The 140,762-nt window shown below is 47.8% G+C and overlaps 3 protein-coding genes, 4 long non-coding RNA genes, 2 other non-coding genes and 1 pseudogene across 20 annotated transcripts; 2 read left to right on the top strand and 8 right to left on the bottom strand.

The window, feature by feature from the left end:
- Positions 1-5,954: 5,954 nt before the first annotated feature.
- Positions 5,955-6,493, bottom strand: LOC144581079 (ATP synthase F(0) complex subunit C1, mitochondrial pseudogene; annotated as a pseudogene).
- A 5,685-nt stretch (positions 6,494-12,178) lies between these two features.
- On the bottom strand, positions 12,179-22,372 carry LOC103790228 (uncharacterized). Of its 2 annotated transcripts, XR_013531609.1 has the most exons (3): positions 22,325-22,372; positions 21,545-21,626; positions 12,179-12,547 (listed from the first exon to the last, which is right to left on the bottom strand). It is a non-coding gene; the product is annotated as an uncharacterized LOC103790228 (long non-coding RNA). The 2 variants fall into 2 exon arrangements; XR_616417.5 differs by lacking the exon at positions 22,325-22,372 and having other exon boundaries at positions 21,376-21,626.
- A 268-nt stretch (positions 22,373-22,640) lies between these two features.
- Positions 22,641-44,517, bottom strand: LOC144581080 (uncharacterized). The gene is made up of 3 exons (XR_013531610.1): positions 44,419-44,517; positions 29,235-29,315; positions 22,641-22,720 (listed from the first exon to the last, which is right to left on the bottom strand). It is a non-coding gene; the product is annotated as an uncharacterized LOC144581080 (long non-coding RNA).
- Positions 31,881-40,209, top strand: LOC108589745 (uncharacterized). Its single transcript, XR_001909042.4, has 4 exons — positions 31,881-31,973; positions 32,323-32,443; positions 34,381-34,488; positions 39,236-40,209. It is a non-coding gene; the product is annotated as an uncharacterized LOC108589745 (long non-coding RNA).
- Positions 44,518-46,119: 1,602 nt separating the features above from the next.
- LOC128930659 (uncharacterized) lies at positions 46,120-47,614 on the bottom strand. The gene is made up of 3 exons (XR_008478922.2): positions 47,512-47,614; positions 47,124-47,231; positions 46,120-46,250 (listed from the first exon to the last, which is right to left on the bottom strand). It is a non-coding gene; the product is annotated as an uncharacterized LOC128930659 (long non-coding RNA).
- A 15,402-nt stretch (positions 47,615-63,016) lies between these two features.
- On the top strand, positions 63,017-63,157 carry LOC118150701 (U4 spliceosomal RNA). The gene has a single exon (XR_004738858.1). It is a non-coding gene; the product is annotated as a U4 spliceosomal RNA (small nuclear RNA).
- A 16,379-nt stretch (positions 63,158-79,536) lies between these two features.
- USP11 (ubiquitin specific peptidase 11) lies at positions 79,537-94,183 on the bottom strand. Its single transcript, XM_002807876.6, has 21 exons — positions 93,970-94,183; positions 88,100-88,209; positions 87,796-87,926; positions 87,368-87,485; positions 86,827-86,972; positions 86,623-86,684; positions 86,400-86,502; positions 85,822-85,995; positions 85,573-85,731; positions 84,969-85,193; positions 84,755-84,838; positions 84,552-84,646; positions 83,728-83,934; positions 82,487-82,539; positions 82,043-82,285; positions 81,882-81,952; positions 81,490-81,602; positions 80,636-80,785; positions 80,439-80,554; positions 80,161-80,249; positions 79,537-80,069 (listed from the first exon to the last, which is right to left on the bottom strand). The coding sequence occupies exons 1-21, from the start codon at positions 94,161-94,163 to the stop codon at positions 79,932-79,934; spliced, it is 2,781 nt and encodes a 926-aa protein (XP_002807922.3). The 5' UTR covers positions 94,164-94,183; the 3' UTR covers positions 79,537-79,931.
- Positions 94,184-97,121: 2,938 nt separating this feature from the next.
- On the bottom strand, positions 97,122-108,855 carry CDK16 (cyclin dependent kinase 16). Of its 8 annotated transcripts, none has more exons than XM_078363142.1 (17): positions 108,321-108,855; positions 104,574-104,720; positions 103,242-103,452; positions 102,495-102,628; positions 102,268-102,393; positions 102,121-102,177; positions 101,909-102,023; positions 101,161-101,255; positions 101,000-101,062; positions 100,625-100,748; positions 100,321-100,441; positions 100,115-100,212; positions 99,925-100,030; positions 99,801-99,843; positions 99,561-99,651; positions 98,445-98,522; positions 97,122-98,359 (listed from the first exon to the last, which is right to left on the bottom strand). In XM_078363142.1, exons 3-17 carry the CDS (start codon positions 103,444-103,446, stop codon positions 98,322-98,324), a joined length of 1,494 nt encoding a protein of 497 aa, XP_078219268.1. In that variant the 5' UTR covers positions 103,447-103,452; positions 104,574-104,720; positions 108,321-108,855; the 3' UTR covers positions 97,122-98,321. The 8 variants fall into 8 exon arrangements, with proteins under 8 accessions (XP_078219268.1, XP_078219264.1, XP_078219265.1 ...); XM_078363138.1 differs by lacking the exon at positions 108,321-108,855 and adding an exon at positions 107,880-108,275 and having other exon boundaries at positions 103,694-104,720; XM_078363139.1 differs by lacking the exon at positions 108,321-108,855 and adding an exon at positions 107,880-108,275.
- A 2,897-nt stretch (positions 108,856-111,752) lies between these two features.
- Positions 111,753-136,065, bottom strand: UBA1 (ubiquitin like modifier activating enzyme 1). 4 transcript variants are annotated; one of them, XM_035289302.3, is made up of 26 exons: positions 135,962-136,065; positions 127,636-127,752; positions 127,459-127,514; positions 127,190-127,358; positions 126,962-127,096; positions 125,896-126,002; positions 125,529-125,619; positions 125,285-125,417; positions 124,640-124,737; positions 124,386-124,532; positions 124,073-124,249; positions 123,840-123,944; positions 123,671-123,751; positions 123,202-123,357; positions 120,875-121,040; positions 120,544-120,740; positions 117,234-117,298; positions 116,801-116,996; positions 116,009-116,083; positions 115,701-115,890; positions 114,440-114,528; positions 114,085-114,177; positions 113,767-113,958; positions 112,447-112,548; positions 112,240-112,340; positions 111,753-112,083 (listed from the first exon to the last, which is right to left on the bottom strand). In XM_035289302.3, the coding sequence occupies exons 2-26, from the start codon at positions 127,750-127,752 to the stop codon at positions 111,948-111,950; spliced, it is 3,174 nt and encodes a 1,057-aa protein (XP_035145193.1). In that variant the 5' UTR covers positions 135,962-136,065; the 3' UTR covers positions 111,753-111,947. The 4 variants fall into 4 exon arrangements, with proteins under 4 accessions (XP_035145193.1, XP_035145195.1, XP_035145192.1 ...); XM_035289304.3 differs by lacking the exon at positions 135,962-136,065 and adding an exon at positions 135,170-135,461; XM_035289301.3 differs by lacking the exon at positions 135,962-136,065 and adding an exon at positions 132,510-132,701.
- Positions 136,066-137,793: 1,728 nt separating this feature from the next.
- LOC118150697 (U4 spliceosomal RNA) lies at positions 137,794-137,934 on the bottom strand. The gene has a single exon (XR_004738854.1). It is a non-coding gene; the product is annotated as a U4 spliceosomal RNA (small nuclear RNA).
- Between the last annotated feature and the right edge of the window lie 2,828 nt (positions 137,935-140,762).

Below are 140,762 nucleotides of genomic sequence, written 5' to 3'. Positions count from 1 at the left end.
CTTCAGCCTGGGCAACAAAGCCAGATCGTGTCTCTTAAAAAAACATTATATTCAAGCCACAACATCTGTAAGCCACCAGCATTTGAGAAGTTGCTTCTCTCCATGGCCTGGCACTGGTTTTCATCCTACTATTAGAAATGCATTAATGCTCCTTGGGGAAACAGCCAGCTTCACCCACACCTGCCCCATGAGCTGTGAAAATGCACACTATAAGAAGGAGCTTCAGCCAGGTGCAGTGACTGACAGCTGTAATCCCAGCACTTCGGGAGGCTGAGGTGGGCGGATCTCGAGGTCGAGAACCAAGACCAGACCGGCCAACATGGTGAAACCCCATGTCTACTAAAAATACAAAAATTAGCTGGGCGTGGTGGCACACACCTGTAGTCCCAGCTAGCTGGGAGGCTGAGGCAGGAGAATTGCTTGAACCTGGGAGGTGGAGGTTGCAGTGGGCCGACATTACACCACTGCATTCCAGCCTGGGTGACAGAGCGAGCCTCCATCTCAAAAAAAAAAAAGAAAAGAAAGAAAAAAATATTGATTACTTGAAATCCTACCACTGTACAGTTAGCACTACACACACACACACACACACACACACACAATTTAATCAAGCTGGATCATAATATTTATGCTATTATAATGATTTTTCACAGCTATCTATTTTACTGTTATTTTGTTTTCTTTCCTCCTTCCACTCGGTAACCAGTTTCTGCATCCTGGTTTACGTTGGGAAAGGAAAATATCTCGGGCCTCTTCAAGCTGGGAACCACTCAGAGCAAATCTGCCTCATTCTGTTCAAAGTCATCCCTCTCCTCACTGAGATGGATGTGTATTGTGATTGTCTCTCCTTTAGAAAGACTTATCAGAAACCAAAAGAACGCAACCATTTCTCTCTCACCTGCCTGTGACCTGGAAGCCCCCTCCTGGCTTCAAGAGTTATTCCTGCCTTTCTGCATGAAACCAGTGTACTTCTTACATATATTGATTGATGTCTCATGTTTCCCTAAAATGTGTAAAACCAAGCTGTGTCCTGACCACTTGGGCACATGTCATTAGGACTTTATGAAGCTGTGTCATAAGCGCACTTCCTTAAGGAGGCACTTCCCTTAGGCACTTCCTTTAGAAAGTTTATTTCCTTTGGCAAACAGGCTGGAGGCTGGCACTCTCTAGCCTGTTGCCCAGGCTGGAGAGCAGTGGGGTGATCTCGGCTCACTGCAACCTCTGCCTTCCCCGCCTCCTAAGTTCAAGCAATCCTCCTACCTCAGCCTCCTGAGTAGCTGAGACTACAGGCACCCACCACCACACCCAGCTAGCTTTTCTTTGTGGGTTTTTTTTTTTTTTTGAGATGGAGTCTTGCTCTGTTGGCCATCTGGAGTGCAATGGTGCAATCTCAGCTCACTGCAACCTCTGCCTGGGTTCAAGTGATTCTCCTGCCTCAGCCTCATGAGTTGCTGGGATTACAGACATGTACCACCACACCTGGCTAATTTTTGTATTTTTAGTAGAGACAGTGTTTCGCCATGTTGGTCAGGCTAGTCTTGAACTCCTGACCTCGTGGTCCACCCGCGTCGGCCTCCCAAAGTGCTGGGATTACAGGCATGAGCCACTGTGCCCGGCTGCCTGGCTAGTTTTTGTAGAGAAGGGATTCCACCATGTTGCCCAGGCTGATCTCGATCTCCTGGCCTTAACTGATCCGCCCTCCTCAGCTTCCAAAAGTGCTGGGATTACAGGCAAAAGCCACTGCATTCTGAATGGGTCATTACTCTAGAGGTAACCTCGTGCTGCTGATGACAATCACAAATCCTCCCGCACTGTGCCTCCAGTGGGTATTAACAGTCTCATGGATGACAAACATCAGTGGGCAGGCCTCAAAAACTCTAAGATCATGATCATCACCTCCCAAGACGCCAGTTCCTGCCTCAAGATGTCTCTGAAGGACCTGGGTGGCAGTGGTGGTGAATGCTGGCCATTCAGGCAGAGGCTCACCCATACTTTCCTGGATGGGCATGAGAGGTGTGTGCTCCTGTATAAGAGCTAAAGCTGGCATTTCCCGGGGCCAGCCTGGGAACTGCAGCCAGAACAGGTTGGCACTTGTGCATGCGCCTGCAGGGCCAATGACATCAGGGACCTGCTCAGGGCCAATGACATCAGGGACCTGCTTGTCCCCAGGCGCAGGGAGGGATGCCTGGGAGGCAGTGTGGGAGGGAGGAGGAGGGAAGGACAGTGTCCTAAGGAGGAGGGAGTGCAGGGATGTTTGTGTCCTGACTCTCATTGTGCCTTGTATTGTTCTCCCTTTCTCCTTAGGGGGGCCCCCAGCTGCTCTTCCTGCAGATACCCTGTCTCTCCTCTCACAGAAGCCGACTCTTGCTCTGGGGGACAAAGGAGGCTTGGAGCCCCAGAAAGCCTCAAGACAAAGCTACTGAGTGGTGTGCGAGAGGCGAACGCAAGAGGCCCAGAATAAACTCTTGTGCGTCTCACCACCTGCTCTCCACCTCTGAATGGGACCGGGTGGCCACACGGAGACTCAGGGTCACTAGGGCCACGCTGGTGGGAGTGGGGTGATGATGGTGGTGCTAAGAGTGGACTCAGGCGAGGCATTCCCCTTGGGGTGCGAGCATCTAAGCGGTTGCGGGGCGCAAGCTTGGGCTTGGTGATCAGTCTGGGGGCTGACATGAACACTACGCTTAGGCCTGGGATTTCGAGTCTTGTCCTGCAATCAAGCAGCTCAAGTTCCTAAACTGGAACTTAGCTACAGGGAAACTCCTAGCAACCAGTCAGCCCCTTAGTTACAGTGGGGGCACTAGCAATGCGGGCCTGGGACCTCCCCTGGGAACGTTTGGCAGGTCATGCTGAGGCCTGGAGGTCAGGATCAGAGACAGAATGCTCGGCGGAGTACACCTGTCCTAAAGACTGGATCGTACCCCGGCCTGGCCAGGTGCTGTGAGAAGGATGGGATTCACGCCCGGTGCATCTGGGGTAGGGGGAATCACGCTGAATTAGAGGTGGGCGTAGCTAACAAAGAGCTGCGGGGGGGGGGGGGGGGGGGGGGGGGGCGCTAAACGTAATCCAACATGGCGGCGCCCGAGGAAGCCTGCAGTGTGGGCGCCGCCATTTTGTTTGAGGTTTGGGTGAACAATGCTGGAGGATGGCTAGCATCGCTGTGGGGAGGGCTATGCTGGTTGAAGCCGCTCCCCACTCCCCGGTCTACAACCGCAAATCCACAGTGAGCTTGCCCGAAGGAGATTGTCAGCTCCCTACATGGAGCCTACGGGGATTGTGCCAGGTTTAAGAACATGGTTAATTTAATAAAGTCTCAACATCAGACCATACTTTTAAAGAGAAGAGCTTTAGGCCGGGCGCTGTGGCTCATGCCTGTAATCCCAACCCTTTGGGAGGACGAGGCAGGTGGATCACCTGAGGTCAAGAGTTCGAGACCAGCCTGGCCAACATGAGAGAGAGAAGAGCTTTCATATCAACATGGGAAACCACAGAGGTATAAATTTAGAGACATACACATATAATTATATAAAAAGTAATCATTTTACTTTTTTCTTTTTTTTTGAGACGGAGTCTCGCTCTGTCGCCCAGGCTGGAGTACAGTGGCACGTTCTCAGCTCACACAACCTCTGCCTCCCAGGTTCAAGCAATTCTCCTGCCTCAGCCTCCCAACTAGCTTGGATTATAGCTGTGCACCACCATGCCTGGCTTATTTTTGTATTTTTAAGTAGAGACCGGGTTTCACCATGTTGGTCAGGCTGGTCTCGAACCCTTGACCTCCTGATCCACCCGCCTCAGCCTCTCAAAGTGCTGAGATTACAGGAGTGAACATTACATGAAGAATCCCCTCAGGCAAGGTGCAGTGGCTCACGCCTGTAATCCCAGCACTTTGGGAGGCCGAGGCAAGTGGATCAGGAGGTCAGGAGTTCAAGACCAGCCTGGCCAAGATGGTGAAACCCCCGTCTCTACTAAAAATTACAAAAAAATTAGCTGGGCGCGGTGGCAGGTGCCTGTAATCCCAGATACTTGGAAGGCTGAGGCAAGAGAATCGCTTGAACCTGGGAGGTTGTGGTTGCAGTGAGCCAAGATCGTGCCACTGCACTCTAGCCTGGGTGACAGAGCGACCCAAGGTGAGCAGATCACTTGAGTTCAGGAGTTCAAAACCAGCCTGGGCAACATGCAAAACCCCCTCTCTACTAAAAATACACAAATTAGTCGGATGTGGTGGCCTGGCCTGTAATCCCACCTACTCAGGAGGCTGAAGTGGGAGGATAGCTTGAACCCAGGAGGTGGAGGCTGCAGTGAGCTGAAATCGCACCACTGCACTCCAGATGGGTCAGGCCAAAAGAAAGTTAAAGAGGGCACTATATCTATGAATAGATCAATCAGTAGGTCCATCGGTATAGATATACCAGTGAAAAGCTATTATTTTCAAATTCTGGATGATGGCTTTCTGACTTGGGGAAAGAAGGTCAAGTCAGGCCTCTGGGCAAAGGTGATACTGGAGCAAAGACAGGAGGGAGGAGCAAGTCACCGAGGCACCCGGGGAAGAGCAAACACAAAGGCTTGAAGTGAGAAGTTACTGGGTATCATCGGGGCATGGAGCTTGAGGGAAGTTGGAGGGGGGTGACCAGAAAGAGAGCCGAAAGAGAGGATGTCAGCGAAATGACAGGCAATCAGACCTCAGGGCTAAGGGGCATGCAGGCTCGCAGCACACTTCTCTGCAGCATTGTAAGCAGAGTCGAGTGTGCAGCTTGGGCCTCCTTGTGGAGCGTGCAGCTGGGTGGGGCTAAAGCGGTTGATTCTCTCTAGCAGTATTCTGGGTGAACCTGGCTTGAGATGTGTAACTTTTGATTAAATGTTAGATTCAGAGTTAGAATAAGGGCCGTATACAAAACAATGAGTCTTAAAATATAAAGCTGTCATGCCTTTATTATTTATTTATGTATGTATTTTTTTGAGGTCTGTCACCAGACTGGAGTGCAGTGTCTTGATCTCAGCTCACTGCAACCTCCGCTTCCTGGATTCAAGCGATTCTCCTGCCTCAGCCTGCCAAGTAGCTGGGACTACAGGTGTCCGCCAACACACCTGGCTAATTTTTGTATTTTTAGTAGAGACAAGGTTTCACCATGTTGGCCACGATGGTCTCGATCTCTTGACCTCATGATCTGCCTGCCTCGAACTCCCAAAGTTCTAGGATTACAGGTGTGAGACACCTCATCCAGCCGTTTTTCTTTTTGAAACAGGGTCTCACTTATGGCCCAGGCTGGAGTGCAGTGGCTCAATCACAGCTTACTGCAGCCTCCACCTCCCTAGGCTCAGGTGATCCTCCCACCTCAGCCTCCTGAATAACTGGGACTACAGTCACACACCACCACACCCAGCCAATTTTTGTATTTTTTGTAGAGACAGGGTCTTGCTATGTTGCCCAGGCTGGTCTCGAAGTCCCGGGCTCAAGCAATCCTCTCACCTCGGCCTCCTAAAGTGCTAAGATTACAGACATGAGCCACTGTGCCCGGCCACAGCTTTATGTTTTTTTGTTTTGATTTGGTTTGGTTTTTTTGTTGTTGTTTTTGTTTTCGAGACAGAGTCTTGCTCTTGTCACCCAGGCTGGAGAGCAGTGGCAGGATCTCGACTCACTGCAGCCTCCTCCTCCCAGGTTCAAGCTATTCTCCTGCCTCAGCCTCCCAAGTTGCTGGGATTACAGGTGCCTGTCACCACACCTGGCTAATTTATTATTTTTAGTAGAGATGGGGTTTCACCATGTTGGCCAGGCTGGTCTCGAACTCCTGACCTCATGATCTGTCCATTTTGGCCTCCCAAAGTGCTGGAATTACAGGCATGAATCACCGCGCCTGGCCCTATTTTTTTAATGTATAAAACATAGGGTTTTTTTGGTGTGTGTTATTGTTTGCTGGTTTTTAATTTATTTTTATTAATTTATTTATTTATTTTTTAGAGAAACATTGTGTTTAATGGTAAAGCTTAGCATACCCCAGCACCAGGAATGGCATGGAGTTGTGGCAGCAGGGACAGGCAGGTGACCCCAAAGAGCCTAACATAGTGAAGAGAATGAGGAAGGCGACCATCAAACAGAAGAGCCCCGTGGCCTCAGACAGAGCAAAGCCCAGAATGGCGTAGGAGAAGAGCTGCTGCTTGAGAGATGGGTTCCTGGAATAGCAATGATCAAGCTGCCAAACACTGTTCCAATGCCAGCCCCTGAACCAGCCACACCAACTGTGGCTGCTCCAGCACCAATAAACTTGGCTGCTGTGTCGATGTCCCGGGAGGCAACACTGGTCTGGAACTCCCGTCAGGCCACCTGGAGTGGGGAGCTGCTGGAGGAAGGCTGTTTAGATGAACTCTCTGGGTTATTCAAGGAGGCAGACACAGGCCTGATTAGACCCCTGGTACAACAGCGGATCAGAGCCGGAGAAATGAGTAACGCCCCGGTAGGCTGCATTTTTTCAGTCTCCCAGCTTTAGCCCTTGGTCTCAGTGCTCAGCTTCCCCTACCCCTATTTTTAATTTTTTTGAGACAGAGTTTCACTCTTGTGGCCCAAGCTGGAGTGTAATGGCGCCATCTCAGCTCACTGCAACCTCCGTTTCCCAGGTTCAAGCGATTCTCCTGCCTCAGCTTCCCGAGTTGCTGGGATTACAGGCTTGTACCACCAAACCTGGATAATTTTTGTATTTTTTGTAGAAGTGGGGTTTTGCCATGTTGGCCAGGCTGGTGTCCAACTCCTAAACTCAAGTGATCCACCCGCCTCAGCCTCCCTGTGTTGGGATTACAGGTGTGAGCCACCGTGCCTGGCCCAATGGGAAGTTTTGACCAGTGGGAAATAACATAATCACAGTGTAGTTCCAGCAGTCGGGTGGCAGTGCAGACTGTACATTTAAGGAGCGGAAGAGAAGGGGGGATCAGAGAGATATTTAGGATACTACTGAAGTAGTCCAGGTGCAAAATGTAATCAAGGCCTAGAATAAAAATTGGGAGCACTCTTAGCCAGTTTCCCTGTACCACGAGGCCTACTGCATGCGCACCTCCTGGCCCACACACCCCGACCCCAGGAAAATATTTTTTTGACAACTGGAACCAAGATCTTGGTGATCTTTTGCGAAGTCAGAGCTTCTTAAATTGGAATACAGGCAGGGCATGGTGGCTCATGCCTATAATCTCAGCACTGTGGCAGGTCAAGGTGGGTGGATCACTTGAGCCTGGGAGTTTGAGACCAGCCTGGGCAGTGTGGTGAAACTCCGTCTCTACTAAAAACACAAAAATTAGCCGGGCATGGTGGTGCTCGGCTATAATCCCAGCACTTTGGGAGCCCGAGTCCCCCGGATCATGAGGTCAGGAGCTCAAGACCAGCGCAGCCAACATGGTGAAACCCTGTCTCTACTAAAAATACAAACATTAGCCAGGCATGGTGGCAGGCACCTATAATCCTAGCTACTCGGGAGGCTGAGGCAGGAGAATTGCTTAAACCTGGGAGGCGGAGGTTGCAGTGAACCGAGATGGCATCATCTTGCACTCCAGTCTGGGCAACGCTCTTGTCTCAAAGAGAAAAAGGAAGGAAGGAAAGAAAGAGAAAGAAAAGCATAAAAAAGAAAGAAGGAAAGAAAAGAAAGAGAGAGAGAAGGAAGGAAGGAAATCCTAGGGTTGAAGGACAGATTAGAGTAGGAACTGAGATTTTAGGGACAGTATCAGATCTGTTTTGAACAAGATGAGTTGGATGTATCTTTGTGACATCCAGATAGAGCTATCCATCAAACAGTTATATAAAAGGGCTAAGGAAAGGGTTTTCCAAAAAGGTTGCCACGAAAGGCAACATGCAGCTGTTAAAGGGAAAGCTGTGGAGGGCTTTCCAGGGTCAAAGAAGTTAGGGAAACTTTTGGTTAAACAGGCGCTGAGCCTTTAAGATGCTAATAACTGCTAGGAAATTCCAAGAACAAGGGCATTCATTATTTATTTATTTGTTTGTTTTTAGAAATTGTGGTGAGGGAGGATATCTCGCTTTGCTGCCCAGGCTGCTTTCGAACTGCTAGCCTCAAGTGATCCTCCCGCCTCGACTTCCAAAGTGTTGGGATTACAGGCATGAGCCAGCACATCTGGCCCCTGAAAATTATTTTGACCATGAATCAGTTTTTCTTTCCATAGAGTATCTAGGGGGAACTCACCACGTTCCAAAGAACCGTTTCTGCAATGCTTGTTTTGAGCCTCGGAGAGAAAAGTGCAGAACTACGCGGTGTGGGGGGGGGCGTTACCATGGCAACGGAAGGTCTGGCGGGGAGGCGATCAATAAAGAGCCCCTGGAGTGAGAGGAGGGGAGGGCTGCAGACAAAGGCGGAAGGCTGCCTAGATGGCTGGCCACTGTGCTTGGACAGGAGCCAGGAGACAAGAGTGTCTGGAAAGCTTATGTGTATGAAATCATATTTTTCCAGGCCATTTTCCTCTTCGTAGTTTATTCTTTCGGTTGATTTGTAAAAGCTCTCACTGAAGCTCTTATCAGAAAAATGTACAAAGCATCAGGACGGTAGCCATGGAAGCCAAAATCCACCAAGGAGTGGAGTGTCCACAACTCACCTGCCAGGAAAATATATATACACAACCCATGGGTCGAACTGACCGAATTATTCCAAAGTGAACACACACTCCCCACAGTGACAATGCCTGGGTCAAGAAACAGAACATTATCAGCACCCCCGGAAACTTGCCTTTGTGTCCTTCCCAAGCATTAGCCTCCTACCTCCTTAAAGTAACCACTTTCCTCACTTGTTACACTGTAGATACATTTTGTTTGTTTTTTTGGGGGTGGGGTGGGGGGATAAACAGAGTCTTGCTCTGTCAGCCAGGCTGGAGCGAAATGTCGCCGTCTAGGCTCACTGCAACCTCCGCCTCTCAGGTTCAAGCAATTCTCCTGCCTCAACTTTCCGAGTAGCTGGGATTATGGGCACCCTTCACCATGCCTGGCTAATTTTTGTATTTTTAGTAGAGACGGGGTTTCACCACGTTGGCCAGGCTGGTCTCGAACTCCTGACCTCAAGTGATCCACTCGCCTCGGCCTCCCAAAGTGCTAAGATTACAGGTGTGAACCACGGCGCCCGGCCTTGTCTGTTCTTTTTTTTTTTTTTTTTTTTGAGACGGGGTCTCACTCTTTCACCCAGGCTGGAGTGTAGTGGTATGATCTCAGCTCACCGAAATCTCTGCCTCCTGGGCTCAAGTGATTCTCCTGTCTTAAACTCCCGAGTAGCTGCGATTACAACAGGTGCATGCCACCATGCCGGGCTAATTTTGTGTGCGTGTGTGTATTTTTTAGTAGAGACAGGGTTTCGCCATGTTGGCCAGGCTACTCTCAAACACCTGGCCTCAAGTGATCTGCCCAACTTGGCCTCTCAGAGTGCTGGGATTATAGGCGTGAGCATGCAGCACTCCCTGTGCTTTTTAATATATCCTTGTAAGAAAATTTCATTTTATAACAGTATAACCAGCAATACAAAGTATATTTTTAATCCAGACTCCTGAGGACAAGTGTCTGAATTTATCATCCATATAAGTATAGAGAAGAAATAAACAAGCAACCATGTGTTAAAAGAAAGTTAAACGTTTGGATAGTAATGTTGATTTAAATATAATTCTCTGGCAATGGAAAGTTGTCTTATTTACAGCCCTTGAGAGTTTGCAAAAAGTCACTATGAATACACAGCAACTGTACAAAGGATAAATGTCAGAATGCAAAGGACCTTTAGTTTATTTTCTTTACATTTTTTTTTTTTTTTTGAGACACGGTCTCTCTCTGTCCCTCAGGCTGGAGTGCAGTGGCGCGATCATAGCTCACTGCAGCCTTGAACTTCTGGACTCAAACGATCCTCCTGCCTCGGCCTCCCAGAGTGCTTGAAACTGCAGGCATGACTGCTGCACCTGGTATCACTTTTTTTTTCTTTTAATCAGCTGAATTTAAGATTTGTCCATCGGCCGGGTGTGGTGGCTCACGCCTGTAATCCAAGCACTTTGGAGGCCAAGGTGGGCGGATCACCTTAGGTCAGGAGTTCAAGACCAGCCTGACCAACATGGTGAAACCCTGTCTTTTTAAAAAAATAAAATAAAAAAATAAAAATTAAAAATTAAAAAGATTTGTCCATCTAATTGTTACTTTACCTATTTGCCCCTACATTTTTATTAGGGGAATTCCACAGTTATAATAATGGCACGTGAATAATAAAACATTTATTTTTCTCTTCTAATATATTTTCTTAAGATGGGGTTTCACCATATTGGTCAGGCTGGTCTTGTCAAAGTGCTAGGATTACAGGCATGAGCCACCGTGCCCAGCCTCTTCTAGTATCTTTAACAAGAGATTTTTTATTTGAACCACATTAAGCAGATATCAATAAGACAATCTTACAGCTAATTGTACTCCTTAAAAGTCTCTATTCACTAATCCTTGATGCCTAGACTAACATTCCCTAGAAAATACTGATAAAGGCCAGGAGCAGTGGCTCACACCTGTAATCCCAGCACTTCGGGAGGCCAAGGCAGGTGGATCACCTGAGCTTAGGAGTTCAAGACAAGCCTGGCCAACATGGTGAAACCCTATCTCTACTAAAACTACAAAAACTTAGCTGGGTCTGGTGGTGCGTGCCTGTAATTCCAACTACTCAGGAGGCTGAAGCAGGAGAACTGCTTGAACCTGGAGGCAGAGATTGCAGTGAGCTGAGGTCACACCATTGCACTCCAGCCTGGGCAACAGAGCAAGACGCCCTCTCAAAAAAAAAAAAATTGTACGTGGAGGGCTGTAGCCAGGTGCCCTGGCAACCTAGCATTTCTCCACGTAGGCTAAAGAGTCAAAGCTTGAGAGCAGTCATCTGAATCCTGGTGTCCTGCCCTGGCATTCTCTCCTGGAACACAGCAGTCTTGTGAAGAGCTATCATAAAGCTGTTTCTTTTTTTTTTTTTTAATTTTTTATTGCATTTTAGGTTTTGGGGTACATGTGCAGAACATGCAAGACAGTTGCATAGGTACACACATGGCAGTGTGTTTTGCTTCCTTTCTCCCCTTCACCCACATTTGGCATTTCTCCCAGGCTATCCCTCCCCAGCTCCCCCCACCACTGGCCCTCCCCCTTTCCCCCCAATAGACCCCAGTGTTTAGTACTCCCCTCCCTGTGTCCATGTGTTCTCATTTTTCATCACCCGCCTATGAGTGAGAATATGCGGTGTTTCATTTTCTGTTCTTGTGTCAGTTTGCTGAGGATGATGTTCTCCAGATTCATCCATGTCCCTACAAATGACACTAACTCCTCATTTCTGATTGCTGCATAATATTCCATGGTGTATATGCGCCACATTTTCCCAATCCAGTCTATCATCGATGGGCATTTGGGTTGGTTCCAGGTCTTTGCTATTGTAAACAGTGCTGCAATGAACATTCGTGTGCATGTGTCCTTATAGTAGAACGATAAAACTGTTTCTTTTCTGCCTCCCAGATGAGAATAATTCTCTCTCTCTTTTTTTTTTTTAAAAAAAGACAGAGTGCAGCAGCACAATCTCGGCTCACTGTAACCTCCACCTCCCAGGTTCAAGCAATTCTCGTGTCTCTGCCTCCCAAGCAGCTAGGACTACAGGCTCGAACCACCATGCTCAACTAATTTTTTGCATTTTTAGTAGAGATGGGGTTTCACCATGTTGGTCAGGCTGGTCTCGAACTCCTGGCCTCAAGTAATCCACCCACCTCGGCCTCCCAAAGTGCTGGGACTATAGGCGTGAGCCACCGCAGCCAGCTGACTTCATTGAAATTTTATAAAACGGCTTGGCTGTAGTTTAGAGGACTGTCATCCATGACAAAGCGAGCCGCCATGCAGGTTTTGTGTCTTTTGGTTCAGTGTCATCCTCTGGGATGACACAATACTGACCTTGCTTTCACTGTATGTACATAGTAAATCCTTCTGTGGCTGGGCGTGGTGGCTCACACTTGTAATCCTTAACACTTTGGGAGGCTGAGGCAGGAGGAATGCTTAAGTCCAGTACCCAGACCAGCTCAGTCATGGAGACCCCAACCCAGGCAGCGCTGAAGGAGTTAAGAAGCAGACACAAAAATCGAGCGCAAAAGTGGAAATCAGAGAGGGGCGTCAGGGGGCTGACAGCATTTCCCAGTTGAAAGCCCAGAGCAGACTCTGATGCATGTATTTATTCTTTGTGAACAAGTGATTATTTTTAATAAGCAGGTGTTCAGTGTTTTTTCATATAATAAAGATAGACTAAACAGGCAGATAGTGACTGTTCACTACTAAAATAGAAATAAGCTAGAAAGCACTCTTCCTGAGTCAGCAGTGGTGACAAGGTCATGTATCCTGTGCTTTGGGAACCAGTTTCACTAGTGCATGACTGGTATATATTGCTAACTATTCCAGCAGTTTTCTGCCTGGGGATGGCTTGGTGTTCCTTGCCATCGTTTCTCAGTAAACAACATACAATCTATCACACATACGTCAAGATTTTCTCCCAGCAATCCAGGAATTCAAGACCAGCTGAAGCAGCATAGCAAGACCCCATCTCTGCAAAAAATAAAAATAGAATTGTCAGACATGGTGGCACATACCTGTAGTCCCAGCTACTCAGGAGGCTGAGGTGGGAGGATCACTTGAGCCTGGGAGGTCGAGTGAGCTGTGAGCCTGCAGTGAGTGATTGTGCTACTGAACTCATGCTTGGGTGACAGAACCAGACAGTGTCTGAAAAAAATAATAAATAAAAATGAGTTTGTTGTCTCTTTACCAGCCTAATCTATAGAAATGTGACAAGCCAACTTAACTGTGCGGTTCTTAACAACTGCTCAGCCGCTTGACAAATTGGCCAACATGAACCAAGTAAGGTTACACTGTCTTTTTAGAGAGAAGACAGAGGAGCTCCCCAAGCCAAGTTAAGGGCAGTGAGGAGACAGCCCCCCACGGCCCACCCAGGTCTAATCACACATGCTTTCTTTTCAGGGCACTGCCACGTGTAAAAAGCACTCATAGGGAAAACTCTACTACCATTTGTCACCAGTGGGTGAGTTCTCAGTGCAAGTGCCTCTACCCTCTGATGTCTGGAGCTCTCACTACATAGCTGATATTCTGTTGGGTGGCGATTCAAAAGCGTTAGTCTTGACCGGGCAAAGTGGCTCATGCCTGTAATCCCAGCACTTTGGGAGGCCGAGACGGATGGACCACTTGAGGTCAGGAGTTTGAGACCAGCCTGGCCAACATGGCAAAACCCCGTTTCTACTAAAAATACAAAAATAATTAGCTGGGCTTCATGGTGGGTACCTCTGATCCCAGCTACTCGGGAGGCTGAGGCAGGAGAATCTCTGGAACCCAGGAGGCAGAGGTTGCAGTAAGCAGAGATCGCTCCCCTGTACTCCAGCCTGGGCGACACAGCAAGACTCCATCTCAAAAAAAAAAAAGTCTTAGTCTCAATAGCCCCAGCTAAGGTGTGATCTCGCCTCCACCAGCAGGAGTAGCTGGCCAGCCTCAACAAAATTGAGTCCTGTTTGCCAAGTAAAGTTTCTTATACTGAATCTGCAGGGGTGGATTCAAAATACTCAGCTCTCTGGAAGCCAAGAGGGGGAAAAAACCGCTGTTTGTTACACAGTAGAGAACTCTGTTTCTGATTAGAAAACTACTGTTGCAGGCCAGACCATCAGTCCATTAGTCTTGTGGTTCCAGAGTCCCCATTACACTGGGCATTGGCCCCCACCTGCTCCTAATAGATTGACCACATCGAACCTGTGACATCCTCTCAGGTTCTCAGTGGTGCCTCACCACGGTTGATACTGTTACAGTAGGTGGTCCGGCAGACACAAGCAGGGCAGGAGAGCCCCCATCCCCCACCCCCAGGAATGTCAGTCAGGTGACCATCAAGTGACGGTCAGGCGGTTGTTAAACTGTTTTTCTAAAATGATCATTGGTTGCAGTTGGCACCAGAGAAAGGTGGGCTCCCAATAAATAGAAAACACCTGAAGCTGATAATCAACAGCTTACCAATAAAGAGTTGGGAGAATGGGCTCAAGCATGCGCACTAAGAGGAGGAGTGTAGCTGGTATCTGACCATCTGGATGATAAGGGAAGAACGCCTCAACTCCAGTAAACACAGTGTGCATGTGACCCCTCCCAGGTGCTGGCAGGCCACTGTGCATAGGGACAGCCCACCCCAAGGGAATAATCAAGGGAAAAGGGACACAAGACCCCAGAAGCATGCCAAAGTATAAAATCCCAAGTCAAAGGTCAAACCATGCACTTGACTCTATTTATTTATTTATTTATTTTGAGACAAGAGTCTCACTCTGTTGCCCAGGCTGGAGTGCAGAGTGGCACGACCTCAGCTCACTGCAGCCTCCAACCCCCGGGTTCAAGCGATTCTCCTGTCTCAACCTCCTGAGTAGCTGGGACTACAGGCACCTGCCATCACGCCCAGTTAATTTTTGTATTTGTTGTACAAACATAGTCTTGCTATGTTGCCCAGGCTGGTGTCAAACTCTTGGATTCAAGCAATTCTCCCACCCCAGCTTCTCAAGTGTTGGGATTATAGGTGTGAGCCATCATGCTCGGCCTTCTCTTGATTACATTCAATGTTCTCAGTGGAGAAATGCCACAAATAAAACAGCAGCTGTGGGATAGGACACAAGCAGGAGTCCACCTGGCTTCCTCCGCCCAGCCATGTGGTATCAGTAAAATAACACAAGATAGGGGAGGGGTGGGGAGACCATCATTGTATTAAACAAAAAACCTAATAGAGATGGCAGTGCTCTGAATAAAACAATCCAACAGACCAGTCAGGTCTGATGCGCCTTTTGAATGCCAGAGACTGACAATTATGCAAACTGGAGCCTGTGGCAAAAAGAAGTTGCCACTATGCCATGCTGGCCCCTGGGATTTTGCACATGGCACTTGCCTTGATACATGGAGATTCCTGAGGCTAACAGGATCTGATTCACAGACAGATCAGCTAAGTGAAAGTCTGATGAGATGCCCTGGGCCATTTGCAGTAGTGCAACCACACACACACACAAACTCTGTTTAAAACTTTGCACCCTGGGCAAAATAGTCAGCACCCATCTCTACAAAAAATAAAAATTTAGCCAGGCATAGTGGTGTGTGCCTGTAGTCCCAGCTGCTTGGAGGCTGAGGTGAGAGGATCGCTTGAGCCCAAGAGGTTGAGGCTGCAGTGAGCTGAGATTGTGCCCTGCACTCAGGTTGGGTAATAGAGTGAGATCCTGTCTCAAAACAAAACAAAACAAAACTTTGCATCATGCAAACCCAGAAGGGGAGAAGATCTTCCACTCCTAAGGGCAGCACCAAGACAAATAGAGCAGAAGGCCTACCAACACCTGAAGCTGAAAAAGGTCCTCCCACCTCCCAACTCCACATCTCTCATCCCCTACCCAGCAGCATCAGTTGGAACTGGGGAAGCAACATCTACCCCTGGCAGCAATAGAGACTGAGATAATGCCCTAATGGAAGCAGGCAAATGAAACAGACAAGAAGGACACTGCAAGGTCTCTGAAAACTACATTGCCATTGGGGGCTGGATGTGGTGGTTCACAGCTGTACTCCCAGCACTTTGGGAGCGTGAGGTGGAAGGACCACTTGAGCCCAGGAGTTTCAGACCAGCGCAGGCAACACAGCAAGACCTCATCTCTAATAAAAATTAAAATATTAACCAGGCATGGTGGGACGTGCCTGTAGTCCCAGCTACTTAGGAGGCTGAAGCAGGAGGGTCCCTTGAACACAGGAAGTCAATGCTGCAGAGGGCTATGATCATACCTCTGCACTCCAGCCTGGGCAACAGAGCAAGATTTTGTCTCTAAGAAAAAAAATTTTTTTTAAGACAGTCTCGCTCTGTCGTCCAGACTGGAGTACAGTGGCGTGATCTCAACTCACTGCACCGTCCGCCTCCTGGGTTCAAGTGATTCTCCTGCCTCAGCCTCCCGAGTAGATAGGATTACAGGTGCCCACCACTATGCCTGGCTCATTTTTGTATTTTTAGTAGAGATGGGGTTTCACCATGTTGGTCAGGCTGGTCTCTAACTCCTGACCTCGTGATCCGCCCGCCCTGGTCTCCCAAAGTGCTGGGATTACAGACGTGAGTCACCATATCCAGCAAGAAACTTTTTAAAATTGTCATTGGAACCATAGCCCCAAAAGGTCAAGACCTGCATGCTAAACCTAAACAGAAGGACTGCCTACTAAAATAGAAGATTTAAATAGGATCCTGAATGTCCTAGCATATAGACAGAATGTCCAAGATACAATAAAAAATCAGATGTCGTATCAAAATCCAGAAAAGTCACATTGTAAATAAAAGAAAACCATCAGCAAAAGTCAATAGTGGCTCATATCTATAATCCCAGCACTTTGGGAGGCCGAGGTGGGCAGATCACTTCAGCCCAGGAGTTCAAGACCAGCCTGAACAACATGGTGAAACCTCATCTCTACGAAAAAAAAAAAAAAAAAGAAAAATTAGCAAGGCATGGTGGCACGTGCCTGTAGTCCCAGCTACTTGGGAAGCTGAGCTGGGAGGATCACCTGAGCCCAGGTAAGTTGAGGCTGCAATGAGCCATGATTGTGCCACTGCACTCCAGCCTGGGTGACAGGGTAAGACTCTGTCTCCATAAAAAACAAAAAACAGGCTGGGTGCGGTGGCTCACGCCTGTAATCCCAGCACTTTGGGAGGCTAAGGGCAGTAAATCACTTGACATCAGGAGTTCGAGACCAGCCTGGCCAACATGGTGAAATCCAGTCTCTACTAAAAATACAAAAATGAGCGGGACGCGGTGGCGGGCACCTGTAATCCCATCTACTTGGGAGGCTGACGCAGGAGAATTGCTTGAACCCAGGAGGTGGAGGTTGCAGTGAGCCAAGACTGTGCCACTGCACTCTAGCCTGGGTGATAGAACGAAACTCACTCTCAAAAAAAAAAAAAAAAACTAACTAAAATAAATAAATAAATAAACAGAAGCCAACAGCAATATGAATCAGATGCTGGAAGTATCTGACAAGGATTTTAGAGCAGTCGCCATAAAAATGATTCACTGGCCAGGCGCGGTGGCTCACGCCTGTAATCCCAGCACTTTGGGAGGCCTAGGTGGGTGGATCACCAGGTCAAGAGATCGAGACCATCCTGGTCAACATGGTGAAACCCCGTCTCTACTAAAAATACAAAAAATTAGCTGGGCACGGTGGCGCATGCCTGTAATCCCAGCTACTCAGGAGGCTGAGGCAGGAGAATTGCCTGAACCCAGGAGGCAGAGGTTGTGGTGAGCCGAGATTGCGCCATTACACTCCAGCCTGGGTAACAAGAGCGAAACTCCGTCTTAAAAAAAAAAGATTCACTAAGGAATTACAAATAAACTGGAAACAAAAGAAGAAACAGAAATTCTTGTGCCAGGTGTGGTGGCTCACACCTGTAATCCCAGTATTTTGGAAGGCCAAGGCAGTTGGATCATTGGAGTCCAGGAGTTCGAGACCAGCCTGGGCAACATGGTGAAGACCCACATCTACAAAAAGTAGCAGAGTATGGTGGTGTGCCCCTGTGGTCCCAGATACTGGGGAGGCTGAGCTAGGAGGATCGATTGAGCCCAGGAAGTTGAAGCTGCAGTGAGCTGTGATTGCACCACTGTACTCCAGCCTGGGCGATAGAATGAGACCCTGTTTCAAAAAAAAATTCTTACCATATAGATGATATAGAAAAAGAACCAAATAGAAATGACAGAACTAAAAATTATAAATGAAAGTTAAAACTGGTGCAAAAGTTTCAATATGCAGGGTGACTATGACAGAGAAGTGATCTTGCAGACAGAACAGTAGAAATTGTCCAATCTGAACAACAGAGAGAAAATACACTGAAAAAAAGATGGACAGAGTCTGAGAGACCTACGGAGCAGTAACAAAGATCTAAGATTTATATCACTGGACTGGACTTACACAAGTAGACAAGAAATAGAGATGAAAAAAATATTTGAAAAAATAATCGCTGAAAGCTATGTGTATATATATGTGTACATTTTTTTATTTTTTCTGAGACAGAGTCTCTCTCTGTTGCGTAGGCTAGAATGTAGTGGTGCGATCTCAGCTCACTGCAACCTCTGCCTCCGGGGCTAAAGCGATTCTTCTGCCTCAGCCTCCTGAGTAGCTGAGACCACAGGCGTGTTCTACCATGCCCAGCTAATTTTTTTTTTTTTTTTTTTTTTTTTTTTTTGTAGAGACGTGGTTTTACCATGTTGACCAGGCTGGTCTCAAACTCTGGACCTCAGGTGATCTGCTTGTCTTGGCCTCCCCAAGTGCTGGGATTACAGGTATGAGACAGTGCGCCCGACCCAAGTTTCCCAAATTTGGCAAAGGGCATGAAGCTACAGATTTTAAAAGCTGAGCAAACCCCAGTATAATAAATTAAAAAAAAAAAACATGCCCATAGGTCATCATTAAACCTCTAAACACTAAAAACAAAGGAAAACCCTTGAAAGCAGCTAGAGAGAAACAACACATGAGGCATAGGGGACACTGATTAGAATGACAGTGGTGGTGTCATCTGAAACTAACAAAACTAAAAGTAAGTGGCACGACATTTTTCAAGTACTGCAATAACTGTCAACTGAGAGTCCTACATTGGGCAAAAGTATTTTTCAGGAACGAAAGGCCATGGAAAACTAAAACAATTCTGTGTTAATCAGTTCAGGCTGCCATGATGAAATATCATAGACTGGGTGGCTTGAACAACAAGAATTCATTTCTCACAGTTCTGGAGGCTGGGAAGTCCAAGAGCTAGGCACTAGCAGGTCTGGCATCTGGTAAGGGCTGCTCTCTGCTTCTAAGATGGTGTCTTGAATGCTGCATCCTCTGGAGAAGGGTGACACTTGTGTCCTCACATGGCAAAAAAGGGGTAAGGTCCAAAAAGGAGGCATTCCCTCCATCAAGCCCCTTTCTTTTTTCTTTTCTTTCTTTCTTTATTTTTTTCTGTTTTTTGAGATGGAGTTTCACTCTTGTTGCCTAGGCTGGAATGCAGTGGCATGATCTCGGCTTGCTGCAACCTTCGCCTCCCAGGTTCAAGTGATTCTCCTGCCTCAGCTTCTCTAGTAGCTGGGATCACAGGCACGTGCCCCCATGCCCGGCTAATTTTGTATTTTTAGTAGAGATGGAGTTTCTCCATGTTGGCCAGGCTGGTCTCGAACTCCCGACCTCATGTGATCCACTTGCCTCAGCCTCCCAAAATGCTGGGATTAGAGGCATGAGCCACCACGCCTGGCCCATGAAGCCCTTTTCTAACAGCATTAATCTGTCAGAAGGGCAGAGTCCACATGACCTAAACACCTCCCAAAAGACCCCACTGGCCAACACTGCTGCACTGGGGATCAAGTTTAGATAAGAATTTTTGGAAGGGACAAAAACATTCAAATCATAGCAGTGACATGCTCAAAAATTATGTAAATAACTCAAAATGGAATTCTAAAAACAAGGGTCATGTACCCCAAGGAAGGCAAAGGGAGAAAAACAAAGGAATGAGAATCAGAGGGAACAAAAAGAAAAAATAATAAAATACACAAATTTAAATCACAATGAGCTATCACCTCACACCTGTCAGAACGGTTATTATCAAAAAGATGAAGTTGGACTCAGCAGTGGATGCCTTTTGTATCAGCTAGTAGGGAGGCTGAGTTGGGAGGATCATTTGAGCCCAAGAGTTTTAGGCTAGCCTGGGCAACATAGTCAGACCCCCATCTCTAAAATAAAAATAAAATATAATTTTTAAAAAGATGAAAGATAAATGCTGGTAAGAATATGGAGAACATGGAACCCTTACACACAGTTGGGGAGAATGTAAACCAGTACAACCATTATGGAAAACTGTATGGAGGTTCATTAAAAATTTGAAACAGAACTGCCATATGATCCAGCAATCCCACTTCTGAGTATACATCCAAAGGATTTGAAATCAATATGTTAAAATGATATCGGCGGTTTTATGTTAATGGTATCATTATTCACAATAGCCAAAATAGGGAATCAACCTGTGTCCATCAGCGCATGAATGGATAAAAAAAATGTGGTAAATACACAAAATGGAACGCTATTCAGCCTTTAAAAGCCAGGAAATTCTGTCATTTTCACTAACATGAATGAACCTGCACGATATTATGCTAAGTAAAGTAAGACAGACACAGAAAGACAAATATCACATGTTCCCACTTACGTATGAAATCTAAAACAATCAAATTCATAGAAGCAGAAAATAGAATCATAGGGCTGAGGGTGGTGGCTCACGCCTGTAATCCTAGCACTTTGGGAGGCCAAGGCGGGTGGATCCCCTGAGGTCAGGAGTTTGAGAACAGCCTGGCCAACAGGGCAAAACCCTGTCTCTACTAAAAATATATTTAAAAATTAGCTGAGTGCTGAGTGTGCTGTCACATGCCTATAGTCCCAGCTACTTGGGAGGCTGAGGCAGAAGAATCGCTTGAACCCACGAGGCAGAGATTGCAGTGAGCCAAGATCATGCCACTGCACTCCTGCATGGGTGACACAGCGAGACTCCCTCTCAAAAAAAAAGGAAAATAGAATTGTAGTTACCAGCAGCTGAGACTCCCTCTCAGAAAAAAAATAAAATAGAATCATAGTTACCAGCGGCTGAGGGTGAGGGGAATGGGGAGATGTCAGTCACAGGGTACAAGGTTTCAGTTAGACAAGGGAAAGTTTTTTGACAGCTATTGCATAGTATGATGACTATAATTAATGAGAGCATATAGTATATTTTAAAATTGCTAACCGAGTAAATTTCAAATTCCTCATCACAAAAAAAGACAAGTATTTGAAGTGATGAATATGTTAATTAGATTGATTTAGTCATTCCACGTTGTATACCTATATCGTAACATCACTTTGTATCCCATAGACATATACAATCGTAATTTGCCAATTTGCAATAAAAATAAATCGCAGACACAAGTCTAAACATATTATTAATTACTTAAAAATGTCCTTTTTTTTTCTTTTTGAGACAGAGTCTTGCTCTTTCACCCAGGCTTGAGTGAAGTGGCGCAATCCCAGCTCACTGCATTTGCCTCCCAGGTTCACGGGATTCTCCTGCCTCAGCCTTCAGAGTTGCTGGGATTACATTTGTACACTACCTCACCTGGCTAATTTTGTATTTTTAGTACAGAGGGGATTTCGCCATGTTGGCCAGGCTGTTCTCGAGCTCCTGACCTCAGGTAATCTGCCCTCCTTGGCCTCCAAAAGTGCTGAGATTACAGGCATGAGCCACCGTGCCCAGCCAAACTTGGCAAAGTAAACTTCAAAATTGATAGAGACCTGTCTGGGATACTTTTTGGTTTACACCTCCTTACGAGGCTACACCTTACCTGGTCCTTTGGCTAAGGGGGTGAAGCTTCCCTGGGTCTCTGGGTCTTTTGTTTGTTTGTTTGTTTAGAGGTGGCGGTCTTACTATGTCGCCCAGGTAGGATTTGAACTCCCGGGCTCAAGCGATCCTCCCGACCCAGCCTCCTGGATAGCTGGACTGCAAGCACGCACCGCTGTATCCGCCAGGCTTTCCTGGGTCTTTTTTGTCTGCACCACTCGGTGTTCTGGGTAGCTGGTTTCTTCAGCACCTGGTCTTGGATACATAAGAAAACCCACAGGGCTCAGCACCATGTCATTTCACAAGTCTTACTCCCTAGCCATCTCCTGTCACAAGAATCACTTGAACCCAAGAGGTGGAGGTTGCAGTGAGCCGAGATCATGGCACTGCACTCTGGCCTGGGCAACAGAGGGAAGCTCAGTCTCGAAAAAAAAAAGATTAAAAAAAGTTTACTTGCCAAGGTTAAGGATAATGCCTGGGAGATACATCTGTGCCTTTCTCCAAAGATGATTTTGAGGGCTTCGATATTTAAAGGGGAAAGTGGGCTGGAGGGGGAAGAGGGAGGGTATGGTCATCCACATGTTGCAGGAGAAAAGGAGCAGGTGGGGAAATAGTCTATTAGGTATTCAGTGTACACTCAGTAAATCACTTCACATAAGATAAGAGAGTGAGAGCACAGAGGTAGCAACCCCTATATATATAAAATATATATATATATAAATATATATAATATATAAATATATATAATATATAAATATATATAATATATAAATATAATATATATATATTTTTGAGACGGAGTTTCGCTCTTGTTACCCAGGCTGGAGTGCAATGGCACGATCCTGGCTCACTGCAACCTCCGCCGCCTGGGTTCCCACAGTGCTCCCAAAGTGCTGTTGATTACAAGAGTCAGTTACCCTGCCCGGCCCATATGTATCAATTTTGACATTTACCTTTCTTTCTGAAAGGAAAGGAAAAAGGCAGGACCCCAGTTCACTCTGCCAAAAGAAAACAAGTGGAAAGCTGAGTCTTGCAATTAGCTGTCTTTTGTTCCTAAGCCAGTAGCTACAGACAAAAGGTTAAATATCTCTAGGGGGGCCGTACGCGATGGCTCACACCTGTAATCCCAGCGCTTTGGGAGGTGGAGGCGGGTGGGTCACGAGATCAAGAGATCGAGACCATCCTGGTCAACATGGTGAAACCGTGTCTCTACTAAAAATACAAAAATTAGGTGGGTATGGTGGCACGTACCTGTAATCCCAGCTACTTGGGAGACTGAGGCAGGAGATTTTCTTGAACCCGGAAGGCAGAGGTTGCAATGAGCAGAGATCACATCACTGCACTCCAACCTGGGTGACAGAGACTCTGTTTTAAAAACAAAAGACTTCACTACCAATTATCTCTGAGGGAGGGTTCATCTGCATAGCAAGGCCACCTTTGCCAGCTAAACCTCTTCTCCCCCTCCCATAATCTGGGTGACCAGAATCTGAACCCCCATTCTTTCTGTAACCTCATAGTGATATTTAAGGAGGCTCCCATGTACATAGGTTAAATACATCTGGATGCCCTGTCTCCTGTTAATCCACGTACCTCGTGTCAGTGATTTTCAAAGAACCTTTAGGGGGCCAACAGCCTATGGTCCCCACATTTGAATTTCTGGCCATGAGTGATCTTCCAGCTAGCTAAAGGTTTCATCCAGGGGAAAAAGAATCAAAGAGATTATTTTCATTTGATGAGGAGATATATAAAAGGGATTCAGGCTGGGCAAGGTGGCTCACACCTGTAATCCCAGCACTTTGGGAGGCTGAGGCGGGCGGATCACCTGAGGTCAGGAGTTTGAGACCAACCTGACCAACATGGAAAAACCCCGTGTCTACCAAAAACACAAAATTAGCCAGGCATGGTAGCACATGCCTGTAATCCCAGCTACTCAGGAGGCTGAGGCAGGAGAATCACTTGAACCCAGGAGGCAGAGTCTGCAATGAGCGAAGACCATACCATTGCACTCCAGCCTGGGCAACTCAGTCTCAGAAAAAAAAAAAAAAAAACGGGGGGGATTCAGAATTGATATGGTTTAGTCGTGGAGATATGTGCTAGCCTATGTGACTCTGGCCTAAAATTAACCATACTGTTTCTTTCCTTTCTTCTTTTTTCTTCCTTTTTTCTTTTTTGAGACGGAATCTCGCTCACTCAGGCTGGAGTGCAGTGGCTTGATCCTGGCTCACTGCAACCTCTGCCTCCCTGGTTCAAGCGATTCTCCTGCCTCAGCCTCCCAAGTAGCTGGGATTACAGGCATGTGTCATGACGCCTGACTAATTTCTGTATTTTTGGTAGAAACAGGGTTTTGCCATGTTGGCCAGGCTGGTCTCAAACTCCAGACCTCAGGTCATCTACCCGCCTCTGCCTCCCAAAGTGCTGGGATTACAGGCGTGGGTCACCACGCCCAGCCAAGTTTTTCTATGTTCTCTTAGAGTAGGGCCCAGCAAACCATGGCCTATGACCAGATATGGGCCACTGTTTTTGTTTTTGTTTTGAGACGAAGTTTCGCTCTTGTCACCCAGGCTGGAGTGCAATGATAGGATCTTGGTTCATTGCAACCTCTGCCTACTGGGTTCAAGTGATTCTCCTGCCTCAGCCTCCAGAGTAGCTGGGATTACTGGTGCCCGCCACCATGCCCAACTAATTTTTGTATTTTTGGTAGAGACCGGGTTTCACCATGTTGGCCAGGCTGGTCTTGAACTCCTGAGCTCAGTGAACCACTGTTTTTGTAAATAAAGTTTTATTGGAACACAAAAAAGTCATTAGCATTTCTATATACTATGACCAAAATTTGAAACACAATACCATACACAATTTTTTTTTAAGAAGAAAGAGAAAGAAAAAGAGGAAAAAAGAGGGAAAAAGAGAAAAAAAAGGGAAAAAGAAATATTACTTCATTCCTAAAATGGGTATCAATAATGGCCGATCAATATTTTGTGTGTTTAAAGTGGATAATATATATTTTGTGTGTTTAAAATGGAGAGCTCTATTGAGTTTATTTGTTCTGGATCTGAGTTCAAGTCCTGGATATCGTTATCAGTTTTCTGTCTCGTTAAATCTAAATCTCATTATGGATCTTACGTATCTGGGTGTTAAGATCTCTTATTATTACATTAATCCTTTTACCCTTGTATCCTTCTAGCTTTGAAATCTATTTTATTAATTGTGAGAATTGCAACTCCTGCTTTTTATTTATTTTTGCTCTCCATTTAATTGGTAAGTTTTTTTCCAACCCTTTATTTTGAGTCTTTGTATATCTTTAGATATACCGTTAGATTTTGTCTGTATCTTTTGATTGGGGGATTTAGTCGATTGAAATTTAGGGTTACTGCCATTTGATATTAACTGGCTATTTTATCCTTTCGTTGATGTAAATTCTTCTTTATGTTAATCCTCTTTACTTTTTGGTGTATTTTTAGAAAGGCTCATACTGGTTGTTCCTTTCTATGTATAATGCTTCTTTTAGAAGTTCTTGTAAAGCAGGCCTGGTAGTAATAAAATCTCTGAGTACTTGCTTGTTCCTAAAAGATTTTATTTTTCCTTCAAATGTAAAGCTTAAATTGGCAGGATATGAAATTCCGGGCTGAAAGTTCTGTTCTTTAAGTATATTGAATATTGGCCCCCACTCTCTTCTAGCTTGTAGGGTTTCCGCTGAGAGATCTGCTGTAAGCCTAATAGGCTTCCCTTTATGGGTAACCTGATCTTTCCCTCTGGCTACCCTTAATATTTTCTTCTTTGTTTCTATCCTGGTGAATCTAACGATTATGTGCCTTGGGGTTGGTCTTCTTGAGGAATATCTTTGTGGTGTTCTCTGTATTGCCTGGGGTTGAATAGTGTCCTGCTTTGCTAAATTAGGAAAATTTTCCTGGATAATATCCTGAAGAATATTTTCCAGCTTGAATTCATTCTCTCCATCACATTCAGGTACACCAATCAAGCATATATTAGGTCTTTTCACATAGTCCCATATTTCTTGAAGACTTTGCTCATTCCTTTTTATCCTTTTTTCTCTATTCTTGTCGTTTTATTTCATCAAATTGGTCTTCGACCTCTGATATCCTTTCTTCTGCTTGATCCATTCGGCTATTTAAGCTTGTACATATTTCACTAAGTTCTCGTGTTGTATTTTTCAACTCCATAAGTTCATTTGTATTCCTCTCTATATTGTCTATTCTTGTCATCATTTCATCGAACCTTTTTTCAAAGTTCTTAGTTTCTTTACATTGGGTTAGAACAAGTTCCTTTAACTCCCAGAAGTTTCTTATCATCCACCTTTTAAAGCCTACTTCGGATAATGGAACACAGTCTTTTTCCATCAGGACTTGTTCTGCTGCTGATGAGTCCTTTTCCATCAGGGCTTGTTCCGTTGCTGATGAGTCCTTTTCCATCAGGGCTTGTTCCGTTGCTGATGGGTTCTGATTTTGAGTATACTCGGCCTTCTTAGGCTGTTTTTTCCCTTCATTGTAGATGAACCGCCTTTCTAATTAGGTTTCTGAGTCGACGTCCGATTTATTGATTCCCAGTGCTGGGATCCGAGCAAGCCACTGTGGCGGCCTAAATAGCAGCGATAAAACTGATGGTGCTCTTCTGCCCGGGAATCTCTGGTCTGGCTTCCCTCTTGAGTCTGCAACAAGCGGCTCTGATTTCCCAGAGCTCCAAACTCCGGTCAGTAGGGGAAGCAGTCCCGTTTGCTCTGCATGAGGAGCTGCTGCGCCTAGACGCCGGCAAAACCGCTGCGGCGGCCACAAGAGTCGCGCTGGCGACCCGTGGGGCTCCTCCACTGGGAATCAGCTGATCCGTAAGTGACGAAACTTCGTCTAAAAGTGTGGCGCCATCTCGTTCTCTGAGCTTTCACTGGGAGCTACAATCCCGAGCTGTTAGTGATCGGCCATCTTGGATCCTGAATTCTACCATACACAATTGCTCCAAAGGAATTAAAATACTTAAGGATACAGCTAACAAAACATGTACAGGGTCAGTATGTTAAAAATTACAAAATATAGGCCAGGCATAGTGGCTCACGCCTGTAATTCCAGCACTTTGGTAGGCCAAGGCGGGCGAATCATCTGAGGTCAGGAGTTCGAGACCAGCCTGGCTAACATGGTGAAACCCCATCTCTACTAAGAAATACAAAAATCCGCTGGGCATGGTGACGAACGCCTATAACCCCAGCTACTTGGGAGGCTGAGGCAGGAGAATCACTTGGGCCCGGGAGGTGGAGGTTGCAGTGAGCTGAGATTGCACCACTGCACTCCAGCCTGGGCGACAGAGTGAAACGCCATCTCAAAAAAAAAAAATTATAAAACATAAATGAAAGAAATCAGAGGAGATCCAAATAAATAGAGAGACATCTCATGTTCATGGACTGGAAGCTGGAAGACAACACGGTAAAAAGGGTGGGGTGCAGTGGCCCATGCCCGTAATCCCAGGACTTTGGGAGGCCAAGGTGGGAGGATGGCTTAAGGCCAGGAGTTCAAGCTCAGCTTCAGCAACCTGGTGAATCCCTCTCTCTACAAAAAATACAAAAATTAGTCAGCTTTGATGGGATGCACCTATAGTCCCAGCTACTAAGGAGGCTGAGGTAAGAGGATTGCTTGAGCCCGGGAGAAGATCGTGGCTTCAGTGAGCTGTGATTGAGCCACTGCAGTCCGGCCCGGGTGATAAAGCGAGACCCTGTCTCAAAAAAAATAAAGGCCAGAAAAAGTCAAACCTGCTAGGTTACATTCCCTGAGGGTTGGGCACTCTTGATCACAAGATATTCATGGTTGAAGGAACAAGGATATAATGTTAACTAACTGAATAAAGACCCAGAACTTATGGAAATGTCCTAGTACTTTAAGAACAAAAAGCATTCTTGGTTTAAAAATAGGTTTTGCTTTAGAGATAAGAGTAGCATAGGAAAATATCACAAGCTGATCAGAAATCTTGGCAATAGAGTACACTATTATTTTTATTATTTTATTTTATTTATTTTTGAAACGGGGTCTCACTCTGTCACCCAGGCTGGAGTGCAGTGGCACAGTCTTGGCTCACTGCAACCTCAACCTCCCTGGCTCAGGCAATCCTCCCACCTCAGCCTCCTCAGTAGCAGGGACTATAGGTATGCATGCACTACCACACCTGGCTCATTTTTTTTTTGTACTTTTTATAGAAACAAGGTCTCTCTCACCATGTTGCCCAGACTAGTCTAAAACTCCTGAGCACAAGCCATCCTTTTGCTCCCAATGTGTTGAGATTCCAGGCTTGAGTCACCACCCCCAGCCTAAAATTCCTCATGACCTCAGACTGGACAAAGTGACATACGTGACACAAAATCACAATCCATAAAAGGAAAATGTGATTAATTGGGCTTCATCAAAACCAAAAATGTTTGCCTGAGAGAGACTCTTTGAAGAGAATGAAAAGACAAGCTACAGACTGGAAAAAATATTTTGACAGTTTCTCATAAAACCACACATGCAACTACCATACTACCCGATATTACATTCCTGGGCATCTTTCCCAGCAAAATGAACACTTACGTTCACACAGAAACCTGTACAAGGAATGGCTTTAGCAACTTGATCCATAACAGCCAAAAACTAATTAGCCCAGATGTCGTTCAGTGAGTGAATGGTTAAATAAATGGTGGTACCTCCATATGATAAATGCAACAGCTTAGCTGGATCTCAAAGGAATTATGCTGAGTGGAAAAAAAAGCCAATCTCAAAGGTTTTATGCTGTGCGATTCCATTTATGTACCATTCTTGAAATAACACAATTACAGAAATGGAGAAGGGATTACTGGTTGCCAAGGAGACAAGGTTGGGGAGAGGGAGCTGTAACAGGCTAGAAGGCAGCTCTTTGTGCTGAGGGAATGATTCTGAATCTCCATGGTAGTGGTCGTTACACAAATCTACACATGCAATTCGTGTAATGAATTATTTGTGTGTGTGTGCAATGCAATTGCATAGCAGTACACACACACACACACGCACACATACACACACACAGAAATCAGTGCTTTTAAAACTGAAGGAATTTTAATTAAATTGGTGGATTGTACCAGTGTCAATTTTCTCCTTTTGATATTGTACTATAGTTATGCAAAAACTGCATAAATTATTCACAGAACCTTGGTACTTTATTTTTGCAACTTCAACAGAATGTATCATTATTTCTAAATTTTTTTTTTTGAGATGGAGTCTCGCTCTTTTACCCAGGCTGGAGTGCAATGGCATCATCTTTATTCACTGCAACCTCTGCCTTCTGGGTTCAAGCAATTCTCCTGCCTTAGCCTCCCAAATAGCTGGGATTACAACGCCCACCACCATGCCCAGCTAATTTTTGTATCTTTAGTAGAGACAGCATTTCACCATGTTGGTCAGGCTAGTCTCAAACTCCCAACATCAGGTGATCTGCCCACCTCGTACTCCCAAAGTGTTGAGATTACAGGCATGAGCCACCGCACCCGGCCATTATTTCTAAATTAAAAGTTTAGGCCAGGTGCGGTGGCTCATGACGCCTGTAATCCCAGTACTTTGGGAAGCCGAGGTGGGCGGATCACCTGACGTTGGGAGTTCGAGATCAGCCTGACCAACATGGAGAAACCCCGACTCCACTAAAAATACAAAAAATTAGCCAAGGGTGGTGGTGCATACCTATAATCCCAGCAACTCAGGAACTCAGGAAGCTAAGGCAGGAGAATTGCTTGAACCCGGGAGGTGGAGGTTGTGGTGAGCTGAGATTGTGCTATTGCACTCTAGCCTGGGCAACAAGAGTGAAACTCCATCTCAAAAACAAACAACAGAAAATATTAAAAAGGCAGTGGGTGGTGGCTCTCACCTGTAATCCCAGCATTTTGGGAGGCTGAGGCAGGAGGATCGCTTGAGCTCAGGAGTTTGAGACCATCCTGGGCAACATAGGCTGTACAAAAAAAAAAAAAAAAAGAAAGAAAGAAAGAAAAGAAAAATTAATTAACTGGACATGGTGGCACACACCTGTGGCCCCAGCTATTCAGGAGGCTGAGGTGGGAGAATCATTTGAGTTCTAGAGGTTGAAGCTGCAGTGAGCCATGATTGTGCCACTGCACTCCAACCTGAGCAACAGAGCAAGACCCTGTCTCAAAAAAAAAAAAAAAAGATAATTGGATCACTGGATCACCAGCTCTTGTAGAGTATCTATAACAGGCAATATAAGCTGTAAACGTGGCAATTGCCCAAAAAGCATCTCCTATTTGGATGAAATGTTTAATTATGCAGTCAGGGGGAAGAGGAATAGGCCCAGACTGCCTGTAAGAGACCCAAACCACACAAGGAATCCTTTCTACGCTACCTTTATCCCTTCCATGCCCACCTCATGGAAACTGGGTCCCAGGTTTTGCAAGTGGCCTAGGAGAGGTGTGGGGATGGAGCCATTTTAGTCTCTCTTGGGCTCTTGCCTATGGTTCTCTCCTGGCTTCACCTGTCATCTCAGAATGCTTTGGTAACCGTGTCCTAGAACCCAAGTCAAAAAAAAAAAAATGCTGCTGAGGTGGCTAGAAACCTATTAGCAAAATCCAGTGCACTCTGAGGAGACCATAACGGTAAGGCCCTGCTGACTGTAAGTGCTGTCTCAGTCTGTTTGGGCTACTGTAACCAACGGCCACAAAGTGGATAGCTTGTAAACAACAGAAATGGATTTCTCACAGTTCTGGGGGCTGGGAAGTCCAAGACCAAGGCATCAGCAGATTCTGGGTCTGGTGAGGACCTGCTTTCTGGTTCACAGATGATGCCTTCTCACTGTGTCCACACGTGGTAAAAGGGGCCAGCAAGCTTCTTTGGACCTGTTTCATAATGGCACTAGTCCCTAATCACTCAATTATCTTCTTTTTTTTTTTTTTTTGAGATGGAGTCTCACTCTGTTGCCCAGGCTGGAGTGCAGTGGCTCCATCTTGGCTCACTGCAACCTCCATCTTCCAGGTTCAATCTGTTCTCCTACCTCAGCCCCTGGAGTAGCTGGGACTACAGGCACATGCCACCATGCTCAGCTAATTTTTGTATTTTTTAGAAGAGACAGGGTTTCACCATAGTGGAGAGACTGGTCTTGAACTCCTAATCTTGTGATCTGCCCACTTCAGCCTTCCAAAATGCTAGGATTACAGGGGTGAGCCACTGCTCCTGGCCTCAATCATCTTCTAAAAGGCCACACTTCTTAATTCCCATTACCTTGTAGTTAGGATTTCAACAGATGAATTTTTGGGGGTCAGGAGGATGCAAATATTCCGGTCATAATGATAGCCTCATTGTCCTCTTCAGAAGCATTCCAGCCTGCTTTGCAGCTGTTTATTTTTTTTATTGCTTACTTTCATTTTCACTTTTTTTGAGACAGAGTCTTGTTCTGTCGCTCAGGCTGGAGTGCAGTGGCATGCCTTGTCACACTGCAACCTCCACTTCCTGGGCTCAGGTGATTCTCCTGCCTCAGCCTCCGGAGTAGCTGGGATTACAGGCGTGCGCCACCACGCCCAGCTAATTTTTGTGTTTTTAGTGGACACGGAGTTTTACCATGTTGGCTGAGCTAGTCTTGAACTCCTGACCTCAAGTGATCTGCCTGCCTCAGCCTCCCAAAGTGCTGGGATTACAGGCGTGAGCCACCACACCTGGCCTGCAGCTGTTTAATTCTGCTCAAAGAGTTTGTCTCCCATAAGGGACACAAAATTGGTTTATTCCTGTTTTAATACATAATTCTGGCCAGGTGTGGTGGCTTATGACTGTAATCCTAGTACTTCAGGAGGCCAAGGCAGGAGGATGACTTGTGCCCAGGAGTTCAAGACCAGCCTGGGCAACATAGGGAGATTCCATCTCTAAAAAAATAAAATAAATAAACAGGAACAGTAAACCCAATACTACATGTTCTCGCTTATAAGTGGGTGCTAAATAATGAGAACTCACAGACACAAAGAAGGGAACAATAGACACTAAGGCCTACTTAAGTGTGGAAGGTGGGAGGAGAGCGATGATCAGAAAAAATAACTGTTAGGTACTAGGCCAAGTATCTGAGTGATGAACTAATCAGTACACCAAGCTCCCAAGACATGAACTTATGTAACAAACCTGCACATGTACCTGTGAACATAAAATGAAAGTTAATAACAATAATAACAAAACTAGCTGGGCATGCCCGTGGTCTCAGCTACTTGGGAGGCTGCAGTGGGAAGATTGCTTAAGCCCAGGAGGTCGAGCCTGACAGAGCAGGAGCGCTGTCATCTCAGACAAACACTGCCACTTTAAATTCCAGCTGCCCTTCCAGCTTCGTTCATTTTAAGGAAATCACTTCTCTTCTCACTACAAGCAGCCAGAAAAGAGCAGACAGCAAAACACAGATAAGACAGCTCAGACACAGAGGAAGGCAGGGAGAAAGTCTCTTGGGTAACTGCCAAACTTCACCCTCGTACAATGTGTCCCTAGTAAAACCGTGGGCCTTCTTAATAGGCACATTCCTTTCCCTTAAGGTGCACTAAGATAAGGAAGCTAAAGGCAGACTCCGGGGATATGCCTGCAGCTGCAGAAAGATACCTGTGAACAGACACACAGCTCTCCCTACCAGGTAAGCACAACAAAAGAGACACAGAAGCAGTCCAAGCCTCTGATAAACTCTCTCACCCTGAATCCTTAAAAACTCTTAGTCTGTAAGAGAGTGTGACTTCTGACCTCACTTGATCAGAAGTTCCTCCCATGTTTAAAATAAACCTGTTGACTGTCAAGCCACCCTTCGTGTTTCTCTCTTCTTTCTTTAATCTTACATTTGATGCTGACACCTGGGACAGGTGTGGGGGCCAGAGACTCTCTTGCAACCCAGGAAGCAATGGGCAATGGCAGTGCATCCTGAGTTAACTCCTGGATCCTGAGGATCTCTGACCACCCACCTTGTCTTTTCTTTCACTTCAATTTTCAAGCAATTTGCATGAGGAGGACAGCTGACCTGAAGGGGACTGCGAGGCTCAGGCTGGGGCTACTCCACGGTGGGCTTTCGAAACTCTCAGGTCTCAGGAATCCACCTCCAACTGCCCATAACAGGTATTTCACTCCCTAACCCTTGCTCGCTCTTCCTCCCTCTCCTTTCTCTCTCTCAATCTCTCTCTCTCTCTCTCTTTTTCTCTCTCCCCGCTCCCCACTCTCTCTCTCTCTCTCTCTTCTTTGAGTGGCTCCAGTCTGGGAAGCCTTTTGCTGATTCTAACCGGAACATCTAGCATCGGACACTAATTCAGCCGACTGGTAAGATCTGCCTTCTCCTGGCTTTGTCCCAGTACCACAGAAAGTCCAGGCTGCCGTCCAGGTCCTTGGAGGACCAATAGAACTAAGCTAGAGGAAATCTTGGGGACACCCAGTTTCTTAGCCTAACTGTCCTCTTTCAGAAAGAGGATTCTGGGTCTCTGTCTTTTGTCTGGGGACCTCTAGAACAAAACAGACACCCTCATCTTCCTCTTACCAGACCACAGGGGTGCCAAACAATCCCACATTGCTACATCCTCCCCACTGGGCTGCCCCCTTCACAACCTGGACAAGCTCAGCTTACAGGGGACCCAAAGCCAAAGCATTTAATTTTCTACTGCAACACAGCTTGGCCCCAATACAGATTAGATTACGACAGCCGATGGCCCAACAGTGGCACCTTTAACTTTCAAATTCTCAGGGACCTTGAAAACTTTATAACCAGGAACAGCAAATGATAAGAGATTCTCTATATTCAGGCTTCTTTCTACCTTAGATCCCGACCCTCCCTATGTCAAGCTTGCACCCCTCATGAAATCCTTCTTCTTAATGAAAACCCTCTCCTTTTTCTGGAACCCCTTCCTCCAAAACTCCTTTGGACCCTGCAAACTAACCCTTTCTGTATTCTCAACCCCTGCACCCACTCCTCGCCCACCCATCTCAACCCTCTGCCCCAGCAGCCCCCAACCCTGCCCCTCCTCCTTCTCCACCTGTAACCCGTTCAAAAACTACTCTAGCCAGTTAAACCACGTCAGCCATTCTCCCTCTCCAGGAAGGGGCTGGAGTTAAAGGTAATACTCGCATTCACGTCCCTTTCTCCATGTCTAATATGTCGTAGATCGAACAGCATCTGGGATCTTTCCTGAAAATCTCTCTCATTATCACAGGAAATTCCTGTACATAACCCAATCCTTTAATTTAACTTGGCACAATATTTATATAATTCTAACCTCCACCATCACTCCTGATGAAAAAGAGCTCATCTGGCATTCAGCTGAAACACACGCAGATGAACTCCATAATCAAGCCCCTATACAAAATCCAGTGGCTAATGATGCAGTCCCCCATAGAGACCCAGACTGGACTTACCAACGGGGAGATAATGGCATCAGATGAAGAGACCACATGATTATCTGTCTCCTTGTGAATATGGACAAAAATGCCCATAAAGCAGTTAATTATGAAAAACTTAGAGAAATTACACAAGAGCCTCAAGAAAATCCTGCCCTTTTCTTACCATGCCTCACTGAAGCTATGCTAAAATATACCAATTTGGACCCAGAATCTAGAGAAGGGCAAACTTTCTCTACCTCTAATTTATTTCCCAATCCTCCCCAGATATCCAGAAAAAAATTACAAAAGTTACAAGAGGGTTCCCAGACATCCCGGCAGGACCTCCTAAATGTAGCCTTCCATGTCTTTAACAGCAGAGATGAGGAACAAAAAAATTCAAAAAGACAAACAGCTCTGGTTAAAATACCAGATGCTTGCTTCTGCTACCCAAAAGCCAGTTACACAAAAGCCTCCCAATGACCCAAAAGAAAACTCTCCCACCCTTCTGGGAGTCTGTTTCGGATGTGGCAAGTCTGGACACCAGGCAAAGGCTTGTTCTAACCCCCTGACCCCCGAGCAGATCGTGTCCAACTTGTGGTCTTTGGGGACACTGGAAAGTGGACTGCCCCCAATGGGGACATCTGCCCTCTTCGGGTGCAGCTCATAATAAAGCCCCCTGACCATCACAGGAGGAAATCTCTTCACTGCTCGTGCTGACAACGGAAGACTGAGCGTGCCCAGAATCCTTCGCCTCCACGCCTCCTGAGTCCACGGAACCCAGGGTCTTACGGTGTCAGGTAAGATTATTTCCTTTCTTTTGGGTACCGGGATGAGTCTATTGGTGTTATCTGAATATCAAGGCCTATTAGAGAGTTCATCCGTTTCTGTTGTTGGCGTGAAGGGCATACAAGAAACCCCATACAAAATGCCACCTCTATACTGCTCATTCAGGAAGTCACCCTCACTCACTCTTTCTTGATCATTCCTCATTGCCCCACTCCTTTCCTAGGAAGGGATATCCTACACAAATTAGGGGGAATCATTCATTTATGGGTCCGGCACCAAAGCCACACTTACTTATTATTATGTCAAAAACAAAACCCCTTCCTCAAACACTCCACATCAAATAAACTTAAAACTCAAATTCCTCAGTCAGGTAAATCCCATAGTATAGAACACTGACTCCCTCATAATGGTATCCCACCATTCTCCCAATTCAGATTTCACTGAAGGATCCTAAGTGCTACAGAGTAGTCCCACAATAGGCCCTCAACCCTAATGGATTATGGAGACTCGAGCCCATCATCTCCTGACTTTTGGCTGCCAGTATTTTAATCCCCACCTATTCTCCCCACAATATTCCTATTCTCCCCATCAAAAAACCAGGTGGCTCCTATAGACTGTTTCAGGATTTGCGATAAATCAACTCCACTATTGTTCCTGTTTGTCCTGTTGTCCCAAACCCCCACACCCTCCTATCTCGAATTCCTCCCAACACTAGGCATTTCTTGGTATTAAACCTCAAAGATGCCTTTTTATTACTATTCCTCTACATCCCTCTTCTCAAAACCTTTTTGCTTTCACTTGGACTGACCCTGACACAGGCTACTCACAACAACTCACATGGACTGTCCTCCCCCAGGGGTTTAGAGACAGCCCTCACTATTTCAGTCAGGCACTTCAACTGGATTTTTCCCAACTATCTCTATAACATAGAGTTTTGCTTCAATATATGGACAGATTACTTCTTTGCAGCACCTCTCTAGAACATTGTATTCAACACACCACCAGGCTTTTAAATTTTTTTTTTTTTTTTTTGAGATGGAGTCTCACACTGTTGCCTGGGCTGGACTGCAGTGGCACGATCTAGGCTTGCTACAAGCTCCGCCTCCTGGGTTCACCTGATTCTCCTGCCTCAGCCTCCCGAGTAGCTTGCATTACAGGTGCACACCATTATAGCCGGCTAATTTTTTTTTGTATTTTTAGTAGAGACGGGATTTCACTATGTTGGCCAGGCTTGTCTCAAACTCCTGACCTTGTGATCTGCCCACCTTGGCCTCCCAATGTGCTAGGATTACAGGCATAAGCCACTGTGCCTGGCTAAATTTTCTGGCTGAATGCAGGTACCAGGTATCAAAAGGGAAGGCTCAATTAATCTCCCCAAAACTTTCATACTTAAGACTAATCATTAACTAGAATAACCAGTAAGGAAAAAAAAAATTTTTTTAAATAGACTAGTCATAGCTCTAAATACCCAAAAATTTTACTGGCTCAAAAGCAAAGCACACAACAAATCTCACTTTCCAAAACAAAAAGGGACTTACTTTCTTTCCTTGGATCAGTGGGATATTTCCAATTATGGATAGCAAATTTTGACATTATTGCTAAACCCCTTTATGAACACATAAAAGGAAATCTTGACCAACTACTCATTTTCACCCCAGACCTTTACCACGCTGTTTCTCACCTAAAGCGTGCCTTATTACAAGCCCCTGCTTTAGGCCTTCCAAACCCCTTGAAACCCTTTCACCTGTATTTACACAGTTCTCATAATCAGGCCCTTGCAGTATTAACTCAACCTATGAGAGATTCCCTCTAACCAGTGGCATATTTTTCAAAACAATTAGACCCCATTTATAAAAGTTGTCCCCTTTGCTTAAAAATTTTGGCCACAGCTTCTCTGATCATCCTTGAGGCAAAAAAAACTCACATTCTACGAACCCCTTCAGGCATTTTCTTCTCACAGTCTACGAGATATGCTCAGCCATAAGGTGCTCACCTCCATCTCATCCTCTTGCATGCAAGCCTTACACTCAACTCTCCTTCAACCCTCTATCTCTCTTCATCGATGCTCCCCACTAATCATGCCACTCTTTTACCTTCAACACTTACTTTGGACTCCAACCAACACTCATGCTCTAATCTAATAGAAAGTTTGCTCACCATGGTTCACCACCTTACTTCCACTCACATAAAGGGAGCCCCGGATCGGTTTGTAGACAGCAGCACATCAAAAAACCCTCCCCTCCAAGCAGGATATGCCATCACTGAGGGATATCATGATGATGCCCACTCTCTCCCACCTAGAAGGGTCGTAAAGTCTGCCCCCTTGCCTTTGGGCACATCCTCCCAGCAAGCAGAACTAATTGCCCTAATAAAAGCATTAACCCTAGCAAAGAGCATGCAAGTTAATATATACACCGATTCTTTTTTTTTCTTTTTTTTTTGAGATGGAGCCTTGCTCTGTGGCCCAGACTGGAGTGCAATGGCATGATCTCCACTCACTGCAACTTCTACCTCCCGGGTTCAGGTGATTCTCCTGCCTCAGCTTCCCGAGTAGCTGGGATTACAGGCACACACCACTACACCCGGCTAATTTTTTTGTATTTTTAGTAGAGACTGAGTTTCACTATGTTGGCCAGACTGGTCTTGAACTCCTGACCTCATAATCCGCCCACCTCGGCCTCCCAAAGTTCTGGGATTACACGTGTGAGCCACTGTGCCCAGACATTATATACACCGATTCTAAATATGCCTATAACATCATCCATTCCAATGCCAAATTTGGAGCGAGTGGGGCTATCTCACAGTTAAGGAAACTCCTATAATTAATGAAAAACTAATCCATCATTTGCTAAAGGCAGCTTTACTCTCAGAAAAGGTTGCAGGTAGCCATTGCAAAGGACATCAGTCAAATAACAGCCACATTTCTTTAGGAAACTGTAAAGCTGACTATTGGACAAAACAAGCCTCAACCAATCATCCAGTTCTCCAATACCTATTTCCCCTCATAAAACATATCCCCTTCCTTTTATCCAAAACACCAAACACAACTAATCATGGTGGGGCACAATTCAAACACCCACCCTGGTTCATAGAAAACAAATTAGTCCTACCTGACCCTGAAAAAACAACTCTTGCCAGGCGTGGTGGCTCACACTTGTAATCCCAGCACTTTGGGAGGCCAAGCCAGGTAGATGACAAGGGTCAAGAGATCGAGACCAGCCTAGCCAACATGGTGAAACTTCATCTCTACTAAAAATACAAAAATTAGCTGAGCGTGGTGGTTGCACACCTGTAGTCACAGCTCCTCGGGAGACCGAGGCAGGAGAACCGCTTGAACTGGGGAGGTAGAGGTTGCAGTGAGCCGAGATTGCACCACTGCACTCCAGCCTGGGTGACAGAGCGAGACTCCCTGTCAAAAAACAAACAAACAAACAAACAACTATTTTACAGGACATTCACAACTTCTTCCACCCTAGCCATTCCCCTCTACATTTCTTAAGTTCCCATACACACATAACCCCAGATATACAGAAACAGCTAATTGGCCCTTCGATGCTCTATTTACCAGAAAGCTTCACCCCACTCCAACACTAAACCCCCTTCTTTGTCAACCCATCAGACCAGGGGACACCTTCCAGGACAGGCTGGCAAATTAATTTTACACGTATGCCCCCAGTAAAAAAGGTTCAATTTTTTTTAATTCTGGTCAATAACTTTTCGGGATGGCTCGAGGCTTTTCCCACAACCAACAAACGAGCTTCTACTGCCACCTCTAAATTAATAACAGAAATCATCCCCAGATTTGGGGTGCCTCTTTCTTTTCAATCTAATAATGGTCCTGAATTCATTTCTCAAATTACTCAAACACTTGCACGTGCTCTACAAATCACCTGAAAGCTACACATCCCCTATTGACCTCAATCTTCAGGAAAGATTGAAAAAATGAATGGCATTCTAAAAGCACCCTCACCAGGTACTCACCCCAAACACATAAAGACTGCATTACACTTTTACCTTTGGCCCTTCTAAAAATTCAGGCGCTCCCATGTAGACTTTTCATGCTCGGCCCCTTTGAACTCATGGATGGGAAACCACTCCTCAGGGTCAGGCCCCACCTCTACATACTATCCGCCATTTCATTTGGGAATATGCTGACAAATACCTGCCATAACCCGTTGCTAAGTCCTCTGATCCCTTCCTACAGCCAGAAGACTGGATTCTCATAAAAAATCCCAATCCTGGCCGGGGACGGTGGCTCACGCCTATAATCCCAGCACTTTGGGATGCCAAGGCAGGTGGATCACAAAGTCAGGAGATCGAGACCATTCTGGCTAACATGGTGAAACCCTGTCTCTACTAAAAATACAAAAATATTAGCCAGGCGTGGTGGCATGCGCCTGTAATCCCAGCTACTGGGGAGGCTGAGGCAGCAGAATCGCTTGAACCCGGGAGGTGGAGGTTGCCGTGAGCCAAGATCACGCCACTGCACTCCAGCCTGGGTGACAGAGTGAGACTCCGTCTCAAAAACATAAAATCGCAGTCCTACCCTCAATTCCCCGCTTATGCCTAAATGGAAGGGACCTTACCAGATCATCCTTACCACACCCATGGCAGCAAAACTCCAGGGACTCCCTAACTGGATTCATTATACTTCTCTCAAACAAAAAAAAAAAAAAGAAAAGAAAAAGACTTCCCTTTACCACATACATGCTCAAACAACTGAATCCAAAACTCCTTCAGCTTTCTCTTGTTCCACAGGACCCACTTCCCTTTGCCTCACCCGAATCCCGGAGGAAAAAGAGGAAAAATCCACAAAGCCGCTTATGTCTCTCTCACTTCCTGACTTTCATCGCTTCCTAACCCACCTTGCTGCAGACCTTCAGTGGTACCCTCACGAAGCACCCATTGAACATCCTGATCAGCTCCTTGCTCTTCTACGGGAGCTATGGCTTCAAGGAACTTTCCAGGACTTCACTTCTACCCAAATCACCTTTTTCTCTTTTTGCTTGTTTCTTTTACTGTAAATTCCCTGAATACATCAACCTCACCAATACAACCGCTCCTCACTGCTCTCAAGCTCAGATGCTCTACACACCCTACACAGTCCCTCTTACTGCAGGCTGACTCCTCCCTTGCCTCGGAATGCTGGATGTGCTTATCGCTGACTTCCTTCTTAGCCCTTCCTGCACCCCTTCATGACCTTTTGACTGGAAAGATAACCCCAATTTATAAACTCCAAAATGGAGCTTCCCCGTTTAAAAAAGTTGACTCTCTATTCGGCGATGATCCAATTTCCAGGGCCAATCAGGCTAACAAATTATTCCAAACCTATTAGAACTTTCTTCAATACCTTAAGCCCCAAGGCCCCCCCATTGAAGGTCCTATCACTAAACACAACTTTCATTTTCAACAAGCCTCACTCTGCTTTTCAGACTCTAAGGGCAATCTCCCTGTTGGGTCCTTATCCCCTCACCAATGTAACTGCACTATCATTGTTAAACACCCCTTTGACCACCAAACTAATCGAAGTAACTACCAAGTGTCACCTGAAGCAAAGGGGAGCATTTCTGCAACCTGCTCACTCATTTTCCAGCCTCTCCCTTAGCCAATGTCCCCCGCCTAACCTGTGCTGTCCCTAATGCACACCTTTTCCCATGGCTCAATATTAATGGCTCAGCATCCGACTGCATTACGTGTGTAAAAAGTAACTCTTCCTTTGTTAAATCAAGCAGAAAAAAAAAGAACAAATATAAAATAAAAATAATTTTAAAAAAAAATTTGTTTAAAGTAACTCTTCTTATATCTCTGCTATAGTAGATGCCTCCCTGGCCTCCTCTTTGTCAGTCTGGAATAATAAACCACAGGAAAGAAAAAAAGCACCCCATCTTTAATCCACTTGTTCTTTTTCCATATTTCTTCTTGTGTTTACAACAAAGCCTTGTTCTTTTTGTGTGACACCAACACATGTCTTTGTCTCCCCACTAACTGGACCAGAAGCTCTACACTAGTTTATCTATCTCCCTCCATTGGACTAGTTCTTCCGGACCAGCATTTACCCATCCCATCCGTCCACTATGTTAGAAAAAGAAGGGCCATCCACATCATTCCCTTAATGGGCGCCTTAGGTATAACTTTTGGACTTGGGTTGGGAGCAAGCGGATTGGCCACCTCCCTAACATACATTAAGGCTCTTTCAACAAAACTACAGGGCTCCTTAGAAGATATAGCCCGAAACCTTCTACGCATCCAAGACCAACTAGGCTCCTTGGCTGGAGTAGTGCCCCAAAACAAATGGGGACTAAATCTTCTAACAGCTGGAAAAGGGAGCCACTGCCTTTCATTGGGGAAGTAGTGTTGTTTGCATCTCAAGCAATCGTGCCTAGTAAGAAATGCTGCTAAAAAAATGAAAAAGAAGGGCTAAAAAGCTAAGGGAATAGCAAAACAACCAAATCAATTCTTGGTTTTAAAACCAAAATCAGGCCGGGTGCGGTGGCTGATGCCTGTAATCCCAGCACTTCGGGAGGCCGAGGTGGGTGGATTACAAGGTCAGGAGATCGAGACCATCCTGGCCAACATGGTGAAACCCCGTCTCTACTAAAAAATATACAAAACTTAGCCGAGCGTGGTGGTGCATGCCTGTAGTCCCAGCTACTGGGGAGGCTGAGGCAGAAGAATTGCTTGAACATGGGAATTGGAGGTTGCAGGGAGCTGAGATCGTGTCACTGCACGTCAGCCTAGCGACAGAGCAAGACTTCGTCTCAATAAATAAATAAATAAATAATAAAAATCAAAACAAAATCATAGCATGGGTCATCCCATTCCTGGGCCCTCTCCTAGTAATATGCCTAGAACTAATGTTTTTACCCTGCCTAATGAACTTTTTTCAAAAAATTTAACTGACAGAATCACGGCCATTTCACAGACAACCACCCAAAAACATTTCTAGACGGTGTTGCCCCTGCAGTCAATCCGAGACCAAGAAACTCTCCACCCCCCACACTCCTGCAGGAGGTAGCAGAAGGAACACGTCCCCCCTTGTCCTTTTATAACTATAGGGTCTGGAATGACAGAGCAGGAGCACCATCATCTTGGACAAACTGCCACTTTAAGTTCCAGCTCCCTTTTTAGCCTCATGCATGTCAAGGAAATCACTTCTCTTCTCACTACAAGCAGCCAGAAAAGAGCAGACAGCAAAACACAGATAAGACAGCTCAGAAACAGAGGAAGGCAGGGAGAAAGTCTCTTGGGTAACTGCCAAACTTCACCCTTGTACAATGTGTCCCCAGTAAAACAGTGGGCCTTAATAGGCACATTCCTTTCCCTTCAGGTGCACTAAGATAAGGAAGCTAAAGGCAGACTCCGGTGTGGGGGGTGGGGGGGGGTGAGGGGGGTAGGAGGGGGGCTGGTTCCTGCAGCTACAGGAAGATGTATGTGACAGACACAACTCTCCCTCCCAGATAAGCACAACAAAGAGACACAGAAGTAGTCCAAGCCTCTGATAAACTCTCCCACCCTTAACAAAATACCTTACACTAGATAGCTAAAAAAAAATAAAGAAGATAACTCTCCCACCCTGAATCCTTAAAAACTCTTAGTCTGTAAGAGAGTACAGCTTCTGATCTAACTTGATCAGAAGTTCCTCGCAGGTTTAAAATAAACCTGTTGACTGTCAAGCCACCCTTTGTGTTTCTCTCCTCTTTCTTTTAATTCTTGCAGAGGCTGCAGTGAGCTATCATGCCACTGCACTGCAGCCTGGGTGACAGACCAAGACCTTGTCTCAAAAAAAAAAAAAAAAAAGTCCTGGTGAGGTAACTCATGCTTATAATCCCAGCACTTTGGGAGGCCGAGGCAGGTAGATCACTTGAGATCAGGAGTTCAAGACCAGCTTGGCCAACATGGTGAAACCCCATCTCTACTAAAAATACAAAAATTAGCTGGGCGTGGTGGTGGGCACCTGTAATTGCAGCTACTCAAGAGGCTGAGGCAGGAGAATCGCTTGAACCCAGGAGACAGAGGCTGCAGTGAGATGACATCGCGCCGCTGCACTCCAGCCTGGGCTAACAGAGTGAGACTCTGTCAAAAAAAAAAAAAAAACACCAGGGCCCTAAACTCTAGATACAGTTTATGCCCCAATACGGGACCTCTTCTTACATGGATGTCAGACCTACACTTGCCTGCCCACACAGACCAGACTAAGCTCTCCAGCATGAATGGTGGGGGGCCAACACATTGGCCTGGATACCTGCTAGTGGCCAGGGCAGGCTGTTGCAGTTGCCGACACCTTTAGTTGCACCTGGATTAACAAAAGATTTAGCTGGCTTGGCTTTGACCAGGAGCCCAACTGTGGTCTATTCCCCAGGTGGATCTGATCATTTTACCTGATCATAGCCACAGTTATTCCCATCTGATGTCACTTAAGAACAATAGAAAGGATCTGTGACCCTGTACAATTAATTGGGGCATCTGATAGGGTGGCCTGCTCTTTTGTGGGGGGACAAAGTCTTGCTCTGTTGCCCAGGCTGGAGTGCAGTCATGCCATCTCAGCTCAGTGCAACCTTCGGCTCCTGGGTTCAAGTGATTCTCCTGTCTCAGCCACCCAAGTAGCTGGGACTGCAGGCATGCACCACCACACCTGGTGATTTTTGTAATTTTTTGTTTTTGGTTTTGTTTTGTTTTTGAGAGGGAGTTTTGTTCTTCTTGCCCAGGCTGGAGTGTAGTGGTGCGATCTTGGGTCACTGGAACGTCTGCCTCCTGGGTTCAAGCGATTCTCCTGCCTCAGCCTTCCAAATAGCTGGGATTACAGGCGTCTGCCACTTCACCCAACTAACTTTTTGTATTTTTATTAGAGATAGAGTTTCACCATTTTGGCTAGGCTGGTCTCGAACTGCTGAGCTCAGGTGATCTGCCCGCCTTGAACTCTCAAAGTGCTGGGATTACAAGCGTGAGCCACAGCGCTCAAACTGGCCTGTATTTTTTGAAAACAAATTCTTAGCTGGTTACACAAAAGGCCAGGCAGTGCAGTTGTAGGGACCAGCTCTGCCTTGAAGCTATGGAGACCGTCCACATCTCCACGTGGGCAAAGGTAAAGGCCTACCTGAAGTCTGACTTGAGTCTTGGCAGAATGTCCTGTGATTTTTTTCCTGGAACTGGCAAGACAAGCAGCCTGGTGAAGAGCCACCATGAGGCAGTTTCTCATCGGCCTCTGTGGCTCTGGTGTGGCCTGGGGCTTTTTTTCTTTCTTTTTTTTTTTTTTTTTTGAGACGGAGTTTTGCTCTTGTTACCCAGGTTGGAGTGCAATGGCGCGATCTGGGCTCACTGCAACCTCCGCCTCCTGGGTTCAGGCAATTCTCCCGCCTCAGCCTCCTGAGTAGCTGGGATTACAGGCGCGCGCCACCATGCCCAGCTAATTTTTGCATTTTTTTTTTAGTAGAGACGGGGTTTCACCATGTTGACCAGGTTGGTCTCGATCTCTCGACCTCATGATCCACCCGCCTGGGCCTCCCAAAGTGCTGGGATTACAGGCTTGAGCCACCGCGCCCGGCCTGGCCTGGGGCTTTCTACCTTGCCCACACTTGCATCCCTCCTGCAGGCTTCTGTGTAAGTCTATTACAAAATGGCTTGGCAGTCATTTTTGAGTTGGCCCTTCAATGTCACCTAGCCCCTCTGGTTTAGTGTCATCCCGTGGGACTAGGGATGTGGGAGCTTACACCATGATGGTCTTACTGTCTCTTTAAGCAATAAACTGTGTGAATGCAGTTGGGCTTACCATCTATTTAGCGGCTGAATCCGTGGACACATGAAAAGCCAGCCTAGCAACCGCCTCCGCACCGTTGCTTAGGAACTGCTTGACCACTTGACACAAATTGTGCAGAAATGCGAGGGAGGATATGCTTTTGCACACTTTGGCATTTTGATGAATCATTTTTCTAATGTCATCTTACCTTACAATTTTCCGAAGTGGCTTCCAGGTTCACACTGCCCTAATACATCAATACTTGTGGGCACTATGGAACTCTGCATCATGTTAGAACTGGAAACCTACTGGGAGCTTGGATGTAGGGTGTTACTTAAGATATTCTAAAAAGGAAGACAAGAAACCGTAACTACTTTTACTAGAAAAAAAACTGCAATGCAAAGAAATGAGTGCATCTGTGTAACCTAAGAGGCAGATCACAGACATTTCACAGTAAAAAGGGTATCCGGAGATTAGTTAAGCCCAAAACCAAACTAAACCAAATGGGTACATAGTCTTGTATCTGTCATACAGATCAGGAAATGGAAACACCAAACTGTAAAGTAACTTATCCAATATCTCAGTTGTGCGGTTGAAACTGGCAGTTTCCCTTTCTTCCACTAAAAATTGGGCTCCTTACCCAAGCTGTGTAAGGGCTGTGAGCAAACACGCACACCTACAACAAAGAATATGTTTCAGTCTTGAGTCTGCAATTCTTTTCCCCTTTGAAAAGTGCAAACAGCTTTTTTGCTTGCAGATCGCTTGAGGCCAGGAGTTCGAGACCAGCCTGGACAACATGGTGAAACCCTGTCTCTACAAAAAAATACAAAAAAAAAAAAAAAAACAAAAAAAAAAACTTAGCCAGGTGTGGTGGTGCGTGCCTGTGGTCTCAGCAATTCAGAAGTCTAAGCTGGGAGGATGGCTTAAGCCAGGGAGGTTGAGGCTGCAGTGAGCCAAGACCACATCACTGCACTCCAGCCTGGGCAACAGAGCAAGCCCCTGTCTCAGAAAGAAAGAAAGAAACAGAGAAAAAAGAAGGAAAGAGAAGGGAAGAGGGAAGGGGAAGGAGGAGAGAGGAAGGGGGAAGGGGAGAGGAAGGAGGCAGGAAGGAAGGAAGGACTGAAGGAAGGGAGAGAGGGAGGGAGAGGGAGGGAGGAGAAGGGAGGAAAGAAAAGTTAAAACATATTGTTGCATTTAGCAAAATCTTAAGGCAGACCAACAGAGGAAATTTTTCACTCTTATTTATTTATTTATTTATTTAGAGACAGAGTCTCGCTCTGTCACCAGGCATCAGGCTAGAGTGCAGTGGCGCGATCTCGGCTCACTGCGACCTCCACGTCTCAGATTCAAGCAATTCTCCTGCCTCAGCTTCCTGAGTAGCTGGGACTACAGGTGCGCACCACCACGCCCAGCTAATTTTTTTGTATTTATAGTAGAGACGGGGTTTCACCATGTTGGCCAGGATGGTCTCGATCTCTTGACCTCGTGATCCACCCGCCTCAGCCTCCCAAAGTGCTGTGATTACAGGCTTGAGCCACCGTGCCCGACCGAAATTTTTCACTCTTATAGAAAGTATATGCCCTACATGGTGGCACATGCCTGTAGTCCGAGCTACTTGGGAGGCTGAAACAGGAGAATAGCTTAAATCTGGGAGGTGGAGGTTGCAGTGAGCCGAGATCACGCCACTGCACTCCAGCCTGGGAGACAGAACCAGACTCTGTCTCAAAAAAAACAAAAAACACAACAAAAACAACAACAAAAAGAAAATGTATGCCCTAAAAATGTGACTATCTGGGGTGCTCTGGAAATGTGGCAAATGCTAGTCTATAGCACTGATAGTTTCAGGGGTGCAATACTAGCATGCAAGTTATAATTTTTCTCTCGGTACTCACACGTGAAGGGCATCACTTGCCTGCGCGACACCGTGCCAGGGTTTGCAATGACTTCTCCTCCATGGCTGGTCACCCTCTCACTCCTGATCTCTGTTCTGAGGCCATCACCCCACGCTTGCATGTTGCATATTCAGATGTCTGTCTGGGTCTGTAGAAGGGTATTCGTAACAGAACCGAAAATTTATTTTATTTGCAGTTTTTGATTATACACATTAATCAAAGTTATTTCACTGCAAGTTATATGGCTACTTATAGTGAGTGACATAACAGACTCTCAATATTTGAATAAGAAGCAAAATACTAGAAAGGTCTGCCTTCTCGACCTAGCTTTCCTATTTCTTTTCTGAGTTGTAATGTGGCTGTTTGAAAATGTCCCTACAATAACTGAATCACTTGGATTAAATTAAAGTGGTGGCAAAGTTAGGCTGATGTCTAACATGTTCACGTGTGCCTTTTTTTCCCATATACATCAGTTTCATTTGATGGTGGAACATACGCCTTTTTAAAGAAAATTAATTTTATTTCATAATTTATGTTCATAAAAGAGAATGTTTATGTAATCACAAAACTTTTTTTCCAAGTTATTGGTTCCTCGCTGCTTTCTATACTGGGGTCAGTACTACAAAAACAAAAGTTACTGAATTTTAGCTAAATAATACTGTTTGGTGGATGCTCTGGGCCTGAAATGTGTCAAAAGATGTACTAGGCCAGGCAAGGTGCTCACACCTGTAATCCCAGCTGCCCAGCAGGCTGAAGCAGGACGATCACTTGGGCCCATTTGAGGCTTCAGCAAGCTGTGATTGCATCACTGCACACCAGCCAGGGTGACAGCAAGACTCTCTCTCTCTTTTTAAGAGACAGGGTCCCAATCTCTGGTCCAGGCTGGAGTGCAGTGATGCAATCATAGCTCACTGCAGCCTTGAACTCCTGGGCTCAAGTGATCCTCCCACCTCAGCCTTCCAAGTAGCTGACACTGCAGGTGAGAGCCACCATACCCTGCTTGTAGAGACAGGGGACTCACCATGTTGCGCAGGCTGGTCTCAAACTCTGGGCTTCAAGTCATCCTCCTGTCCCAGCCTCCCAAAATGTTGGAATTACAGGTGTCAGCCACCTTGCTTGACTCCTGTCTCTTAAAAAAAAAAAGATATACACTGTGGAGGCTGAAAGAAACTAGGAAAGGTACCATCTGTCTCCTGCTGTGCCCATTCGTTCCATCAGAGATAAATGCAGTTTTACTCATGTTTTAAAATGTGGGCTAGGAGTGGTGGCTCACACCTATAATCCCAGCACTTTGGGAGGCCGAGGTGGGTGGATCACCTGAGGTCAGGATTTTGAGACCAGCCTGACCAACATGAAGAAACCCCGTCTCTACTAAAAATACAAAGTTAGCTAGGTGTGGTGGCACATACCTGTAATCCCAGCTATTCAGTAGGAAAATCGCTTGAACCTGGGAGGTGGAGGTTGCAGTGAGCCCAGATTGTGCCATTGCACTCCAGCCTGGGCAACAAGAGCAAAATCTCTGTCTCAAAAAAAAAAAAAAAAAGAGTAGCAAGTTATTCTGCTGTACTCCCCAAAAATGTAGCTGGGAAGAACAAGATAGCCCATAAAAAGCGAAAAATTACTTTCAAGGACTCGGGAACGGAATGTGTGGTACATGCGCCATGTTATCTGTTAAAATAGCCAACTGTGCTGAAATCCCCTTGTGGGGAAAGGTAGAGATTTTTGCAAATGCAAGACAAAATGTTACTTCTCTGGATAAGACCACAGTACCAAGGACGCAGAAAAATAGGTCGGAAGCAGAGGAAAGATGGGGGTATATGACCTGAGAAGCAAAACCTCCTACGGATCCTCACTCTGAGCGTGCCTAGGAATAAGAAGGTGGGTTTCATCAACGGCAGCAGCAAACGCAGAGTGAGAAAAGCAGAAAGAAAGTTCTAGTAGCCGCAGAAGTTAGTTGCTTTGACCGTGGGCATGAGACCAGAATTTCAGAAGTGACAGAAAAAGCAGGCAGACAGATGGCAGGTGTTTGCTGGAGCCCTCAAGCCCTAAGGAAGAGTCTTGACTATGTTACCATCACTTTTGAACGTGGCAGCGACCGTAGCTCTCAGTCTGTGAGGAAAAGCCCTGCTGGCCTTTGAGACTGGTGTGAGGGACTGTCCTGCTGTGGGAAACGCGGGAGGGCTAAATTGGAAAAGCCCCGCTGGGTGTCCAATCTTTTGACTTCCTTGTGCCACACTGGAAGAAGAAGAATTTTCTTGGGCCACACATAACCTACACTAACACTAGTGATAGCTGATGAGCTAAAAAAAATGACAAAAACATCTCATAATGTTTTAAGAAAGCATAGGATTTGTGTTGGGCCACATTCAAAGCCTTCCTGGGTCACATGTAGCCCGCGGGCTGAGGGTTACACAAGCTTAGCCTAGGGTTTCTTGGTGAGATGAAAGTTGTCATGGGGCTTTGAAGCCCAAAGCATCATTTTTTGGAGGATAATCAATTAGCATTTTCTGCGTGGTTGTTTGGACATTACAAGAAAAGGGCCTCTGAGAAAGCCCTGGCTCCTGGGACAACAGAGCAGGTCACGCCTTCAACCTCCAGCCCAATGCAGGAGGAGAAAACAATCGCGCTTTCTGTGGCCAACATGACACCTTTATCACGGTCTGTGCGTCATAGAGGGACTCGGGCCCTATCTGGCTCCTTCTTAGAATGTGCATTTGCAGCTGGGCGCAGTGGCTCACACTTGTAATCCCAGCACTTTGGGAGGCCGAGACAGGCAGATCACCTGAGGTCAGGAGTTCGAGACCAGCCTGGCCAACATGGCGAAACCCTGTCTCTACTAAAAATATAAAAAATTAGTTGGGTGTGGTGATGGGCACCTGTAATCCCAGCTACTTAGGAGGCTGAGGCAGGAGAATTGTTTGAATCCGGGAGACAGAGGTTGCAGTGAGCCAAGATCACACCATTTAACTCCAGCCTGGGCGACAGAGTGAGACTCTGTCAAAAAAAAAAAAAAAAAAAAGAATGTGCATTTTCCCAGCTCACGGGGCAGGTGCAAGTGAAGCTGGCTCCTTCCCCAAGGAGCACTGATGCATTTCTAATACCAAGATGAAAACCAGTGCCAGGCCATGGAGAGAAATGACTTCTCAAATGCTGGTGCCTGTGGATGCTGTGGCCTGAATCTATTTTTTTTTTTTAAGAGACAGGGTCTCACTCTGTGGCCTAGCCTGGAGTACAGTGGTGTAACTTGGCTCACTGAAGCCTCGACATTCTGGGCTCAGGCAATAATCCTCCCACCTCAGCCTCCCAAGTAGCTGGGACTACAGGTGCATGTCACCATGCCTGGCAGTTTTTTAAATTTTTTGTAGAGACAGGATCTCACTATGTTGCTCAGGCTGGTCTTGAACTCCCAGCCTCAAGTGATTCTCTCAGTTTGGCCTCCCAAATCATTAGGATTACAGTTGTGAGCCACGGCACCCAGCCATGGTCTGAATCCATAACTCACTGTCCTAGCTGTGACCCCAGGAAGCATCAGATTTGCCACGTTAGAGTTTCTGTGGCCATCTAGTTTAATGGGCTGATGAGGATGCTTCATAGAAGTTCTTAAATTCTCATGATGAGACGTTAGCAATTGAAGTCCTCAAAGAGTTGTCCCCAACAAGCATTAGACAACCCAGTGTCTCACCAAAAATTTCCCCCAGACTTAGTTAAATACAGAAGGTGGCTGGGTATAGTGGTTCATGCCTGTAATCCTAGCACTTTGGGAGGTCAAGGTGCGAGGATCCCCTGTTCAAGATCAGACTGGTCAACAAAGCAAGACCCCATCTCTACAATGAATTAAATAATAACAACAACAATAATAATAATTAGCCTGGGCTGCAGTGAGCCGTGAAGTGGGAGAATTACTTGAGGCTGGGATGTTGAGGCTGCAATGGGCCATGATCATGCCACTGCACTCCAGACTGGGTGACAGCATGACACCCTGCCTCAAAAAATAAATAAATAATCTGTACGTAATCTGTACATTGTGCCACTGCACTTACTCCAGCCTGAGCAACAGAGCAAGACCCTATCTCCAAAAACAAGCAAAGAAAAAGAACCACTGCAAGTTTTTTGTTAGAATCTTTATGACCTACTTTTTCTTTTTTTGAGACAGAGTTTCGCTCTTGTTACCCAGACTGGAGTGCAATGGCACAATCTCAGTTCACCGCAACCTCCGCCTCCTGGATTCAAGCAATTCTCCTGCCTCAGCCTCCTGAGTAGCTGGGACTATAAGCATGCGCCACCGTGCCCAGCTAATTTTTGTTTTTTTAGTAGAGACGGGGTTTCACCATGTTGACCAGGATGGTCTCGATCTCTTGACCTCGTGATCCACCCGCCTCGGCCTCCCACAGTGCTGGGATTATAGGCGTGAGCCACTGTGCCCGGCCTATGACCTACTTTTTCGCACACCAAGAAAGGATTCAAGTCTGGCCGGGTACAGTGGCTCACACCTGTAATCCCACCACTTTGGGAGATGAAGATGGGAAGACTGCTTGAGCCAAGGGGTTCAAGACCAGCCTGGGCAACAGAGTGAGACCCTGTCTCTACAGAAAAGTAAAAAAGCCAGGCCTGGTGGCATTTGCCTGTTAAAAGGCTGAGGCAGGAGGATCATTTGAGCCCAGGAGCTCTTTGAGGCTGCAGTGAGCCATGATTATTCTACTGCACTCCAGCCTGAGTGACAGAGCAAGACTCTGTCTCGAAGGAAAAAAAAAGAAAGAAAAAGACATATTTTGATATACACAAAACATGTACAGATTTTTTTCTTCTTTTTTTTTTTTTAGACACGGTTTCACTCTTGTTGCTCAGGCTGGAGTGCAATGGCATGGTCTCGGCTCACTGAAACTTCTGCTTCCCGGGTTCAAGTGATTCTTTTGCCTCAGCCTCCAGAGTAGCTGGGATTACAGGCACCCGCAACCATGACTGGCTAATTTTTTTTGTATTTTTAGTAGAGACAGGGTTTTACCATGTTGGCCAGGCTGGTCTTGAACTCCTGACCTCAAGTGATCTGCACATTTCAGCCTCCCAAAGTGCTGAGATTACAGGTATGAGCCACTTCACCCGGCTTTTTTTTTTTTTTTTTGAAGTGAAGTTTTGCTCTTGTTTCCCAGGCTGGAATGCAATGGCATGATCTCAGCTCACCAGAACCTCTGCCTCCCCGGTTCAAGAGATTCTCCTGCCTCAGCCTTCTGAGTAACTGGGATTACAGGCATGCACCACCATGCCTGGCTAATTTTGTTTTCTTTTAGTAGATATGGATTTCTCCATGTTGGCCAGGCTGGTCTCAAACTCCCGACCTCAGGTGATCCACCAGCCTCGGCCTCCCAAACTGCTGAGACTAGAGGTGTGAGCCACTGCACCCAGCTATGTACAGCTTTTTTTAAACAAAATATGTATGTATTTTTTTTCGAGACAGGGTCTCACTTTGTCACCCAGGCTGTTGTGAGTAGCACAGTTGCAGCTCATTGCAGCCTTGACCTCCCAACCTCAAGTAATTCTCCTTACCTCAGCCTCCTATCTGAAACTACAGGCGTGCATCACCACATTTGGCTAATTTTTATTTTTATTTTTTGGTAGAAACAGGGTTTTGACATGATGCCTAGGTTGGTCTCGAACTCCTGGGCTCAAGCGATCCTCCCATCCTTGGCCTCCGAAAGTGCTGGGATTACAGGTGTGGCTAATATATATATATATATATTGACTTTTTTATAGAGATGGGGTCTTGCTATGATGGCCAGGATGGTTTTGAACTCAAGTGATTCTCCCCCCTTGGCCTCCCAAAGTGCTGAGATTACAGGCATGAGCTACTGTGCCCAGCCTATGTACAGAATTTTTAAAAAATGTATTGTTTATTATTTTTTGTTTGTACAGAATTTGTATGATAAAAAAGACAAAATGCCAATACAAGAAATCCAAGGACAAAATCAATGTAGAGACAGACCATGCCCAGGACTTAGTGAAGTCAACACAGCAAAGATGTCTGTCCTCCCAAAGCGATCGACAGGTTTAGTGCGATTCCTGGCAAACTCTCAGCAAGGTGTTTTTGTAGGCACAGGCAAGCTTATTGTAAAATTAATATGGAAAGGCAAAAGAACTGGAATGGCTAACACAATTCGGAAAAGAAGACCAAAGTGAGTGGGCTCACTCGACCTGACGTAACGGCTTACTGCATAGCTGCAGTGATTTGGGTGGTGTGGTATTCGTGAAGGGATAAACACAGAGATCGGTGGAATGGAATAGAGAACCCACAAGTAGATCCACACAAATCTGCCTGCCAGATTTTTTTTTTTTTTTTTGAGATGGAGTCTTGCTCTGTCCCCTAGGCTGGAGTGCAGTAGTGCAATCTCAGCTCACTGCAAACTCCTCCTCCTGGGTTCAAGCAATCGTCCCACCTCAGCCTCCCAAGTAGCTGGGATTATACAAGCATGTGCCACCACACCTGGCTAGTGTTTGTAGAGTTTCACCATGTTGGCCAGGCTGGTCTTGACCTCCCGATTTCAGTGATCCACTCATCTCAGCCTTCCAAAATGCTGGGATTACAGGCATGAGCCACCATGCTCAGCCTAGCCACCAGATTTTTGACCACAGGTATAAAAGCAATTCAATGGAGGAAATACGGCCTTTTCAGCAAATGGAGCTGGAACTGTTGGACATCCACCGGGAAGGGGCAAAAAACAAAAACAAAACCTTGGACACACTCTATAGAAAAACCACCTCAAGGTGAATCAGAGTTCAGTGCAAACTGTCAACCTGCAAACTTTTGGAAAAAATGTAGCAAGACCGGGTGGGGTGACTCACGCCTGTAATCCCAGCACTTTGGGAGGCCGAGGCGGGTAGATCACAAGGTTAGGAGCTGGAGAACATCCTGGTCAACACGGTGAAACCCCGTCTCTACTAAAAATACAAAAATTAGCCGGGCGTGGTAGCGGGCACTTGTAATCCCAGCTACTTGGGAGGCTGAGGCAGGAGAATTGCTTGAACTTGAGAGGTGGAGGTTGCAGTGAGCCAAGATCGCACCACTGCACTCCACCCTGGGCAACAGAGTGAGACCCTGTCTCAAAAAAAAAGTAACAAAAATCTTTGGGGTGAAAAGCTAGGCAGAGTTCTTAGACTTGACGCAAAAAGCATGACCCATTTAAAAAAAGATTAACTGGACCTCATCAAAATGTAAAACTTTTGGCCCGGTGTGGTGTGGCTCACATCTGCAATTGTAGCAGGTTGGGAGGCCCAGGAAGGAGAACTGCTTGAGACCAGGACTTTGAGAGCAGCTGGAGCAACATAGTGAGACCCTGTCTCTACAAAACAAAGAAACAAACAAAAATCAACAAAAAAGTCTGCTCTGCTGAGGACCCCATTAAGAGGATGGAGTCCTCAAGCCCTGCAAACTACATACCCTATGAACCATGAGTATTTGAAATATATAAATAACTCTCAAAATTCAATAGCAAACAAGAAATCCAATGAGAAAATCTCCACAAGGGATGGACAGACATTTCCCAAAGAAGATACACAGATGAAAAGTATTCACATGAAAATATATTTTAAGAGCCGTGTGTGCTGGCTCGTGCTTATAATTCCAGCACTTCGTGAGGCCAAGGTGGGAGGATCACATGATCCTAGGAGTTCAAGACCAGCGTGGGCAATATGGCGAGATGCCGACTCTATTGAAAAAAAGAAAAAGAAAGAAAGAAAGAAAATTAGCCAGGCATGGTGTTGTGTGCCCGTGGTCTCAGCTACTCTGGAGGCTGAGGTGAGAGGATCACAAAAAATAAAGCCCTGTGCATGAACTTTCATAGCAGCTTTATTTGTAATAGCCACACACAGAAACAGCCCAAATGGCTTTCCAACATTAGGGATGAATGTTTGTCTCTGTGATATGTCCATACTATGGAATAGCGCTCAGCAATACAAAGCAGGAAGCCCTTGATATATGCAGTGATTTGGATGGATTTCCACGGGATTATGCTGAGTGAAGAAGCCAAACTGAAAAAGTTGGCTCCTGTATGTTTTTTTAATCCAATATTCCTGAAATAAGAAAATTGAGATTAGGTGTTTTGAGGAATTAGGGTGGCAGGGAAGGTAGGTGTCTGTTCTGTTTATAAAGGGGTAGCAAAGGGAGCTTTGTGGGGATGGAAGCCTTCTCTGTCTTGACTGTGGTGGTGGTTACACGTGAAATAAATGAATAGAATTAAATTCACACAAATAAGTGCACGTAAAACTGGTGACATCTGAATAGACTCTGGATGGCACTGAGGTCAATATCCTGGTTTTGACATGGTGCTGTAGTTATTCCGATGTTATCATTTGGGAAATCGAGTGAGGAGTGAGGGTCCTCCCTTATAATTTTTTCTACCACTGCATGTGAATCTATAATTATTATTATTTTTTCATTCCAAATCTATAATTATTTTAAAACAAAAAGTGAAAAATCAAAATAAATAATGAAAGGAATGAATTATAACCTATTGAATAAAATAGAAAACTGTGAGTCCAAACTGCCATAAATAAATTAATAAATAAAGGGAAAGTTTGATGAGAAATGGGATATTGACCTAGCCTCAAAGTACCTCCCCACTCCGTGCTGAAATAGGAAAATAATAACTTTAAAGTAGCCAAACATGGCAGATACCATCTTAATAAAGAAATCAAAGTCAATACCATTAGTATGAAAATCATGTGCCACCTCATAGGCTGAAATGAGAAGGACACGGCATGGCCTCTGCGATCTTCCTATCCAAGATGCAGAACCAGAACCTAACCACAAGGAAACGTCAGACACGCCCAAACTGAGGGTCATTCTACAAAATAACAGAGTCTAATCTTCACAAGTATCAAGGTTATGAAAGTCAAGAGTTTCTCTTTTTTTTGAGACAGAGTCTTACCCTGTTGCTCAGGCTGGAGTGCAGTGGTGCAATCTCGGCTCACTGCAGCATCCGCCTCCTGGGATCAAGTGATTCCCCTGCCTCACTCTCCCGAGTAGCTGGGATTACAGGCATGTGCCACCACAACCGGCTAATTTTTGTATTTTTAGTAGAGATGAGGTTTCACCACGTTTCCCAGGCTGGTCTACAACCCCTGACTTCAGGTGCTCCACCTGCTTTGGCCTCCCAAAGTGCTGGGATTACAGGTATTAGCCGTCGCGCCTGGACTTCTTCCTCTTCTTTTTTTTTTTTTTTTTTTGAGTGAGGTTCTCCCTCGGTTGCCCAGGCTGCAGTGTGGCACAATCACAGCTCACTGCAGCCTTGACCTCCCGGGTTCAGAGGATCCTATCACCTCAGCCTCCTGAGTAGCTGGGACTGCAGGCTCAAACCAACACGCTCAGCTAGTTTTTGTATTTTTGTAGAGTTGGAATCTCCCTATGTTGCCCAAGCTGGTCTGGAACTCCTGGGCTCAAGCAATCTGCCCACCTCAGCCTCCTAAAGTGCTAGAATGACAGATATGAGCCACTGTGCCTGACTAGAAAGGACATTTTTGAGACAAGTGGTAAAACTTCAATAGGAGTTTGAGGATTAGATGGTAGCAACATATTCCATCATTTCCTGTAGCTGGGACTACAGGCATGGGCTACCATGCCAGGCTAAGTTTTGTATTTTTACTAAAGACGGGGTTTTACCATGTTGCCCAGGCTGGTCTTGAACTGTTGACCTCAAGTGATTTGCCCACTTCAGCCCCACAAAGTGCTGGAATTACAGGTGTGAGCCACCACACTGGGCACTTTTTTTTTAATTAAAAAGGAAAGGTTGAAATTAGCCAAGCGTGGTCGAGTGCCCCTGTAATCCCAGCTACTCAGGAGGCTGAGGCAGGAGAATTGCTTGAACCCAGGCGACAGAGGTTGCAGTGAACTGAGATCATGCTACTGTACTCCAACGTGGGCAACAGACCAGGACTCTGTCTCAGAAAAATAAATGAGAAACTTTGGTATGTGTACACACACACACAGTGTTTTTTTATATGCACTGCTGCATTCTGGTGTCAATATTAAGTTTTTCTTTCTTTCTTTTTTTTGAGACAGAGTCTTGCTCTGTCACCCAGGCTGGAGTACAGTGGGGCAATCTCGGCTCACTGCAACCTCCACCTCCTGGGTTCAAGCGATTCTTGTGCCTCAGCCTCTCGAATAGCTGGGTCAACAGGTGCCCACCACCACACCTGGTTAGTTTTTGTATGTTTAGTAGAGACAGGGTTTCACCATGTTGGCCAGGCTGGTCTCGATCTCCTGGCCTCAGGTGATCCACCTGCCTTGGCCTCCCAAAGTGCTGGAATTACAAGCGTGAACCGGAGCCTGGCCTACTTAAGGTTTTGTACGGAGACTAACACAATAAGCATTCATATGTATACCATCTAGATTTAATGATTATTAAAATGTCCTCAGGCAAAATTTTCCAGACTGGGCATTGGGGTCATGTGAGGCCCAGCAAGGAAAAGTAACATGCTGAAGGGCATACAGGCAGCCAGTGTGACAGCTTTGCTTTCATCCCTGGGAGTCTGGCTCCAGAATCTTAATTACTACATGAAACTGCGTCTGTACAAATAAAAGGAAATGTTTATATGATTAAATTTTATTTCAGTCATGTGTCTATATATGAATTACAGTCTTTTCTGTACTTTTTCCTGAAAGATTTTATTTATTTATATATTTTTTGAGATGGAGTTTCGCTCTTGTCGCCCAGGCTGGATTGCAATGGGTGATCTCAGCTCACTGCAACCTCTGCCTCCCTGGTTCAAGCAATTCTCCTTCCTTAGCCCCCAAGTAGCTAGGATTACAGGTGCCCGCCATCATGCCCGGCTAATTTTGTGTATTTTTAGTAGAGACAGGGTTTCAGCATGTTGGCCAAGCTGGTCTCTGGGTCCTGACCTCAGGTGATTCACTGCCTGGGCCTCCCAAAGTGCTGAGATCACAGGCGTGAGCCACCACGCCTAGCCCCCAACTATTTGAAAGTATGTTGCAGATAGCAATCCCCTTCAATTCTAAATTCTTCTGCATGCATCTCCTAAAAGTAAGTACATTCTCTTACATAATCATGTTACCTTTATACACATAAGGCAATTAGCAATAATTCCCTAATATTGCTTAATATCCAGTCCATATTTAATTTTCCCCAGTTGTCCCATACATCTTTTTTTTTTTTTTTTTTTTTTTTGAGACGGAGTTTCACTCTTGTTACCCAGGCTGGAGTGCAATGGCGCGATCTCGGCTCACCGCAACCTCCACCTCCTGGGTTCAGGCAATTCTCCAGCCTCAGCCTCCTGAGTAGCTGGGATTACAGGCACGCACCACCATGCCCAGCTAATTTTTTGTATTTTTAGTAGAGACGGGGTTTCACCATGTTGACCAGGATGGTCTCGATCTCTTGACCTCGTGATCCACCCACCTCGGCCCCCCGAAGTGCTGGGATTACAGGATTGAGCCACCACACCCGGCCTTTTTTTTTTTAATTAAGATGAAGTTTCACCTTCATGGCCAGGCTGGTCTTGAACTCCTGACCTCAGGTGATCCACCCACCTCGGCCTCCCAAAGTGCTAGGATTACAGGCGTGAGCCACCGCGTCTGGCCTGTCCCATACATCTTTTATAACTTTATTAAAACACAAGACTTGGCCGGGCGCAGTGGCTCATGCCTGTAATCCCAGCACTTTGGGAGGCCGGGGCGGGTGGATTACAAGGTAAAGAGATCGAGACCATCCTGGTCAACATGGTGAAACCCCGTCTCTACTAAAAATACAAAAATTAGCTGGGCATGGTGGTGCGCACCTGTAGTCCCAGCTACTCGGGAGGCTGAGGCAGGAGAATTGCTTGAACCCAGGAGGCGGAGGTTGCGGTGAGCCGAGATTGCGCCATTGCACTCCAGTCTGGGTAACAACAGCGAAACTCCGTCTCAAAAAAAAAAAAAACAAAAACAAAAACACAAGACTCAGCCCAGACTCATTTATTCCATACACGTGCACCTCTTTAGTCTCTTAAACTAAAACAGTGTGTTCATTTTAAAGGACCCCGATCCCCAGCATTTTAAGATCCCTGAGGTCTGGCGTGGTGGCTCCTGCCTGTAATCTCAGCACTTTGGGAAGCCAAGGTGGGCAAATCACAAGTTCAGGAATTTGAGACCAGGCTAGCCAACATGGTGAAACTCTGTCTTAACTAAAAATGCAAATAATTAGCCTGGCATAGTGGTGGACACCTGTAATCCCAGTTACTTGGGAAGCTGAGGCAGGAGAATCACTTGAACCCAGGAGGCAGAGGTAGCAGTAAGCTGAGATTGTGCCACTTCACTCCAGCCCAGGCGACAAAATGAGATTCCATCTTAAAAAAAAAAAAGATGCCTGTAACCCCAGTACTTTGGGAGGCCAAGGCAGAAGAATCACTGGAGTTCAGCAGTTTGAGATCAGCCTGGACAGCATAGTGAGACCCGCCCCCAGTATAAAAAATAAGAAAATTAAGCAGGTGTGGTAGCAGTGTTTTGTTTTGTTTTTGAGACAGGGTCTCACTCTGTCACCCAAGATTGCAGCAATGCAATCTCAGCTCACTGTAGCCTTGGCCTCCCAGGCTCTGGTGATCCTCCCATCTTAGCCTTCTGAGTAGTTGGGACTACAGGGGTTCACCACCATGCATGGCTAATTTGTGGGTTTTTTTTTTTTTTTTTTTTTTTTGTAGAGACGGAGTCTCGCTATGCTGTTCACAATGTTATCCAACTCATCTTTTAACTTTTTTCTTGAAGAAGACAAAAATGCCACCATCAGGCACAGTGACTCACGCCTGTAACCCCAGCACTTTGGGAGGCCAAGGCTGGCGTATCACTTGAGGCCAGGAGTTCAAGACCAGCCTGGGCAGCATAGCAAGACTGCCTCTCTATTCTAACACTGTTACTTTTTAAAAATGCCACCAATTCCCGTATACAGACAACTTTATCACTATTGCTCAAAGGAATAGCCTCTCTTGGTCTAGAGGAATTGCACAGGACAGGTTTTTATTTGGTAAAGTGGGAAATTTGATAGCACACTGATCTAACCATCACTAAAATGACACCACTCACACCACGCTTGGCTTAATAACTTTTCAAATAATTTGAAAACAAAAAAAAAAAACCATTTAACACTAAAATTGAAAATAATTCCAACTTCGTTTCACATAAAGCAAGCGGGTCCCAATCCTGTTGTGTTGCCCGTATCCACGTTGCAACCTTTTGCTAATCAACAAAGCCATTCTTTTTGTCTCACAAACTGTTCCCTGACATGTCACAATCTTTGTTTTACACATTAGGGCTTTGTGGGTGATGATAAAAAGGGGGTGTTTTGTTTTCTTTTATCATTAGGACCTTTAAAAGAGTAGCAAGTTATTCTGCTGTACTCCCCAAAAATGTAGCTGGGAAGAACAAGATAGCCCATAAAAAGCGAAAAATTACTTTCAAGGACTCGGGAACGGAATGTGTGGTACATGCGCCATGTTATCTGTTAAAATAGCCAACTGTGCTGAAATCCCCTTGTGGGGAAAGGTAGAGATTTTTGCAAATGCAAGACAAAATGTTACTTCTCTGGATAAGACCACAGTACCAAGGACGCAGAAAAAATAGGTCGGAAGCAGAGGAAAGATGGGGGTATATGACCTGAGAAGCAAAACGTCCTACGGATCCTCACTCTGAGCGTGCCTAGGAATAAGAAGCTGAGTTTCATCAATGGCAGCAGCAAACGCAGAGTGAGAAAAGCAGAAAGAAAGTTCTAGTAGCCGCAGAAGTTAGTTGCTTTGACCGTGGGCATGAGACCAGAATTTCAGAAGTGACAGAAAAAGCAGGCAGACAGATGGCAGGTGTTTGCTGGAGCCCTCAAGCCCTAAGGAAGAGTCTTGACTATGTTACCATCACTTTTGAACGTGGCAGCGACCGTAGCTCTCAGTCTGTGAGGAAAAGCCCTGCTGGCCTTTGAGACTGGTGTGAAGGACTGTCCTGCTCTGGGAAACGCGGGAGGGCTTTGAAGAAGAATTTATAAGGTTTTAAGAAAGCGTGGGAACTTGTATTGGGCCACATTCAAAGCTGTCCTGGGCCAAATGTGACCTGTGGGCCAAGGGTTGCACAAGCTTGGCCTAGGGTTTCTTGGTGAGATGAAAGCTGTGATAGGGCACTGAAGCCCAAAGCATCATTTTTTCACAATTGTTTTGGTGAGTAACCAATTAGCATTTTCTGCATGGTTGTTCGGGCATCACAAGAAAAGGGCCTCTGAGAAAGTCCCGGCTCCTGGGACAACAGCACAGGTCATGCCTTCAACCTCCAGCCCCTGCAACACACAAGGACAAAACATTCGTGCTTTCTGTGGCCAACATGACACCTTTGTCACGGCCGATGTGTCACAGAGGGACTCGGGCCCTCTGGCTTCTTCTTACAGTGTGCATTTTCACAGCTCTCGGTGTAGGTGTGGGTGAAGCTGGCTCCTTCCCCAGAGAGCATTGATGCATTTCTACTAACAGGATGAAAACCAGTGCCAGGCCATGGAGAGTTGCGACTTCTCAAATGCTGGTGCTTTGCACATGTTGTGGCCTGAATCTACTTTTTTTTTTTTTTTTAAGAGATGGAGTCTGGCTCTGTCACCCAGGCTGGGGCTCAGTGGCATGACCTTGGCTCACTGCAGCCTCAACCTCTTGGGCTCAGGCAATAATCCTCCCACCTCAGCCTCCCGACTAGCTCAGACTACAGGTGCATGCCACCATGCCTGGGAAATTTTTAAATTTTTTGTAGAGACAGGGTCTCACTATGTTGTCCAGGCTGGACTTGAACTCCTGGCCTCAAGTGATTCTCCTACCTTGGCCTCCCAAATCATTAGGATTACAGTTGTGAGCCACAGCGCCATGGTCTGAATCCATAACTCATTGTCCTAGTTGTGACCCCAGGAAGCCTTAGATTTGCCACGTTAGAGTTTCCACGGCCATCTGGTTTAATGGGCTGATTAAGATGCTTCACAGAAGTTCTTAAATTCCCATGATGAGACATGGGCAATTGAGGCCCTCAAAGAGTTGTCCCCAACAAGGATAAGACAACCCAGTGTCTCACCAAAAAAGTTTCCTCCAGACTCATTTAAATACAGAAGCTGAGCTAGGCGTGGTGGCTCACACCTATAGTCCCAGCACTTTGGGAGGCCAAGGCAGATGGATCATCTGTCGTTAGGAGTTTGAGACCAGCCTGGCCAACATGGTGAAACCGTCTCTATTAAAAATACAAAAAGTGGTCGGGTGCAGTGGCTCATGCCTGTAATCCCAGCACTCTGGGAAGCCAAGGTGGGCAGATCACCTAAGGTCAGGAGTTCAAGACCAGCCTGGCCAACATGGTAAAACCCTGTCTCTACTAAAAATACAAAAATTAGCCTGGCATACTGGCAAGTTCCTGTAGTCCCAACTACTCGAGAGGCTGAGGCAGGAGAATCTCTTGAACCTCGGAGACAGAGGTTGCAGTGAGCCGAGATTGTGCCACTGTACTCCAGCCTGGGTGACAGAGCAAGATTCCATCTCAAAAAAATACCAAACAAACAACAAACAAAATTAGCCTGGCATGGTGGCAAGGTGCCAGTAGTCCCAGCTACTCGGGAAGCTGAGGCAAGAGAATTGCTTGAACCTAGAAGGTAGAGGTCGTAGTGAGCCAAGATTGCACTACTGCACTCCAGCCTGGGCAACAAAGAGATACTCTGTCTCAAAAAAGAAAAAAGAGAAAGAAAGAAAAGATAAAAAAAACAGAAGCTGGCCGGGCACGGTGGCTCACCTCTGTACCCCTAGCACTTTGGGAGATGGAGGTGGAGGATTGTTTAAGCCCAGCGGTTCAAGACTAGCCTGGGCAAAGTAGTGAGACTATGTCTCTACAAAAAATTTAAAAATTGGCCAGGCAAGGTGGTGCATGCTTGTAGTCGCAGCTACTCAAGAGGTTGAGGTGGGAGGATTCTTTAAGCCTGGGAGATGAAGGCTGCAGTGAGCTGTGATTGTGCCCCTGTCCTCCAGCCTGCATGACAGAGCGAGACCCTGTCTCTAAAACAAAAGAACAGAAGCCCCAGTCTGATGGCAGTGCTTAAAGGACAAGGTCAACACAGGCAGGCATTTCTGCCTCACCATGGAAAGCTCGTGGGAGGAAGTAGATACTGAAGTCATTTTTTTCTGAAGTAATCACTTGTTTGTTCCAGAAAAGGTTAAAATGAGTCATCTCTCTCCTGGTGTGTCCTCCCCCAACCTCCTCCATAGCTCTTCTAAGATTCCGGAGCAGAAATATTAACGGAGTTATCATGGTCACAAATAACCGATGGTCACAAAATCATGATCATCAACATAAGATCATTTATATTTTAAAATGTGATTCACCAAAATGAGTGAAACATGCATACACAGGGTCAACAGAGGTTGCCATAGAGACGGTCTGCCATATTGTGCCCAGTTTTATTGTTTGTCATGGCTTGGAAGTTCATTCACTGTAATTCTTGTCTTCCCAGAATACCGAAACCCACACGTGCACAAACAGGCTAGACACAGTCGAGTGAGTGGCATTCCTACAGAATTTAGGTTACGCTGTTATTTCATCTGTGTTCTTGGAACCATGAAAACTCAGAGCTGCAGGAGCTCTCTGTTCAGAGGATCATTCAACGTATGACTTGCACAGCTGTAGAGAATGAGATCAAGGCCAGAAATGGAGGTTAGGAGGAGGGATCTGACTCAAACCTGAGTACACTCCTTCTCTCGAGAGCAAGATGGTATGGAAGAGACACCGGGGAAGTGCGACCTTCAGATCAAGGAAGGACTCGGTGACACTTGAGAATGATGTCTATGACACACAAAGCCCTTTTCTCAGGACATTACAGAGCTCTGGGATGTTAACTTTTCCTTTATCTAATTCACTCATCTAAATGCTTTAAGAGTGTTAATATCAGCTTTGTGCAGTTGCAGTATCGTAGCCAATGAGGTTTATCTGAGGCGCGATTATTGCTAATTGAAAACTTTTCCCAATACCCCGACGTGACTACTTGAAATATAGTCAGCATTGGCAATTTTTGACAGTCTCTATGGAGACTGAATTTAAAAAAAAAAGAGTAAATATCAGTGTGGATTCGGTGGCTCGCACCTGTAATCCCAGCACTTTGGGAGGCCGAGGTGGGTGGATCACAGGGTCAAGGGATAGAGACCATCCTGGCTGACACGGTGAAACCCCATCTCTACTAAAAATACAAAAATTAGCTGAACATGGTGGCTCATGCCTCTAATCCCAGCTACTCGGGAGGCTGAGGCAGGAGAATCCCTTGAACCCAGGAGGCAGAGGTTGCAGTGAGTCGAGATCAAGCCTCTGCGCTCCCGCTTAGGCAACAGGGCAAGACTCTGTCTCGGGAAAAAAAAAAAAAAGACTGCAAATATCACTTTTTGAAGTTATACTTTCAGTGAAAGTGTTAAGTGACTGCTGTGGTTTTTAAAATCTTATTTCCAGGCTGCGCTCCGCAGCTCACGCCTGTAATCCTAGCACTTTGGGGGGCTGAGGCAGATGGATTGCCTGAGCTCAGGAGTTTGAGACCGGCCTGGGCAACACAGTGAAATCCTGTCTCTACTAAAATACAAAAAAATTATCTGGGTGTGGCAGCGTGCTCCTATAATCCCAGCTACTTGGGAGGCTGAGGCAGGAGAATCACTTGAACCTGGGAGGCAGAGGTTGCAGTGAGCTGAGACCACACTACTACACTCCAGCCTGGGCGACAAGAGCAAAACTCTGTCTTAAAAAAAAAAAAAAAAAAAAAGAAAGAAAAAAGAAATTAAAGATGCCTCTTCTTCCCTCAAAAAGCTCTCTGGAGCAAGGTGCAGTGGCTCACACCTGTAATCCCAGCACTTTGGGAGGCTGAGGCAGGAGGATTGCTTGAGCCCAGAGTTTGAGACCAGCTTGGGCAACAGAGGGAGATCCTCTCTTTACAAAAATGAAAAATTAGCCAGATTGGTGGCGCACACTTGTAGTCCTAGGTACTCAGGAGGCTGAGGTAGGACGATTGCTTGAGCCTGGCAGGTCAAGGCTGCAATTATGATCGCACCTGGGTAATAGAGTGAGCGATCCTGTCTTAAAAAAAAAAAAATCTCCCTGGAGAGCACAGCAGCTGTGGAATCAGTGCACTCTCTCCTTGCATGCTCAGATATAGTCAACGACAAGTAACACATGGACTAAATACATTTCCTTGTTATTTAATTCAGTAAATCCCATCGAAGTAGCCTCCTTGCTGGGGTCTGATGCTACTGAACAGTTCACTGGCCTATCATCTCCAAGTTTCTGTTGCACCTTTATTTATTTATTTATTTTTGGTGCGACAGTCTCACTTTGTCACCCAGGCTGGAGTGTAGTGGCATGATCTCGGCTCACTGCAACCTCCGCCTCCCAGGTTTAAGTGATTCTCCTGCCTCAGCTTCCCAAGTAGCTGGGATTACGGGCACCCACCACCATACTCAGCTAATTTTTTTATTTTTAGTAGAGACAGAGTTTCATCATGTTGGCCAGGCTGATCTAGAACTCCTAACCTCAAGTGATCCACCCACCTAGGCCTCCCAAAGTGCTGGGATTACAGGTGTGAGCCACCGTGCCCAGACTCTGCTGCAGCTTTCTGCTGTTTTAACATCAGAAGAGATGTTAAGCTTTGGAATATGATTATTACAAACTCTTTTCATTCTCCAAATACACAAATAATCTTCTTTAGCTTCTTTTCTTGTCAATAAAGTGATCCACCTGAACGCTGGCTATTTCCACAACAGCACAATCTGAGGCTTTTGGTGTTTCAATGTCCTGTGAAGATGGGGAGACAGTCCTGTGGCTATGGTGGTTGTGGGAGGTAGGAACGGAGCCACGGATAAACACACTGTACCAGTCAAAGCAGGTGACATTCCCTCTCTGCTCCAGCAACAGAATAACAACCTCTAGCTTTTTTATTCTGGATTAAGACAAACAGCTACTGCGAATAGCTGAAACTTGAAAAAAAAAAAAATCCTAGAGAAAGTCAGTTAGCGGCCGGGCACAGCGGCTCATGCCTGGAATCCCAGCACTTTGGGAGGCTGAGGCAGGTGGATCATGAGGTCAGGAGTTTGAGACCAGCCTGACCAGGATGGTGAAACCTTATCTCTAATAAAAATACAAATATTGGATCGATCCAAGATGGCCGACCACTAACAGCTCAGGATTGTAGCTCCCAGTGAAAGCCCAGAGAACGAGACGACACCACACTTTTAGACGAATTTTCGTCACTCACCGATCAGCCGATTCCCAGTGGAGGAGCCCCATGGGTCGCCAGCGCGACTCTTGTGGCCGCCGCAGTGGTTTTGCCGGCGTCTCGGCGCAGCAGCTCTTCACGCAGAGCCAACGGGACTGCTTCCCCTACTGACCGGAGTTTGGAGCTCCGGGAACTCAGAGCCGCTTGTTGCGGACTCAAGAGGGAAGCCAGACCAGAGATTCCCGGGCAGAAGAGCACCATCAGTCTTATCGCTGCTATTCAGGCCGCCACAGTGGGTTGCTCGGATCCCAGCACTGGGAATCAATAAGTCGGACGTCGACTCAGAAACCTAATTAGAAAGGCGGTTCATCTACAATGAAGGGAAAAAAACAGCCTAAGAAGACCGAGTATACTCAAAATCAGAACCCATCAGCAACGGAACAAGCCCTGATGGAAAAGGACTCATCAGTAACGGAACAAGCCCTAATGGAAAAGGACTGTGTTCCATTATCTGAAGTAGGCTTTAAAAGGTGGATGATAAGAAACTTCTGGGAGTTAAAGGAACTTGTTCTAACCCAATGTAAAGAAACTAAGAACTTGGAAAAAAGGTTCGATGAAATGTTGAAAAGAATAGACAATATAGAGAGGAATACAAATGAACTTATGGAGTTGAAAAATACAACACGAGAACTTAGTGAAATATGTACAAGCTTAAACAGCCGAATGGATCAAGCAGAAGAAAGGGTATCAGAGGTCGAAGATCAACTTAATGAAACAAAACGACAAGACAAGAATAGAGAAAAAAGGATAAAAAGGAATGAGCAAAGTCTCCAAGCAATATGGGACTATGTGAAAAGACCTAATATACGCTTGATTGGTGTACCTGAATGTGACGGAGAGAATGAATTCAAGCTGGAAAATACTCTCCAGGACCAGGAAAATTTTCCTAATTTAGCAAAGCAGGACACTATTCAACCGCAGGCAATACAGAGAACACCACAAAGATATTCCTCAAGAAGACCAACCCCAAGGCACATAATCGTTAGATTCACCAAGATCGAAACGAAGGAGAAAATATTAAGGGCAGCCAGAGAGAAAGATCAAGTTACCCATAACAGTAAGCCTATTAGGCTTACAGCAGATCTCTCAACGGAAACCCTACAAGCTAGAAGAGAGTGGGGGCCAGTATTCAATATACTTAATCAACAGAACTTTCAGTCCAGAATTTCATATCCTGCCAATTTAAGCTTTACATTTGAAGGAAAAATAAAATTTTTTAGGAACAAGCAAGTACTCAGAGATTTTATTACCACCAGGCCTGCTTTACAAGAACTTCTAAAAGAAGCATTATACACAGAAAGGAACAACCAGTATGACCCTTTCTAAAAATACACCAAAAAGTAAAGAGCATTAACATAAAGAAGAATTTTTATCAACGAAAGGACAAAATAGCCAGTTAATATCAAACGGCAGCAACCCTAAATTTAAATCGACCAAATCTCCCAATCAAAAGATACAGACAAAATCTAACGGTATATCCAAAGATATACATAGACTCAAAATAAAGGGTTGGAAAAAAAAAAAAAAAGTACCAACCAAATGGAGAGCAAAAATAAATAAATAAAAAGCAGGAGTTGCAATTTTCACATTTGACAAAATAGATTTCAAAGCTACAAGGATACAAGGGTAAAAGGATTAATGTAATAATAAGAGATCTTAACACCCAGATACATAAGACCCATAATGAGATTTAGATTCAACGAGACAGAAAATTGATAATGATATCCGGGACTGGAACTAAGATCCAGAACGAATAAACTCAATAGAGCTCTCCATTTTAAACACACAAAATCTAACGATATATCTAAAGATATACAAAGACTCAAAACAAGGGGATGGAAAAAAACTCACCAACCAAATGGAGAGCAAAAATAAATAAATAAAAAGCAGGAGTTGCAATTCTCACACTTAATAAAATAGATTTCAAAGCTACAAGGATGCAAGGGTAAAAGGATTAATGCAACAATAAGAGATCTTAACACCCAGATACATAAGACACATAATGAGATTTAGATTCAACGAGACAACAAATTGATAACGGTATCCAGGACTTGAACTCAGAGCCAGAACAAATAAACACAATAGAGGTCTCCATTTTAAACACATAAAATATGCATTAACCACTTTAAACACTCAAAATATTGATCGGCCATTATTGAAACCCATTTTAGGAATGAAGTAATATTCCTTTTTCCCTCTTTTTCTTTTTTCCCCTTCTTTTTCTCTTTTTCCCTCAAAAAAAAAAAAAATACAAAAATTAGCTGGGCATGGTGGCAGGTGCCTGTAGTCCCAGCTACTCGGGAGGCTGAGGCAAGAGAATCACTTGAATCCAGGAGGTGGAGGTTGCAGTGAGCCAAGATCGCCCCACTGCACTCTAGCCTGGGCGACAGAGCCAGACTCCATCTCAGAAAAATAGATAGATAGATAGATAGATAGATAGATAGATAGATAGATAGATAGATACCCATGTTGATAACAATTTTTGTCCAGTTGTTAAGGAAACTTTTTTTTTTTGAGATGGAGTTTCGCTCTTGTTACCCAGGCTGGAGTCAAATGGCGCGATCTCGGCTCACCGCAACCTCCGCCTCCTGGATTTAGGCAATTCTCCTGCCTCAGCCTCCTGAATAGCTGGGATTACAGGCACGCGCCACTGTGCCCAGCTAATTTTTTTTTTTTTTTTTTTTTTTTAGTAGAGACGGGGTTTCACCATGTTGACCAGGATGGTCTCGATCTCTCGACCTCATGATCCACCCACCTCGGCCTCCCAAAGTGCTGGGATTACAGGCGTGAGCCACCGCGCCCGGCCAGGAAACTTTTTAATGATGAGGGGTACGATGACACACACACAAAAAGCTGTAAGCATTTCACAAAATGGACTAGCTTTTTTGGATATAAATAATTATTAAAATCCAACAGTGTCAAAAGTAATAAATATATGTATATGGAGTTTTTACTGTGTTTTAGTATCTAGTATTAGAAACATATCAAGGCAAAAAGTCTGAATAATTACTGAGCTAAGTAAGCCTCTATCTCAAGAAATGAGAGAAGAGGAAAGTACATTTGTAAAAGTTGCGGGAAAGCACTTCTGCTTCCGGCCAAGATGGAGCAACAGGGACAAGACACCCCTGTTGAAACAATAGATTCAGACAAAATACGTAGATGACAGTTTTCTTTCTTTCCTTTTCCTTCCTTTTCTCCTTCCTTCCTCCTTCCTTCCTTCCCTCCCTCCCTCCCTCCCTCCCTCCCTCCTTCCTTCCTTCCTTCCTTCCTTCCTTCCTTCCTTCCTTCCTTCCTTCCTTCCTTCCTTCCTTCCTTCCTTCTTCCTTTCTTCCTTCTTTCTTTCTCAGAGTTTCACCCTCATTGCCCAGGCTAGAGTGCAATGGCATGCAATCTTGGCTCATCGCAACCTCCACCTCCCGGGTTCAAGCGATTCTCCTGCCTCCATCTCCCGAGTAGCTGTGATTACAGGTGTGAGCCACCACACCCAGCCACAATGACAGTTTGCAAAATAACATCAGAAAATGGAGGACAGTGGAAACACATGAGGTGAGCTTGTTAGCAGTGGCAAATCCGTCTAGGTCTGCAGCAACCTCAATTCTTGCCTCCTCAGAAGAAATACTTAGGCCAGGCATGGTGGCTTATGCCTGTAATCCCAGCACTTTGGCAGGCCAAGTCAGGTGGATCGCTTGAGGTCAGGAGTTGGAGACCATCCTGGCTAACATGGCAAAACCCCATCTCTACTAAAAATACAAAAATTAGCTGGGCGTGGTGGTGCATGTCTGTAATCCCAGCTACTTGGGAGGCTGAGGCAGGAGAATGGCTTGAACCAGGAGGCAGAGGCTGCAGGGAGCTGAGATTGTGCCACTGCACTCTAGCCTGGGCAACAGAGTGAGACTGTCTCAAAAAAAAAAAAAAATGAAGAAGAAGAAAAAGTTTGAGAGGCATAAGGCAGAGGGAGAAACTGAGGTAAGTTTTAGAGCAGGAATGAAAGGAAGTAAAGTACAATTAGAAGGGGCCAAGGAAGCAACTGAAGAGATCAAGTGCACCATTCGACCTTTGACTTGGGGTTTTCTATGTTGGCATGCTTCTGGGAGGTTGTGTCCCTTCTCCCCTGATTCTTCCCTTGGGGTGCACTGTCCACATATGTGGTGGCCTGCCAGCACGTGGGAAGGGAGCATGCGCAGTGGGTTTGTTGGAGTTGTGTACATGCTCACTTGAGGTGTTTTTCCCTTACCAGTCCAGTGTTTCTAGAGGAAGGTCATATACCAGTTAAACTCCACCATTTTGCATCTTACTGCGCGTACTTGAGCCCAACTCCTGAGATCTTATTGGGAAGCTGCTGATCACCAGTTTCAGGTGTTTCTCTGGGAGACTGCCTTTCCCCTGCGCCCACTGAGCTCAATTATTATTTTGTTTATTTTTTGAATTTTATTTATTTCTGAGACAGAGTCTTGCTCTGTTGCCCAGGCTGGAGTGCAGGGGTGAGATCTCAGCTCACTGAAACCTTCACCTCCCAGGTTCAAGTGAATCTCCCACCTCAGCCACCTGAGTAGCTGGGATTACAGGCACATGCTACCACGCTCAGCTAATTTTTTGTATTTTTAGCAGATTTGGGGTTTTGCCATGTTGACCAGGCTAGTCTTGAACACCTGGCCTCAAGGGATCCACCTGCCTCGGCTTACCAAAGTGGAGGAATTACAGGCATGAACCACTGCACCTGGCCCAACTGTTACTTTAGAGAGACAGTGTAACAACAGCCTGAACATCACCTGATGGTCCCCTGACATTCCTGGGGATATGGGGCCTCTCCTGCCTTGCTCTTGTCCGCCTGCCTACCTACTGTAACAAACCCCAGGAATTGCCAGGCTCAGTGCCTTGACCTATTTTCCAGGCCACTGCTCTGGGTAGTGAACGCAGGCAGAGCCCAACAGACTCCTCAAGTTGAGGAGACAGAGCTGAGTGTCCACGGAGACCAGTACAGCTAGAATTCACAAAACAGAGAACCAGAGAGGAGAGAGCTGCTGACAGAGAGAACCCTAGAGACCAGCAGAGGGTCTTCTGGAGTCGTCAGCAGAGTATCCATCACTGTATGTGTATGACACTACCTGAGGCTGCGGCAAGAACCATCCAAAAGGATTGTAGGGAACAGTGCTGGACATTCACACAGAGTGGGTAACAGTGGCTGATCTCATCAGCCAAACTAGAAATGCTCATAATTCACAGGTCATCAGAGAGAGAACTCAAGACGGTCTTGCCTCAGCACTGGGGAATAATTAGCCCTAGACTAAACACTTCTTAGGGAGCACCTAGCAAATCATAAAAACAAGACCTGAAAGGATCGAACTGTTTCTAGGAAAATAAAATGCTCCATACAACCCAAAAACAATCTACAGGTTCAGTGCAATCCCTATCAAAATACCAGTGATGGACAGGCATGATGGCTCACACCTGTAATTACAGCACTTTGGGAGGCCGAAGTGGGATGATGTCTTCTGCTCAGGAGTTCGAGACTGGCCAGGGCAATATAGTGAGACCTTGTTTCTACAAAAAAAAAAAAAAAAAAGTAAAAAAATAGCCAGGTGTGGTGGTGTGCATCTGTCCTCTCAGCTACTTGGGAGGCTGTGGCAGGAGGATCACTTGAGCCTGGGAAGATTAAGGCTGCAATGAGCCGTGATCATGCCGCTGCACCCCAGCCTGGGAAACAGAGTGAGACTCTGTCTCAAAAAACAAAAAATACTGGCCGGGCGTAGTAGCTCATGCCTGTAATCCTAGCACTTTGGGAGGCCAAAGAGGGTGGATCACCTGAGGTCAGGATTTTATAACCAGCTTTGCCCAACATGACAAAACCCAGTCTTTACTAAAAATACAAAAATTACCGGGGTGTGGTGGCAGGCACCTGTAATCCCAGCTACTTGGGAGGCCGAGGCACAAGAATTGCTTCAAGCTGGGAGACAGAAGTTATAGTGAGCCAAGATCATGCCACTGCACTCCAGCCTGGGTGACAGAGCAAGACTCACTCTCCTCTCTCTCTCTCTCTCTCTCTCTCTCTCTCTCTCTCTCTCTCTCAAAAAAAAAAAAGATATTCTTCACAGAAATAGAAAAAACAATCCTAAAATTTATATGGAATCACAAAAGACCCATAGTATCCAGTCTGTCCCTGGATCTAAGGAAAAAGAAAAAGAAGAGACTCATAAGAGCCAAGAAATCTTGAGCAGAAAGAATAAAGTTGGCTGAGCATAGTGGCTCATGCCTATAATCCCAGCACTTTGGGAGGCCGAGGCGGGTGGATCACCTGAGGTCGGGAGTTTGAGACTAGCCTGACCAACACAGAGAAACCCCATCTGTACTAAAAATACAAAATTAGCCGAGTGTGGTGGCGCATGCCTATAATCCCAGCTACTCAGGGGGCTGAGGCAGGAGAATCGCTTGAACCTGGGAGGCAGAGGTTGCAGTGAGCCGAGATATGGCATTGCATTCCAGCCTGGGTGACAAGAGCAAAACTCCGTCACAACAACAACAACAACAACAAACAGAATAAGTATACATTTGGTCTTTGTTACTGGTTCCTAGCACAGAGCTTTTAAAACTCTTGTAACTTCCTGAATGACGAGGTGAGAGGATCATCTTGTTATTCATAACATGCCTCTTTCAATCATCCCTGAGTTTATGCTAATGAGGCTATTCTTGGAGGGCCCCTCGATAGCTTCAGATGAGGGCTGTTTGCCAGCCCCACCCTGGGCCACTGTAGAGAGGAAAGAGTCTGGAGATTGAGGTAATCATCCATTTCCAGCCAATGGCTTCATCAATCATGCCTACATGATGAAAAGCCCATAAAAACCCCTGAATGGGCCAGGTGCGGTGGCTCAAGCCTATAATCCCAGCACTTTGGGAGGCCAAGGTGGGTGGATCACCAGGTCAAGAGATCGAGACCATCCTGGTCAACATGGTGAAACCTCGTCTCTACTAAAAATACAAAAAATTAGCCGGGCATAGTGGTGCGTGCCTGTAATCCCAGCTACTCAGGAGGCTGAGGCGGGAGAATTGCCTGAGCCCAGGAGGCGGAGGTTGCGGTGAGCCGAGATCGCGCCATTGCACTCCAGCCTGGGTAGCAAGAGCGAAACTCCGTCTCAAAAAAAGAAAAAAAAGAAAAAACCCTGAATGAACGGTTTGGCAGGTTTCTGGGTTGGTGAACACATCAGCGTGCTGGGAGGGTGCGCCTTCCACATCTAGTCCTATACATCTCTTCCATTTAGCTGTCCCTGAGTTGTATCCTTTATAACAAACCAGTCATAGGCCTGGCGCAGTGGCTTACACCCGTAATCCTAGCACTTTGGGAGGCCCAGGAGGACGGATCATGAGGTCAACGGATTGAGACCATCCTGGCCAACATGGTGAAACCCCGTCTTTATTAAAAATACAAAAATTAGTTGGACATGGTGGCACGTGCCTGTAGCTACTTGGGAGGCTGAGGCAGGGGAATCACTTGAACCTGGGAGGCGGAGGTTGTAGTGAGCTGAGATCATGCCGTTACACTCCAGCCTGGACGACAGAGCGAGACTCTGTCTCAAAAAATAATAATAAAATAAATAAATAAATAATAAATAAACCAGTAATAGTAAATGAAGTGACTTCCTGAGTTTTGTGAACCATTCTAACAAATTATCCAACCTGAGGAAGCGGGTGTGGGAACCCCGGATGTATAGCCGATCAATCACAAGTATGGGAGGCCTGGAGTTTTCAATTGGTGTCTCAAGTGGAGGCAGTTTTGCGGGACCACGCCCTTAATTTTTGTGGTCTGACACCAATTTCAGGTAGTTAGAATTGAATTGAATTGTTGGACACCCATTTGGCATCTGGAGAGTTGGCAAACTGGTTGTTGGTGTGGAAAAAACCCACACATTTGGTGTCAGAAGTGTTTTGAGGAAAAACAGTTCAGAGTATGCCATATGCTAAAAAAGTTAAATAGAGACATTGAGGATATAAAAAATATGTTGAATGGAATTAATAGCACATTAGACATTGCAGAAGGAACTATTAGTTAACTTGAAGGCATAGCAATAAAAACAATTGAAAACAAAACACACAGAGAAAAAAAAAAACTCCAAAAAATGAAAAGAGCATCAACAAGCCATAGGACTTCAAGCAGCATAATTTATGAGTACTTTGGATCCATGAAGGAAAATAGAGAACTTGAGAAAAAAAATTGGCTGGGTACAGTGGCTCATGTGTGTAATCCAAGCACTTTGGGAGGCCAAGGCAGGTAGATCACTAGGTCAGGAGTTCAAGACCAGCCTAGCCAAGGTGGTGAAACCCCGTCTCTTTTTAAAGACCAAAATTAACCAGGCGTGGTGGCGGGCACCTGTAATCCCAGCTACTTGGGGACTGAGGCAGAAAATTGCTTGAACCTGGGAGGTGGAGGTTGCAGTGAGCCGAGATCGCACCCCTGCACTCCAGCCTGGGAAACAGAGCAAGACTCTGTCTCAAAAAAAATTTTTTTGAAGATATACAGGCCAGAATTTTTGCAAATTTGATGAACACCAGAAACCTACAGACCCAGGAGGCTCAACGGATCCCAAGAACATGAAGAAAATTACACCAAGGCATACCATCATCAAATTGCTCAAAACAATGCTAAAGAAGAAATCTTAAATGCAGCCAGTGAGAAAAATGGGAAATGTTATATGCATAGGAACAAAGAAAAGGATGACATCAGACTTCTCACTTGAAACAATGCAAACAAGAAGACTGGGAAGTGGCTGGGTGCAATGGCTCATGCCTGTAATCCCAGAACTTTGGGAGGCCAAGGCAGGTAGATCACCTGAGGTCAGAAGTTCGAGACCAGCCTGGCAAACATGGTGAAACCACGTTGCTAATAAAAATACAAAAATTAGCCGGGTGTGATGGCACACGTCTGTAGTCCCAACTACTCAGGAGGTTGAGACAGGAGAATCACTTGAACCCAGGAGGTGGAGGCTACGGTGAGCTGAGACTGCACCACTGCACTCCAGCCTGGGTGAGACAAGCAAGACTCCTTAAAAAAAAAAAAAATGCTAGGTGCAGTGGCTCACGCCTGTAATCCCAGCACTTTGGGAGGCTGAGGCAGGTGGATCACCTGAAATTGAGAGTTCAAAACCAGCCTGACCAACATGGAAAAACCCTGTCTCTACTACAAATGCAAAATTATCCTGGTGTGGTGGTGCATATCTGTAATCCCAGCTACTCAGGAGGCTGAGGCAGGAGAATCACTAGAACCCGGGAGGTTGCAGTGAGCCAAAATTGTGCCATTGCCCTCGAGCTTGGGCAACAAGAGCGAAACTCTATCTCAGAAAAAAAAAAAATACCTCCAAAGTACTAAAAAAATTTTTAACAACTTGCAACCTATAATTCTATACCCCTAAACATATCTTTCAAAAAATAAAGTGAGACGGCACCATGGCTTTTTGCAGAGACCCTGTCTCTGTAGAAAATTGTATTTCATGGGTATAAAATCCCAGTGCTTTGGGAGGTGGAGGTGGAAAGAGTGCTTAAGCCCAGGAGTTCAAGGCTGCAATGAGCTATGATTTTGCCACTACACTCCGGCCCAGATGACAGAGACTCTCTCTCAAAAAATGGTGAAGACTTTTTCAGACACGCAAAAACAGAAAAAAATGAACTCACTTATGCCTAAGGTTGCAATTTTTTGAATTTTTGTGATCAGACCTTGGCAATGGCCTTGAGCAGGAGGATATAAATAACTCCCACATGTTGAGTGTTCCAATAATGAAACACTAAGTGTAAATGTGTTTTAATCACCAGTAGATCTGCACTAGAAGACATCTCCAAGGACATCCTTCAGACAGAAGGAAAATGATGCCAGATAGAATCAGGAATGAAGAGCACTGGAAATGATAACTCATGGGTAAATACATATGATTCTTTTTCTTATTATTTAAGTCTCTTTAAAAGGTAATTGACAGGCCAGGAGCAGTGGCTCATGCCTGTAATCCCAGCACTTTGGGAGGATGTAGCAGGCAGATCACCTGAGGTTGGGAGTTCGAGACCAGCCTGACCAACAAGGAGAAACCTCATCTCTACTAAAAATACAGGCCGGGCATGGTGGCTCATACCTATAATCCCAGCACTTTGGGAGGCCAAGGTGGGTGGATCACAAGGTCAGGAGTTCAAGACCAGCCTGGCCAAGATGGTGAAACCCTGTCTCTACTAAAAATACAAAAATTATCCAGGCAAGGTGGCCTGTAATCCCAGCTACTCGGGAGGTTGAGGCAGGAGAATCACTTGAACCCGGGCGCGGAGGTTGCAGTGAGCCGAGATCACACCACTGGACTCCAGCCTGGGCAAGAGAGCAAGACACCGTCTCAAAAAAAAAAAAAAAATTAGCTGGGTGTGGTGGCACATGCCTGTAATCCCAGCTACTCAGGAGGCAGAGGCAGGAGAATCACTTGAACCCGGGAGGCAGAGGCTGCAGTGAGCCAAGATCATGCCATTGCATGCCAGCCTGGGCAACAAGAGCAAAATTTTGCCTCAAAAAAAAAAAAAAAAAGATAATTGACTGTTTAGGCTGAGAGCTGTGGCTCAAGCCTATAATTCCAGCACTTTGGGAGGTTGAGGCAGTCACATCACTTGAGCCCAGGAGTTTGAGACCAGACTGGGCAACATGGCAAAACCTCATCTCCTCCCAAAATACAAAAATTAGCCAGGCATGGCCGGGCATGGTGGCTCACGCCTGTAATCCCAGCATTTTGGGAGGCCGAGGTAGGTGGATCACTTGAGGTCAGCAGTTTGAGACCAGCCTGACCAACTCCATCTCTACTAGAAATACAAAAATTAGCTGAGCATGGTGGCACATGCCTGCAATCCCAGCTTCTCGGGAGGCTGAGGCAGAATTGCACGAACCCGGGAGGTGGAGGTTGCAGTGAGCTGAAATCATTCCACTGCACTCCAGCCTGGGTGACAGAGCGAGACTCCGTCTCAAAAAAAAAAAAAAAAAATTAGCCAGGCACGGTGGCATGCATCTGTGGTCCCAGCTACTCAGGAGGCTGAGGTCAAGGGAATCACCTGAGCCGAGGGAGATTGAGGCTCAGTAAGCCATAATCACACCACTGCACTCGAGCCTAGGTGACAGAGTGAGACCCTGTCTAAAAAAAAAAAAGGTAATTGACTGTTTTAATAAAAATCACAATGTATTTTGGGGTTTATAACATATGTAAAAGTAAAATGCATGATACAACAGCATAAAGGCTGAGCAAGGAGAAATAGTACACTAAACATCTTATATGCAAAGTGGTATATATCACTTGAAGATAGACTACGATAGGTTAAAGGTGAATACTATAAACCCTAAAGCAATCAGTAAAATAAAACCAACAGTTGGCTGGGCATAGCAGCCCATGCCTGTAACCCCAGCAGTTTGGGAGGTTCAGGTGGGAGGATCACTTGAGCCCAGAAGTTTTGAGACCAGCCCTGGCAAGACCCCGTCTTTACAAAAAAAGTAAAAAGCATTAGCTGGGCATGGTGGCACATGCCTGTAGTCCTAGCTACTTGGAAGGCTGAACTGGGAAGATCACCTGAGCCCAGGAGGTCAAGGCTGCAGTGAGCCATAACTGCACCACTGGACTCTAGCCTAGGCAACAGAGCAAAACCCCATCTCTAAAAATGAAAAAAGAAACTCAAACCAAAATCCAAGAGTTATAGTTGATAAGCCAAGAAAAGATAAAGTGGATCACGAGGACAAGAGATCGAGACCATCCTGGTCAACATGGTGAACCCCCGTCTCTACTAAAAATACAAAAAATTAGCTGGGCACGGTGGTGCGTGCCTGTAATCCCAGCTACTCAGGAGGCTGAGGCAGGAGAATTGCCTGAACTCAGGAGGCGGAGGTTGTGGTGAGCCGAGATTGCGCCATTGCACTCCAGCCTGGGTAACAAGAGCGAAACTCCATCTCAAAAAAAAAAGAAAAGAAAAGATACAGTGGGCTAGGCATAGTGGAGTGGCTCATGCCTATAATTCTAGCCACTTAGGAGGCTAAGGCAGGGAAGATCCCTTGAGCCCCGGAGTTTGAAATCAGGCTGAGCAAGATAGTGAGATCCTATATCCAAATATAAAGAAAAGAAACAAAGAAAATATCCATGTTGTGCGTGAAAAAACAATAACAAGAAACAAACCCATAACACACAAGAGGAGTGATGTCAGCAAAATGAAAGACTAGTAGGCTCCAGGCTCCGGTTTCTTAACAGAAACATCAAAAACCAGGCAGAATTGTTAGAGTTAACTCTGTCAGAGCTCTGGGAAATAGTTGATATGGTTTAGACTTGTGTCCCTGCTCAACTCTCATGCAGAATTGCAATCCCCAGTGTTGGAGGAGGGGCCTGGTAGGAGGTGATTGGATCATGGGGGCAGATTTCCCACTTGCTGTTCTCATGATAGTGAGTTCTGATGACATCTGGTTGTTTAAAAGTGTGTGGCACCTCCCCGCTTCACTCTCTTCATCCTGCTCCAGGCCAGGTGAGACGTGCCTGCTTCCCCTTTACCATCCAACGTGATTGTAAGTTTCCTGAGGCCTCCCAGCCATACTTCCTATACTGCCTGCAGAACCATGAACCAATTAAGCCTCTTTTCTTTATACATTACCCAGTCTCAGGTATTTCTTTATAGCAGTGCAAGAACAGACTAATACAATGGTCAAAAGTTTACAGCAACTGTCCAACCAAGAAGAGCCATCTTCAAAATGGGAGTATTGACATTTTTACTTGCCCTTCCCCCATCTGCCTGGCACAATGGCAGTCTTGGTCAGTCTCAAAACAGCTGCCTTGTTCCCAGTTCCCTTCCTTAAACTGGAAGGAGCAGAGATCTTATTTGCAAATTGTGCACGTGCTTTGTATTTGTCCACCTCTTCTGTATTCCTTTATTCTTGTCTTCTTCTGGATTGTTATTCTTCATTCTATTCTCCCCCTTTGTTTAAAAGTTATTCTTTTTTGAGACAGAGTCTTGCACTGTCGCCCAGGCTGGAGTGCAGTGGCATGATCTCAGCTCACTGCAATCCCCATCTCCCAGGTTCAAGTGATTCTCTTTGCCTCAGCCTCCCAAGTAGCTGAGATTACAGGCACCCACCACCATACCCAGCTAATTTTTTTGGTGTGTTTTTAGTAGAGACGGGGTTTCACTATGTTGGCCAGGCTGGTCTTGAACCCCTGACCTCAGGCAATGTGCCAGCCTCAGCCTCCCAAAGTGCTGGGATTACAGGTGTGAGCCACCACACCCAGCAGTGTGTCCAGATTCCTGCGGCAGGTGTTCAGTGTCGTCTAGGGTGAGGTTGGAGGGAACCTGCCCAGTGCGGGAGCTGGGGTCATGATGGGAGAGGGGGCTGACTACAGGGACCACACACACACAATGCATTTGTCCTGGTAGGCTGGCCAGTCTGCCAAGTGCATGTACCACCTCCAAAGGAGGTCTCAGGGTGATGAAATCTCAAAAGACACTTTTGGGGGTCTGTGAGGTGGTCTGGAGAACAGCATCCTTTTTTTGAGATGGGGCCTTGCTCTGTGGCCCAGACTGGAGTGCAGTGGCACAATCATAGCTCACTGCAACCTCAACGTCCAGGGCCCAAGTGATTATCCTGCCTTGGCTTCCCAAAATGTTGACCTAACAGGTGGTACCCAGCCTGAGAGTATTTTTATGTCCCCAAACCACAAATTTGCCCACATGGATATATTCGTTCCATGTGCTCCACTTCCACATTAGCTGTAGGGCAGCTTGTGTGTGTACAATGAGTAGCAGTCCTGAGTCCAGACAAGCCAAACACCCCCTCCAGGGACCGACTCCAGGGTAGCATATGAGGATACTGACCTCCTGACAGGCCCTGAGCAACTCTGTGACCTCTGTACCTATGACAACTCTTGTATGAGACTGTTGTGAAGATTACCTATCAGTATTTGGAAAATGCTCTGGAAAAAACTGGGCACGCCATCGATGCTTGGAATCATACCTGGCACACAGAGGGTGCTTTCAAAGCACTTACAGCAGCAGCACCTGGCCCACAGCTGGAGCTCACTAAGTACTCAGAGCTGCACCCATCACACATCTGGCCTTTGATAAGCACACAGGACACAGGCACAAAACTGGTGCTTAGTTAGGTCCAGGGAGAAAAAAAAAAAAACACACTGCTGAGCGGGGAGCAGACTGGCACTTTATATGTACACACACACGGCAGAAGGTACAGGGACTCAATAAGAAAATACACTCTGTGTTCAGGTGAACCCCCATCACCACCCACACAGAACACTCTGGGCTGAGAAGGAAGGGCACAACCATAAATAAAGACTAAGAGGAAGGGTCACTGCTGGAAGGGCAAACACAGGCGGGGTGCGCACTGCCAGGAGGAAACAGGACCTGTTCTTTCCCGGGAGAGAGCGATGCAGCGGCACAGGAAAACAGTAGCCACGACTAAGCCTGCAATGCCTGGCGGGGACACCTAACACGAATAAGAGAAGAGGGACGGACACGAGAAGCGAGATTGCAGAAAGGGCTTTCTTTTCTGTGGCAGGACCCAGCCAGGGCTCTCAATTAACATCCATAAACTCAGAGCTGGGTGGGGAGCTGCAGGCAGGGGAGGCTGGGGCACCAGATGAGCCGTCTGGGGACAGCAGGCGTTGCGCCACGTCCTGGCGTTGGTAGAAGAGGACATAGGCTGCCTTGGACTGCGGGGAGAAGACAGGAGTCAGTGTGGATTATGGGGGGGGAGGTGGAGTCAGAAGGGAAGATGGGGAGGAGAGAGGATGGAAGTCACACCTCAATCTGATTCTCATTCACAGGTGAGACGCTGTTGTCATCAAAGTAGTGCCACTGGCCACTGTCCTTGTTGCAGGCAAATGTTGTGTCTGAAAGGGAGGGACAGTTATCCTCAACCACCCTTCCTGCCTCTCAGAAGTGACCAGATTCACTCTGACACGCCTCCCACCACAATAACCTCACCACTGGCTCACATCCCTAGTCACCCACTGAGAAAATCCTGACCAACCCCAGCCCAGAACCCCTAGAACGGGCCCCGCCCACAGCCTGGCACATACAGTGTCCATCACGCATGCCCCCATAATGGTTGGAAACCGCAATGAGGTCATATTTGTACAACTCCGGATTTGACTCATTCTGCGGCTTGATGACAAACTCGGAGAAGTCCAGGTCCCTGTGGATGGGGAGAGGGTTAATACTGGCATACCCACTCCTTTCCCTGCCTTCCCCCAGCCATCCTCTCCCTGGCCCTGACCGGATAGGAAACTCCACAAGGGTGTCCAGCTTCTCTCGGGAGAACTTGGTGTAGGAAAAGCGTTTCAGGTGGATGATGAGGATCTCGGGCAGCATCCACAGATCCAGCTTCTTGGTGGCCAGCTGGTGCTGCTTACAGGAGGGGCAGAACCTACAGACAGAGCCTGAGTCAGTAAACAAACTTTTTCTTGAGACAGAGACTCTCCGTTGCCCAGGCTGGAGTGCAGTGGCACAATCCCGGCTCACTGCAGCCTCTGCCTCTGGGTTCAAGCGGTTCTCCTGCCTCAGCCTCCTGAGTAGCTGGGATTAAAGGCATGCACCACCATGCCTGGCTAATTTTTGTATTTTTAGTAGAGATGGGATTTTGCCATCCACCCACCTCGGCCTCCCAAAGTGCTGGGATTACAGGTGTGGGCCACTGCACCCAGCTGAAACAGACTGAGCACCTACTGTGTGCCCTTTGTACCACCTGACTCTCATGCCATGTCTTGCTCACAGAGACATTGCTCTTACTATTAGCTCATCTAGTATTCTACTTTGCTCTGTTCCTGTTAAAATCCTTTCACTCACTTGTCAAGTGCTTACTTTTGTATATGCATTCATGCTATTTTTTGTTTTTGTTTGGTTTCTGCTCTGTGAGATGCTAGTCTTATCTCAGAACCCACCTCTACCCCTCTAGTTTCCTCTCTTCATATTTTAGTCACTCATTCATTCACCAGGTATTTATTGATTGCCTGTTTAACCCTTTGGTGCTATTTTGTATTTCTGTTCCATTTCTGCTCCTCGGACATGCTGCCACCCAATATAGTAGTGCTGCCCCATGACACCCCCACAGGCCCCGCTCTGGCCCCTCACCAGGGGTTTTCCTTCTCCAGGGTCTCCACAGTGGTGAAGAGCTCAATGCACTCTTGCAGCCGCACGGGAGCCTTCTTCATCACGTACCCGACGCAGTCATGCTTCACGTAGCCCTAAGGTTGGGTGAGCAGATGGCCAGGTGGCCGGGTGTGAAGATGGGTAGAGGGGAGTGGGGGCCCAGAGGTGGGAGACACATGCCAAGTGGGTCAGAGCACCAACTTTGAAGCTAGGAACCTCAGGCCCTGGAGCTCTCAGTGGGTGTTCAGGCCCCAAGGCCAGGCTTGAGCTGGAGCTCTTGGCTCTGTTCCTGGCTGGAGCAATTGTGGGGAGGACGTACAAATTGTTGAGGGGCAAGAGCTGAAAGTGCCCCCCATCCCTGGGATCTTGTTTACCTCAGCCTCCGCCTCGTCATAGTAACGCTTCTTCATCTCCGGCTCCCAGTCGATAGCAATATATGGCTGGGCTGGGGGGTGAGGGAAGAGGTGGTCATGGATGCTGCCAGGAAATCTCCCCTCTGGTGTCCCCAGCCCTGGCTAACAGCCAAAGGAGATACCATGGACTTCTTCAGGGGAGGTTGTGCGGTCGCTGGTCCCATTAGAGTTCACCGTCTGCAGGGTGAACAGCTGCTTGCGCCGTCGCCTTGGGGGCCACTGAGATGTGCCAAGGCAGTTGTCCAGAAGGAATGGGCACCTGTTGGTGACTCCAGAGCTAGGCCCAGGCTGCTCTGGCTCAGGCTCTCGGAGGCTGCCCCCAGTTGAGGGCCCAGGGACATCATCTTTATCTTCCTCATCATCTTCTAGGACAAGAGGATGTCAGAGATGGGAAGGTGTGAGCCTCAAGTGCTAAGCTGCCATCACACCTAGATGAACCCTGTGTGGGTCAGACCTCTCCCAGACCCCCCGCCCACTGACTGTCAGCCCCTCGCCCCAACTCAGGCCATGGCACGACTTGTACAGACCCTCATCCTTGTCGACCCTCTCTCCCACCTTTCCCTCACCTTTCTCATCCCCATCATCTTCATCATCTGAGCTGGGTTTGGTCACATAGCGTCTGCAACAGAGCAGAGGAGATTCCCAAGACAGGGGTACAAGGACAGTGGTAAATTAGGGCCCAGGATTTTACTTAGCTGAAAGTAGGAGGTGACTGGTACACCCAAACATAAACTGTTCTGAGACCGGGCGCGGTGGCTCAAGCCTGTAATCCCAGCACTTTGGGAGGCCAAGGCAGGTGGATCACGAGGTCAAGAGATTGAGACCATCCCGGTCAACATGGTGAAATCCTGTCTCTACTAAAAATACAAAAAATTAGCTGGGCATGGTGGCGCGTGCCTATAATCCCAGCTACTCAGGAGGCTGAGGCAGGAGAATTGCCTGAACCCAGGAGGTGGAGGTTGCGGTGAGCCGAGATCGTGCCATTGCACTCCAGCCTGGATACGAGCAAAACTCCATCTCAAAAAAAAAAAAAACGTTCTGAATCTGACGTGTGAGAGTGATGAGGAGGTGATACATTTATGTATGAAGAGGCCAACACTGTCAGCAGTGGTCTGACAATGAAGGAACTTGGGTGCCTGTCAAGAGGTGTGGAGTGTGATTAGCCGGGCGTGGTGGTGGGCGCCTGTAAGCATAGCTATTTGGGAGGCGGAGGTAGGAGAATTGCTTGAACCTGGGAGATGGAGGTTGCAGTGAGCCAAGATCGCACCACTGCATCTCCCAGGTTAATCACACTCCACCATCAAGACTCTGTCTCCAAAAAAAAAAAGTGTGGGGTTTGGACTTTTTAGTCTAATAAGCTGCTGCTAGACAGACACATGCTGGCCTGGCTGTAACTTCCTATCAGGGAAGGGCTCTGAGAAGTGACTTGAGTGCAAGATGAGGGAGGAGAATCCTGGTAACACAATGCTTTGTGTGCCATGGTAAAGATTCTGGATTTTAGGCACAATGAAAATTTGTCAGCAAAAAGACAAAAAACCGAGATTCTCCCAAGAGAGACAACTGAAGACAAGACGAAGCTGTCTGTTTTGTGCATCTTGTTCACCTCTGTGTCACTAGCACCCAAGAGAGGCATTAGCAAGGCCAGAGGTCTAGAGAAAGAAAAACCACCCTACAAGTTCTTCTATGGCCACATTAAATTTGGACTGTCTTTTGCTTGTTGCAGGGGAGGTGTCAAATAAGCAGCTAAACACCCAAGTTGGAGTTCAGACCCCACCACCCCTGCCGCCCCTGGGAAGAGGACACTTACGAGAGCCGGTACATCAGGACGTTATACAGGCCCTCCCAGGTAAACCGGTCCCGGGGCACCGACACCAGGAGGGGGTGCCCAAAAAGCATCAGGCCATAGTAAGAGTTGTTGTAGTCACGGGCAGGGGTGCGCTCCCGCAGGTAGACAGGAACCACGATGTCCTCTCTTGAGCCCTCGATAGCCTCAATCCGACCTGACACCTCATAGCTGTGGAGGGTGGATGGCAGGCATACATGATCAGGGCCCCCTGAGACTCCCTGACTCTGCCCTCGCTGACCCACCCACTCACAGCCTGAAGGTATTTTTATTTATTTATTTATTTATTTATTTATTTATTTATTTTGAGATGGAGTTTTGCTCTGTCACCCAGGCTGAAGTGCAGTGGCGTGATCTCGGCTCACTGCAAACCCTGCCTCTCGGGTTCAAGCAATTCTCTTGTCTCAGCCTCCCAAGTAGCTGGGATTACAGGCGCATGCCACCATGCCCGACTAATTTTTGTATTTTTAATAGAAACAGGATTTCACCATGTGAGGCCCAAACTAAAGGAAGCTCAGCTCAGCATCTGGTACAAGGAGCAGCCTGCTAAGTGCTGAATGAGAGAAATAACAGTAGCCTCCCTGCTATAACGAGGAAGAAAATACCCAAAGACACCGTGTATAAGGCTCTGTTGCTCCACCCCACTGGCAACCTCAAGCCCCCTGCCAAGGCAAGTAGCTGAAGCTCTGCACAGCGCAGGTGCCCAGTGAACAAGGCAGAGGAGGGAGGAGAGAAGGAAGGAGACCAAGTTCCTGAGGAACCGCCGTCTCCCCATCATCCACACTCACACGAAGATATCATCTCGGTCCAAGATGCTGCTCAGAGGCTCCTCCAGCTGGTAGAGCTTATAGAAGCGGTGACTGAAGACATCAGCCACCATCATCTGGGAATCGGATACAGAGAGGGGGCCGTCAGTCGGCAAGGTCTCCCCAGGCCCTTCCACCTCCTTGCCCCAGAATTCCATCCAGCCTCTGTCTGCATGCAGTCTCACCCTCTCTGGCGAGATACCCGTGTGCTTGGACAGAGCCACACAAAGGTCCGAGATCTTGCCTTTCTTGGGGACCACGAGTCGGTGCTGAGGGAGAAACAGTATCCACAAAAGACCAAATGGGCTTGTGGTAAGTTAATGCAGGAAGCCTTGAGCTATGGCAGCTAATTAAACTCTGTGTCCCTTATCATGTCCCCAGGTCCCCACTGCCCTATACCTGCTCAGGCTTACGGCGAGGATCCATGGGGATAAAGAAGACCTCCAAGACCCTCTTGTGGCTGATAGGCAGTGGAACACTGAGGTAGCAGAAGGGATCGAAGGTCACAGATACGTTGCCACAATCGGGGCACACCAGCGTGGACTTGAAGAGGCCATGGAAAGTGTCCACGATCACAGAATCATTCCGCCGTTTGTGGTTCTGCCAGGCCTCCTGTGCCACCTCCTGTTGATAGAGTTATGGTGCAGCTTACCCGCAGGGTAGGAGGAAACGATGACTTGGGGTGGATTCAAATGGGGTTAAGGGGAAGGCCACTGCTAAAGTCCAGAGGCAGAGCTCCAGCTAGGGATATATGGAGACTATGTTCACTGTCAAGACTGGGGGTCATTTAGAGCAGGAGACAGGGCTGGGGTTCACTCTGGGTTGAGTGTGGGGACTGATAGGGTATTGGAGCTAAGGTTAGGGGTGAGGCTGGAGTTAAGGTCAGGGTAGAGAAACTTAACAGAAAATGGTGGCGTGTTAGCTATCCCAGGGAGGTCAGCAAATCCCCGAGGCAGAAGTCTTAGTAGTGTTAATGGGACTGAGAATGCCGGGGGCAGCCTACCTGATCAGGCCGCCCGGCAGCATCGCACAGCTCCACATACTCCTTCTTCTTTACCCGATTAAGGTCCTCATGCAGCCCGTCCAGGAGGAAGGACAGCAGCTCCTGAGAGTCATGCTGCTGGTAGCCCAGAAACTGGGATGCAAAATGGCCGACTTTGTTCTAAAAAGATGGGTAGGGTCATCACAGTGAGAGGGGGTTAGGAGAACCAAGAGAAGTAGGGGGTTGGTGGTACCCAGGGTTAAGTCACACCTTGAACACATGTGGCACGATGGAGCGGTGGTGGCCAGACCACGCTTGCTTCACCAGGTCTGCATAAGCCTCTGCAATCTCACCCTTCATACCCAGTGGGTTGCGGAAGTTGAGCTCCTCCAGGTAGCAGTTGTTGAGGAAGTACTCTGTGAGCTGTGGCACGTTGCTGAGGCACTGCAGGGGCCAGGGGCCAAGCGAATGAGGCAGAGGGGAAACAGATGGTAGCCAAAGTGACGATACAGAAAAAGAAGTCAGGAGGGAAGAGAGAGGAAAATGGGGGAGTAAAGGGGAAGGGAGGAGAGATAGGAGCAGGAGAGTAGGGGAGAGAAGGCATTAGGATTTCACAGGAAGGAAGAACGTGGGAGCAGGGGACAGAAGAGAAAAAACGACGGCAAGCTGGGAGAAGAGGCTGATAGATCAGGAATGAATGTGGGCGTGTCACCTCTGACTTGTGGGGCCTTAACTTTCAGCCTGACCCCTTGCCCTGTAATCCCCTGGGGACCCCAGCTCTGTCCCCAGTCCTCGGCTCTAGAAGCCCAACCCCGTGGCTGTGCCAGACACAACTCTAATGGCCCAACCTGCAGCGCCGAGTTCATGAAGCACGTGTTGCCCAGATTGGTGAGGCCACAGATGCCTGGCTGGCCCCTGAAGTCCTCGTCTTCTTCCGAGATTTTCTTGTTCCTGGGGTTGGATGAGAAACTGTCAGCTGAGGGCCTGCTGTTTGAGGGTGCAATGTGCTCTTGGGCTCATTTTGCCTACTGTGGAACCCCCTGCTCTGGACCAGAAACCCCAAGGGCTCACATGACATGCAGCTGTGCGCTGGGCCAAGTGCCATCTTTCTTGCGGGTCTCCATGATGATCAACTGGGTTGGAGAAAGAGAAAGAAGGAAAGGTATTACTGGAAGGCCTTAATGGGTACCTAGTCTTCATGTTCCCCCACCTGAGTACTGCCAGGTGAGTCTATCTGCCAGTCCACCTGAAGAGAAAAGCCCTTCCCACCCTTACCTGCCCAGTCTCAAGGGCTGAATCAAAAACCGTGAGGTGTGTGTCATACAAGCGATCCAAAGAGCCTTCTGAGTTCTTGGCCCAAAGCCGAGTGTCTTCCTGGGGCTCCACCAGAAACCGCTCTCGAGCTGTGCGCAATACTAGGCCTGTGCAGGGTGATGGAGCATATTCAAGATCCTCATGAGACCCAAAATCATCGATCCATCTGGGCATACCTGACTCATTCCCATGGACCTCACATGCTTGGCCAATACTTGTGTCCTCCATCAATCTCCAAATGACTGGCCCACATTCCAGACTTGAGACCTCCAGCAAATACCCTCTGCCACACCATGTAAGCCACTGGAATGCAGCTCACATACTCAGGCCTCTATTAGACCCCCTCAGTGCCTCCACCCAACTTAGCCAATGCCTTCTGGGTCCTCCAAAGTCTGACCAGTGCCTTCTCAGTCAGCTACAGCTTAACTGTATGCATCCTCAAGTCACTGAGTTGGGACCAGTAGCTAGGAACACCAACCCATTCCATGACCCTCAGACTCACCAACAGAATCGGTATTGCTGAACTGAACAGCGTGAGATGTACGCAAATCATTGTGCCGGACAAGCAGCAGTTCTACTGGGTACACCTCGACCTTCCGGATGTTGGACAGCTCTATGACCTGTAAGGGTAGAGGGATGCAGTCACAGGTGTAACCACACAGACACGGTGCTATGACCTCTGAGATAAGAGAAGCATACACTGGCTTACACACATAGCATACAAACACACATATACAGTGGTCTGTAAAGGGAGCCACACAGGAGAACACACACAACAGACACACACAGATATACCTGTATGATGAGCTATGAGGGGGAAGAGGGCAGACATCTGTACCTACCCAGCATACATGAATCTGGACCCATGCTGGGCCTACAAGGCTTTCTTACTACCCACCTCCCACCATGCACCCACCCCATCCACTATACCTTGCGTTCAATGGGTGGTTGGCCATCCTCTAGGCCATACCAGCTGACCAGGTAATGCCAAGCAGCTGCTGGGAGCAACACATAATCCTCACCTTCCACCAGTCCCTCCTTGAGGCGCCAGTTTATCTCATCTGTGGGGCAGGGGTGGGGGTGGCAAAAGAAGAATCAGCAAAGGAAACTGACGAGTAACTGGCCATCCCACCCACCAGTGACCTAGCACACAGAATGGGCTTATGATCATCTGCAGAGATGGAAAGGACAAGAACTCCAGGGCTAGGGTGAGAGGGAGGCAGAGGCTTGGTACCTTCAAAGAGTACGGCATTGTTGATGCAGCCAGGGAAGGTGCCGGAGTCCTGGTCCCCTCCCTGCACGTATGCCTCCCACTGCTTATACCAGTGCTTCTCCACAAGGAACCTGGGGCCCAGACAGGTAACAAGGGTGTTAAATGGGTAGCTGAGGGTTAGCTATGCAATTTCCCATGCCCATTAGATTAAAAGTATCAACACATTATAATAAAGATGAAAAGTTTCAGCATCATATAAAAATAAATTAGAAGCAACATTTAATCAGCAAAACTCAGATTTGTATGTTAGATTACTTCTTAGTATTAAAAAAGAAATCTGATTAAAAATAGAAAATGTGCTCAACAATGGCAAACAAATCAACAAAAAACCCACACTTATAGTGCTAGGCAACATGAGGTTTATTATAGAATAAAAGATAATTCATTTAAATTAGTCTATGGGATAACACAGTTAAGTTAGGCTCAAGATATCTGCCATTTGCAGCTAATTTTATAAGGCTTTAGTCATTCATTACGTGTTTGTTTCTAAAAGATATATCAATGGAGTCATAATTCTTTAGCTAAGAACTGGATTTGATAAATTGTGAAAACCTCCTTAGAAGCAGCAAAGAATTTAAAATGCTGAAAAGAATTTTAAGGTTTTCCTTCAAAAACTGCATATTGGGGGAAAAAAAAAAAAGGCTGGGCACAGTGGCTCATGCCTGTAATCCTGGCACTTTGGGAGGTTGAGGCAGGTGGATCACCTGAGGTCAGGAGTTCAAGACTCTCTACTAAAAATACAAAAAATTGGCCAAACATGGTGGCACGTGCCTGTAATCCCAGCTACTCGGGAGGCTGAAGCATGAGAATCACTTGAACCCTGGAGGCAGAGGTTGCAGTGAGCCAAGACTGCACCACTGCACTCCAGCCTGTGTGACAGAGTGAGACTGTCTCAAAAAAAAAAAAAAAAAAAAAAAAAGAACTGCATATTTCTATTGCTCATCATTTTTTAATTTAGAATTTATTTTGGCGTTATAATAAATTTCTGAGCTTGTATTTCTCTTAAAATTGTGATTAAAAACATAACATAAAACTTGCCATCAACAACCATTTTTCAGCGTATGGTTCAACTAGTTCTTTTTTAAAGGTGAAACTTAAATGTACTACAAGGATAACCATTTAGAACTATATTGAAATCTGCCTTTGTGAGAAATGCTGAGGTTTGGAAAATACTTGACATATAGTAAGTGCTAAACTAAATGAATTTTAGCTGTCATTGTTCTGATCCCAGGGCTTGGACATAAAAGCTCACAGACACAAACCTCCTCCTGCACACACACAACTGTTCTGCTATGGCATTTCTAACACATAAAAGGCTATTCCAAATATTTAGCAGCCTCAAATAAATGCTTTTTAAAAGACAACCAAATTTGATGAAATACATATAACATTATTGGTTGGTTTTCCAGCAATTTAACCTATTACTATCATTTTTTGAGGCAGAGTCTCACTTTATCACCTAGGCTGGAGTGCAGTGGTGCGATCTCAGCTCACTGCGACCTCTGCCTCCAGGGTTCAAGTGATTCTCTCAATTTAACCTCTTTAATGTGATTCCTTAAAATATCGATGTTCCCTTGTTCATGTAAGGATCAGAGAGGTGGGAGGATGGAGGGACAGACAAATCTTGGAACAGTCACAAGTCACCTGGATAGACAAACATTTATGTGGGTTTTTGTTGGTTTGGTTTGTTTTTGCTGCACTGACCCCCACAGACCCTGCCATATCACTCATACCAGGGAAACAAACCCTTCTGTCCCGGTGGCTCACGCTGCAGACCCAACCCTGCACCACACACACCACAGACCCAACCCTGCACCACACATATCACCATCCACCTTTTGTGGCTTTACTTGCCTCCATAGCCAGTCTATGAAGTTAATTTGTTCAGTAAAGCTGTAGTTAACAGTACCTTCCAATGCAAAGGTAGGCACTGTTCAACTTCTTTGTAAGAGCAGATTTTGAACAAAAATTAACATTACAATCACTCTGTATAATGGTAAGCAAAACTTCCAGACCTGGCTACTGGCTGAATTTCTATAGACTTCATAGAGAACTGACGTTTTACACAATTTTTCACAGAATATTATTACCATATCGCTTCAAGTCAAAGTCACTTTAAAAAAATCGTTAACATCTCTGAAATCAGGACATCTCATCATCTCTGTCAGGCCAGGTGGCAGTCACAAAAAAGGTGCCATGGTCTGTACCAATCACACCCAAATTATTATATTTACAGCTAGGTATTCAATTTTTTGGATGCTATCATAAATGGCATCATCAAATTTAATTTTCTAGTTTCTTGTTGTCACAATATACAGATACAACTGATCTTGCTAAGTCACTTAGGTTTATTTGTGCTTCCTCAAATTTGTTGAAATGATATGAAATATGTGCTTATAGGAAAGTTACTAAACAATTCTTTATTTTCTGTCTTCTAGTTTTCTCTTGTGTCTGATTTGTGTTTGAAGATGGTTCATCCCACAAAAGGAAAAACTAGAAATTTCCAAGGAGGCTATATTATCAGAGATTTGAATTTGCCTTACAATATAAGCTTCTCCCAGAAATTAAATCAGTTGTGATGACCAAATTAATTAACTGCCCTCACCGAGATCTGCCAGCTGAGAAAAGGCAGAAGGTGGAAATATTAACACTGATACAAGATATATGATTTGGGGTTAGTCCATGATTTCAAAAGGCTTTATAAACACATATATCCTGACTACTTCAGCAAACCCCTGTAAAATGGAAAATGGACAGCAATGAAGAACCTTGAGATGCTTTACTCTTACCTAAATAGAAAAGCATTAGCAAAGTGGAGTTTAGGAAAAATGCTTCATAATACCCATGACAGCAGAGACAAACTAGCTTCAATACTGAACCAACATTGGTGTAGTAATTTTTTTTTAATGAGGTGAAATTCACATAACATTAACCATCTTAAAGCGAACAATTCAGTGGCATTTAGAACATTCACAATGTTGTAAACCACAACCTCTCCCTAGTTCCAAAACATTTCATTATCTCAGAAGAAAACCCAGTACTGCTGGGGTAATTTTAAAGGGTATTGCCAAGAATGACAGGATGTCATGCTCTATCTACCAGCTACACAATCACAAGGCTACAAAGGTAGGATGAGGCAAGAACCAAAGCCTCAAGGCCCTTCTGAACATATTCAAATGGGTTATAAAATGTTCTGGTTGTTTGTTTATTCTTAAAATGAAATGAGGCTTTTTCTTGCTGGAAAGGTATGACGTAATGGCAGAAAAACATGCCTTGGGTTTGTATTCCCAATTTGGAAAATCTCAACTAATCTCCCCAGTAACAGGGATACACATTTCACTGGTGTGGTTATTAAAAATCTCTGTAGTAAGTAAACCTCACTCGAAAAAGCCCTAAGGTTAGATTGTTTGCAAGAGTCCAATATGGCCACCCTGGATGGAGACAGGGAGGGAGTGCGTAATCAGAGGAGAGATCTGGGAATAAATCAGAATGCAAGCAGGGGACTGGCTTCATAAAGCCTTGCAATTCATTGTAAGGATTTTAGCGTCTACGCTGCAAGAGATGGGAAGCTGTTAGAATGTTTTGAGGAATGGCTGGACATGATATACGTTTTAAAGAGAATTACTGTGTATGTAAAGAGGAAAACAGTACCTTTACAGTTGAGAAACCTGGCCAACACTACCACAACCAAGTGATCAAGATTAACATCACCAATGATGTCAAGTGGATACCACGTACCACCTGATAGGAAGAGAAGGGCTCACAGTATGCATCCAGTATGATTTCATATATATATTCCATATATGTATAAAGTAAAAGCTTAGACAATAAATACTACTTAGGGATGCATACAGTTGTGGTAAAACATTAAAGAAAAGGAAGACATTGTTAACTCAAAATTCAGGATAACAGTTTCCAATGGAGCAGGGAGGGGAATTTCCATCTGGGAGGAGCACAGAAGGATTTCTTAAGACAGTGTTCTGAATCTTAACCTGGATGGTGAATTCATACGTTGTTATTATTTAATTTGTAAACTTTGAAATAGACTGAGAAAAACGGCAAAATTAATACAGGGAATCCCCATATGCCCTTCATCCAGATTCTCCATATCTAGTATCTTACCCATCTGCTCAATCGTTGTTTCATCACATGCATTCTTTGGGTATTTTTATTTATTTTCAAATGGACAAAAATTGTACATATTTATGGTGTACAGCATGATGTTTTGACTTATGTATACATTGTGGAATGACTAAGTCAAAGTAATTAACATATCCATTACGTCACATACTTATCAATTTTTCGGGGGGCAGAATGTGTAAAATCTTCTCTCAGCAATTTTCAAGTATACAATGCATTTATTAATTACAGTTGTACAACAGATCCGAACTTATTCTTCCTAACTGAAATGTATCCTTTGACCAACATCTCCCCAATTTCCCCTTTCCCCTCGCCATATATAAATTTACATATGCTAATTTTTCAGGCATTTGAGAATAAACTGCTTACACGATGCATGCTTACTCCCAAATTTTTCAGTATTTCCTATAAACAAGGATATTCTTTTTCATAACCACAATGATCACAATTAAGAAATTAGTAGTACTAATATTTAATCTACCCACTTAAATAAAATGTCACAGATTTTTCCATTGCCTTTTACAGTAAGAGACCAAAATAATCTGAGAAAAAAATTGATTTTTAAAATAATTTATTTTTTTTCTGTTCCAAGATCCAATCCAGGATCACATGTTGCATTTAGTTATGATTACTTGTTAAATCGCATTAATTCCTTCAATCTGGAACAGTTCTTCAGCCTTTGTCTTTCACCACCCTGACATTTTTGAAGAGTACAGGCTGTTTATTTTAATAGGGTGTCCGTCAATCTGGGATGCAAAAACGTTTTATATAATCTTTTTAGGTCTTACGTATCTCACAATTAAAAAACGAGACGCAACTCGGTGAGAAACAAAATGAACCCAGAAGCAGAAAATTTCAAGAAGCACTGTTTAGCAAGCAATCAATAAAACAAGCCGATTTATAAAAATTCTCGTTGATTTTTTTTACAAAGCAGCTTTTTCCTGATTCTAAAAACAAAACAGTACCAAGACAGAAAAGCAGTTAAAAATGGAAGGCCTCTCCCGTGCTAATCACCTGCACGTTCTCTCGACTCGGGAAGGCTTCTGCCAGAATCAAAAACCTCTCGCCTCACAAACTTTGCTTACTCGCAGGCGCCATTTTCTACCTCATAAATACCACCCCTCCCCCACAGTCGTCCATCGGCCTCAGACCACGCCCCTCGCCTACGTCACCAGCGCAACCTCGTTCCCAGGCTCCAGGCTCCTCCCCGACGCGGGTCCCCGCTCCCTCCCTCATACCATTGGGCTCTGCGCCGCTCTTCTGCTGACGTCACAAAGCTCGCCTCGTTCCCAGCCGCTCCGGAGCAATCCGAGACCGCTCCCCGCCCCCACAAGCTGTATTTCGCAGCGCAGGCCGTGCCCCCGCCTTATGGCGCAGAGCCCACCTTCTTCCCAGGTTCTTAGTTTCCCTACGTAGGCCCGGGCCCCTCCAGGGCCGAAACAGGGCTCATCACAACAAACCCCATTTTGTTCTCAGGCGTCAGACTGCACCACACAGGCCCCGCCCCTTTTCTAGACGTTGCGATTCATTCAAAGGCACTTCCCGCCCCTTTAGCCCGCTGTCCCGCGGGCCACTACCCCGCCCCCGCACCCCGCAGCAGCTATCCCACGGCCCTGGGCCGCCGAGTTCCCAGCGGTTGTCAATGCCCCCACCGTCCCCTCTGCCGAGGCTCCACTGTAGCCCAGCCTCACCAGCTTTCGCCGGCCCGCAGTGGACGTTCTCGTCCGCTCTCGCCGTTTTCTATCTGGCGCCACTGGTTGTCCAGGCCTGGCAGTTCCTCACGCTTTGGCTCTCTATCCTCAGCCCCTGCCGCCGCCGCAGCTGCAGCCGCAGCCGCAGCCGCCGCCGCCGTCGCAGCAGCTGGATTCGCTGCGACCGTCGCCATCGCCGTTCGTTCTCTTCTACAGCCAACGCAGCTGTGCGAGATTGGAAGACGCCCCTCAACAGCCACTTCCGGATTCTAGTCCCGGAAACGGAAGCAGAGCCCCCCAAACAGTCGCGGGACTACTGCCATATTGGAAGTGGCCCCGCGCTCAGACACGTCGAAGGGCTAGGTGGGGTAAAATCTTCAGTGGGAACCAAGAAAGACAAAAGTACCTTGTGGGGCTCTAACGCCATGTAGAGTTAGGGCACAGGTGGCATGAAAAGTGAAGGCTGAAGTTCCCGAGGTGGGCGAGGACCCTTACCCTGTGAGGAGCGTTTTTGTTAGCCTGATCAGAATGCCTTTCATTGTACTACCCGTAGCCATCAAAACCCAATGTAAAAGAGGTTTCCACTTCCAGAGAGCCACCTAGGCCTGCGGGCCGTTTTTTCCCTTTTCCGGAACTAGAATTCACTAGACACGGTGTTGAAGGCAAGTCAGCCCCAGGCCCTATGTTTGTTGGAGTCACAGCAATCATAACTAACAGTCCGCCCAGTTTAAGTGCTTCATTGGACTAAAATAGTAGCCTCAGGCAGTAGGTACTGTCCTCGTCACCCATAGACGACAACGGGACTGGACTCTGCTAGTAAATGGTGGAGCGGCAGTTCAAACTTGAGAAATCTTGTTCCACAGCTGTGACCTTAAACACCAGGCAAGCACACACATTATCCAACGGTGTGGTTCCAGGCTGTCTACCGGTCCAAAAATCCTCTTGGGGGTTCACAAAGTGAAAACTATTTTCACAATACTTTTTCACTCTCATTCTCTCAGGGGTGTACAGTGGAATTATCCGGAGGCTTCCTGAAAAAAAACTCTTTTGAATCTCTTCAACTTTTAAGCACATAAAGGAATCCCGAGACCCAAAGTTTGAGAACCCTTGCACTAGGCCAGGGTCTCTCAACCTCAGCACTACTGTCATTTCTTTGTTGTGGGCATTGCAAGATGTGTAGCAGCATCCCTGGCCTCTACCCACTAGATAGCAAGTAGTACCCCTCAGGACAACCAAATGTCTCCAGACATTACCAAATGTCCTTGGGGGAAAAAATGTCTCTGGTTGAGAATCACTGCACTAGGCTATGCTAACCTCTTCTCTGTCAGGGCTGCGAGCCCTGTTGGTGATGACTTTGATTTCAAACCTTCCTTCCCCCCCCCAAACAATCTCATAATTTACCTATTTTCAGGTAACCTCTGTGGGGCAGGGATTGTGTGTTTATTACTGTGATTCCAGCCCCCAGCCCAGACCTGGGATAGATGAGGGGTCACAACCCAGTTGTGTAAGCTCTGGGTGAGGAAAGGGGGCAGCCCTTTCACGTAAGGGTCCCCAAAGAAAGTGGCATTTGAGGGGGTCAGACACATGGCAGACAGCTGCTCTTTAAGCCTAGCTGAATCCTGTCAGATTCTCTGATTCTCTCCATTGCTCCCCTGCAGACTCCCCCTCCCCATTTATCTGGGCAGCCAGGGAAATCCAAGAGACCGCCTTCCCCAGCCCTAGACCGTTTTTTTCATCTTCCAGAGGTCAACCTCTGCCCACACCAGTGACCCTGCCACTTGCCAGAGCAGTTGGGTGAATTCTAGTCCTTTTAAATCCAGCCTGGCAATCTTGTCCGCCTTTGCAAGGCCATCATTTTCCCATCCTCCCTTGCTGCCAGAAGTGGTCATGTCCTCTAATTCTAGCCAAAAAGTGGCATGGGAAGTCTGCTGAGGAGCATGTGAAAGTTCCATCCGTTAAAAGACAGGAAAGGTGTTTTTTCCTTGCTTGTTTTTCCATCTCTGGGGACACAGCAGTCATCATGGCACCATAAAGCTGCAAGCTGAAACATCACCAAAGTGCTTACAAAGACATGTGCAGTGGCTCACCCCTGTAATACCATCACTTTGGGAAGCCAAGGTGAGTGGATCACTTGAGGTCAGGAGTTCAACACCAGCCTGGTCAATATGGCAAAACCCTGTCTTTACTAAAAATACACAAATTAGCGAGGAATGGTGGTGCACACCTGTAATCCCAGCTACTCGGGAGGCTGAGGCAGGAGAATAACTTGAACCAAGGAGGCAGAGGCTGCAGTAAGCCAAGATTGTGCCACTGCATGCCAGCCTGCGGGATAGACTCATCTCAAAAAAAAAAAAAAACAAAACACACAGTACAGTGATTAGAGGTTCATGAGTCCCCACCACTGGGCTTTAGTAAACGGCCACTTAATTAGGTTTACCATTACTTGCAGTATTTCTCTGGTCCTGCTCACCCCACCACTTCTGCTTGGAAAACAATCCTTGGCTTTGCCCAAGATGATGGGACTGGGGCTAGAACTCACAGGACAAAGGAAATAGAAGTGTCAACTCTCCTCCTGCCTGAGGACAAGTTCCAGGTTGTGTCACTGATCCCTGGCCTCTTGCAAACTCACCCATGCCCATGGTTTCCATTACTTCCTGGACACTAATAATAGAAATTTCCAGCTCCATCTACGGCCCCACTGCTTAATTTGATCCACTTATTCAAGGATTTCTCTACCTACTCACTGATCCAAAATGTACCCTCTACCGTCCTCTTCCATTCCCTCTTCATGGTTTCCTAGTATGGTGGTCATACTGGGCCTTTGCCTCATCTTCCCATCCATTGTTCTATTAGGCCTTTCAGTGTCTTTCAAACATCATCTCTCCACTCCCCTGCCTCCACCCTCTTATCAGCTTCCTCATATTCCTAGGCAAATCTAACTCCCATTTCTGCTTTTCAGCCCATCAACACCATTCAGCCTGCCCTACCTGCTTTAACTCCATGTTCCACTGTTACATGTGCAGTGTCCTAGATGCCTTTTTCATAGTCGTGATGTGTGGCCCACTCCCAGTGTTCAGGCATGAATTCTCCAAGGTCCCAGTAGTCACCCCAGCTAGACCACCCTCCATCCCTACAGGGATTTACAAGCAGGCTTTTCACTTTAGACTTTTTAATATTTCATACAGCGATTATGGTGCATTCAGGAACCCAACCCCCCAAACCCCACTAGGAGGGCTCCCACCCCTGCCCTCCCACCCCATTTCAGGGCCCCAGGGCTTAGGGTGGAGGAAGGGGAGGTAACCACCCATTCAGGGACTGACCCTGGAGACTGTCCCTGCCCGGCCTCACCCTCCCCCAGGGGATAGGGGGCAACACTTGGGCACAACCCCTCACACCTCCGCCAACCCTCCTTGTGCACACACACATGCACACTATGGCTCCTTGCCAAGCTGGTCAGTTCCTGGCAGGGCCCCTACCCAACAGCACCACGTGGGATGAGAGCAGGAGGGCTGGGCTGGGGAGACCCTGAGAAGGAAGGAGGCCCCAGCTACGGGACTGCAGGAGGGAAAGAATGCCCCCCCCCCCACACCTTGTCCATTTCCCAGAGTCTCTGGTAGTCCCTAGATCCCCCTGCAGCTAGGGATGGAAGGCGGGGGTAGGAAGGTGAGTGGCTGTGGCATGCTTTCCCATAGCTGATCCCAGGGTCTGGTGATGATCAGGGTTCCAAATAGGGGCTGTGTCCCTGTCTCTGAAAGGCTGGGAGCAGGGCTTCATTGCACAAAATACTGTGGGAGGGCCACACACAGGGGGTGGGGCCCAGCCAGTCTGTATACAGAGATATTGCATTTAAAAAAATGAAAACCTCATTTAAAATAATAAAAAAAAAATGAAATAAACAAAAAAAAGGCCCACATAATATGAGGCAGGTGGGGCAGGCAGGAAAGCAGGCAGGGACGCCTCAGACTCAAAGTATTGTCACCATCTTGTCTGAGTTGAGATCCCCAGCCTGGACTAGCTCTGAACCCCTGGCTGGCCGTGGGGTAGTGGTCCTGGGGGATGGTATGATGAGGGGTAGGCCTGGCCTCAGTGTGGGAGGCTGGCATGGCCATGCTGTCCGCCGGCAATTACCAAGACAGAGACAGACAGACCAAGTGAAGGAGTGATGAGAGCTTTGTTAGCACCCAGCAGACAGGCCAATGATCGGGTGTTTGGGCAGGCAGCAGGGAACAAGTGGGCAGGCGAACATGGCTCAGGCAGGGAGGCAGAGAGTAAGCAGGGAAGATGTTGGGGGCTGCCCTGTGAGGGGTGTGGCATCCCTCCAGCCGCTGCCTGCTGGGGCCTCGGTCTGTGGCTTAGAACTCGGTGTCCACCACGCGGAAAGCTGGCCTGCCTGCGGGGGAAAGCAGAGCAGATGGCTGTTGGTGGGCAAGCAGGTAGGTGGGTGGGGAGGGAGCAAGACAAGGGGCTGCACCCACCTGAGTCAGGCATTGATGAAGACCGAAGGCTGGCCTCCTTTTGTAGCTGAATCTCCTTTAGTGCAAATATGGAAGTAGCTACAGATGGAGGAGACAGAAGTAGGGGATGACCCATGAGGTCATCTAGGACCAGCCCCACAAAACTCCACTGGAGGAATTAGAAAAAGCTGCCCCTTCTTTAAGAGGCTTGACCTTCATCTGTCAAACAATTCCATACACAAACCAGCTACAACTAGGGAGGATGAAATATGGCCTATTACACAACACAAAGAAATCAACATTAATTTTGAAAAATGGATTATGGTATTGCAATTACCACCTGTTAAGTCTAGGTGATGGGTGGTGTTTGGGATTTGCTTTATATATTAATCCAGTAAGGAGATAAGTAGGCAAATTTTTTGTAGGTTTGATAATACTGTTTTAAAAAAATCTTTTATAGGTATATGCTGAAATGAGGGATAAATGTTATGAGTCTGGGATTAGATGTGATTCAAAATAATCAGAGAGAATATAGATAAAACCAGATTGACCACTTATTGACTCGTGGGAGTACTTAGGGACTCATCACATTCTTTTGACCAATATATAAATACATATATTTGAAAATATCCATATTAAAAAGTTCTTAAAAGCCAGATATAAAAAGAGAACATCACATGTGATTCTATTTCTATAAAGTACAAAGACAGAAAAAACTTATCCTTGCTGTTAGAGGTCAAAACAGAGGCCACCCTTTGGGAGGGGGCTGGGAATAACTGAAGGAGATGCAAGGGAGCTGGGGGCGAGGAGCTTCTAACATTCTGTTTCTTGACTTTTGTGCTGGTTATAAGAATGTGTTTCATTTATGAAAATTCATACTTAGGATTTGTGCATTTTTTAGCACATGTAAGGAAATGTCTACTTAAAAAAGGTAAAGTGCTATTACATATATTTTTATGTATGTTTGAAATTTTTCATGAAAGGTAAAAGGAACTGAAAACTAAAAAATGTTATGTGAACAAGATGTCCCCCCACTTAGAGGTGGCACAGCCAGATCCTATGCAACCCACCAGCTGGCCCCAGCAGTCCTGTTTCCCAGTCCCCACACTGGCCGGTCCATTCCCCAGCTCCACTCACTGTCAGGAAGTTTGTGGATCCGCTCCCCCAGACTGAGGAAGAATGGATGTTTCATGGCATCCTCTGCGGAGATCCGATTTCGACCCTCAAACTGAGTTGGGGGGAGGTAGGGGATAGTATTGATATCTTCAATGAGTAGGTCTCCTGCCCACCTCAGATCCTGCCCCTGGTTGCGGGGGAGTCCCTGTTTTCCCATACCTTGAATCCCTTACCCCCAATGCTGGCCCAAGGTGGTCTCACCTGCAGCAGCTTGGTAAGGAGGTCAGCCCCGTCACTATCAAGTCTGCCACAAGGACAAGGAAACCTGCTTTAAAATGAGTTTGGACACCCTGGCCCTTAACATGCATCCACCCACCAGCCTCACCGGGGTGCGTGGCTCAAAAGGGCCTCAGCTCGGTACTTGGGGTAGTTGTAGGTCTTGAACTCCTCATTGGACAGGATGCCTGGCCAAGTCTCCTCAGTTGGGGTTCCTAGTAGGGTAGAGGAGTTACCCAAAACATCTCACAAGTCTTCCCTGTGTGTCTCCACAGTGCCTTGGGCCCATGCCTCCTCACCTAAGATGCGGAAGATGAAATGCAGTTGTTCCTCCACCGTGGAGCCGGGGAAGAGGGGCCGGCCTGTGGCCATCTCATAGAAGATGCAGCCCACACCCCTAAGCAGGGAGGGCATGGTGAAGAGAGAGACAGCTGGCTGGGTGGCTGTTGTGACCAAGCCACCCCCCTTACCACATGGTCCCTGCCACACTTCCACCTGGCCTTACCACATGTCAATCTGAGTGGAGTAGTCTGTGGACCCAAGCAGGATGTCAGGGGGACGGTACCACAGTGTCACCACCTCATTGGAGTACGTCTTTGTTGGGATTGACTTGGCCCGGGCCAGACCTGGGAAGCACAGAAAGGACAGCTAGAATGAGAAGGTCATAGGCCAAGTCTGGGGGAGAGTGCAGTTGGGACCGATGATGTCCTAGGCAAAATCTGGCGAGGCTAAAAGGAAATGACACTAAGTGGTCATGGGAAAGTAGGAAGCTGGGGGGCTGATGAGAAGAAGTGGGAGGCCAGTGGTACCAAAGTCAGCCAGCTTGAGCTCTCCTCTCTCGTTGATGAGCAGGTTCTGGGGCTTGAGGTCTCGGTGTAGCACCTTCTGCCGGTGGCAGTAGGCCAGGCCACGGAGCAGCTGGAACAGGAACAGCTGGGGACCCAGGAATGGCAGGCAGAGGTCAAAGACTATCCACTAGCCCGACCCCCGGCAGGCACTGCTCCCCTCCCAAACACAGATACTGGGCCCAGAGCCTTGTCACACAAAAGAGGACAGGGTCCCAGTGCCCTCCAAGGGCTCCCAGCAAAAAAAGCCAAAGGGAAGAGTCCATTTCTGGGAGATTTGTGGGTTGGAGTGGGTGAGTGGGGGCCCCCTTGTGCCCCTGCTTCCTGCCCCACACCCACTTTCACGTTGTGCATGTTGATGATGTTCCCACAATCATCCAGGTACTGCTTCAGGTCCTTGTCCTGAGGAAAGAAGAGGTGGTACAGAAATGAGGGTTACTTCCTATGGCTCCTGGCCTTCTCCCCACCTCCCCCTGGGACCCACTGCCACTCAACCTTACCAGGTACTCAAAGACAAGGGTGAGGGACTTCTCCGTGTGGATAATGTCATGTAGCGTAACAATGTTGGCGTGTTTGAGGTCCTTGAGCAGAGACACTGCAGGAAGCATGGGAGTGGGACAGGGGAAAGAGTCAGGGTCCTACCCTCAGGACAGAGGTGAGGACAAGGACTAGAAAGGGACAAGCCCAGGTTTTCTTTCTCCAGACAGTTCAGGGTAATGCCTTGGAGCCACCAGCTCTAACCCACCTCATGCCAGAAAGAAGTGTCTCCATGTGCCAGGTGCAGAAAATAAGACTCAGAGGAGAGTATGGAGCAAGACTGGGATTGCAGCTCCAGGCTCATTTGGCACTAGATTTTCACAACCTGCTTTTGGTTTCTGGGAAGGGGCCTGGCTCCAACCCTCAGTACATAGGCCTGCAGCATTGTGTGAAATTGAATTCAAATTCATTCCATGTGATATTCTGACTAGAAATTGTTGCTGTAAATAAATTAGTGACTACTTTCAGGGGTGTTCTCAGAACCAAAGCTAGCAACCTGGTTTGCAATTCATCCACCTTTTATCCAAATGGGAACAGATTCCTGGTTATCCTGATTATTACCTGGATATGCAGGTGACAGGCATTCCCATGAAAGCCAGAGTATTTTTGGGGGGGGGAGGGTCCTAGAACCAGTCTTTGTTCTCATTATGGAGCGTGTGCACCATGGGGTGGGTCAGGGAAGCCTGGGGCAGATGGGATGGGGGTGTGTACCTTCCCGGATGGCGGTGCACGGTGCCCCCTCTTCATGTTCCAGTCTGATCTCCTTGAGCGCCACAAGGTTGTCTGTGAGCTTGCTTTTGCCTTTGTAGACGGTGGCATAGGTACCCTGGAATATAAGGAAGTGTGATAGGAGAGGTGCTATGAGATTCTAGGAGTTCCCACTGACGGTCATCCCCACCATGGGCCTCCAGACTGCCTCTCACCTCGCCCAGCTTGTCCAGCTTAATGTAAGTCTCCAGTTTCCCAAAGCCAATCTCAGACTGTGGGACAAAAGAAGCAGGTTGAAGCAGGCTGAGAAGGGTCTGGGAGAGGAGGAGAAAAAGGAGAGGACAGGAATAGAAGACACTTACCAGGCTGACACGACGGAGGCGGCGGCTGAGTGGCTTGTCAAAGATGGGACTATTGAGGGTCAGCTTCTCAAGGTAGCCCTCAGGTAGCCGGATGTCAGCTGGTAGCGATAGGCGTTTGTTGATGTCCTAGCAGGTAAGGTGAGAGAGAAACAGGATCATGAGCTCCACCTCCCCAGGTCCAACCCTCTTTTCCAGCTCCTTCACCAGCCAGACAGGGCATTACACACCTCAGTGGAGATCTTGCGTGGGGGATGGTTGCGCATGCGCACTCTCACTGGAGACTGCACCTCATCCGAGGATGTGGCTGAAGCCTGGTCACTCTCCCCATCAGACCCCATCTTCAAGTCCTCGTGCACAATCTCTGGTGGCAGGGAGAGGGATAGGGCAGGCCAGATGGCGTCAGGAACCACAGGACACCCCCTTCCCCATGAAACATATTCCATCATCACACATGTGTACACATGGCCCCCAGAGCAAACCTGGAGTCCCTCAGGGAGAGGGTGATGGGGCCCAGGTACATCTAAGGACAGGTTGAACTGGGGGAGGGGGGGTGCAAAAGTCACCTAGTGGAACCCTCTCTTCCAAGGACAAACTGAGCTCAGAGCCAGTAGCTAGGTGGTGGTGGGGATAAGCCAAGGGACCTGGGAAGGCAGGCCCAGGGCAGGTAGGTACCAGAGGCCTGAGGTGGCCACCATAGAGGGCAGAAGGGCAGAGGGAGCCTTGGGGCAGCTGTGTCAGGCAAGGCACCCTCTGCCACCCACCACGGGGCCTGGCCAGAAAGGCAAGGAAAGGATTGCAGATGGACAGATAGACAGAGGGTGTTGAGAGAAGATGGGAGGGAAGGGGAAGAAGAGAGCACACATCGGGCAGAGAAGGGACAGAAAATAGAGAGGAAAATGAGGAATGTGGTCAAGAGGCAGCACCTGGGAAGCAGCCTGGGGTCATACGGGAGAGGGAGTAGCTAGTGGACCCACCTGGTGCAGAGCTGAGTGGGCCCCGTGCAGAGCGAAGTTCCCCAGGAGCAGCACGTGTGGGGGCCTCTCCAGGGTCACTGCCACCACCACCACCACCACTCTCATCCAGGCCTATCTGCTCAGTGGCACCATTGGTCTTGTCTATGTTTCGGCTACCTCGGAGTGTCATTGACAGCTGCCGTTTGATCTTCTTCATCCGATCCATGGCGATCTAAGTAAGGGGCAAGGATGGAAATGGGTCTCGTATTAGCATTTGCTTGATCGCCATGGGTCCCCTTAAGCCCACAACCTAGCAGGGAGCACTGACATGAATTTGTCAGTGCTTACTCAACCACTATGGACCCTCTAGAGCCACTGGGGGTTTCTGGAACCCCGGCATGGTCAGGGATCCTTGTCAATACTTGCCCACCCACACTACCAGCCCCCTGGAACCCTGTTCCTAAGTAGCCCACCTGAATTCTTGTATTTAGGCGGCTGATTGAGGGCAAGGGCTCAAGTAATAGACGGTTGGCCTCTAGGGGACTAGCCTCATTGCAGGAGAAAGCTCCATAGCAGTTCTTCTCTGGTACAGATGCAGTGACGGGGCCAGCCATGGGTCGAACAGGGCGTGGGCCCAGAACTGAGGGATGGTTGACATGGCCTCGAGCACGCCTGTAGTGTAGCATGGTTCCCCTGGCACCACCCCTGAAGGCCAAGGCAGACTATTCCCTGTGCCCACAGGGACCCTCCCCTCCTGACTCCTCTAGCAATCATCGTCATGACAACCACCGCATCATCCCATTGATCTACCCGGGGGGGCGGGGGGGGGGGGATTGTCAGGGTGTTCTGCCCAGACCCAACCACTGAGTGGGGTTATTGGGGGGGTGGGATGTCTCAGTGTACACCAGCTGTTCTCAGGGCTGGCAGAAAAGTTTGATCAGGTTAGGACCCCTAGGGTCTAATCCAGACTTTTACAAGCCAGGTCACATTTCTCCTCTACTCAAGAATGTACTACATTTCTCATCACCCCAAATACATGCCCCAGTCCTCAATGTGGCCCGCAGGTCTTTACCTCATTTGCCCCTATTACCTCTGAACCCCCTTCCCCCCAACATTCCTAGTTGCTGTTCTATAACCACACCCAGCAGAGTCCCACCTCAGGGCCTTTACACTGGTTGTTCCTGGTACCTGGAACACCCTTCCCCTAAATTTCGAAATGGCTCACTCCCCTCTCCCTTCAGGCCATTGCTCAAAAGTCACCTTTTTCATGAGACCTCCATGAATAACCCTATTTAAAATCTCAACCATCCCAAGCTCCCTCACCTTGCCAGTTATCCCCCCAGCACTCATTACCTCCTCAGAAATGATACCACCTACTTATTGGTGGTTTCTTTAGTCTTTACTGTCTATCTCCTCACCGCCACAACTAGAAGATCAGCTCCGCCAGGGTAGGTTTCTGTGTTTAGATCACGGCTATATCCTGAGGACCTGGAATAGTGACTGACACAGAGTAGATGCTCAAAAAGTGCTTATGGCAGAAAAAAGTGAATCAGAGGGCTGAGGGCCTAGGACCAACCTCTGCTAAGGTGTTGAGTCCCTGCTACTCATTGAACAACCCTAAACAGGGTAGCCCAAGGATGCTGGCATCAATAGGAAGATGACCTAGATGGATTGTTGAAGGGAATGGGGCCACCAAAAGGCTTAGGCCAGCCTTCTTCTGCTTCCTCCTGGGCTCTGAGCCAGCAAGGAGGGGGAAAGACCTGGCCCAGGAACCATCTGGACTCACAGCAGGGCCTAAGATGGCCCTGGGCCCAAGGGAAGTAGAGCTAGATAGGAGGTCAAGGATGAGAAGGGCTGGATCTGAGGAGAGAAATGGGTCATGTGCTACCTTGAAATAAGGTGCTTCCCCCAGCAGTTCCCACCCCAACTCCCCTCTGGCTGAATTCACTATCCCCAGGAGGGGTAGGGGCCAGCCTAGCAGAAAGACCTCAGATAGAGATGGGGTCCAACCATGGAGAACCCAGGATAACAACAAAACATCCTGACTTGGGATGCTGAATACTGGACCTAAGGTGAGGAAGGTAAAGCATGGCCAGCTCCCAAAGACAACCTTGTGTCCCCATATGGCACAGATACCCAATTGCTTTGCATGTTGTGACAGGGAGTAGGGGAGGGGCCGGGGGAGACTGGAAGTAGGGCTGAATGGAGGATGGGGAGGGAGCCAGCAGGAGCCATGGGACCACGACCTCTAACTGGAAACCCCAAGGGCTGTACATGCTCTGGAGTTCAGTTTTTTTTGGAATTTTAGGAAGATGGGGTACAAAATCTGTATTTCACATAACAAACACTCCCAGAAAGGGGGATGGGGGGGCTCAGGCAAGCCCCTGTGAACAAAGATACTTGAACGTTTATATGCAAGGAAACTTAAATATCATTTCAGTTGTCTGAGCTTTTTAGATTTCAAAAAAGTGGAGAGAGCAAGAAACTGGACATAAAACCTCACCCCAAAAAGGGCATATGTCCAGCCTGACCCTTCTGATCCCCAAAGACATATACCCATCCTCAGCCTACTCTCATGCTCAAGGATACTCACCACACTGACCACTAAGGACTCGATCATCACACTCTATGTCCTGATCCCCATTAGTACATGCTAGACTCTCAAGGAGGCCTCACTACATCTTACCTGCTATCATCTCATATACCCATCAGCATTCAAAGCCCTAACACACAACATATTGCCCTGAACTCTGCCAGCACACACTCAGCCTCCTCTAAGTAACTCTTGCTACTACATTCTTGGGCCCCTCCCTGGCCTAGCTGCTTGCCAGCTTCTCTGGCTCTTGCCAGTAGCACTGACCCCCCTCGTTAACATATTGTTCCCCCCTACATGATTCTGACTTCTATTAACATGCACTTGGGGTACTCTATAGCTGACCCACATCAGCACTCAGTGGACCTTCTTCACACAGCCCTGAATGCCATTAACATAAAGTAAACCTTATAGATAGACCTCTAACCAGTATTACCCACACTCAGGCCCCTTCACAGCTATGACCATCGCTAACACACATTCCAGTCCTTCCACTGTCCTGTCCCCTCAGTCAGCACAAACTGAGCCTTCACTCAGCCCTGATTCCCATTAGCACACACTGGGCCTCACACAGTCCTGCCTCCACATCAGTGCACCCTGAACCCCTACTCAGCCCTATTCCCCAGGGACACACAAACACACTGTTTTGCCATGGCCTGACCCTCATTAGTGCACATAGGTCTCCATTCAGCCCTGACTCCCATTAGCACACACTTCAGCCCTCCCTAGCTGTAATCCACTTTAGCACAGCGAGATCATCACATATTCCCGTCGTCTATTTCTCTCTGCTCCGACCCCTCCAGATATAATCCCTGTTGGTCCATACTTGGATCCCTTCATGAAAGCCCTGATCTCCCTTATTACACACTAGACTCCCTCCACAGCCCTACCCCCAAGTAGCACTCCCTGGAACCTCAACACACTCTGGTCCCCGGCAGACACAAGGTCCCCTGCAGACACACACAGGCACAATCTTTGCTAGGTTCTGACGCTTATTAGCATATTCCAGACCTCACACTGATTCTCCCGATGGCACACACTGAAGTGCCTCTATGGCTCTAAACCCACATTAGCAACCACCAGAACTTCTTATATTATCCTGCTCCTTCCTAGTGTGCCCTCGAGACTCACATTCCCTGTGTTCATGGACACACATCTCACATCACCTTGACCCTTTGTGCCCTGAGCCTCTGACAGTGCTGACACTTCCCTCCCCACCACCCCTTCCCAGGCCCGCAGACACACAATTCTCATCTCCCTTAGGCCAGGCTCAGGTCTTCCACGTCCTTCCGCCATTAGATACCCTCAGGTCCCTCCTCACTCTGCCCTCATTAGCATATACTGGGCCCCAAACTACCCAGACCTTTGTGGCCACAGGCATACACCCTCTACGGCCATGACCCCCACTGGCGCACACGCCACACTCGAGTCCTTCAACTACCTGCCCTCCACAAGCACACACTGCACTCTCACACACCGCAGGCCCCACGGACAGACACGCAGTATTAACACCATCCTGGCCCTCATCGCCACGTGCCAGGCCTCAGAGCCCTGATCCCATCAGCACACTTTCTGGTACCTGTGCCACCCTGTCTCCCATAAACACACACCGGGCCTCTTTGCGGACATAACCCCTATAAGCATGTCTTGGAACTTCCTCGACATCCTACCCGCCGTTATACACCCTCGGGTCCCTCACCCGCTCCGCACCCCGCCCTCCTTCCGCAAGCACACACCGGGCCTTGAACCTTACACAGTCGTGAGGCTTAATGCCACATGCCCCGACCCCCGTTAGCAACCCCACAGTCTGTCACCCATTTCCACACCCTTTGGTCCTTTGATTCCCCCTGCTCCCCATTAGCACCCACAGCACTTCCCATCCCCAGCTCCCAGGACGGGCCCAGGGCGGAGCCAAGGTCAGGGAGGCCCCAAATGACCCCCCGCCCCGGTGCATTATGGGAAATTCGCCGGGGGTGGGGGCACCTGCCAGCCCAGACCCCCGGGCACCGCCCGGGGTGGGTTCTGAAGGAGGAGGGGCAGCCCCCACGCCTCGGGGACGCGCTCACCGGCGGGGGCGCGCGAGCAACCTCAGAGCCGCGGGGCCGGCGCGGCGGCGCCTGGGGCGGCGGCCCGGGATGAGGCCGCGCGACCTCCTTCTCCTCCTGTTCGCCGCAGGCGCCCGTCCCAGTAGTCTTCGGCCATGGTTGCTGGGCCCGGGCCGCCGCCGGCTGAGGAGGAGGAGGCGGCGGCGGCGGCGGTGGCTGAGGCGGAGGCGGCGTCCCGCTCAGCCGGCCATGAGCTTGGCCGCTGCGGGCTATGCCCCCGGGCTCGTTGGCGCCGGCTCGAATCCGAGCGCTCACGGCGACTCGCGGCTCAGAGCCGGCTGATCGCAGAGTCGCGGCAGATCCCAGGGCCGAACAGCCAACGGCCCAACCGCCGCGCGCGCCGCGCTCCGCGCATGCGCACGCAGGCGCTGGGCAGGGTGAAGTGGAGAGGAGGGGACTCACCTCGGACTGCCTGTACCAAAGGACCCGTCCGCAGCGGGAGGGGACGCGGCCATTGCGAGCCCACTGGGGGATGCGGCGCCGGGCCGGGGACGGCACCAGGGAGAAGTGTGGAGGCTGTTTTGTACTCAGTTCCGATCTTGGCAGAAGTTTGCTAGCGCCAAGGAGAGCAGCGGCCAGTAACCTGGAGTATCAGTCACCACTCGCTCCCCCTACTCGGTCTCATTTGGTATATCCCCATGTTGGCAAACGGGACTTTTGCAGAAAGGAAAAACACAAATGAAGCACTCAGTTCTAGTCCCTTGAGGTGCTTGGGAAGGAAGGAATTTTAAAGGTTCGCGAGAAGACTTTTCGAGGAGAGGCGGCCTGAACAGTTATTGGCCTTTACCACCTTAGCTAGGACAGCCTATCCCCGCCCAACTGCCCCCTCCACCGCTACCTCATTCCCATAGTGAACGTGTGCAGCCCTGCCCTTTGAGGTTGTCGTCCAGCCAATCGGATTTGCTCCCTGTGGCGAGGCTGAGCAAGAATAAAAGGCGTGGCTGACTGAAGAGGCGTGATTTCGCTCTCTACCCCACTCCGCACGCCTCCGCCCGGGTTTCATAGGTTTTCACCGTCGGCGGAGGTGGGGTCTCCTTTTTGTTCTGAGTTTCTCCTTCACTATAGGCCGAATATTCCGCGAGGTGATTGGTCATAATTGAGCTCAATCGGGCCTGGTCCCGCCTTTAGTCCACCTCCCATTTCCTGCAGCGGGCCTCCAGGAGTGGAACCGAGGCTGAAGAGGGAGGAAAGAGGCGGATCCTTAGAGATGCGGGAGCCACTATTGCGCATGCTTGGAACTTCGCGCGAGGCGGAGCTTTTTTCTGCCTCACGCTAGTATTTGCATAGGCGCTCACCGTTGGATTTCTGCCACTTCTCTTGTCCGTCACAGGCCCCCGCCCCGTGCCTCCCCTCACTCCGCGGGTTTTTTCTTTTGTTTTGTTTTGATGTCAGTCAACACAAGTAGAACACTCCGCGGTTTTATTTCCATTTTATTTATTGGGCGCCTGTTGTGTGCCAAGGCCGACCTAATCCCTCACTTCCTATGTCTGGAAAACCACACTATCCCCAAGTTCAGCTCAAACGGCTGCAATCTCCAGCAGGCCTTCTGGCACATCTTTACACTACACCCGTTCAAAAGCAGCGTCCCCGGCTCTTCTGGGCTTCCCTTTATGGCAGCCTTGGTCGCCAACAGTTAGGACTTTCAGTAAGATTTATATTAGTGAAGATTTACCGGGCCATGATGGGAGTGGAAATATTTGACAAACACAGAAAGACAAAAGTCCTCACCTTGGCCTAGAACAAATCCATCACTTCTCTGACCTCATCTCTTCCTCTTCTTCCCCTGACTCACTGCCACCATACTAGCTCTCTTTCAAGCCGTTTCTCAGAAACGGGCACAATCCAGCCTCAGGGGCTTTGCATTTGCGGTTCCCTTTGCCTGGAATGCTCCTCCCCCACATCCACGTGCCTCATTCACTTCTTCCCGGTGCTTGCTTCAAAGTCATCTCCATGAAGCCTTTCCTATTTAAAAATTCCTACCTGCACTGTCATCATTCCAGATCCCCAGATCGGGCTCTATTCCTCACCTTTTAAAGAGCACTGATCAACTTGTAAGATTCACTTTGCTTACTGTGTTAATGGTGTATTCTGGGTCTCAACCTAGCAGAACATAAACCCCAGAGCAGGGATCTGTTTTATCCACCGCTGTCTCACGTGCCTAGAAAGTGACTGGTACACAGCACACAACAAATGTTTGTTGAACACCTGAATGGCAAATAGTTCCAGGCAGTGACAAGAGAAACCTTTGTCCCACCTTGTCCTTTGTGGCCACTGGGTGCAGGGGGCTCAGTGCAATTATGCAACCCCTGCCTGTTGAGCCCTGATCTCCCATCTGGCTGGTGTGTTACAGTGGTAGACAAACCACAGAATTAAATGGAATCAGGTGGAGGGGAAATGACTAAGATGCAACCAGGATTCATGTGTGACTCAAAAGCTGGTTTTGATGGAGAAGGGTGTCAGGTATGAATAAGGTGTCAAGGAGATCCAGGAATTGTGGTGGGGAAGAAATGGAGCTATAATGGGGGAGGTGCAGTGAACAAGATGTCTGGAGTGTCTGCAAAGGAGCTGGCATACTGGAGAAAGACAATCAGTTGTGTTCAAGCCTCAACTGCTGTAGCGGTATGGCCAGTGGACTGCGGTGTGGAGTGTCTAGGGTACTCTAGAGCAATAATGGGAAAGTGCCTGTGGTGGGAAAAACTTTCCACTTGACAGCATCACCACTAGATACCAAAGGGAAAGTGCCTCTGTCCTCAATGTCCTAGTGGGGAAGAAACTGTGGAAGGATGAGACCACCCAAGCAGACAAGGCCAAGAAAATAAAATGGTCAGAAGGAGGTGGGCAAGGGCATATACTGTGCCTGGGACCAGGAACTGGCACAGGAGGCAGCAGATGTGGGCACAGGCTGTGATGGGAATCAAGCCAGTTCAGGAACAGAGTAGAAGAGTGAGGGATCCTGTTTCTGAAGTAGGGTAGAGAAACAGATGTTTGGCTAGTTGAGGGACAGAAGTATGAATGGACTCCTTAGCCACCAGGAACCAGTACAATAGAGGAAGGCCAAGATGTGGCAGTGCTTTCAACTGTCTGGAGCACTCAGCCAAGACCAAGGACAGAGCATGGCAGTTGTGCAATCCTGGTGGCCCTGGTGTCAAGCCTCCTGCTACCTGCTCTAAGCGAAGAACACTCCTCAGTCCCCACAGCCAGCTGTCTTCTCCAAGGTAGGAGGCCAAAGATCCTCAAGGGGAATACAGGCAGCCCTGGGGCTGAGGAGGGCAGCGTATAAGGCAGGCAAGGGGCTTTTCCTCTACAGATGTTCTCAGCCAAATTTTCCATAAAAATCACAAAGTATGCCTGCAGGCAGTGGCATTCCTCAGACCAGCAGAGGGGTTTAAGACACCCTTGCAGCAAGGAAGCTGAACTAACACCACAGGCATTCCTGGTGCTGGAAACCATGACCTATATAAAGGCCTGTCCATGGTCTAAGTGCTTTGAGCCAGGTGGGAGGGGATCAGCCATAAGGACATAAGGCATGGTGACCGTGCTGTAGCACCCTGGTCACCATAACTCTCCTCTTCACAGAGCAGTTAGGACACAGAGAAGGCAAGATTTGAACCCAGCTCAAATTAATGGTCGCATGGACCCAAGTACCTGCTCACTATGGCCTCACTGGTGCCTCCATCTCTTCCTAGGCAGAGAGGGCAGGAAGAGGTGGCAATTATATTTTCTTTGCCCAGAAAACTGGCAGGTGTGGTGAGGCTGAGCCCTCTTGAGTTACCATCTGAAACAGATAGCTCCAGAAAGTCCCTCCCTTCCCTGGAACCAGCAGGGGAGGCAATGTGATGGTTATTAATTCTTTATTAGGATTCAGGTTTCAAACAAGGTAGAAGGCATTGGCAAGAGGGATTCAGGTAGGGGGATGATGAATACCAGGCTTGGCTAGCTGGGTCACTGCCAGAAGCCAAATGAGAACCCTGGGCTGGAAGGGGTGTGGAGAGGGGTGGACAAGGGCCGGCCTAGAGGATCAGATGGGGGTCAGCGGATGGTGTATCGGACATAGGGAACCTCAACATCCTCGCCGCTCTCGTCGTTGCAGCACAGCTCAAGCACCAGCGCCCGCACGTGGCGGCCCAGCTTTCGCTTCGACACACGGCTCACAATCTCTGTCATCCTGGGGATAGGGGGTTGGGGGTATAGGGTCAGGAAGGCAGAAAGCAAGAGAGGATGGGCAGGCAAGTGGGGGCAGTGAACCGCACTGTGACAGCTGGACATTGAGGCTCCCCAATCCATACAGGGCCTTCCCCAGCCTGGTTATTGGCCAACTCACGGCTGATCCAACCGTTCCTTGAGCTTGGCGGCTGGCATGAAGAAGGAATAGAGCATGGACACACCCTGGGACAGCATGGTGATCTCTAATTTGTGCTCTGTCTGGAGAAGAAAAGGGAACAGCAGTGTCATGGGGGTGTACAGGCTGGCAAGTCACCTTGCACACCCTGCCCCCTCAGGTTGGGTGAGAGTGAGGAAGAGGCCTTACCTTAAAGTAGTCGAGGAACTGTTTGAGGGTCATCTCCTCACCATTAGGCTGCAGCCCTTGTACCTCAAAGCGATCCCACAGTGTCCACTCTTGGTTATAGTACTGCAGGACAAAGAGGGGAGAATAAGATGAAGACCATCCCAGAGGGTCCAGCCCCCATCTGTCTCCATCCCCCCTCACCCCTACGCAGACATGTTCAGTCAGATCAAAATCCTCTTTTGTTCAAAATCCTCTTGTGGCTCCCATCTCACCCTAAGCACTGAAATTCTGTTTTCTTCTTGTCTCCTACCCTCCTCAATCTCACACTCACTGCAGACTTTGAATTCTTCCAACTTGCCAGGCACACCCCTTTCAAGAGCTGGTCCCTCTGCCTGGAATGTGTCCCCACTCACCAAGCCTGCAGTTTGTCCCCTCACCTCCTCCAAGTCCGATCTCAAATGTCATCTTTTCAGCAAGACCTTTTCTGACCATCCCACACAAAATCTCAAACACATCCCCTTGCCCCCTGGTATTCTCAAGTCTTAGTATTTTTTTTTAAGATGGAGTTTCACTCTTGTTGCCCAGGCTGGAGTGCAATGTCGCGATTTCAGCTCACTGCAACCTCCGCCTCCTGGGTTGAAGTGAATCTCCTGAGAAGTTGGGATTACAGGCACCCACCACCATGCCAGGCTAATTTTTTTTTTTTTGAGGCAGAGTTTCATTCTTTTTGCCCAGGCTAGAGTTGAAGCGATTATCCTGTCTCAGCCTACCGAGTAGCTAGGATTGCAGGCATGCACCACAACACCCGGCTAATTTTGTATTTTTAGCAGAGATGGGGTTTCTCCATGTTGGTCAGGTTGGTCTCGAACCTTGCACCTCAGGTGATCCACCCAGCTTGGCCTCCCAAAGTGCTGGAATTACAGGTGTGAGCCACCGCACCTGACCTCTTTTTATCCTTTTTTAATTCCAAAATCATTTAATAGGTTATTTATATAATCTATTGGAGGAATGTAACTTAGAAAAGTTCCTGCACACAACAGGTACTCAATAAATATTTGAGTGAATTCATGAATGAAGCAAGCAAAGCACTTAAATGTAGAAGTACCCAATAAATTTTGGCTGCCATTATCGTATTACTAATAATCTCCCAGGGCACAATTCAAATATCCCATCTTTTTGCATGTACTCAAACAATGTGATTAATGAATAAATGAAAAAGGGATGCATAAAAAGTGTAGGTACACATAGAAACCCTCACCTGGTAACAGGGTATGATGCAAATAGAACCAGATCTACACAGACACACCTCACCCAAACCCCCCTTCCAATGCAGGCCCCCACCTGGTGACGTGGTGCAGCAAGGGGTTCAGAGAAACCAAAGAAAGGCAGGGCCAAGTTGAGGAAACCATTCTTGTAGGAGTCAAGCTGTCGGTGCCCCTGTACGACCTTGTACAACTCCAGACACACAAGGCCAACCACGGCTGCTGTGGTTGTGGCAATGGCTGGGATGATCTTCCCTGCAATCAGCTTGCTCTGAGAGACAGGAAGGGGCAAAAGCGGGCGGTAATTAAGTACAAGAGCCTCAGGGTCTACAAAGGGGCTGCAGGTGGGAAACTCAAACCTGGAGAAGGGTGAACATCAGGTCTAGATTCCCCTCACCTTATGCCGGTCTGCAGGAGGAATGTCATAGTTTTCTGCCCGGAGGTTGGATGCAGCCACGATGAAATCCATATGAAAGTTGCTGTCATCATCCTGTTATGAGTGGGGAGGGTATGAAGGCAGTGGGGAGAGGAGCCGATAAAGAAAATGTGTATCATCTACTGCAATTGCCTGTTGGACTCTCCCAGATCACAAAGGAATGGCTGGGAACACCTACTCATTCAGAGCCACGTGGCAGGCCCATGATCTGAACCCCCCAAAGGCCTGGGGCTGGCACCAGATACTCCTCCTGTTTTCTCCAGCCCGTCTATGCTTTGTCCATCCTCCTTTCCTGTCCTGGGCCCCCATCCCGTACCTTCTCAAAGTCGATGGGGTACATCTTGAATCCAGGGAGCTTGTCTGGGCTGGGCAGAGTGGCTTTGAGCTCCTCTAGACGGCTGTCATCTGCATGAAGAGAGGAACACTGTCAGCCCTTTAGATCCCAAGCTAAGGTCTGAGGTGGAAATGGGAGCCCAGGGTGGGGCAAAAGGTATTCGGGTAGAAAAAGGATTTGGAAAGGAGAGACATCCTGGGAGAGAAAAGGGACAAGGAGGAGAGGTAGAGGAGAACAGAGTACAGACCTGAAAAACAGAGACTAAGAGCTGAGACTATCAAGAGCAACCTCTAAAGACACTAAGGAACGGAAATGAACATGTTGGAATAAAGTGGAGATGGGCAAATCAAGATGGAAGACGTAAAGATCTTGGGAAGAATGTAGAGCAAGATGGAACATACAGGGAAGAAAAGGGGAGTACAAAAGATATATGGAGGGGAAATTGGGGGAAATGTACAGATATAGATACCGAGGAGAGATATGGGGGGAGATGGAGAAGATACAAAAGGGGGAGAGTAGGGGTATATACAGAGGGCAAGACAGGTGGGAGGAGAAAAATGGAGGAAATATATGAAGGCGATGAGAGATATGGAAGGAAAGATTGAAAGACATACACAGAGGAACATGAAGCAGATATTTCAGAAGGAAGATAGGGACCATGGAAAGGGAAATGGGAAATTTATGGAGAGGAAGACAGGGGAGATATAAGGAAGGTAAATGTAGGGGCGTTACAGAGCTACAGAAGCATTATATACAGAAGGGAAGGGCAATGGAAAAATATGTATAGACGAGGGCTGGGAGGAGGGTGTCAGTAAACTGCAGCCCCAAACTATGGAGGGTGAAGATGCATACAGAGAAACATGGAGGTAGATGTATAGATCAGGGCGGATCTGGAAGGAGACAAGGCAGGAAGGTATCAAGGGAGAGAGACCGCTGGTGGAGATCATACCTCCTAGATGAACAGATTAAGAAACAGAAGAAAAAACAAAACTCAGGGAAATACACAGGGCAAGAATAAAACAGCAAGTTCTCCTGAGTGCAGAGAGTGGGAAGGAAGGAGGGAAATAATCTGCCCCAACCGACCCTCTTCATGTTAAAGGGAGGCTCAAACGAAGGTATGGGTAAACCTCAGGCCTGGGGTCCCAGAGCAGAGCAGAGCCAGGGGTACAGGACTGGTGGGGACGCTGGACTAGGCAGGGGACATGTGGAGGTGACTCCTGGCCAACTGGCCAAACACCCTCACCAACAGAGGCATTGGCGCTCTGCAGCTCCTGGTCAGAAACGTGGATCTTGACGCCAGATTTGGGGGTGAATTCAGGGACCTGCACAGACTGCAGGAGTGTGGCCACAGCAGCTCGGTCCTGAGAGCCTGTCAGCCCATAGGTCTGGGCAAACAGGTTGGCAGCAGCCATCACATAGTCCAGATGCAGGGGCTAGGAGAAGGCAGGGCAGGAAAAGGTGAGCACATAGTCCTTGAGTGGGGAACCGCCACCTCCTTCCCACCTACTCACCCTCCACCTGACCCCAGGAGACCCCAGAGAGGAGACTTACGTTGTTGACATCAAAGGTGAGCGGGTGTGGACAGCGTTTGGGCCCAGACCAGAACGGGGCTCCCGAGCTGGTGAGCTATAAGGGATGAAGAGATTTTTGAGAACAGGACCTGACAGTGAAGGCCTCTCTGACAACCTTGACGCTTCACGTAGGCCCCAGAGGTGCCCCTAACTCACTATCTTGAGTTGGGTACTCGATGGGGGCTGGAGTCAACCACAAATGACCCCAACTGTAGGGTCCCACAAGGTTGAACCAGAGATCAGGCTGAGAGAACAATTACCAATCCCTGGGAAGGCATTTTGTGCTAGATAGCCTATCATTTAACAAATTCTCATGGATTACAGGGCATTGTACTAACTTCATATTAATAAATACCAGTTAATCCTCCCCAAACCCCCCATGAGGTAGATTACTATTATTTCTACTTCACAGATGAGGAAACTGAGGTACAGAGAGAAGTTACGTGATTTGCCTAAGTTCGAGTCTGGATTTGAACCCACATTGATTCCTGTGCTCTTAACCCCAGAATTTCTCCCCCACACTCCCTACAGCCCTGACGGGGAATTAGGTATGACTCAGTCCATACCACAGTCAAGGGAAACAGCGACCAAGCCTCTTGCTCAAAGGAACTAGGGTGGGAAAAAAGCAGGTCAGGCTCAATCACTCTTCTCAGATCCCCATGCCTCAGGGCACCTGCTACAGCTGGACTGAGGACCCACACTGAGAGCCCACAGCAGGCTCCCATTTCAGGGAAACACATTCTGCCAAATGCACCCAACAAATGGGCATTACCTGGTCAGGAGGGAAGTTGTGCAGCAGCTGCCGGATGTTGTTTGAGTACTGGGTGTGCCAGTGGTGGCAGGCCCAGGTCACGCAGTCAGCCCAGGTCTGTGGTCGCTGCAGCACCAGGCTGCGCTGCACAGCCTCCAGCACCTCCAAGGGCTGGGTGCCTGCCAGCCGCAGTGTTCGCTCCACAAACTTGGGGTCTCTATCAGGAATTGAAGAGAGAGGACAGGATTATACCTCAGCCTCAGGAATGGGCTTCAGAGCAATCTTACTTTCTCCGTGGAAAACTAGTCCCGACCCCTAACAGCATGAGGCCCAAGCAGCCACTCATTCATGTGAAAAGTATACCTGGTGCCAAGTGTGTTACTGTGATGAGGAGAGCAGGCGGGATGCCCTGGCTGGTGGAGGGACAGGGCAAGAGGGCACTCAAGTTACTCACGTGAGGTACTGGTTGACGTTTTCTGCTGGCTGCTTGAAGAGGCCTTCAAACTCATCCCGAGCCCACTGCAGACACAGCAAACGGATTACATGTGGCCACAGTTGACAAAATGGGTTTCCGCAGACATTAGAAAGATCATTAGTGAATAAAGCAAGGAGGCGGCACACAGCTGTTCTGCAAGGCTCCCCAGCCTTCCCCACTCCCCCACCTTAATCGAAAAACCAGGCCGGGCGCAGTGGCTCACGCCTGCAATCCTAGCACTTTAGGAAGCTAAGGCGGTGGTTCATCTGAGGTCATGAATTCGAGACCAGCCTGACCAACATGGTGAAACCCTGCCTCTACTAAAAATACAAAACTTAGCTGGGTATGATGGCAGACGCCTGTAATCTCAGCTACTCGGGAGGCTGATGCAGGAGAATTGCTTGAACCTGGGAGGCGGAGGTTGCAGTGAGCTGAGATCACACTACTGCACTCTAGCCTGGGCAACAGAGCAAAACTCCGTCTCAAAAGAAAAAGGCCAGGCCTGGTGGCTCAGGCCTGTAATCCCAGCACTTTGGGAGGCTGAGGTGGGCAGATCATTTGAGGTCAGGAGTCCAAGACCAGCCTGGCCAACATGGTGAAACCCTGTTTCTACTAAAAATACAAAAATTAGCCAGCCGTGGTGGCACATTGCCTGTAATCCCAGCTACTTGGGAGGCTGAGGCAGAATTGCTTGAACCCAAGGGGTGGAATTTGCAGTGAGACTGTGCTACTGCACTCCACCCTGGGCAACAAAGCGAGACTCCACCTCAAAAAAAAAAAAGAAAAAGAAAAACCAATGAACTTTATCTGCGCAGCGGTTACAATAGTGTTATGCACATGTGGAAAACTGTTTTGTTTGAGACAAAGTCTCGTTCTGTCACCCAAGCTGGAATGCAGCAGCACAATCATGGCTCACAGTAGCCTTGACCTCCCAGGCTTAAACAATCCTCCCACCTCAGCCTCCTGAGTAGCTGGGACCACAGGCACATGCCACCACACCTGGCTAATTTTTAAAAATTTATTGTAGAGACAGGGCCGTGCTATATTGCCCAGACTGGTCTTGAACTCCTGGCCTCAAGCAATCCTCACATCTTGGTCTCCTGAATGCTGAGATTAGAGGTGTGAGCCACGCCTAAAAATATATTAAGATCTGTGTACCTCATTCTAGATATGTTATGCCTTCATAAAAAAGAAAAACTTCAGTTAAGTATATCTTACCATAATTTTTAAAAAAGAAAAAGAAAAAACTCAGACCAAACCACAAATGATCCCTATCCAGGCCCCGAGGACTCGGCAGAAAACAAGACAGAGGCCGGACACAGCGGCTCACACATGTAATCCCAGCACTTTTTGAAGCTGAGGCAGGTGGATCACTTGAGCCCAGGAGTTTGCAACCTGTCTGGTCAATATAACAGGAACACACACACACACTTCCCAGGAGTTCAAGGTTGCAGTGAGCTATGAATTGTGCCAACGCACTCTAACCTGAGTGACAGAGTGAGATCCTGTCTCCAAAAATAAAATAGCAAACAAGACAGAGCTTCTGGCCTCTGAGAATTCCTAAGACAGTTTGCAGTCATTAGTGTGGTGGTTTGGAGGGTACAAATGTTAGAAATTCAGGTTTAGATTTCAGCTGTGCGCATATTACCTAGTCTTGTGACTTCAGGCACGCAGGGTAACATCTTTACCTCCATGCCTCATCTCTATAACAGATGTTACAACAGTAATACCTACTTCATGGGGTTGCTAGGAAGAAATGTGCAAATACGTATATATTTAAAGCTTGTTTAAAACAGTGCCAGGCACACAGTAAATGCCAAGTGGTTCACAATAGCCCTGTCAGGTAGATACTACTGTCATTCCCATTTTACAGAGCAGGAATCTGAGGCACAGAGAGGTTAAGTTCAAGGTTACACATGACCTAGTAAGACTGTGGTGGGTGCAAAAATACAAACATATCCACTCGGAACCACAGGGTCAGAAGAGAAAGTGACAGATGGAGCTGGTTTTTTTTTCCTCTTCCCTGTTTTGTTCCCACCCTCATACTCCTACTATTCTAAATGGTTTGGCCTCAAACACTGTACTAAGAATTATTCTGATAGCACAATCGTAATCCCTAGGTCTGTTTCTTGGCCCAGGTGCTAGTCACCTGTGTATTCACTTTGTAAAACTTCAGCTAGATCAAACGTCTCATCTGTGGCCCATATGCGGCCCAAGACGGCTTTGAATGGTGCCCAAAACAAATCTATAAACTTTCTTAAAAACACTATGAGATTTATGCGTGGACCTTTTTTCTTTTGTTTTTTTCAGCTCATCAGCTATCGTTAGTGTTAGTATATTTTATGTGTGGCCTGAGACAATTCTTCCAGTGTGGCCCAGGGAAGCCAAATGATTGGATACCCTCGAGCTAGATGTTAGTTATGTGCACTGTTCTGCAGGTACATATACCATACACACAGAATCATCCTGACAAACCAGCTATTAAACTCATTTTGAGCAACAGCTGGGGAAAACCTGAATATGGACTGAGTATTAGAGACAAATAGATAACTGGAAGAGATAGTAAGAAATTATTGCTAATTTTGTTCAGCATGAAGATGATGTTTTGGTTAGACAGAAGTAGTTCTCAACTGGGAGTGATGTGGCACCTCTGGGGACATCTGGCAATATCTGGAGACATTTTCAGATGTCATGATGGAGGGGGAGTGCTATTGGCATCTAGTGGGCAGAAGTCAGGAATGCCAAGAAACATCTTATAGTGCACAAGGCACCCCCCCCCGCCATGACAAAGAAATATCCAGCCCCAAATGTCAGTAGTGCTGAAGCTCCAACCCTGTTCTATAGGAACATTTCCTCACTTGGCAGAGGCACTGAAATAGTAGGGAGTAAAGGATTATGATGTCTGTGACACATTTAAGCATGAAGAAAAATCTATATAAATCTAAGAAGGAAATGTGGCAAAACATTAAGCATTGTTAAATGTAGGTGAGGAATGGTATTTGAGTATTCATAATATTCTTAATATTTGTTGAAAAATTTTTGAAAAATTTCAACAAAAATTTTTTTCTGTATGCTGAAAAAAATTTTGAAATAAAAGTGAAAAAGTAATGAGTCATTCTAGAAACCTAGGCTGCCTTGTAGGAAGTAAAGGAGGGAGGCTTGGAAAAAAGGCACATTTTACACTTAGGCATGCAACATCTGAAGGCAAGGCAAGGCAAGGGCCTGGGGGCCAAGAGGCAGCGGCCCGGCCAGATGCCTGGCTTCTTTCCCTTCCCCCACAGCTGATCACCTGCAGGGTGTGCTCGATGGCATTAGGGAAGTTCTTCAGGGTACAGATGGGGATGGACTTCTCAGGTGGGTCCTGGCTGGAGCTGTACGACTCTGTCAGGAAGGGGATCACCACCTGCACGTTGCCCTTGGTGCCCAGTGTACCTGACTCTAGCAGTGGCTTCCGGTAGTAAACGCAGCGGCGGTCCATGTACATGCCTGTGGGGAGGACACAGGAAGAGCCAGGAAAGGAACGTCAGGAGAGGACAGGAGGAGAGACATCCCTCTTGGTACATACACACCCAAACACATACAACTTTGCCCCTGACCTCCTCACCCGCCTCTAAACTCACGGGCATCCACGTTGTCCAGGGCATTAGCCACGCCATCTAGGTTCTGGAAAAAATCGTCGTCATAGATGCGCTCCGTGTCAGGACCCACACGGTTCTGGTGGCTTGTCACCCGGATATGTGGATTCATCTGGCGCACAGCTGCAGCGGCAGTGTCAGACTTTAACTTCTAAAGGGTAAGAAAGTACAGTTCCAGAGTGGGGATAGGGTAACAGAGCTCACTTATTTGTGCACCCAACAAACGTCTTTTTTTTTTTTTGAGACAGGGTCTCTCTCCATTACACAGACTGGAGTGCAGTGGCGTGATCATGGCTCAATGCAGCCTCGACTTCTTAGGCTCCAGCGATCCTCCCACCTCGGCCTCCCGAGTAGTTGGACCCACAGGCGCATGCCACCATGCCTGGCTAATATTTTAATTTTTGGTAGAGACAGGGTTTTGTCATATTGCCCAGGGCAGTCTTGAACTCAAAGACCTCAGCCCCACAGAGTTGGGATTACAGGCACGAGCCACTGCACCTGGCCCAAACATCTATAAAGAGCTGTCCACCTAAGACTGATTTACTTAATGCTGGGGAAGACCCAGGCCTTGAGTTAGGAGGTTCCCTGGTTTAGCAGGAGAGATGGTCTGTGACAATGGCACATGGCCAGGACTATGTTGCATATGGTGGGGTTCAGTGGAAAGGGAAGCTGTAGACAGGAATAGACTGGAGACAGTGTGCCAGACACCTGTTCTTTTGTCTAACATTTACTATTTTTTCAGGTAATAGCACCCAGGATTTATGTAGATTCCCCCAACCACCACCAGGATGCTGGCACCCAGACAAGCAGGATCCTTCCAAAGCCCAAGTTGGGCTTGTCCCTTCTCTGCTCAGAATCCTCCCCTGGACCCCACCTCCACTTAGGGTAAAATGAGTTGGTTCCCTGACCTCTCCCACCTCAGAATCTTCGCGTGGACTCTTCTGCAGCAGAGGGCGCTCTAGTCCCTCATATCCTCGAGGTCTTTGCAGAACTCAGACCTTCCTTAACCACTGTCATCATCAATACTACAAACCATCCTCCCTGACTCCCTGACTTCCCTTATCTGGTTTTTGCTGTTTCCTCTGAGGAGCACTCATCACCAACATTAACTCTATACCTCACGATCGTATTGTATCTATTGTTTGCTGTCCATTCCCCTCCCCTCCAAGAATCTTGTTTTATTCCTTGGTATATCCAATACCTAAAACAGCACCTCAATAACTATTTGATGAATAAATGAAAGGGAGAATAAATCCTGGGTAAGCAAAAGTGACATTGTTCCCCACAGGCTTCTCAGAGATCCCTGTATAACCAACTCAGTTTCCATATATGCAAAGAAGTGTAAGCCTAGGAGACTGAAACTGCAACTCTTGAAAATGCTGCTTCCAAGGTTGGCCCTCAGCTGGAGTCTGGGAACCCGGAATTCAGGAAGGTTCCCACCACTCCCTACCTGTTATCAGTGGTTCACTGTGCCTAAACTGTTCATGCAAACAATACAGTTTATGCTGAACACTTTTCCTTTTAGGAGTCTGGACATTTTGCTATGTACCAGGCAGGGGGTGCCTACATAACCAGCCTCAAGTAAAAGCACGGGTGCTAAGTCTAACAAGCCTTCCTGGTTGGCAATATTTCATGTTATACTTTGTTGCTATTACTGTCGTTACTATTGCTACTGGGGAAATAAAGGCCACCTTGTATAACTACCACTGGGAGGAGACTCCTAGAGAGCTGCTCCCACCTCTCCCAGACTTCACCCCACCAGCTTTTTCCCTTTGCTGATTTTGCTCTGTATCCTTTTGCTATAATAAATCATAGCCACGAGCACAACTATATGCTGAATCCTGTTGAATTCTCTCGGTGAACTGAGCTTGAGAGTGGTTCTGAGGACCCCGGACATATCATCTCAACCAGTATGAAGACGAGGTCAAGGCAAAAACAAAAACAAAAAGGGAACAAGAAAAAGGAGGGAGATGGGTGCAGTGGCTCACGCCTATAATCCCAGCCCTTCAGGAGGCCAAGGCGGGTGGATCACAAGGTGAGGAGTTTGAGACCAGCTTGCTCAACATGGAAAAACCCAGTCTCTACTAAAAATACAAAAATTAGCCAGGCTTGGTGGTGCATGCCTGTAATCCCAGCTACTAGGAAGGCTGAGGCAGGAGAATTGCTTGAACCCGGGAGATGGAGGTTGAGGTGAGCCGAGACCATGCCACTGCACTCCAGCCTGGGCAACAAGAGAGAAATTCCATCTCCAAAGGGGAAAAAAAAAAAGGAGAAAAGTGAGATGACAAAGTCCCCACACCCACCGTACTCACCGTGACATCCCAGGGCCGGAAAAGAAACTGTCGGTTCAGATTTGACTTCTCAATGGTGTCCATGTCTGTAATGACGATTTCTCCACCCTCCCCACAGCCCAGCCCAATCATGGCAAAGTTCTTGAGCAGCTCGCAGCCAATGGCCCCTGCACCCACCTAAGAGGCAACCAAAAAGACAGACAGAGGCTGGTCAGGATGATGCAGGCTAGTGTGAAGCTGCCCATCACCCCTTACTCCCCTGAGATGAGGAGAGGGACTAATACCACATCTTCAGGGCCCAGGACTCTAAGAAATGACACACAGTCATGTGAGGAAGGAGGCACCAGAGGAGGAAACAGGGGTGCACTGGGCTTTCCTTCAAGATAAGAATGGCAAAGGCAATGCACCATGGATGGCATGCTGAAGGAAGCCTGAGGGGAGATGGCCAGAGGCCGAGGTGAGGGGAGCAGGCATCCAAGGTACCACTCACCAGGAAGTACTTCTGTTTGCCCAGCTTCTCTTGCAGGTCTGAGCCAAACACTGCCACCTGCCCGTCATAACGGTTCTGGTGCTAAGGAATGCGAAGGGAGCAGAGTTAGAGAGAGGCCTCCCCAGAAATGCCCCCAATGATGCCCTCCACACAAGTCCCACCCACATACCGGAAGGCACTTGTCCTCTGTGAGGGCCTCTCTGTCCTCAGGGAGACACTCAAGGGCATCAAAGTACAGCCACTGCATGATGGGCATAAACTTCCCAGAGCAGGCCTGGAGACGGGAAAGGAGAAAAGGGGTGGTCAGTGGTTAACAGGGCTCTGACACAGATGGAGAGCAACTGATGGAGTCAGGGAGGCACCTGGCCCACCCCAACCCTGCCTCTCCCCACCCATGCTGACCTTCATGACTTCTTGGGCAGCCAGGCCCCCAATGAAGGCATTTATGGGTGCCAGATCCCCAGCAGCGACGTATGCCAGCTTCCGGATAAGGTCTTCGTCCAGGTTCCCTTGTTGCACCGCTGGCAGTGCTCGAGCATTCACAGCCTGTGCTAGGGCCACCAGTTCTGTTGCATCCTCCTGGTGGGCCAGAAAGAACCAAGAGAGGATCTGTCAGGCCACAGTGAGGGGAGGGAGTGTGGACAGGCAGAGAGGCATGGTGGGCCTTCAGTACCAGGCATGTCTGCACTGCTGGCTTGCCTGCCCACCCACCCACCTCATTGCGTGGCCGAGGCGGCCGGCCATGCTGAGCACAGAACTGGTGCAGGGCCTGGAAGCCAATGTGCAGCTGGGCAGGGCGAGAAAACTTGCCGAAATCCGTCATCACAAAGTCGGGTTCTGCCAGTGAGGCCACCAAGGATTTCTGTGGCAGGGGAAGCGGGAGTCCATAAGAACCAGAAGAAGGAATGGAGAACTCGGGAATGCCTAGAACCACCCACCACAGCCCAATGCTCCCATCGACACACTCACAAAGCTAATCTTCTTAGGTACTTTGACCTGACTGACAATGCCTCCACGGATATAATCGGAGAAGTTGGAGGTGTCACAGATGCTAAAGGTGTAGGGACCTACAGACCGCAGGAAGAGAGCTGTCAGTCTACCCATTCTCCCTAAAATCCACAACTCCTGCAAGATAAGGAACCCCCCGCCCCCCACTCAGCTCAGACAACAGGAGCCTTCTCCCCCCACCCCAGGCTCCACTTGGACTTCAGAAACTCTCTCTCCTGTGCCCCAGACCCAGCTCAGACTCCGTGAGACCCTGTGACCCTGGCTCTAAGTCTACATGGGAAGACCTTCTCTGCTCCTCATCCAAATCAGCTCACACTCAAGTAGATTCTCTGATCTGCCCTGTTCAAACACCAGAGACCTTTCCCCGCTCAGCTCGGATACCAGGCATACATTACTCCCAGGAATAGTTCGAACACAGCGCCTCTCCCCCACGCCCACCAGCTCTTGTTGGACCCCCCCGGGATTGTCTGTAGTTCATCTCAAACACCAGGATGTGTCTCCCCTTACTCCAAACCCAGGGCCGTATTTTCTCCCTTCAACTCCCTGGCCAGAACCTAGGAACCTATCTCCTACCTCCCCTCTGCTTCCCTCACGGTCCCAGCTCACCCAGGACTTTGATCTCCATGGGCTGATTTCCGTTGAGTTCAACCATGCCCTGTACTTCTGAAAAGGAGACAAAGTCTCCACTCTCAAACCCATGTCGGGCCTCATCCAGGCAGGTAACTACACCGGGGTTGTCCTGGTTAAAGGAAAAGTGAGTCTCAGAAACAGGCCCAGGGTACCAAGAGCAGACAGGAAGGACTACCACAGCCCACCTGTCTGCCAGGAACCACAGGGCTGATCTCCTTACCTTGGTAACCATAGAAACCATAGCACTGAGTGGCTGCTCCCCATTGGAATCTGTGAGGATCATTTCCTCCCCAAAGTCACAGAAGAGCTGCCTGTAGAGGGAGGCAATAGGCTGGTACCCGACTCCCACACACATACAGGCCCCACAGGTCCCTCAAAATAGTAGTGAAAACTTGCTGAGCAAACTCAGCCTATCGCTGCTGGGATGTAAGACGGTACTTGGGCCACATGGGTAGAGATGAACACACAGAACCCAAAACCTGGGTACCTGTGAAGGGATGAGGGCAGGGAGAGCCTGGGGGTCTTGGCCTGAGCCTGGTAGGAGTTAGGGGAAAAGGCAACAGAGAGGGGTGCAGGCCAGCACTCACCCAAATAGGCCCCGCGTGTCTGCCACCACCAGCTTGATGCCACGGCTGTGACAGAACTCACCCACTCGCAGCTGGTCCTCCAGGGGGGTGTTGGTGAGGACCACCACCTGTGGAGAGATGGAGGCTCAGGCCCAGCATTGGGGTGAAGGGGAGAAAATGGTGGAGGGCTGGTGTGGAGGACTCAGGCAGTCCTCATGGCAGACATATCCAGGCTTTGCTGAGTCAGTCTCTTTCACAAAAACACAGCACCTACTGTGCATCAGACACTGTGGGGGTCAAAAATGAATCTCTGGACTATACCAGAAAAGGTGAAGAGGTAGCTGGGAGGATGGCTTTTGGAAGAGGTGACTCATTATCTGACAAACACCCACTGCTGTCTGCCTACAGGAGCCTGCCATGCCCTGTGAGACACTGGAGTAAAACTCTGTCTCCAGCCAAAGTCTGAGCTCACTCCTACCACACCCACCTGCTTCCAATTCTCAAGACAACGCCTGCTCCGCCATGATCTTTGGGATTTTGCTCTCTGCCTGAATGTCCATCCTTACCCACCCGGGTGAGCTCCTACTCCTCCATCAGGATTTAGCTGCAGTGCCCTGGCAACCTGGGATCCCTGAGGGCCGACTCTCAGCTCTCAGAGTACCTCTTTCTGGCCTGGACTTTTTAATTAACAAACACCCATCCAGTCCTTATCATGTTCCAGCTACAATTCCACGTGCTTAACCCTTACAAATAGTCCATGAAGCCAGTGCTACTACTACACACTGACCACAAACAGGAAAACTAAGGTACAGGAGATGAAGCAACGTGCTTGAAGTCACACTAGCAGAGCTGGAGACCCACCGTAAGTCAGTCTAGCTCCAGAGTCTGTGCCCACAACCACTATGCTGTACCATTTGAAAAGGCAGGGAGGGCCAGGAGCTAAATGCTGCTGCCTGCATCCTCTAGTCCCCCAGCACAAAACCTGACATTCAGGCTGACCCATTAAATCAATATTGAACACTACTGAATAAACGAGAAATGGGCTCTAAGAGAAATGGGCAGAAGGCTGGGTGGTACCCCAAGATACCTGGAAGCCACTAAGGAAGTCCTCAACGAGAGGTCCAGTGTAGGCAGTGACAGGCACGTAGCTGTTGAGCTCAGCAAGGTGGGGCTGTGATACCTCAGCCCGGTTTTTACCGATGTCCTCCTCTCGCAGGTAGAACTATAAGGGGATGCAGTAGGGGAAAAGGTGAAATGGCTGTGGCGCCGGGAAGGGTGCTGCCTCGGGGAGGAGAAAGAGGTGGGGAAGAGGTACCTGGGAGGAAAGATCAGCCCACTGGGCAGTGCCCTGGTCATGTAGGGTGACAGCCTTGACCCCACCAAGGATGATGTTCTTAGCGATCTCCACGCCCAGGCCTCGAAGGCCTGATACCAGGACACTGGATGTCTGGAGCCGCTTCATTGCCTCATGGCCCAACACATACCTGCCAGGTTAGGGGGTACTCCAGGTTAGGGCCTGCCCCACCCACACCTATCCTCTCAATTTCCCATTCCACCCCTCAGCCCAGGCTTGGCCCTACTTACAGCTGCCGGGAGTACAGGCCCTCATCTATGTCTGCTTCACCGTTCTTGGCCATTCCCTAGGGACAGAGGGAAGAACAAGTTCAGGGAGACACACAGGAGTGGAACACGGATAGACAGTGATACAAGACTTTCCCACCCACCACCTTGCCTGCCAGTCTCCAGGGAGAGGACACTCACGTTGGTTGGCACCGAGGGCACTTCGGACAACACGGACTGGGCAGGGGAGCAGTTAGAACCCGGCTTTGGATCAGGCCCAGACACGCGACGTTTCTTGGACAGCGGCGAGCTGGACATCTGGAAGGGAAAAGGAAGGTCAGAGGTGAGCCTGGGGCACGTGGCTACTGTTTTTCTGTTAGCAGCAACTGTGGGGGAAAGGAAGACTTAAGTATTATTACCCCCATCTTACAGAAAAGAGGGGACAGACACAGAAAGGTGAGGACTTGCCCAGGGTAACACAGCTGTCAGAGCTAAGATCTAAACCCAGGTGGTCTGACTTGCAAATCCACACTGCTGACCACTAAGCCATTTGCTTCTTCCCAGCCAAGGATAATGAGGGAGAGACTCCAATCCTGGAGTGAAAGGAATTGACAAGAATGCACTTGTACAGAGAGGTCAGAGGAAGTGGATTCAGGACAGACCTGGCTTCAAATCTTGCCTGCCACTCATTAACAGTAATAATTAACCCCCATGGGCCTCAGTTTTCTCACCTATAAAACAGGGGTGATAATACCACTTACCTTCCCCATGGGTTTGTCGAGATAATAAATAACACAGAGCATAGAGCCTGGCACAGAGTAGGCAGCCAATAATAAGCAGGCATTCTCCTCTCCCTTAATCCCAGTGATGGCGGGGGAAGGGAGAGTGCAGGAGGGAAGCGCCAGGCTTGGACATCCATCAGGGTGGCACGATGGCAGGAGCAGTAACTTGCTGAGAACCCAGTCCCCAGACTGGCTCAGGGTGGAAAGTTTTATACAGCCCAACCCTGCCCCAACTTTGGGAGGGGAAAACTGACACAGACCAATACAAGAGGTTGCAGAAAGAGAAAACAAACACGTCCCAAGCCTCATCTGCATGCGGAGTCCCTTAAACAGGTTAACTACAATGATCAATGAGTATTAGATTTATTAGGAGTCCTCCCTGTGTCAGATGCCATAGTAAGCACTTCTCTAAGCCTTGTGTCACTCTGTCCTCAGGGTACTCCTGTGGGGCTTGGACTGCTATTAATACTATCCCCCACAACTTAAAGTGAAGGGAAAAAAATTCACTCAGGGACGTTCAGTGACCAAAATTCCCACACCGTAGCTAAGCTGGGACCAGACCAAGATCTGCTGACTCTGAAGCCCAAGCTGCTTCCTTGTGTTATCACGTTTCATCCCCTCCATGACCCTGACCCAGCAAGGCAGAGTTTAGCGTCCTTGCCGGACAAAAGAGAAAACGTGAGCTCACGAGGTCAAGTAACTTGCCCAGGGTCACCTGCTAGGTCCCAGAGACAGAACAATACAGCCTGCTGTGGAAGTGAAATCTAGTGGTGGGGGTGACTGTATCCAGATGCTACAGTTGGTATGTCACTTCCCCTCACTCCTAGTGCTCCTCTAGCCACCGAGTCTTCTGTTCACATAGGTCCTCCTACACTGAGACTTTTATGACACTAAGTATCCCAAGTACCTAAAATTCCATCTTGGCACCTGTCACTAGCACCAACCACAATGACAAGAGCTCCCTACTATCTACCAAGAGCATACTGCATGTCAATCAAAGAGGAAAGGGCTTTGTCTAATCTTAACAATCCCCATGACCCAGATAACCCTATGCCCAAATCACAAATGACAAAACAAAGGCTCAGAGAACCCCACTGACTCGTCCAGAGGCATGTAGCTGGTGGGGGACTGTATGCTGATTGCCCCTGGGCTCAGGGCCTAATCCAGAGGGCTAAGGAATGGGAGATGAGGGGAGGCAGGAGGCTGGCTGGAGCCCCTGAAATAGCCAGCTGAATTGCTGGGAATGCTAAGAGCCAACCTGAGTAGCAAGAAGCTTGGCAAGTTAGTTAGTTAGAGACAAAGGTGAACTATATTCTCCATTTACTGACTCTGACCTGGGGTAGGGGACTCATTTTCTCCAAAAAGCTGGGGCAAACGAAACTGTCTTCAAGGAGCTGCTGGCAGGGTTAAAGAAGCCAAGGTCTGTGGTCAGAACTCACTGACCTGAGGATGTGAGTTCCTCCCTGGGCACCTGTAGTAGCCTCCATTGTTTAGTTATCTCCTTGCCTTGTCATTGGTCAGTTTGCTTGGGACACACCATCTCCTCACTCCATAAATCAGAGATGACCCAAGGCTACAGAGCACTTTAATATCTGGACATTTCACCTCTGCACCCCTAGTTCAGGCAGCAAGGGGCTAAGTTTCAGATGACTGTTCAAGTGGACTTCCAACTGCAAAGGTTTGGAACAGCCCTGTCTCAAGGCAAGCAGGAGTCTGGGACAGAAACTCTGGAGAGGAGCTAAAGATCCCCCACCCCCAGCAGAAAAACAATCTACACCCTTCCTCCCTCAACATTTGCTGAGGCCCCCATCATAACATACATACTGCGAACTGTTTGACAAAGCTGAACTGTGGCTTTGTTTCTAAACACACTTGAGTCTCCAAACTGAAGATTTTCAAGCTTCTATTCCCAAACCAGAGAGTTGGAGGGAGGAGTCTTAGAGGTGTGAGGGGAGGCAGGTTAGCAGGATGGAGAAGAAGCTAGGGCATAGAGGAGGGGGCTGGGGCATGTCAAGCTTTCCGGGAGGAGTTAACTGAGAAGTCCTTGGGAATGTGAGAGGAGAATCAGGAAGTGGCTGTGTAAGTGCAAGGAGGCTCTGAGACAAATGGGAAAGGAGATCTTAGAAGTCCTGGGAGGGAAAGGACTGGGTCAGGGTGTTAGGAAAAACACTCAAATCCAGATCTCTAGAAAAGGATCTTTTGAAGGGCTGAAAAATTGCAATGGAGGCCCCCAGAGGCTGCAAGGAGGTAGGAGGACAGTTGCCGGGCCCCATGGAAGCTGCAAAGGGAATGGCTGGGGGATTCTAGAGTCTGAGGAGGCAACAGGAAGATGTTGGGGTCTAGGGGGAGGGGTAGTCTCCATCAGGAGGAGGTCGAGGCTCTGGAGACAGATGCTGGTAGCAGAGAGACATCTTTAACTAAAAATAATAGGGACATGCAAGAGGAGAGATGGATCTGACATTCCTACTACAGAGTCCCACGAGGCTGTGAGGGTGGCTGGTGAGGGGCTGAGAGACAGGTTTCTAATGGAACACAAAGGCCCTGTGTGCATCTCTGACTGGACATGCTAGGTATCACAGCTGCTCTGAGTGGGTGGATAAGGGAAGCTGAGCCCAGACAGCTCAGGCCTTTAAAAGATTAGTAAGCAAACACTGGCTAGGTCCCCAAATGGGGTTGGGTTTTTCTGACCAATTATGTAGGACCCCATGGAGGTGCTGAAGGTAGATGCTGAAAAGGGGGTTTTCTACTGCGGCGGAAAACAAGAGGGCCATAGCTGGGCACAGTGGCTCATGCCTGTAATCCCAGCACTTTGGAAGGCCAAGAGCGAGTGGATCACCTGAGGACAGTAGTTCGAGAGCAGCCTGGGCAACATGGTGAAACCCCGTCTCTACTAAAAATACAAAAAATTAGCTGGGCGCGGTGGCGCATGCCTGTAATTCCAGCTACTTGGGAGGCTGAGACAGGAGAACTGCTTGAACCTGGGAGGTGGAGGCTGCAGTAAGCCGAGATGGCACCACTGCACTCCCGCCTGGGTGACACAGTGAACAACTCCATCTCAAAAAAAAAGAAAAAAAGAAAAAGAGGGCCTGTGGGGGAAAGGGACATCTGACAATGATCCTGGGGTCCAAGGAGGCTGAAAGCAGAAGCCGAAGCCCCTGACTGCAGATGTTAGGGACCTTGAAAAGATCTGAGGGCAGATTCTGAGGCCTGATGTGAGGATAAGGAATCTGTGAAAAAAGAGCTAGAACCCAGGTTGACTTTTGAAGGCAGAGACTGGGTCTAGGGTGGGGTTGGGGAGGCGAGTCTCCGACGGAAGGGGCTAGAAGCCAACCGGGTCTGCAAGAGCAGATGCTCGCAAGGGCTATTTGATGGAGGATTATGCATCCAAACAGTTCCTCCCTGGTATCTGGTTCCCTGGAAGGCTCTGGAGGTTAAAAGTGTCCGATGGGGAAGATGCTGAGGCCTCTCAGGAGTAGTTTCTGAATCCTGGGAGTATGAAAAAGGAGAAATTCCATAAAAGTAGAGAAAGTGTCTAAGAATAGAGTCTAGGAATTGAAGGAGTCTCTCAAGGCAGATGCTAAGAGGGGTCTCTGAGTAGAAATACTGGGCAGAGGCACTAGGACCAGGGAGGGGTTAGGAGATCTGAGGTGTGGCAAAGGGGGGTCCCCAACACAAAGGCCAGGCCCAAATGGCTTTTCACAGGGTCTAGTCCCCCTGGAAGCTCTGAGCGCAGCTAGCATGTGTCTGGGATGGGGGGGGTCTGAAGGAAAATGCTAAAGAGGGTTCTCTTACAGAGATAAAGGGCCTATGGACCCCTTCGAGGTCTAGCCCATCTTGGAAGCCTTGAGGACAAATACTGAGAAGCTAGGAGGTGTCTCAAAGGAGATTCTGGGGAAGGTCTTTAATGGCATTCAATGGCGAGGAGCTTTGGTCAGCAATGCTGATTCCCGTAAATCTCTATTGGAGACTAGGTAGAGTTCTGATCTGATACATAAGGTTCGGGACGGGATCGGGTCCCAGACTAGTGATGTTGGGCCTGAGTCTCTAAAAGCACATCCTGGGGTCCGAACCCAAGGTCAGATTTTGGAACCAGAGGGAGCCGGGGTAGTGCTGGCCGGAGAAAATCGGCCCCGCCCCAGGATCAGCTCCCCCTCCCTACTCTGCTGATTCCTGGTGCCGGAGTCACCGCGGCCCGCCCCGACAGCAGCCTGGCTCAGCGCTGGCTCAGGCCCCTCCAGTGCCTCCCCGAAACCCTTGCCGCGGGCGAGGCGCAGTGAAAGACCGAATTTTTACCAATGCCGGTTCCCCGGGTCGCGCCGCCGCCAACTCCTCAAGGAGCCGAAGCCAAGCCCGGCTGCCACCCTCCTCCTCCTCCTCCCCGCCGCCTGGGCCGCCTACGATCGCCGCTGCCGCCTTCTCCTCCCCCGGCCGTGGTAGTTGTGGTTGTCCCCGCCACCTCCTCCAGCAGAGCCGCGGACACAAGATGGCGTCCGCTGAGCCTGGGGCCGGAACAAAACCTTGGGCCCCACCCCCAGAAACCCGGATGCAAGCGGGCCTCGCCTACTCATGAATCATGCATAAAGTTCCCAGCCCGGTTGCGATTCCTACGGTTAGAAGTGGAACAGCACCACCTGGTGGCCATTGTGGCAGTAACAAAGAAAACAGGTAAAACAGAGGCCAAGCCCTACGGTATGTGAATAATGAATGAATTGTTGCAGCCAGGCTGTCACGGAAGCGAAGAAAAACCATTAAGGCCACGCTTCCTAATTATAAGTTATGCATGAAGTTGGATGATTGGTAGACTATCAACCAGCAACCAGAAAGCAGATGCTAGAACATGGAAGCCACACACCCCCATTCATGAATAATAATGTTCTTTCAGCGGCCCGGAAGCCAAGGAGACCAAGGCCACAACTTATTAATGAATAATGCATGAGGTCCAGTGGGTTGGAATAAAAGGGGCATGCCCGCCTATTGCTGCATCTAATACACTGTAAGCGCGGAAATGGGGCTACTGCAGGGAAAACACACTCTCCCAGGTCCTGAATAATGAATTATGCTGCTGCAGTAGCTCAACCTAGAAACTCAGAGAGGTCAAGAAAGGTCCCACCCAATTATGAATTGTGCATAAGGCAAAGAAACACTCAAGAATGCCCTGCCCAGCAAATAGGGATTATGATGCTGTAGCCAATGCAGTGACCACGCCTTCCTGTTCATGAATAATGAAAGAGAGGCCGGGCGCGGTGGCTCACGCCTATAATCCCAGCACTTTGGGAGGCTGAGGCAGGTGGATCACGAGGTCAAGAGTGTGGATCACGAGGTCAAGAGATCGAGACCATCCTGGTCAACGTGGTGAAACCCCGTCTCTATTAAAAATACAAAAAAATTAGCTGGGCATGGTGGCGTGTGCCTGTAATCCCAGCTACTCAGGAGGCTGAGGCAGGAGAATTGCCTGAACCCAGGAGGCGGAGGTTGCGGTGAGCCAAGATCGCGCCATTGCACTCCAGCCTGGGTAACAAGAGCAAAACTCCGTCCCAAAAATAAATAAATAAATAAATAAATAAAATAACGAAAGATAACGCTGCAGCGCCACCAAGAAACCCAGGGGGAATGTACTCCCTGCCCCCGCCTCCCCTCCACATGCCTCCCCCGATTCTCCCCCTTAGGAACCAGGGCTGTCTTGGTCCAATCAAACCTTAACTCACTACATGTATTTGGCAGGTGCCTCAGTTTCCACAACTGTAAAATGAGGACAGTAATAGAGCCCATCCACCTCCCAAAGATGCGTTATTATGAAAATCAGATCACGCCTGTAATCCCAGCACTTTGGGAGGCTGAGGCAGGTGGATCACCTGAGGTCAAAAGTTCGAGACCAGCCTGGCCAACATGGCGAAACCCCGTCTCTACTAAAAATACAAAAATTAGCTGGGCTTGGTAGTGGGCACCTACAGCTGAGATTACAATCTCAGCTACTCCGGAGGCTGAGACAGGAGAATCGCTTGAACCCAGGAGGCAGAGGTTGCAGTGAGACGAGATGCCATTGCACTCCAGCCTGGGCAACAAGAGTGAAACTCCATCTCAAAAAAAGAAAATCAGAGAATATGAATTACGGGATGAGCCTTAGAACAGTGCTGGCACAAGGCACTGTTAAAATTGTTTTAATATTATATATTAATATAAAGGTAATATGTTGAGATATGTAAATATATATTTACATTAATATAAAATTAGTTGTGAGTGAAGGCATACCAAACCACTAGAGAAACCCCCAACTTGGGCCACTGTTTCCCCATCCATAAAATAGGAATAACAACAGCAACTTACCTACTGATGGAATTTAAATGAAGAAATATGTACAAAGGGTTTAGACCAGTGCTTGGCACATACTAAATGTTATATTAGTAGTAGTACTATTAAATGGCGGCGGGGGTAGGGTGGGGAGACATGATGGCATCTGGTTAAAACTACAGATTGTGGAACTACACCCCGGTTTGAATCCAGGCCCACCCATTCACTAATTGTGTGATCTTAGGCAAACTACTTAGCCTTTCTGTGTCCCAGTTTCCTTATCTATAAAGTGGGGTAATAATAACCTACCTCCTAGGACTGTCGTGAAGATGAAATGTGCTAAGTGGCTAAATGAGTGTAAGCTATCTCATCATTATCTTCATACCCATTATTCAGGCTCACAGAACTATTTGCCAAAGATCACACAACTGGAAACGATCGATGGGATTTGAATCCAGAGCCTCGGTTGATTATCTAGGACTACCGGACTATAAGAAACGAACGTAGGAGGCCTCATCCCTTCGATAGACGCCAAGTTTTAACCCTGGTACCTGTAAGGGAAGGCTAACCACAGATCATGAAGATGAAGCTGCAAAAGCCATGCTCCGCGTGAATTAAGCACTGAGCCCCTAGAAAAATCACAGAAAATTCAAGGCGCTACTTACTTTTGCGAATTATCAATGAACTCTAGTTTGCGCGGCAGACTTCAGAACGCCCCTTCAGCACGCTGATCCGCCCCTCGTGAATAACTCACAAACAATTACCTTTAGCGGACTAGGTGTGTAAGAGGCAAAAAACGGCCTCCCACCACAGCCCCACCTCCTTATGAATAATGAATAAAGCCGCCACCAACAGAGGCCGGGTGGCGCCGCGTCCGCCCAGGAAGAGCGGGGCTCCGGCGTCCCTTCCCCAGCCTGAGCTGGGAGGCCCCTCTCCCTTAGAAACTTGTGGGCCCCCGACGTGTCCAGCCTGGCAGTCCTGAGTCTCAAACGACGGGAGGACCTCATCACAGAACCAGAGGTCACAAAGGCCTGACACCTCCACAATGCCACGTCGGTCCCGATTGTTCGCACTGTCACCAGCACCCCGTCCTGAAATAAGCCCTCCTCCGGTCCCGCCTTGACTTTAGTAACCTCAAACTTTACTTCTCCCCTTGAAGAATAACCCAAATCCTGCTCCATAGACAAGGGTGCCCATACACGGACCCTGAGAATCTCCCCAAAGCCCTGCAAACCCTGCCTCCGAGGGGTGCTCTCCCAAACAGACTCCCAAATCCCACCCCGGAGTCCCCAAAGGGCACCCCCTAAGGGTCTCCTCAAAAGCAGACGCCCCCTAAATATCACACCAGGCCCAGAGGCTCCAAATACGCCCATTAGGGGATCCCCGAAGTTGGAATTAGGGAAGCACCCTCCTCCAAATGCTGTCCAGACACTTGGGGGCACAGTGCTCCAGCTTACCACCTGCGCCGGGCGGAAGCCTCGCCTTCCTGCCGAAGATGAGCTGAAGCCACGGGGCAACGGAAGAGCAAACCACCTCCGTCGTACAAGAGAAGCCAGAGTTTGCGCCGAGCTCGGAAGCGCGGGGCCTCGGAGAGCCCCGGGTCTGGGATGTACCACAGATGCTTTGCTAAAGGGGCGTCAGTCCCTGCTCCCGTGTTGCTGGTGCCCGTTTCAGACCCAGATGCCCCTACAGATTGTAGTACGGCCCAAATGCGCGCGGCATGCTGGGGGTGGTAGTTCTGTCTGGCCAGTGCCGGGTGCACGTGGTGGGCACCAGCGCCCAGAATATGGGAAAATGCAAGCCTGGGCTGTGGAATTCCGGGAGCCGTGCTCTGTGGTGTGGGAAAAGAAGGCGGAACGTGTGGGTGCCTCCATATGGCACACCCATCCTACAGATGGGGAGACTGAGCCTCAGGTGGCCAAAAATGTTCATTTGACATGGGCCAGGTGCTGGAAATTCTTCCTTGACCTCATGGAGCTGACATTCCAGCAAGAGACACAGACCATAAACATAACAATAAGTAAGATTATAGTTTCACATGCAAATCCGTATTAGAATAGATATCTGTGACTATACACAGTAATATAAATTATGTGCTGGATAACGTTTCGGTCAATGGTCCTGTAACAGACAAATTTTTACTGTTATCTTTTCTATGTTTACATATGTTATCGTAGTAGAGACGGGTTTTCGCCACGAACTCCTGAGCTCAGACGATACCGCCCACTTGGCCTCCCAAAGTGATGGGATTACAGGCATGAGCCACCTCGCCCAGCAAAATTCTTTAGCCTTTTAATAAATGGAGTCTTGGCTGGGTGCAGTGGCTCATGTCTGTAATCCCATCACTTTGGCAGGCCGAGGTGGGATGATTGCTAGAGCACAGGAGTTTAAGACCAGCCTGGGCAACAGAGTGAGACACCCCACCCCCCACCACCTGGTCTCTATAAGAAATCAAAGAATTAGCTGGGCGTAGTGGGGTGCATTTGTGTTCCCACAGTGAGCCCTGCGGAGGCAGGAAAATAGACAAAGGAGAGGGAGAGGGAGGGTGGAAGAGACGGTTATACTATTTTGCACTGCCTCCAGCGATGTATGAGAGTGGCCCTTCCTTCTAGGCTTCACCGAGGTTATTGGTTTTGTTTTGTTTTGTTTTCTTTGAGACAGAGTCTCACTCTGTCGCCCAGGCTGGACTACAGTGGCACGATCTCAGTTTACTGCAACCTCTGCCTCCCAGGTTCAAGCGATTCTCCTGCCTCACCCTCCTGAGTAGCTAGGATTACAGGCACCACGCCCAGCTAATTTTTATATTTTTAGTAGAGACAGGGTTTCACCATGTTGGCCAGGCTGGTCTCGAACTCCTGACCTCAAGTGATCCGTCTGCCTCAGCCTCCCAAAGTGTTGGGATTACAGGCGTGAGCCACCGTGCCCGGCAGGATATGACTTTTATTTATTTATTTATTTATTTATTTTTTGAGATGGAGTCTCGCTCTGTCGCCGAAGCTGGAATGCAATGTTGCAATCTCGGCTCACTGCAACCTCCACCTCCCTGGTTCAAGCAATTCCCCTGTCTCAGCCTCCTGAGTAGCTGAGATTAAGGGTGCACACCACCACGCCTAGATAATGTTTGTTGTTTTTGTATTTTTAGTAGAGATGCAGCTTCACCATGTTGGCCAGACTGATCTCGAACTCATGACCTCAGGCAGTTCACCCACCTTGGCCTCCCAAAGTGCTGGGATTACAGGCGTGAGCCACAGTGCCCGGCCAGCTTTTTTTTTTTTTTTTTTAAATTCAGTCTCCGTAGAGACTGCCAAAAATTGCCAACGCATACTATATTTCAAGTCGTCATGGTGGGGTATTGGGAAAAGTTTTCAATTAGCAATAATCGCGCCTCGGATAAACCTCATTGGCTACGATACTGCCACGGCGCAAAGCTCCGGCCAGCTTTTTAACGGAGTTTTATTTTTATTTTGAGACGGAGTTTCACTGTTGTTACCAAGGCTGGAGTGCAACGGTGCGATCCCGGCTCACCGCAACCTCCGCCTCCTGGGTTCAAGCAATTCTCCTGCCTCAGCCTCCCAAGTAGCTGGGACTACAGGCGCGCGCGCCACCATGCCCAGCTAATTTTTGTATTTTTAGTAGAGACGGGGTTTCACCTTGTTGACCAGGATGGTCTTGATCTCTTGACCTAGTGATCCACCCTCCTCAGCCTCCCAAAGTGCTGGGATTACAGGCGTGAGCCACCGTGCCCGGCCCAATGGAGTTTTATTTTGATACAGGGTCTTACTCTGATGCCCAGCCTGGAGTGCAATGTTGTGAACATGCCTCACTGCAGCCTCAACCTCCTAGGCTCAGGTGATCCTCCCACCTCAGCCTCCTGAATAGCTGGGACCACAGGTGTGCGCCTCCACACCCAGATAATTTTTCATTTTTATTTTTGTACAGTTGGAGTCTTGCCATGTTGCCCAGGCTGGTCTCAAACTCCTGGGCTCAAGCTATCCTCCCACCTTGGCCTTCCAAAGTGCTGGGATTACAGGCAAGAGACAGCGGGCACAGCCTTTATGGAATTTTAAGAACTCTACTTTTTTGTTTGTTTTTTGAGATAGGGGTCTCGCTCTGTCACCCAGGCTGGAGTGTAGTGGCACAAACACAGATCACTGTAGCCTTGACCTCCTGGGATCAAGCAATCCTCCTGCCTCAGCCTCCTGAGTAGCTGGGACCACAGATGCACCCCACCATGCCCAGCTAATTCTTCGATTTTTTTTGTAGAGACCAGGTGGTGGTGGTCCTGCCTTATTACACCCTACCAGGTGGCACATGATTTTTCACTTTGATCCCTTCATTAAGATGGTGTCTGCCAGGTTTCTCTCCTGTCAAGTTACTGTTTTTCCCTTTGGAATTAATAAGTATTTAATGGGGAAGTACTTTGGGTCTATGTAAATATCTTGTCCCTCATCAAAGTTTAATCCATTAGTTTTATCATCCACAGAGTTTCTAACTTCATCATTAGTTAACATTTCATTAAGGATTTTTACATCTACAGATATAAGTGAAGTGGCCTTGAAATTTTTTAATTTTTTCTCTTCTGGTTTTATCTCACTTGTTTCAGGGATCAAGTTAACAGTAGCCTTTTTTTCTTTTTTGGAAACAGAGTTTCATTCTTGTTGCCCAGGCTGGAGTGCAATGGCGCCATCTCAGCTCACTCCAACCTCTGCCTCCCAGGTTCAAACAATTCTCCTGCCTCAGTTTCCCGATTATCTGGGATTACAGGCGCCCACCACCACACCCAGCTAATTTTTTGTATTTTTAGTAGAGACGGGGTTTCACCATGTTCTCCTCTATTTGGACATTTGGGTTCTTCCCAGTTTTTGTCTATTTGGAATACAGCTGCTACAAATATGCATATGCAAGTCTTTTGTTGATGTGTTTTCATGTATTTGGAGCTATATAAGAGTAGAATTGCTGGGCCATAGGGTAAGTATATTTTAACTTTATAGGAAGCAGCCAGTTTTCCAAAGTGGCTGTGGCATTTTGCACTGCTGCCAGTTGAGGTATGAGGGTTCCTTGTTGTGGGATTTTGGGAGCAGTGCTCTGGAGCAGGAAGAGGGCAGGATGTGGAGGTGTCTCTGCTAAAAGACACACCCATCCTGAGACTAGGGCAGCCTCTTTTTTTTCAAGAGTTTCATTCTTATCACACAGGCTGGGGTGCAATGGTGTGATCTCAGCTTGCTTCAACTTTCACCTCCTGGGCTCAAGCAGTCCTCCCACTTCAGCTTCCTGAGTAGCTGGGATTACAGGTGTGCACCACTATACCTGCTACTTTTTGTTATTTTTTTGTAGAGGTGGAGTTTCACCATGTTGCCCAGGCTGGTCCCAAACTCCTGAGCTCAAGTGATCCATCTGCCTTGGCCTCCCAGGGTGCTGGATTACAGGTGTGAATCATTGTGCCTGGCCTAATTTTTTTAACTTTGTAGAGACAGGGTCTGGCTATGTTGCCCAGGCTGGTCCCAAACTCCTGAGCTCAAGTGATCCACCTGCCTCAGCATCCCAAAGTGCTGGGATTACAGGAGTGACTCACTGTGTTCAGGCCCAGGAGGCCTTTTATTCCTGTTCCTTCACCCCTTTTTTCTCCCATCCCCTTCCTTCATTGGGCAATACCTGCCACCCCAGATCAGCACCATCCCACCTCCCGTGACTGGTACAGGATGATGTCACAGTGTACATTAATAAATGGGGGAGGGGCTTTGTACCAACTGCTCTTCTAGTACCATCCCCTTTTACACTGTGGCCCTCTGAGGCCTGGAAAAGGGCAGCCCCAGCTTCATGGTCCACTGTACTCAGAACCTCTGCTGAGAGCACATGCACATACTTGGGAGTCATGGGTTACAGTGACTAGAGGGGTGGGGTGCTGTGGTAACAATGGAGAGGGTAGGCCTTAATGGTTCTCACAGGGCATCCCTGGGACCTGACCTTGTATTTGCAGGCCAAGCTGTCTCTATCTCCACCTCTCTGAGGTCATCAGCATGTTGAGGGCTCTGAGCCAACTGGTACCTGAGAACTTGTCTTCTACTTGGAAATACCTGAGGGCATTGTCCCCAGATCTAGGGATGGCAAAATCAGTTTAGCCTTGGGACTGCAGGCTAAGTACAGTTGGGGAGCAGCAAGGACAGGGGATGGGGGTTCCTAGTCCTAGCTCTGATCAAGGGGACTTCATGCCTGGTAGTGCTGGATTTCCTGGTACAGCATGACCTGCTGGACCCTGAG

This window comes from Callithrix jacchus, chromosome X (genome assembly GCF_049354715.1).
Source record: "Callithrix jacchus isolate 240 chromosome X, calJac240_pri, whole genome shotgun sequence".
In the NCBI taxonomy this organism is placed as follows: domain Eukaryota; kingdom Metazoa; phylum Chordata; class Mammalia; order Primates; family Cebidae; genus Callithrix; species Callithrix jacchus.
Note: the sequence above shows the minus strand (reverse complement) of the source record. Positions and strands in the feature narration are given on the sequence as shown.

Coding starts and splice junctions, on each gene's coding strand:
- USP11 (XM_002807876.6), bottom strand. CDS start 94,163: ATGGCGACGGTCGCAGCGAATCCAGCTGCTGCGACGGCGGCGGCGGCT. Junction 82,286..82,486: donor AGATGATGGGGATGAGAAAG/GTGAGGGAAAGG, acceptor CTCTTGTCCTAG/AAGATGATGAGGAAGATAAA. Junction 80,786..81,489: donor CTGGAGAAGGAAAACCCCTG/GTGAGGGGCCAG, acceptor CTCTGTCTGTAG/GTTCTGCCCCTCCTGTAAGC.
- CDK16 (XM_078363138.1), bottom strand. CDS start 103,906: ATGCTACACTACAGGCGTGCTCGAGGCCATGTCAACCATCCCTCAGTT. Junction 102,629..103,241: donor CCCACTCAGCTCTGCACCAG/GTGGGTCCACTA, acceptor CCCTGCCACCAG/AGATTGTGCACGAGGACTTG. Junction 98,360..98,444: donor TTCATCAATGCCTGACTCAG/GTGGGTGCAGCC, acceptor TTTCCCCCGCAG/GCAGGCCAGCTTTCCGCGTG.
- UBA1 (XM_035289302.3), bottom strand. CDS start 127,752: ATGTCCAGCTCGCCGCTGTCCAAGAAACGTCGCGTGTCTGGGCCTGAT. Junction 123,358..123,670: donor GCAAACAGAAGTACTTCCTG/GTGAGTGGTACC, acceptor GTTGCCTCTTAG/GTGGGTGCAGGGGCCATTGG. Junction 114,529..115,700: donor GAGCGCCAATGCCTCTGTTG/GTGAGGGTGTTT, acceptor CTCTTCATGCAG/ATGACAGCCGTCTAGAGGAG.